The sequence below is a fragment of the Myxocyprinus asiaticus genome, chromosome 19 (genome assembly GCF_019703515.2).
Source record: "Myxocyprinus asiaticus isolate MX2 ecotype Aquarium Trade chromosome 19, UBuf_Myxa_2, whole genome shotgun sequence".
NCBI classification, from domain to species: Eukaryota; Metazoa; Chordata; class Actinopteri; order Cypriniformes; family Catostomidae; genus Myxocyprinus; species Myxocyprinus asiaticus.
Genome location: NC_059362.1, coordinates 1,281,898 through 1,417,276, shown reverse-complemented (window position 1 = coordinate 1,417,276; position 135,379 = coordinate 1,281,898). Strand labels below are relative to the sequence as shown.

Here is a 135,379-nt window from a genome sequence, read left to right as displayed (position 1 = left end):
ATTTGGCTTCTTATATTCAGTATATTGACCCAAAAACAGTTCACTTTGGTGCACTCCCACATACAATGGAATAAAGTTCCCTTCTCTTGTTTACATTTATAACATACATCAGGAATATTGGGGTTAAAGTGATGTAACTTCACTGGAGTGATATATTGTCTACTCAGCCATTTATACTGAAGCGGTCTCAAATGAGTGCTTATTGTTTGAGTTTGAGCTTTAAAGCAAGTTGTTTGCCACTCTTCCTCGGTTATATTAACCTGCAGATCAGATCTCCATGCTTGAAGTCTGTCATGAAATGATTCTGTAGATTTGGACTCAAACTGTTTATATAACACAGATATTTGACCCCTACCTTTCAAATAGTTAAGTGTAACATTTTCTAAGGTAGAGAGAGGGGGCTCAGTTAGATTATGGCCTTGTCTTGATTGAATGAAACTGTGTAATTGCAAATATTTGAAAGAACTGTATGCAGTTCTAAAACATTATTAAACTGCTCTCTGGAATACTGGATTCTGATTGGTCAATCGTGCCATCCAGTGGTCTGATATTTCTAAATAACAACCACACATCTGGGGATAAAATTTTTTATTTTTTTTATTCAGTTGTTGGGATTCAATATTTTCTACTTTTCACATCACTGTGGGATCTCTACCAGTAAACTAATCAAATAATTTAAACTCAAATCAATATTTCATATCCATTTACAGTATATATGTATTTATTTACAAGATGATAATGGGTCACCACTGCCATGCAACATAATAAGGTCATGTGACGATAGCATACTACTGTTTGAAATGTTTATTGTATAATGCCTACTGTTTCAATTTCCATTTTAAAAAATAGTAGGCATTATACAGCATACTGTACCATACAACAATGAAAGGGCCTTGGATTCAAAGCAACTGACCTTCATCCACCCATACACTCAATACCTCACTCAGTCTGTGTTATACTCTTGCTATCTCACAACAACCTTTTTAGAAGTTTGATGAAGGAATCTTACTATTGTGTAAAATAGGCATATATTTTCTTCAGTTGCTCTGTACTTTTTCATGTTAGCACTTAGGACTTAGAATCCAGTGATCCAAGTTCAAATCTCAGTGGAACCTCCTAAGCTTCTTGTACCCAAAAACAGAGGTTGGCAGTTAAAATTCCCATAAAGAGTCCTAAAATGTGCCTTTCTCTTGCCAATTTCCACAAAGCATGTTCGTTCTCCACACCCAAGAGAGCTCTGTTGAGTACATAGTAACTGTTCCCAAGGAAACTTCAATGCACATTACATTTGCTTTCAAGAAAGAAAGAAATGAAGATGACTGAGCACAATATGAGAAACGGAACAAATGAAAAAAATTAGATTTGCATTTTTGTGGAGGTCCCGTGATGCCATGCAAGGAGCAGACGTGTGAGCGACGAGCTCTGCGCACTTTGCTAAATTTTCAATTATTTTCATGTTATAATCTGGTGAAATTTGATACACCCAGTTACACATTTGCTCTTTGATGCAAAACATGGCAAAAAAGTCAAAATCCTCGGGCTCTGGAGACATTAAAAGACACTTACATGTTCAGGATGAAAGCCCCGACAGACCTACAGTTGTCCAACATGTCGGTGATGTTGACAAAGGTTCTTGCTGACTTGGAGGATCTTGCTGTAATACGTTGATCGATTACGGTGATGGAAATAAAATTCTCTGAACTAGTTACAAGAGTGTTGGATGTTGAGAGACGAATTGATTTTCTGCTAATCCGCCAGCGACCAAAGTTGATTTGGAACATCTCCTTGAAAAGCTTGAAGATCTTGAGAATAGAAGCCGCAGGAATAACGTTCGAATTGTTGGAATTCCTGAGCATGAGGAGGGCAGAGATATGGTGAAATTCCTAGAGGAGCTTTTCCCGAGTCTGCTCGACGTAACAGGCCACAAGCTGGAAATCGAGCGAGCTCACAGAGTCCCAGCTCACAGATTTGATGAGGGAGACAGGCCCTGATCGATTCTGGCCAGATTTCTGAGATCATTCGATAAAGATCTTGTGTTGCGCCAGGCAAGGAGCAATGGGAAGCTTTCTTGGAAGAACCATAATATTTTCTTGTTCCTGGACTTTGCGAACTCGACAAGAGAGAAACGTGATTGGTTCAAGGAATGTAAGAAACTCTTACATCAGAAAAAGATCTCGTTTGCTCTGATGTTTCCGGCCAAACTGAGAATAGAAACGAAGGTCGGTCGCAAAGTATTTACATGTCCAAATCTGGCAATGTCTTTTATAGAATCAATGACTGAGTAAACCGTTGGATGTTTCTTATGTGAGTGGGTCGACTCGCTGTACTTACTCTTGAGGAAGCTGGGTGACATTTTGGGTTTTTTGCGTTGGCTCCGCCTAGCGGCCTGAGCTTGTTTTGTGAATTACACTTTTCCTTAAAGAAACTTTTGCATTGATGTTCCCTGCCAGTTTGAGAGTGGACACAACGGATGACCGCAAAATATCTTCATGCAAACACAAAGGATGTCTTTTATAAAGCTGACGGATTGTGTAAGTCATGGTATATATGTTTATATGGCCTCCGAGTGAATTGACTTGACCATCCGGGGAACCGGGATGCCGGTTTTGTTTCTTTTTGTGTTGGTTCCGCCTAGCGGCTGGAGCTTGTTCTGTTGAATAACACTCCTTTGGAACAGCTGTGGATTAATCTGTTTGTTCTTTGTGCTTATTCCTCCTGCTGGCTGTAGTTTGTTTTTAGTTGTTTACGGGACATTGGAATGATTACGTCATCCGCTGAACTCATGACAGCTGGCTCACGGACCATTCGTTTGTTTGTCCGAGGAATCTGAACGGTTTTATATCAGCTGGAATTTGTTTTGTGGAAGATCACACCTTTGAGACAGTTCTGTGAATGAATCTACACATTCTTTGTGTTCATTCTTCCTATTGACTGGGTTTATTTTTCAAAGTATTTTCTGTTATGTAATTTTGCTTCACAAATTTGTGAGGCAAAATTGAGCAATCCGATGGCAAAGTTGTCGTGGGGGCTCGTGGGCATTCATGGACCTTTTGAGTTTAGAGGGATTTTCACCGGTTGGCACTTTCGTGCGCGGGGTTAATGCGCACGTTTTTCTTTTTTCTGTTTGTTTTGTTCAGGGAGATGTTCGGGGTTTGATTGTTTCACTAATGGGGAATGTGGTCTGTATAATTTTGTTTTTGACACACAATAAATTTTTTCTACTATATCAATATGTCAGTTGTTAATATGAGTGTACTATCTCTCTCCACATGGAATGTGAATGGGTTGGGGCACCCCATAAAAAGAAGGAAGGTTAGTACTTCTCTTAAACATAAGAAATATGATATAGTGTTTCTTCAAGAAACACATCTCTCCCCGCAGGAAGCAGAAAAATTTAGGAAGATATGGGGTGGACATGTTTTTTTTAGTGCTGGCTCAAGTAAGAGCAAGGGAGTCATTATATTGGTAAATAAACATCTACAATTCAAATGTCTCAAACAGACTAAAGATAAATTAGGAAGAGTAATTGTTGTTTTAGCTGAAATTCAGGGGCAAAGGTTGATTTTGGCTAATATTTACGCACCTAAGGCTGATGATCAGGGCTTTTTATAGATCTTGAAGGGATGCTGCAAACCGCTGGCACCCCTCATGATATAATATTGGGAGGAGACTTTAATCCTTTGATGGATTCAGTCCTTGATCACAGTGAAGCAAAAGTGTGTAAACCCCCTAGAGCAACATTGACGCTTCACAGGATGTGTAAACATCTTGGTTTTTCGGATATTTGGAGACTTTTGAATCCATTTGGTAGGGACTATACATTTTTTTCATCAGTCCATAAGATTTATTCTAGAATAGATTTTTTTTTTTATATCCAAATCCCTAATTTCATCTGTTGTTGATTGCTCAATTGGAAACATTTTAGTCTCAGATCACGCCCTGGTGAGTTTAGAGGTGATGCCACATTTAGAGAAAAAGAAACCATATAGTTGGCGCCTTAATGTATCCCTTCTGCAAAATCCTGATTTCCAACAAATGTTAAAGACTGAAATCAGTGTTTATATGGTCCTCAGTATCCTCTGTGGGCGTGGCTTGGGAGGCACTTAAAGCGGTTCTTAGGGGCCGGATCATACAGTATGCCTCATTCATAAAAAAATCCAGAGCACGAGAACTCGTGGAGTTGGAAGGAAATATTAAAAGTGCTGAGGCAGAGCTGAAGCGCCGTATGTCATCTGATGGCCTCAGAGAATTGACCCGATTGAAATATAGATATAATACTATTTTGTCGCAGAAAGTGGAGTTTTGGTTATTCAGGGCAAGATAGTCATACTTTGAGTCGGGTGACAAAGCAGGGAAGCTTTTGGCTAGATATATAAAGCAGAGAGAGTCTTTTTTTTTACCATTCCCTCAGTGAAATCTGCTGGTGGTGAAATATTTACCTCAGCCATTGATATTAATAATGCCTTTAAAGAATTCTATATTGATCTTTATAGTTCCACGCCTTCGTCTACTGATGAAGATATTAGAAACTTTGTGGAACCATTAGATCTTCCAAAACTGACGATTGAGCAAAAAAACTCTCTTGATTCTGAGATAACCTTGTAGGAGCTTGACGAGGTAATTAAGTCCCTACCTACAGGCAAAGCTCCGGGGCCAGATGCTTTTGCCGCAGAATTTTTTAGATCTTATGCTACAGAACTGGCTCCACTTTTGTTAGAAGTTTATACTGAATCATTAAAGTAGGGAAAACTTCCTCCAACCATTACACAAGCCCGGATCAGTCTGATTCTAAAAAAGGACAAAGATCCAAGCGAGTGTAAAAGTTAACGTCCAATCTCCCTGATCCAACTAGATGTAAAAATATTGTCAAAAATTTTGGCAAATCGATTAAGTAAAGTTATGACATCTCTTATACATATAGATCATGTGGGGTTTATTCGGGGCCACAGCTGTTCTGATAACATCAGGCGTCTCATCAATATCATGTGGTCAGTGGCGAATGAACAATCTCCGGTTGCTGCCATCTCACTTGACGCCGAAAAGGCATTTGATATGGTAGAATGGGATTATCTTTTTAAGATTTTGGAAATGTATGGGTTCGGGAGTACATTTATTGGTTGGATTAAGTTACTTTATAAACACCCTGTAGCAGTGGTACGAACAAATGGATAAATTTCAGATTATTTTACTCTGAATATGAGCACTCGGCAGTGTTGCCCTCTTTCCCCAATATTGTTCTGTCTTGCACTGGAACCATTAGCAGCCGCAAATTTGTCTGATTTAGTTAGAGATAATTTTGACCCTTTAATAAAAAGGTTTTCGAGTGATGTGGGCAGGTGGGCTTCATTACATTTATCGATGATTGGGAAGGTCAATGTTATTAAAATGAATTGTATTCCAAAATTCAACTACCTGCTTCAGTCTCTCCCTGTAGATGTCCCCCTCTCTTATTTCAAGCAATTTGATAGCATAGCAAAGTCCTTTATTTGGAATGGTAAGTGCCCCAGGATAAATTTAAATAAGTTACATAGGCCAATTGACAATGGTGGGTTAGGCTTACCCAAGATTTTGTTTTATTATTATGCATTTGGTCTTAGACATTTGGCTCACTGGTCGCTTCCACCTGAGAGAGCCCCTCCCTGGTTTTGTATTGAAAAGGAAGTTCTTGCCCCTATCTCGCAACTGCAAAGCCTTTCGATCAAACTAGCCGGAGAGGTTAAGTCGCACCCTATTATTTTGCATTTGCACTCGATATGGACAAAAGTGTCCAGAGTGTTTAATTTGGATATTTATTTAAACGCAGCCTCGAGCATATGGCTGAACCCTAAACTATGTATTACTGAGTCCCCTTTTTGTTGGTCAGATTGGATTGTGAGGAGGGTTAATACACTCGGTGACCTATATGAGGGTGGAGTATTGAGACCTTTTGAAAATTTGGTTCAACATTTTGGCATTCCCAGATCTCAGTTTTATAAGTACTTACAGCTTCGCCACCTACTCTGCACTATTTTTGGGAGTGGCACGCACCCCCTTAAAGCGGCAGGTGCTTTGGGAGAGGTGATTGCTGCTTTTGGAAAAGGCCATGAAGCATCAGTGTATTACTCCCTACTAATTCAGAGTCTGGGGGATGGAGCCTTGACTTCTCTCAAGAGAGTATGGGAAAAAGATTTGAATTTGGTATTGGAGGATGGAGTGTGGACTAAGATTCTTAAAAATATCAAGTCTGTATCTAGAGATGCAAGGGTTCACCTTATGCAATTTAAGATTTTACATAGATTTTATTGGACCCCCTCTAGATTATATAGGCTTGGTCTTAAAGACACACCCACTTGCTGGCAATGCCAATCAGAAGATGGAGACACTACTCATGTCTTTTGGGGGTGTGTTAAGATCCAGGAGTTTTGGTTGAGGGTTCAGAGGTATTTGTGTGATGTTTTGAACACTCAGGTTTTGCTTTGTCCCAGACTCTGTATTTTGGGTGATGGGGCGATCATGCATTTAGGGGATAATCACATAATAAATTGGGTTCTGACCAGTCTCATGATCGGCAGGCAAGTAATTTTAAGGGGCTGGAAGTCAAGTGGAGCACCCTCTTTTTCGGAGTGGTGTGTGGAAATGGGGCGGGTAGCTGCATTTGAAGAGGCGGTAAGCAGAAGGCTGGGGTTTAGAGACTTATTTGCTAAAAAATGGGGCAAATATATTGTTTTTTTGGGGGACTCTCAGGGAGGGGATGTGGAGAGTGTAGTTTAGTTTAATCATGTATGTTTATTATTATTTTATTTATTTGTGTGTGTGTATATATATATATATATATATATATATATATATATATATATATATATATATATTTATTTTTTTTTTATTTTTTTGGATTGTGTGTGTGCTATGTGGGACCGGGGTGTTCGTTAGGGGTCAGGGTGGGATTGTATTAGTAGGGCTTAAATGTAAAATGTTGATTCTTTATATATGTGTTGAGTTTTTTTCCACTGTCATGTGCATAGGAATCAATAGATTAAAGATAAAGAATAGAAAAGATTTGCATTTTTGTTAGGATTTATTGGTGATTTTACATATTGTTGAACTGTATTCTTGCCCAAGACTTTTGAAGCTTCTCTATTTTCCCATTCACATAGATAGGAGCTATACTTGCATGACTAAAAAAGCTGTACATGGGTTTGGCATGCTGCAATACTCTGCTGACAAGGTCTATGAGTACTTCACCATGCACTTATATAAAAAAGGGTAGCATCATGTAAATCCACGAGGAACAATGTGAAGAAGCTGAAAAAGCTCAGTTTGGGAAAGAGTCAGACTGAATATCTAAAGGTCTCTGGCTCGATCCTGGTTTATGGAAACTGTCTCTCTTGGCTGCTTTTGGAACATGGCTGCCCATAGCCTTGTTCAAACTCCTTTGCAAAGAGCAATTACACTCTCAACTCCCAGGGGGCCAGCAGGTAAAGAGGTCTGTTCCATGGTGTAATGCTTAGCAATTTAAAATTTTAATCCAGCAATAAATGTTCAAATCTTGGTTGAACCTCCTTAACTTTTTGTGCCCAAAACAGAGGTTGGCTATTGAAATTCCCATAAAAAGTCCTAAAGTGTGCCTTTCTCATGCCAATTTCCACAAAGCATTTTCGTTCTCCACACCCAGGGGAGCGCTTCTGAGTAAATATCAGTTCCATGCTGTAATGGTTAGCAGTCTGGACTCCGAATCCACTGAAATGAGTTCAAATCTCAGTGGAACCTTCATTGACCTTTGCACCAAAGGTTCAGAGGCCCCAATAAAAAGTACTCTTCAAATGCACTCAGTCTCCAAATCTCATCTAATGAAAGTGTTCACACTCTGCTGCGAGAGGCAGAGATCTGTCAAAAGGGAATGCAGATCGATGCCCTGTATCAAAAGTGTGTTTTGTGGTTAAGTAGCTTAGCACCCATGAAGAATGAGACATGGCAACTGTTCCCAAGGAAACTTCAATGCACATTAAATTTGCTTTCAAGAAAGAAAGAAATGAAGATGAGTGAGCACTATATGAGAAATGGGACTATTGAAAAAAAAAATTTATTTACAGTTTTATAAGGATTTATTGGTGAATTTAAATGTTGTTGAACTGTATTCTTGCCCAAGACTTTTGAAGAATTCTCAATTTCCCCAATCACATAGATTGCATGACAGAAAAATGCTGTACATGGGTGGGGCATGCTACAATACTCTGCTGGCCAGGTCCATGAGTACTTTACCATGCACTTATATAAAAAAGAGTGGCATCATGTAAATCCATGGAGATCAAGTGAAGAAGCCAAAATAGCTCAGTTGGGAGAGTGTTAGACTGAAGATCTAAAGGTCTCTGTTTCAGTCCTTGGTTTTGGCAACTGTCTCTGTTGGCTGCTTTTGCACCATGTCCTTGTTCAAACTCCTTTCCAAAGAGCAATTACACTCTCAACTCCCAGTGGGCTAACAAGGAAAGAGGATGGTTCCATGTTGTAATGGTAAGCACTTTGGTCTTTGAATCCAGACATCCAAGTTCACATCTCGATGGAATTAACCTTTTTTTATTAAATCTTATAATAACAAGAAACACACACACACACACACACACACACACACACATATATATATATATATATATATATATATATATATATATATATATATACACACACAACATTTAAACCCCACAACCCCCCTCCCCAACCCCCAACCCTGCTTCCCCAAAAAACAATCCTGTGGTCACACATAAGTAAATATATACATACACATACACACACACATACATATATATATATATATATATATATACATATATACATACACATACATATACACACATAATAATCATACTCACTTAAAAACTATATTACAATACTCTCTCCACACCCCACCCGTGGGCCCCCCAAAAATTCCAAATACCTGCCCCATTTCCGGACAAACAAATTTAAATCACCCCGTCTTCCCAATGACATCATAAGCCGCTACCCTCCCCATCTCCTTGCACCACTCCGGATATGTGGGTGCACCAGCTGACCTCCAGCCCCTCAAAATAACCTGCTTGGCGATCATCACACAGGTCAGAACCCAATTCTCAATATGGCCATCCCCACATCAATGACCGCCCCCATCGCCCAGAACACAAAGTCTGGGGCAAAACAAAACCCGAGTGCCCACCACATTGCACACAAAATTCTGAACCTTTGACCAGAATTTCTGGATCTCGACACACCACCAAAAAACATGGGCCATATCTCCATCCTCGGACTGGCATCTCCAGCAGGTGTGTGTGTCTTTATGACCAAGCCTATACAGTCTAGAGGGGGTCCAATAAAATCTATGCAAAAGTTTGAATTGTATAAGACGCACCCTTGCATCTCTAGATGCAGACTTAACATTTTTAAGAATCTTAGCCCACACTCCTTCCTCCAATGCCAAGTTGAAGTCTTTCTCCCATACTCTCTTGAGAGAAGTTAAGGCTCCATCCCCCAGCCTCTGAATTAACAGGGAGTAGTACAATGATGCCTCATGACCTTTTCCAAAAGCTGCAATCACCTCTCCCAAAGCATCTGCCTCCTTAGGGGGGTGTGCTACTCCCAAAAATAGTACAAAGCAGGTGGCGCAGTTGTAAATACCTATAAAGCTGAGGTCTCAGGATCCCAAAATGTTGGACCAAGTTTTCAAACGATCTCAACACTCCATTTTCATATAGGTCATCGAGTGTAGCAACCCCCCTCACAATCCACTCTGGCCATCAGAAAGGGGACTTTCCAATACACAATCTTGGGTTCTGCCATATGCTCGAGGCAACATTTAAATAAGTGTCCAATTTAAACAATCTGGACACTTTAGTCCATACCGAGTGTAAATGCGAAATAACGGGGTGTAACTGAATTTTTCCGATTAGTTTGATAGAGATGCTTTGTAATGGCGAAATAGGGGCAAACACAGAGGGGCTCTCTCAGGTGGAAATGACCAGTGAGCCAAATGTCTGAGACTGAACGCATAGTAATAAAACAAAATATTGGGTAGGCCTAGCCCACCTTTGTCTATCGGCCTATGTAACTTATTAAAATGCAATCTGGGACGTTTACCATTCCAAATGAAGGACTTCGCTATGCTATCAAATTGCTTGAAATAAGAGAGGGGGACATCTACAGGGAGAGATTGTAGCAGGTAGTTAAATTTTGGAATACAATTCATTTTAATAACATTAACCTTCCCAATCATCGATAAATGTAATGAAGCCCACCTGCCCACATCGCTCGAAAATCTTTTTATTAAAGGGTCAAAATTAACACTAACTAAATCAGACAAATTTACTGGGAATAAAATCCCCAAATACTTAATGCCCTGTTTGGACCATTGGAAGACGCCCAGCTGGAAAGCCGTTACTGGACAGTACGCTGTCAGTGCCAAAGCTTCAGATTTAGACCAATTGACTTTGTATCCTGAGAACTTTGAAAAGGAATTAATAATTCTGTGGAGGCAAGGCATAGATCTAGTAGGTTCAGAGACAAATAATAAAATATCATCTACGTAAAGCAGAAGCTTATGCGCCACACCTACTGCCACCACCCCGGAAAATCATTCTCCTTTCTTATCGCAGCTGCTAATGGTTTCAGGGCAAGACAGAACAATAATGGGGAAAGAGGGCAACCCTGCCGAGTGCCCCTATCCAGAGTAAAATAATCTGAAATTAATCCATTTGTTTGTACCGCTGCTACAGGGTGTCTATAAAGTAACTTATTCCAACAAATAAATGTACTCCCGAACCCATACATTTCCAAAATCTTAAACAGATAATCCCATTCAACCATATCAAATGCCTTTTCGGCGTCAAGTGAGATGGCAGCGACCGGAGACTGATCATTCGCTACTGACCACATGATATTGATGAGAGGCCTGATGTTATCAGAAGAGCTGCAGCCCTGAATAAACCCCACCTGATCTATATGTATGAGAGATGTCATAACCTTACTTAATGGGTTAGCCAAAATTTTTGACAACATTTTTACATCTAGTTGGATCAGGGAGATTGGACGGTAACTTTTACACTCGCTTGGATCTTTGTCCTTTTTAAGAATCAGACTGATCCGGGCTTGTGTCATGGTTGGAGGAAGCTTTCCATTCTTTAATGATTCAGTATAAAGTTCTAACAAAAGTGGAGCCAGTTCTGTAGCATAGGATCTAAAAAATTCTGTGGCAAAACCATCTGGCCCCGGAGCCTTGCCAGTAGGTAGGGACTTAATTAACTCAAATCAAATCAAATCAAATCACTTTATTGTCACACAGCCATATACACAAGTGCAATGGTGTGTGAAATTCTTGGGTGCAGTTCCGATCAACATAGCAGTCGTGACAGTGATGAGACATATACCAATTTACAATAACATCAAATTAACACAACACAATTTAAACATCTGTTATACACATAATTACACTCAACAATATACAAATAATAACATACACTGTACAGTATACAATACGCTGTTTTTTTTTTTTTACTATATAGATACACATTATTCAATAAAAATTAAAAATTAAAATATATATAAAAAAAAAAGTATATATATATATATATATATATATATACACTATATTGCCAAAAGTATTCACTCACCCATCCAAATAATTGAATTCAGGTGTTCCAATCACTTCCATGGCCACAGGTGTATAAAATAAAGCACCTAGGCATGCAGACTGTTTCTACAAACATTTGTTTAAGAATGGGCTGCTCTCAGGAGCTCGGTGAATTCCAGCATGGTACTGTGATAGGATGCCACCTGTGCAACAAGTCCAGTCGTGAAATTTCCTCGCTACTAAATATTCCACAGTCAACTGTCAGTGGTATTATAACAAAGTGGAAGCGATTGGGAATGACAGCAACTCAGCCACGAAGTGGTAGGCCACGTAAAATGACAGAGCGGGGTCAGCGGATGCTGAGGCGCATAGTGCGCAGAGGTCGCCAACTTTCTGCAGAGTCAATCGCTACAGACCTCCAAAGTTCATGTGGCCTTCAGATTAGCTCAAGAACAGTGCGTAGAGAGCTTCATGGAATGGGTTTCCATGGCCGAGCAGCTGCATCCAAGCCATACGTCACCAACTGCAATGCAAAGCGTCGGATGCAGTGGTGTAAAGCACGCCGCCACTGGACTCTAGAGCAGTGGAGATGCGTTCTCTGGAGTGACGAATAACGCTTCTCCATCTGGCAATCTGATGGACGAGTCTGGGTTTGGCGGTTGCCAGGAGAACGGTACTTGTCTGACTGCATTGTGCCAACTGTGAAGTTTGGTGGAGGGGAGATTATGGTGTGGGGTTGTTTTTCAGGAGCTGGGCTTGGCCCCTTAGTTCCAGTGAAAGGAACTCTGAATGCTTCAGCATACCAAGAGATTTTGGACAATTCCATGCTCCCAACTTTGTGGGAACAGTTTGGGGATGGCCCCTTCCTGTTCCAACATGACTGCGCACCAGTGCACAAAGCAAGGTCCATAAAGACATGGATGAGCGAGTTTGGTGTGGAAGAACTTGACTGGCCTGCACAGAGTCCTGACCTCAACCCGATAGAGCACCTTTGTGATGAATTAGAGTGAAGACTGCGAGCCAGGCCTTCTCGTCCAACATCAGTGTCTGACCTCACAAATGCGCTTCTGGAAGAATGGTCAAAAATTCCCATAAACACACTCCTAAACCTTGTGGAAAGCCTTCCCAGAAGAGTTGAAGCTGTTATAGCTGCAAAGGGTGGGCCGACGTCATATTAAACCCTATGGATTAAGAATGGGATGTCACTTAAGTTCATATGCGTCTAAAGGCAGATGAGCGAATACTTTTGGCAATATAGTGTATATATATATATATATATATATATATATATATATAGAATGTACAGTATTGTACTGTATTGACATTCAGGCTATCGGTTGATAGTCAGTTGTTAAGAGAGAACATAATATAATAATAATAATATAATTTATGACAGTCCGGTGTGAGATATAAAAGTAAGGGTAATAAAGTGCAGTGCTGATGTATTTTGATCGTGGGAGATCAAGAGTTCAGAAGTCTGATTGCTTGGGGGAAGAAGCTATCATGGAGTCAGCTGGTGCGGGTCCTGATGCTGCGATACCGCCTACCTGATGGTAGCAGTGAGAACAGCCCATGGCTCGGGTGGCTGGAGTCTCTGATGATCCTCCAAGCTTTTTTCACACACCGCCTGGTATATATTTCCTGGAGGGAGGGAAGCTCACCTCCGATGATGTGTCTGGCAGTTCGCACCACCCTTTGCAGTGCTTTGCGGTTGTGGGCAGTGCTATTGCCGTACCAGGCGGAGATACAGCCAGTCAGGATGCTCTCCACAGTGCAGGTATAGAACCGTGTGAGGATTTGGCGGTTCATTCCAAACTTCCTCAGCCGTCTCAGGAAGAAGAGGCGCTGATGAGCCTTCTTCACAACGACTTCAGTGTGGACGGACCATGTGAGTTCCTCAGTGATGTGGACACCCAGGAACTTGAAGCTGCTGACTCTCTCCACTGGTGCTCCATTGATGGTGATGGGACTGTGTTCTCTGTCTTTTCTTCTGAAGTCCACCACAAGCTCCTTTGTCTTACTGACGTTGAGGGAGAGGTTGTGCTCCTGACACCAGTGTGTCAGGGTGTGCACCTCCTCTCTGTAGGCTGTTTCATCATTGTCAGTGATCAGACCTACCACCGTCGTGTCATCAACAAACTTAATGATGGCATTGGAGCTATGTGTTGCCACACAGTCATGTGTGTACAAGGAATACAGTAGTGGGCTGAGAACACAGCCCTGCGGGGCTCCAGTGTTGAGGGTTATTGATGAGGAGATGTTGCTGCCTATTCTAACCACCTGGCATCTGCTTGACAGGAAGTCCAGGATCCAGCTGCACAGCGAGCTGTTTAAGCCCAGAGCCCGGAGTTTCTCATCTAGCTTGGAGGGCACTATGGTGTTGAATGCTGAGCTGTAGTCTACAAACAGCATTCTCACATAAGTGTTCTTTTTTTCCAGGTGGGAGAGAGCAGTGTGTATTGTAGATGCAATGGCATCATCAGTGGAGCGGTTGTTGCGGTAAGCAAACTGCAGCGGGTCAAGATTGAGTGCCAATACAGAGCAGATGTAATCTCTGATTAGTCTCTCAAAACATTTGCTGGTGATGGGGGTCAGAGCAACAGGACGCCAGTCATTTAAACAAGTTATTTTTGATTGTTTTGGTACAGGCACAATGGTGGATGTTTTAAAGCATGTGGGGACTACAGACAAAGAGAGAGAAAGGTTGAAAATGTCCGTAAAAACACCAGCCAGCTGGTTCGCGCACGCTCTGATGCCGTCTGGGCCCGCGGCTTTGCGGATATTCACCCGTCGGAAGGATCGGGTTACATCCACTACAGAGACGGAGATTGAACTAACCTCTGTAGCTTCGGCCGTGAGAGCTCTCTCCGCGAGGGCGGTGTTATTTCCCTCGAAACGAGCATAAAAAGTATTTAGCTCATCCGGTAGAGAGGCAGCGGTGTTCATGGCGGAGTTTTTATTCCCTTTAAAGTCCGTGATGATGTTAATTCCCTGCCACATGCTTCTAGAGTTGGTGGTGTTAAACTGTCCTTCAGTCTTGCTCCTGTACTGGCGTTTTGCTGTTTTGATAGTTTTTCGGAGGGCATAACTGGCTTGTTTATGCTCCTCTGCGTTCCCGGAATTAAAAGCGGAGGTCCGCACATTAAGTGCCACGCGAACATCGCTATTGATCTACGGCTTCTGATTCGGATAGATTCGTACAGTTCTGGTCGGAATCACTTCCTCAACGCACGTTCTGATGAAACACATTACGCTATCAGCGTAAAGCTCGATGTCGTCATCAGAGGCGGACCGGAACATCTCCCAGTCCGTGTGATCAAAACAGTCTTGTAGCATAGAGTCTGATTGGTCCGACCAGCACTGGATCGTTCTGAGGGTGGGTGCTTCCTGTTTCAATTTCTGCCTGTAAGCGGGCAGAAGCAGAATGGAAGAGTGGTCCGATTTGCCAAATGGTGGGCGGGGGAGGGATTTGTAGCCATCCCGGAATGGAGAGTAGCAATGATCCAAAACCTGGTCCCCTCGTGTGTTGAAACTAATGTGCTGGTGATATTTTGGTGCGACTGATTTGAAATTGGCTTTATTAAAGTCCCCGGTCACAATGAACGTGGCCTCAGGGTGCGCGGTTTCCTGCTCACTTATAATCCCATACAGTTCCTTGAGTGCCCGGTCTGTGTCGGCTTGTGGGGGAATGTACGCAGCAGTGATAATGACCGCTGTGAATTCCCTCGGTAGCCAGAATGGTCGACACAGAAGCTTAAGAAATTCCAGATCAGGAGAACAGAAAGACTTGATGGAATGTACATTCCTCTGATCACACCAGGATTTGTTGATCATAAAACATACACCACCTCCTCTAGTTTTACCTGAGAGGTCTTTCGCTCTGTCCGCTCGGTGCACGGAGAACTCCGCGGGTTCAATGGCTGAGTCTGGAATCTCCGCAGACATCCAAGTTTCCGTAAGGCAGATAATGCAGCAGTCCCTCGTCTCTCGTTGGAAAGAGATCCGCGCTTTCAGCTCGCAGAGCTTGTTATCCAGAGACTGAACATTTGCCAGTAGAATAGTGGGTAGCGGGGGTCGATTTGCGCGGCGTCTTACTCTGATGAGAACGCTGGCTCTGTTTCCCCTTTTCCTCCTGCGTTTCCGCGGCCGTGCTGCCCAGACAAAGGGCTCTGCTTGCGTGTTTGTAAACAGCGGGTCGGCATTGAGGAATGTGAAGTCCGGTTTTCGGTGTGAGATCGCTGAACCAATGTCCAAAAGTGTTTGTCTGTCGTAGACAATAAGGCAGACAACATCCAAGACAAAAAACATAAGAATTGTGAACAAAACAAACAAAACATTGCTATGTTGTGTCGGAGCTCGCAACGCAGCAGCCATACTCTGCGCCATCTTGAGTCCGGAACTCGTCAAGCTCCTCCAAGGTTATCTCAGAATCAAGAGCGTTTTTTTGCTCAGTCTTCAGTTTAGGAAGATCTAATGGTTCCACAAAGTTTCTAATATCATCATCAGTAGACAAAGACGTGGAACTATAAAGATCAAGATAGAACTCTTTAAAGGCATTATTAATATCAATGGCTGAGGTAAAAATTTCACAACCAGCAGATTTCACTGAGGGAATGATAGAAAGAGACTCTCTCTGCTTTATATATCTAGCCAAATGCTTCCCTGCTTTGTCCCCTGACTCAAAGTATGACTGTCTTGCCCTGAATAACCAAAACTCCACTTTCTGCGACAAAATAGTATTATATCTATATTTCAATCGGGTCAATTCTCTGAGGCCATCAGATGACATACAGTGCTTCAGCTCTGCCTTTGCACTTGTTTTTTGTAATTAACATTTTTATTGATTCATATGCACATAATATTGGAAAAACTCAACACATACATATAAAGAATCTACATTTTACATCTAAACCCTACTAATACAATCCCACCCTGACCCCTATTGAACACCCCTGTGGTCCCACATAACACACACACAATCCAAAAAAATAAATAATATAAAATAAAATAAAAATATATAAATAAAATAATAAGCATACATGATTAAACTAAACTACACTCTCCACATCCCCTCCCTGAGAGTCCCCCCCAAAAATAAATATTTGCCCCATTTTTTAACAAACAAGTCCCTGAACTCCAGCCTTCTACTTACCGCTTCCTCAAATGCAGCTACCATCCCCATTTCCACACACCACTCCGAAAAAGAGGGTGCTCCACTTGACTTCCAGCCCCTTAAAATTACTTGCCTGCCGATCATGAGACTGGTCAGAACCCAAATTTTTATGTGATTATCCCCTAAATGCATGAACGCCCCATCACCCAAAATACAGAGTCTGGGAGAAAACAAAACCTGAATGTTCAAAACATCACACAAATAACTCCAAACCCTCAACCAAAACTCCTGGATCTTAACACACCCCCAAAAGACATGGGTAGTGTCTCCAACTTCTGATTGGCATCGCCAGCAAGTGGATGTGTCTTTAAGACCAAGCCTATATTATCTAGAGGGGGTCCAATAAAATCTATGTAAAATCTTAAATTGCATAAGGCAAACCCTTGCATCTCTAGATACAGACTTGACATTTTTAAGAATCTTAGTTCACACTCCATCCTCCAATACCAAATTCAAATCTTTTTCCCATACTCTCTTAAGAGAAGTCAAGGCTCCATCCCCCAGACTCTGAATTAGTAAGGAGTAATACACTGATGCTTCATGACCTTTTCCAAAAGCAGCAATCACCCCTCCCAAAGCACCTGTCGCTTTAGGGGGTGCGTGCCACTCCCAAAAACAGTGCAGAGTAGGTGGAGAAGCTGTAAATACTTATAAAACTGAGATCTGGGAATGCCAAAATGTTGAACCAAATTTTCAAAAGGTCTCAATACTCCACCCTCATATAGGTCTCCAAGTGTATTAACCCCCCTCACAATCCAATCTGACCAACAAAAAGGTGACTTAGTAATACATAGTTTAGGGTTCAGCCATATGCTCGAGGCTGCGTTTAAATAAATATCCGAATTAAACACTCTGGACACTTTTGTCCATATCGAGTGCAAATGCAAAATAATGGGGTGCGACTTAACCTCTCTGGCTAGTGTGATCGAAAGGCTTTGCAGTGGCGAGACAGGGGCAAGAACTTCCTTTTCAATACAAAACCAGGGAGGGGCTCTCTCAGGTAGAAGCGACTAATGAGCCAAATGTCTAAGACCGAACGCATAATAATAAAACAAAATCTTGGGTAGGCCTAACCCACCATTGTCAATCGGCCTATGTAACTTATTGAAATTTAACCTGGGGTGCTTACCATTCCAAATAAAGGACTTCGTTATGCTATCAAATTGTTTGAAATAAGAGAGGGGGACATCTACAGGGAGAGATTGAAGCAGGCTGGAAAGCCGTTTCTGGGCAGTACGCTGTCAGCGCCAAAGCTTCGGATTTAGACCAATTGACTTTGTATCCTGAGAACTTGGAAAAGGAATTAATAATTCTGTGGAGGCAAGGCATAGATCTAGTATGTTCAGAGACAAATAATAAAATATCAGAAAACAGAAGCTTATGCACCACACCTCCCGCTGTCACCCCTTGAAAATCATCCTCCTTTTCTTATTGCGGCTGCTAATGGTTCCAGGGCAAGACAGAACAATACAAACCTGCCGAGTGCCCCTATTCAGGGTAAAATAATCTGAAATTAATCCATTTGTTTGTACCGCTGCTACAGGGTGTCTATAAAGTAACTTAATCCAACCAATAAATGTACTCCCGAACCCATACATTTCCAAAATCTTAAAAAGATAATCCCATTCTACCATATCAAATTCCTTTTCAGTGTCAAGTGAGATGGCAGCGATCGGAGATTGATCATTCGCTACTGACCACATGATATTGAAGAGACGCCTGATGTTATCAGAAGAATTACGGCCCCGAATAAACCCCACCTGATCTATATGTATAAGAGATGTCATAACCTTACTTAATCGGTTAGCCAAAATTTTTGACAATATTTTTACATCTAGTTGGATCAGGGAGATTGGACAGTAACTTTTACACTCGCTTGGATCTTTTTCCTTTTTAAGAATCAGACTGATCTGGGCTTGTGTCATGGTTGTCGGAAGCTTTCCATTCTTTAATGATTCAGTATAAACTTCTAACAAAGTGAAGCCAGTTCTGTAGCATAGGATCTAAAAAATTCTGTGGCAAAACCATCTGGCAGCGGAGCCTTGCCAGTAGGTAGGGGCTTAATTACCTCGTCAAGCTCCTACAAGTTTATCTCAGAATCAAGAGAGTTTTTTTGCTTAATCGTCAGTTTAGGAAGATCTAATGGTTCCACAAAGTTTCTAATATCTTCATCATTAGACGAAGACGTGGAACTATAAAGATCAATATAGAATTCTTTAAAGGCATTATTAATATCAATGGCTGAGGTAAATATTTCACCACCAGCAGATTTCACTGAGGGAATGATAGAAAAAGACTCTCTCTGCTTTATATATCTAGCCAAAAGCTTCCCTGCTTTATCACCTGACTCAAAGTATGACTGTCTTGCCCTGAATAACCAAAATTCCACTTTCCACAACAAAATAGTATTATATCTATATTTCAATCGGGTCAGTTCTGTGAGGCCATCAGCTGACATACGGTGCCTCGGCACTTGAGATTACAGTTGGCGGTCTGAGTAAGAGTAGGGGAGTTATTATATTGATAAATAAACATCTACAATTAAAATATCTCAAACAGATTAAGGATAAATTAGGAAGAGGCATTATTGTTTTAGTTGAAATTCAGGGACAAAGGCTGATTTTGGCTAATATTTATGCACCTAATGCTGATGACCAGGGCTTTTTTTTAGATCTTGAAGAGATGTTGCAAACCGCTGGCACCCCTTTTGATATAATATTGGGAGGAGACTTTAATCTTTTGATGGACCTTGATCAAAGTGAAGCAAAAGTGTGTAAGCCCCCTAGAGCAACAGTGACACTTCACAGGATGTGTAAAAATCTTGGTCTTGCAGATATCTGGCGACTTTTGAACCCATCAGGTAGGGACTATACATTTTTTTTCATCAGTTCATAAAATCTATTCTAGAATAGTTTTTTTTATATATATTTAAGTCCCTCATTTCATCTGTAGTCGATTGCTCAATTGGAAACATCTTTGTCTCAGATCACGCCCTGGTGAGTTTAGAGATGTTGCCACATACGGAGAAAAAGAAATCATATAGTTGGCGCTTTAATGTATCCCTTTTGCAAAATCCTGATTTCCAACAAATGTTAAAGGCTAAAATCAATGTATATATGGAGACCAACTGGTCCTCAGTATCCTCTGTGGGCATGGCTTGGGAGGCACTTAAGGCGGTTCTTAAGGGTCGGATCATACAATATGCCTCATTCACCAAAAAATCCAAAGCACAAGAACTTGTGGAATTGGAAGGGAATATTAAAAGGGCAGAGGCAGAGCTGAAATGTTGTATGTCATCTGATGGCCTCAGAGAAATGACCCGAATGAAATATAGATATAATGCTATTTTGTCGCGGAAAGTGGAATTTTGGTTATTCAGGGCAAGACAGTCATACTTTGAGTCGGGGGACAAAGCAGGGAAGCTTTTAGCTAGATATCTAAAACAGAAAGAGCCTTTTTCTACCATTCCCTCAATAAAATCTTCTGCCGGTGAAATATTTATGACCAGTGATGTTAATAATGCTTTTAGGGAGTTCTATTTTGTTCTCTGTAGTTCCAAGTCTTCATCTACTGATGAAGATATTGGAAAATTTGTGGATCCATTAGAACTCCCTAAACTGACGACCGAGCAAAAAAACTCTCTTGATTCTGAGATAACCTTGGAGGAGCTTGACGAGGTAATTAAGTCCCTGCCTACAGGCAAAGCTCTGGGGCCAGATGGATTTGCCACTGAATTTTTTAGATCTTGTGCAACAGAATTGGCTCCACTTTTGCTAGAAGTTTATACAGAAGCATTAAAGAATGGAAAGCTTCCCCAAACCATGACACAAGCCCGGATCAGTCTGATTCTTAAAAAGGACAAAGATCCAAGCGAGTGTAAAAGTTACCGCCCAATTTCCCTGATCCAGTTAGATGTAAAAATTTTGTCAAAAATTCTGGCTAACCGATTAGGTAAAGTTATGACATCTCCTATACATATAGATCAGGTGGGGTTTATTCGGGGCCATAGCTCTTCTAATAATATTAGGCATTTCATCAATATCATGTGGTCAGTGGTGAATGATCAGACTCCGGTCGATGCCATCTCACTCGACGCTGAAAAGGCATTTGATATGGTTGAATGGTATTATCTTTTTAAGAAATTGGAAATGTATGGGTTCGGGAGTACATTTATTGTTTGGACTAAGTTACTTTATAGACACCCTGTAGCAGCAGTACAAACAAACGGATTAATTTCAGATTATTTTACTCTGAATAGGGGCACCTGGCAGGGTTGCCCACTTTCCCTATTATTGTTCTGTCTTGTCCTGGAACCATTAGCAGCCACGATAAGAAAAGAGGATGATTTTCCAGGGGTGATTGTGGGAGGTGTGGTGCATAAGCTTTTGCTTTACGCAGATGATATTTTATTATTTGTCACCGACCCTTCTAGATCTATGCCTTGCGTCCACAGAATTACTAATTCCTTCTCCAAGTTCTCAGGATACAAAGTCAATTGGTCTAAATCCGAAGCTTTGGCTCTGACAGCATACTGTCCAGTAGTGGCTTTCCAGCCAGGCGCTTTCCAGTGGCCCAAACAGGGCATTAAACATTTAGGTATTTTATTTCCACCAAATTTGTCTGACTTAGAGTTATGAACGCGGCCTCAGGGTGCGTGGTTTCCTGCTCACTTATACTCCCATACAGTTCCTTGAGTGCCCGGTCTGTGTTGGCTTGTGGCGGGACGTACACAGCAGTGATAATGACCGCTGTGAATTCCCTCGGTAGCCAGAATGGTCGACACAGAAGCATGAGAAATTCCAGATCAGGAGAGCAGAAAGACTTGATAGAATGTACGTTCCTCTGATCACACCAGGATTTGTTGATCATAAAACATACACCACCACCTCTGCTTTTACCTGAGAGGTCTTTCGCTCTGTCCGCTCAGTGCACTGAGAACCCCGTGGGTTCGATGGCTGAATCTCGAATCTCCACAGACATCCAAGTTTGTGTAAGGCAGATAATGCAGCAGTCCCTCGTCTCTCATTGGAAAGAGAGCCACACTCTCAGCTCGCAGAGCTTGTTGTCCAGAGACTGAACATTTGCCAGTAGAATACTAGGTAGCGGGGGTCAATTTGCACGACGTCTTATTCTGATGAGAACGCCGGCTCTATTTCCCCTTTTCCTTCTGCGTTTCCGCGGCCAGGCTGCCTAGACACAGGGCTCTGCTGTCGTGTTTGTAAACAGCAGGTCGACATTGAGGTATTTAAAGTCCAGTTTTCGGTGTGCTATTGCAGAACCAGTGTCCAAAAGTGTTTGTCTGTCGTAGACAATGAGGCAGACAACATCCAAGACAAAAAACATATGAATTATAAACAAAACAAACAAAAAACTGCAGTGTTGTGTCGGAGCTCGCAACGCAGCAGCCATACTTGGCGCCATCTTAAGTTTTACCATGCACTTATATAAAAAAAGAGTGGCATCATGTAAATCCATGGGGATTCAATTGAAGATGCTGAAATAGCTCAGTCGGGAGAGTGTTAGACTAAAGGTCCCTGGTTCAATCCTGGATTTTGGAAACTGTCTCTGTTGGCTGCTTTTGCACCATGTCCTTGTTCAAACTCCTTTCCAAAGAGCAATTACACACTCAACTCCCAATTGGCTTGTTAGCCTACTGGGAGTTGAGAGTGTAATTGCTCTTTAGAAAGAAGTTTGAACAAGGACATGGTGCAAAAGCAGCCAACAGAGACAGTTGCCAAAACCCAGGACTGAACCAGGGACCTTTAGATCTTCAGTCTAATATGCTCCCAGCTGAGTTATTTCAGCTTATTAACTTGGACCCCCATGGATTTACATGATGCCACTCTTTTTTTATATATATAAGTGCATGGTAAAGTACTCATGGACCTGGCCAGCAGAGTATTGTAGTGTGCCTCACCCATGTACAGCTTTTTTAGTTATGCAAGTATAGCTCCTATCTATGTGAATGGGGAAATAGAGAAAGCTTCAAAAGTCTTGAGCAAGAATACAGTTCTACAACATGTAAATTCACCAATAAATCCTTACAAAACTGCAATGCCACACCCATGTACAGCATTTTTCAGTCATGCACTCTATGTGAATGAGGAAACTGAGATTTTTTTCAAAAGTCTTGGGCAAGTATACAGGTCAACAACATGTCAAAGCAACAAAACATTCTAACAAAAACGCTAATCTAATTTTTTTTTCCATTTGTTCCATTTCACATATAGTGCTCAATTATCTTCATTTCTTTCTTTCTTGAAAGCAAATTTAATGTGGATTGAAGTTTCCTTGGGAACAGTTACCATGTCACATTCTTCATGGGTGCTAAGCTACTTAACTACAAAACATACTTTTGATACAGGGCATCGATCTGCATTCCCTTTTGACAGATCTCTGCCTCTCGCAGCAGAGTGTGAATGCTTTCATTAGATGAGATTTGGAGGCTGAGTGCTTTTGAAAAGTACTTTTTATTGGGTCCTCTGAACCTTTGGTGCAAAAGTCAATGAATGTTCCACTGAGATTTGAACTCAGTTCACTGGATTTAGACTCCAGACTGCTAACTAATACAGCATGGAACTGATATTTGCTCCAAAGCGCTCCCCTGGGTGTGGAGAACGAACATGCTTTTGTTGTGGCGCATAAGATGCCTTTTCTTTCCTTCTCTGTAAGAAAGCTCTCGGAGTCAGGAGTTCCAGGTGTCAAAGGTTAGAGTTTATTATGCAAAACCAACAAACCTGAGATGTCAGTTGAGATCTGACTTTCTCGGTCCAAACCCTCATTCTTTATACAGTTTCTTGTCTGATATTACCTCATGTGTACACCCCTTCATTATTTTTTGGTTGTCATGGATACCGTTCCCCCACCATTATCTCACAAGGCCTTTGATTTCTTTTTAATGGTGGACACCTGGCTTTAGTCTATTTTTAAAAATAACTTTGTAATTAAAGTAGTATAAAAACATGACAATCTGAGCATAATACGGTCACTTTGACCGCTAGGTGTTTTCATCTTTATCTTCAGCTGTGTCTCCCAAGATTCATAACATCATTATTTCTGTCACAGCTGAATCTTTATCTTCAGGGGTGTTTCCCAAAGTCCAAAGCATCATTATTTCTGTTACAGCTGAGTGCGCTGTGAGGGTTTTTTGCAGCATCAGCACTTTTAGTAACCTCATATGCTCCCTTCTAGGTCACACAAAGTCCAGTAACCTCATATGCCCTCTCCTGTGTCACACAAATTCCAGTAACCTTATAAGTACTTTGATATAAAAAAATATATATACCATGATAAAGAAAAATATACTACACATTCCCTCCTTTGAGACTTATAAAAAGTCTCACCTCTATTGCCCTTACCCAGAGTGCAACCTCACAAGTCAGTCTCCTTCCTTCCTACCAAGTGACCAATACAAGTCACACATTCATCTAATAATGACTGCTCTTATGGAACTGCACTCCGGAGGAGAATAAGACCAAAAATCTTCCCCCACTTTTGACTAGGAGAAAGTAAAAAGATCTTATCTCCCTAGCTAAGTTCTTTCTGGAGGGTAACAGTAATCAAAAACAAATCAACTTCTTGTATAAAGCATGTGCGTGCTGATTTAGCGTTATGTAGAGTACATCAGTGATTAGACTTATTTCAGTAGATTAACATACTACAGTGATTAGATAATATCAGTAGACTACTTCAGCATATGATATGTCCCACGGTGCCAGAGGAACTCACAGACATTTCCGGTAGCCTGGTGGTGTTGGAGCAGACAGTGGGTTTTTAAACCTCAGTCTTGTAGAGTCTTGCTCTTGCACTGAGGTGCTCGTCGATACTTTCTTTATGATGTTCAATTCTCTGGTCCACCAGTGGCACTTCCAGAGTTCATAAATGCATACTATTGTTCATTCTACAGCAATTTACTTGGCTAATAATACCTTCAGAGATGATTCGAACAACAAATAATACTTTTAAAACATTTAAGAAGTTCATATATAATCAAAATAAACCCTCTTATCATTTCCTTTTAATTCTGGTTACATTACCTGTTTACATTACCTCATAACATGGATAATGATCTGCAGCAAACCTTCATCATTCCCTTGCATTCACATAGCTTGATTAAACAACAAACATTATTTAAAAGAAAATAATAGATTCAGGAAGGGGTATATGCCAAAATAATAAACATAATACCCTCTAACTTCCTGCCTACTCTATCCAGTCTAAAGTGCTACCTAATTTTGTTATAAAAGAAAATACAATGAGTATACTGACTCGCTTGCTATCCAAAAACAAGAGAAAATTGAAAATAAAGAGTTAAAAATAAAAGGCTCCCCTTCCCTACCATTCTTGTGTCATTTCAGGGTTTTTTCTAGAATTCGTCCAGCTCATCCAGTCCAGGGCCTATGGAGTATATAGTGGCCCCAATGTCAATGCCAGATGGCTTTACAGACACATTGATCATCTGTTTGGCTGCAGCATTGGCCATTATTGATCTGAGGAGAGGCACAACACAACAAAACAACAACACAAAAATAACAACAGCTACAGCTATTATTATTCCTTCTTTAGTAAGCCATTCTCCCCAGGATCCAAATAGGTTGTCAAACCATTTTCCAATATGTTGATCTTTCCCTGCATTGGTAGTCACTTCTTCTCGTAGACTTTTCAACTTTTTCATTGCTGTGGTAAAGGATCCATCAGGAGCTGTATTATTTGGTATATAAGTACAACAGTCAGCTCCAAACATTACACAGTTACCGCCAATAGCCAGTTTAGTGCTTGTCTATTTTTCCATGTCATTTTACTTATTGCAGCTAACTGGTCACCGAAAGCCTTTAATGCTTCATCAGTGTAATTAATCAATCTCTGCTGATTATCATAAATGTAATTGATCCATTCTGCATTCTTATTGTTATCCATACAAATATAGACTCAAAGCCTGATTTTATTTAATCTCTAGCTTTAAATTCCTGTGGTATTCTTCTTGGTTGACCAATTGCATCTATGTATACATTAGGGTCTGGTTGATATACTCTCTTCACTCTATGTTTGTTTGGGACAATTTTTCTTGGTTCAGTCTGGGTTTCAGATTCTTGGGGGTCCCATGTTAACATGGTTATTTCTTGCACTAGTCTTACTCTAGTACATATTCCTTTCCAGTTTTTAGGTAATATAGCTCTCAACCGTCTTCCTTCACAAATCCAAAAGTAATCTGCTATGGTTACTGTTTGTTCAGCATATATTTTTATTACAGGGGAGACTAGAGTCTGACTCTTACAATTTATATGGCAATTTCCCGTGAGTTTGCCCACACACCTTGTAGCTACTATTTGAGATGGTATGCCAAATCTTGGAATGACCTCTCTGGTCAAAAATGTTATCACAGTTTGAGCTCCCTGGTCTGCTGATGGTACTGCCTCTACCCATCTACTAAATCTGTCTATTATTACCAACATGTATCTTTTCCTCTTACTGATTTTGTCATATCCACATAGTCCATTACCAGATGTTTAAATGGGACTGGTATGTAACCTATTGGTGCCGATGTCATCCCTGTCTTTTGATTTTCCTAATTACCTCCCCCCTTGCGCAATGGTCAAAACCATGCGCATCTGAGATTAGAATAGTAAGGAGTGCTGTTGGAGCAATCGTGTTCTTCATGTGATCACCATATGCCATTTACATCTCTACTCGCACCTATTTGTTGCCATACCCCATATTCAAAAGGGCCAGCTTGATGTTGCATTCGTGCAATGTCATCTAATTGTGGTTGAGGCTGAAGCAAAACTGATACAGTTACCATTACTGATATTTGGCATCCTGAGGCCTTTTTGGCATGTAAATCTGCAATATTATTTCCTTGAATAACAAAATCATTGCCTTTTTTATGTGCTTGACATTTGATGATAGCTAATTTCTTTGGATGCATCATGGCTGAAATGAGCTTGATTATTTGGTCACCATGCTGAATTGGTGTCCAATCAGTCTTTCTGAACCCTCTTTGTTTCCAAACTGCTCCAAATAAATGGCATACTCCATGTGCACATGCGGAATCTGTATAAATATTAACAGTTTGATTTTTATTATCATTAAGAGACAAGCCTCAGTCAGTGCTTTCAATTCAGCCAATTGTGCTGAGCATGGCTGCTCACAATGCTGCATCACAATTGGAACAAAATTCTTGTCATCTTTTTTGACAGCATACCCGGCATGATTTCCTAGATGGTCTCTGAAACATGACCCATCCACAAAATAATCTGCTTCTGCCTCTATTATTGGTGTTGATTCTAGATCTGGTCTTAAACGAGTAAAAGCTAGAGAGTCTATTACACATTCATGAGGTGTTCCCTCTCCTTCTATAGGAATGAAATTGGCTGGATTTATTGTTGTACATCGTTTTATGGAAATATCTGGATAAGTTTACAGTGCTGAATGTGTCAAACACCTGGCTTGCGTTAAAATAAATCTACCTTGCTCTAATAACTCTGTTACTTTGTGATGTGTATGAATTATCACTGGATAGCCCATTGTCACAGTGGAAGCTTTGTCCTATGCAAAATATACTGCTGCAAGTCCTTGATAGCATGGCGGGTAGCCTTGTGCTACATTATCTAACTTAGTGCTATAATAAGCTATTGGTTGCTTTTTTGTTCCACTACAGGTCTCCTGCATTAAGACTGCTGATGCATATCCATCTCTTCTATTGGCTACATACAAATGAAATGGTTTAGTGTAGTCTGGGGTTGCTAACTTTGAGCTGTCTGAGGTTCTTTTTTTCAATGATTCAAAGGTTATTAATGCATCTGTATCCCATGTTAGTCAAGCTCGGAGATTTTGATGCCCTGTCTGTTTCATCAGTGCTCTTAAGGGAGCTGTTTTAATCGTGTAATCTTCTATCCAATCTGCACTAAAACCTATCATGCCTAAAAAGTCATCATTTGTCCCACTGTTTGTGGTTGGGGTTGCTTATACCTTCCAATTGGCTTGATGATATAGCTTTAGTTTTATGTGCAATGATTCGTCCTAAGTACTCAACCTGTGGTAGGCAGTACTGCAGTTTCTCTTTTGAGACCTTGTGGCCCCCTTCAGCTACTTTAGCGAGCACTTTGATAGAATCTTGGTGACATTGCTCTAATGTTGTTGAACAAATCAACAGATCATCTACATATTGTATCAACACCAAAATTGTTGTTTCAATCATTATACCAATTTTAGCCAACCATGCACCCAATTTCTTAAACAATTCCATTTAGATTGTTATAAACAAACATGACAAGCAATCTTAATCTTTAGTCACCACTATGTTTTTTTTTCATTCTTCATTACTATTAAAATGTACATAAGTTCAATAAAAGCATAAGTAAAAGTAATAAATCATCTTCCAATCTAAATTGATTATCAAACAAACATTCCCAGGTTTGTTTCATACTTCTTTTGTAAGTCAGGCACTCCCTTGTCTGCAATTGCTCTCAAAACTTTACCCCCAAAACAGGGTATGATCCCCTGATGGCACAGTGACAGAATGCTTGGTATTTAATACTGTGATAAGTTGTTTTAGTAAAGCAATTATTAAAATGTAGTCAAGCTGAGAGGAACTCACAATTTTCGGGCAGGTCTCTTCTATACCCCCCTTTTGATGCTTCGGACCTAAGAGCATTCATCCACTTCCTTAAAGCCATATCAAACCTTCTTGGTCAAGCTTCCAGGGCAGTGATGCCCTGCCTTAGGTCCCCCCCCTTTTTTTTGCATTGGAGAGTCTTATCCGTCATTGGGTCACCCCTCTTGCCACTGGTCTCGATACCACTCAGTCCTATTGGCCAGTCCTTAATAATTTGGTATCAGTAAACAGATATTTTCTTTTCAAGGAGTATCACCAGAGAACCGTCACAGCCAATGGAACCATCTACCATTGCTTAAATATGGAGACAATTCAAAACATGGCTAAATTCAAAAAGCATTATTCAAAATTCAACAATCTATTAAAATTGTCCAAATAAAGTGAAATAACAATGCTAAAATTAAACACATTTACAGATCATTAATTTCCATTCAGGTTGTATTTCTGCTACTTTAGCAAACGTCACAAAAGACCATGTATCATGGTGGGGACTAACATAAGAACAAAACAAAATAAAGAGTAGCCTCTGTCAAGCTTCTAGGAAGCTTAATTTAAAAATATCACCTTAATTCAATAATAGTCTCTAGATTGTTTTAAACCTATATTAAGTGTGTCAGATCAACTTTCAACTTAATCTCTTGTCTATAGTATAAACACTTAACTTTAGATTGCCCTCTGAATATACAATTTTTTTTATCATGATAAGGAAAGCTGTTTGAACCTCTCCTTCATATCACTATATCTAAAATTATTGTCAAATCACATCATTTTACATATAAAAGAAAAGAAAATCAAAAGAAAATAAAACAACTTAGAGATGTGCCTTCAAAATCTGCTCTTGTGTTTCTGTTTCAAGCAGACACTTATTAAACTTAGATCAAGAGTGAGAGAGAGTAGGGCGGGGGAGAAATTACGAGGGGGGACATTCCACTCCCTCATGCTGTTGCTAATCTCATTACAGCTATTCCTTATTTTTTTCATTTTAGAATCTCACAATAATATATTTAAGTTACTCTTCAACAGTAAACATAGTGATAATTATAATAATTCATTGTATTAACTGCTTTCAAACTTACCCATCTTAACCATCTTCAAGAAAAACTTTTCCAGAACTTTCAACCTACTCATTCCCTACTTTCTTTTGCCCATTCAAACAACATACATAGAACCTTCAAATCTTTAACAAAACCAAGCTTTATCTTTCTTTTTCGACATTCTCTTTACATTTAATACAACTTACTTTAGCCTTCTGTTCAAGCAGAGCTTTACATTTACAACACCTATCTTATAGTCTGTCATATTATTATTCATATATTATAATCCTATTAAGTAATAATTTATTATGACTGCTTTCTCCATTTCTTACTCTTTCTCAGGTGAAGGAACTTCCAGTCTATCTAATAAAATAACATAAATAAAGTAAAACTAACAGAAAATTAAGTAAAATTAAACAGGATAAAGTAGTAAAGAGGCACAATGGAAATTCAAACAAATCTCTTTTCTTGTGTTTTGAAAAAAAAAATGATCAATAAGATACACTACATGCTTTTAATTTCTCATGTCTCTTATTTTTTATGTCTTAATGTTTCAACATTATTTAACAATAAGATTTTTCAGTTATTATTCTTATACTTATCAGCATTCCCTGACAAATTATTCAGTTAAATAGCAGAACCAAAATTCACAGTGCAGAAACTGTATGCCTCTAAAGTGATACTTTCATGGATAAACTATGGCAAATAGAAATAGTAATAATAGAAAAAGACACTATATCCCTTTTTTTAGCACCCACTAACCTTTTTTTTTTTTTAAAGTGAGGGTACTCTCTGGAAAATTTGGGGGAGTAACCAATCCAATAGGTAACTCTTTTGTGATTAACATTTTTATTCATTTTCAAAACAAAGAAAAACAAAACATATATACAATGATTCAACATTAACTCCCACTACTTCCCCTCCCCAATCAAGAACCCCACCCGACCCCAAACGAACATCCCAGTGGTCTTACATAAGTACACACATATACAGAGAATAAAATATATATATATATATATATATATATATATATATATATATATATACACACACACACACACACACACACACACACACACACACACATATATATATATATATATACACATATATATACATATACACATATACATACATATACACATATACATACACACATACATACATACATACACATATACATACATACATACACACACACACACATATATATATATACACATATACATGCACCTATAATAAACATACAACTCTAAACTATACCTCTCTCTCCACAGACCCACTGCGAGAACCCCCTAAAAACATTAAATATCTACCCCATTTCCCAATAAAAGAATCCCATATCCCCAGCCTTCTACATGTTATCTCTTCGAAGGCTGCAACCCTTCCCATCTCCTCGCACCACTCCCGAATTGAGGGTGCTCCCACCGACTTCCAACCCCTTAAAACAATCTGCCTGCCTATCATCGCACTGGTGAGGACCCAATTGTTTATGTATTTGTCACCTACATCAATGACTGCCCCATCACCCAAAACACAGAGTCTGGGGCAAAACGAAATCCGAATGCCTAACACATCACACAGAACACTCTGTGCCTTCAACCAAAATTCCTGAATCTCAGCGCACCACCAAAAAACATGGGCCATGTCTCCTTCCTCTGCTTGGCATCGCCAGCAGGTGGGTGTGTCTTTAAGACCAAGCCTATACAATTTAGAGGGGGTCCAATAGAACCGATGTAAAATCTTGAATTGTATAAGGCATACCCTTGCATCTCGCGATGCAGTTTTTATGTTTTTTAAAATCCTAGCCCATTCTCTCTCCTCCAATTCCAGGTTTAAATCTTTCTCCCATAATCTCTTGAGAGTGGTTGAGACTCCGTCCCCCAGACTCTGAATTAATAAGGAGTAATACACTGATGCCTCATGGCCCTTTCCGAAAGCAGAAATCATCACTTCTAGAGTATCTGCTGCTTTAGGGGGGTGTATGCTATTCCCAAAAATAGTACAGAGCAAATGGCGTAACTGAAGATACCTAAAACACTGAGATCTGGGGATCCCAAAATATTGAACCAAATTTTCAAAGGATCTCATCACACCGCTCTCGTAAAGATCACTGAGTGAATTAACCCCCCTCGCAATCCACTCTGACCAACAAAAAGGGGACTTATTAATGCATAGTTTGGGGTTTAGCCATAGGCTCGAGGCAACATTTAGATAAATATCTGAATTAAACACTCTGGACACTTTTGTCCATACTGAGTGCAAATGTGAAATAATGGGGTGTGATTTAACTTCTCTATTTAGTTTGATGGAAAGGTTTTGCAATGGCAAAATAGGGGCAAGAAGTTCTTGTTCAATGCAGAACCAGGGAGGGGTTCTTTCAGGTGGAAGTGACCAATGAGCCAAATGTCTGAGACCGAATGCATAATAATAAAACAAAATCTTGGGTAGGCCTAGCCCACCTTTGTCAATCGGCCTATGTAATTTATTGAAATGTAGTCTGGGGCGCTTACCACTCCAAATGAAAGACTCCGCTATGCTATCAAATTGCTTGAAATAAGAGAGGGGGACATCTACCGGGAGAGACTGTAGCAAGTAGTTAAATTTTGGAATACAGTTCATTTTAATAACATTAACCTTCCCAATCATAGATAAATGAAATGAAGCCCACCTGTCTACATCACTCGAAAACTGTTTTATTAAAGGGTCAAAATTAACTCTGGCTAAATCAGACAAATTTGTTGGGAATAAAATGCCCAAATACTTAATGCCCTGTTTGGGCCACTGGAAGGCGCCTGGCTGGAAGGACAGTATGCTGTCAAAGCCAAAGCTTCGGATTTAGACAAGTTGACTTTGTATCCTGAGAACTTGGAAAAGGAAGTAATAATTCGGTGGAGGCAAGGCATAGATTTAGTAGGGTCAGAGACGAATAATAAAATATCATCTGCATAAAGCAGAAGCTTATGCGCCACGCTGTCACCCCTGGAAAATCATCCTCCTTTCTTATCGAAGCTGCTAATGGTTCCAGGGCAGAGACAGAACAATAATGGGGAAAGAGGGCAACCCTGACGGTGCCCCTATCCAGAGTAAAATAATCTGAAATTAATCCATTTGTTTGTACAGCTGCTACAGGGTATCTATAAAGTAACTTAATCCAACCAATTAATGTACTCCCAAACCCATACATTTCCAAAATCATAAAAAGATAATCCCATTCTACCATATCAAATGCCTTTTCGGCGTCAAGTGAGAATATCTTCTCCCGACGTGCCGTCCAAATCGAGTCCCCGGCTCGCAGTCCCGTCAGAGGCCTCAGCTTGAACACGTGTCTTTTAATGTCTCTAGAGTCTGAGAATTTGGACTTCTTTGCCATGTTTATCTCAAAGAGCAAGTATGTAACTGGGTGTACCGAATCTCACCGGATCACAACATGAAAAGAATTAAAAAACTAGCAAAGTTCGCAGAGCTCGTGTCTCACACATCTGTCTCTCGCATGGCGTCACGTCGACCTCCAATAGGTAACTCTAAGTTTGCCATCAAGTTTGTAATATTTGCTCTTCAAATCAATAAATCAGTGGTTTGCAGCTGGATTTAAATTTAGACCCTCAGAATAATTTAGACATGGGTTTTGAACCCATTGATGGCAATCTGGTTAGTCATATAAGACTGAAATCAACTTATCCAGAGAAATTTGAGTCCATATTAGAAATGGCAAATCAGTAATGATTACCAGCAGTAATGAGAGCAGGAAGACCAATCAGATAATAGCCCACATCATTTTCAGTCTTCTTTTCTCCGGATTTTCTCCTGCAGTATTAGTAACTTCAATAAATCATCTGGCCCAGCCATCTGCAATGGTGAGAGACTAGTTCCAGAATAAGTTATTGAAATAACATACACATATTGATGACAAAAGAAAGGGTAAAACATAGTTAATATCAAAGACACACACAAATACAAACGTTTTCACGAACACAGAGTCTTTCACACTTTTTACAAACATAAGGCCTTTGCAGACACAGAGCTCTCAAAAAATACAGTAAAATTCTTAAACACAACTATGACTTCAGCCCGTCCTTTCGCTCTCCTTCTCTCAGCCACACACTCTCAATCCTGTACTCATTTACTCCCACTGTGGAAGAGAGAAACTGGTGCTATTCTTATTTTTAAATTTTGTTTCTTTATTAATGGTTCTCTCTAAAAATTATTACTAATTCCCCGTGTTTCTATTAATAATCTTTCTAATTCTATTTCTTTTCTTTTTTTCAGTTAGTCTCCTTTCAAATTCAGTAACGGCCTGCCTCCACATTAGAATTTCTGTTTGAGGAGGAAAACAGAGATGAGAAAGAAAAGGCTTCTCATTTTTCTCTGCCTGCTCACCTAGCACTCCCAGTCACTCTCAGTCACCAGCCCTCCCTTTCTCGCTCTCTCTGTCTGTTCATTCAAGGTTCCCTGCACTCACACAATCAGCCTTGCGGTCTTCACTCTCGTTGTGTGTGTGTGTGTGTGTGTGTGTGAGAGAGAGAGAGAGAGAAACAGAGGCTTCTCTTACTATTAATTATGTCTTTGTCAACAATTATGTTTCTTATCCAAATCACTCTAACTACAACTTGAACGGTGTTCAGACAAGCAACAAAGCCAATGTCTCAAACATTTTAGTGCTTTAACTAAGTTTTTGACATCTATTCATAATTCCCTCATTCATTTTAGAACCATTGAATATTAAACCTCATATCTATGTTGCTTTACAGTGCAGTTCTTATGAGAAAAACAATTATATAGACACATATCAGCACAATAATCCACACACTCACAGCCTGATTTCACACACACACACATCATAACATATTGCAGTCAGCTTAAGCAAGCACAATACAATTAACATAAACATCTCATCCAACACAACCAACATACAACAGCAATGCAATTACTTTGTACACAACTTAACACGTTACACAACCAATATATGTATTTACATCAACATATTCAACATATACATGCAAAAGCAGCCAACAGGGACAGTTGCCGAAACCCTCATGGATTTACATGATGCCACTCTTTTATATATAGGTGCATAGTGAGGTAATTGCTCTTTGGAAAGGAGTTTGAACAAGGACATGGTGCAAAAGCAGCCAAAAGAGACAGTTGCCAAAACCCTCATGGATTTACATGATGCCACTCTTTTTTTTAGATATATATAAGTGCATGTAAAAGTACTCTTGGACCTACTGGGAGCTGAGAGTGTAATTGATCTTTGGAAAGGAGTTTGAACAAGGACATGGTGCAAAAGCAGCAAATAGAGACAGTTGCCTAAACCCTCATGGATTTACATGATGTCACTCTTTTTTATATAAGTGCATGGTGAAGTACTCATGGACCTACTGAGGGTTGAGAGTGTAATTGCTCTTTGGAAAGGAGTTTGAACAAGGACATGTTTCAAAAGCAGCCAACAGAGACAGCTGCCTAAACCCTCATGGATTTACATGATGCCACTCTTTTTTTTAGATATATATAAGTGCATGTCAAAGTACTCTTGGACTTACTGGGAGTTGAGAGTGTAATTGATCTTTGGAAAGGAGCTTTAACAAGGACATGGTGCAAAAGCAGCCAACAGAGACAGTTGCCTAAACCCTCATGGATTTACATGATGCCACTCTTTTTTATGTAAGTGCATGGTGAAGTACTCATGGACCTACTGAGAGTTGAGAGTGTAATTGCTCTTTGGAAAGGAGCTTTAACAAGGACATGGTGCAAAAGCAGCCAACAGAGACAGTTGCCTAAACCCTCATGGATTTACATGATGCCACTCTTTTTTATGTAAGTGCATGGTGAAGTACTCATGGACCTACTGAGAGTTGAGAGTGTAATTGATCTTTGGAAAGGAGTTTGAACAAGGACATGGTGCAAAAGCAGCAAATAGAGACAGTTGCCTAAACCCTCATGGATTTACATGATGTCACTCTTTTTTATATAAGTGCATGGTGAAGTACTCATGGACCTACTGAGGGTTGAGAGTGTAATTGCTCTTTGGAAAGGAGTTTGAACAAGGACATGTTTCAAAAGCAGCCAACAGAGACAGCTGCCTAAACCCTCATGGATTTACATGATGCCACTCTTTTTTTTAGATATATATAAGTGCATGTCAAAGTACTCTTGGACCTACTGGGAGTGGAGAGTGTAATTGATCTTTGGAAAGGAGCTTTAACAAGGACATGGTGCAAAAGCAGCCAACAGAGACAGTTGCCTAAACCCTCATGGATTTACATGATGCCACTCTTTTTTATGTAAGTGCATGGTGAAGTACTCATGGACCTACTGAGAGTTGAGAGTGTAATTGCTCTTTGGAAAGGAGTTTGAACAAGGACATAGTGCAAAAGCAGACAACAGAGACAGCTGCCTAAACCCTCATGGATTTACATGATGCCACTCTTTATTTATATATGTGCATGGTGAAGTACTCGTGGACCTGGCCAGCAGAGTATTGCAGCATGCCACACCCATGTACAGCATTTTTCAGTCATGCACTCTATGTGAATGAGGAAATTGAGATTTTTTTCAAAAGTCTTGTGCAAGTATACAGGTCAACAACATGTCAAAGCAACAAAACATTCTAACAAAAACGCTAATCTAATTTTTTTTTTCATTTGTTCCATTTCTCATATAGTGCTCACTCATCTTCATTCCTTTCTTTCTTGAAAGGAAATTTAATGTGCATTGAAGTTTCCTTGGGAACAGTTGCCATGTCACATTCTTCATGGGTGCTAAGCTACTTAACCAGAAAACACACTTTTGATACAGGGCATCGATCTGCATTCCCTTTTGACAGATCTCTGCCTCTCGCAGCAGTGTGTGAACACTTTCATTAGATGACATTTGGAGGCTGACTGCTTTTGGAAAGTACTTTTTATTGGCTCCTCTGAACCTTTGGTGCAAAAGCCATTGAAGGTTGCATTGAGATTTGAGCTCAGTTCACTGGATTTAGACTCCAGACTGCTAACCATTACAGCTCAGAACTGACATTTGCACCTACGCGCTCCTCTGGGTGTGGAGAATGAAAAAGCTTTGTGGAAATTGGCACACTTTAGGACTTTTTATGGGAATTTCAGCAGCCAACCCCTGTTTTGGGCACCAATTGCTAAGAAGGTTCAATTCAGAAGTGAACTCGAAAATGTGGATTCAAAGACCAAAGTGCTTTCCATTACAATATGGAACCATCCTCTTTCCTTTTTAGCCCACTGGGAGTTGAGAGCGTAATTGCCCTTTGGAAAGGAGTTAGAACAAGAACATGGTGCAAAAGCAGCCAACAGAGACAGTTGCCTAACCCCTCATGGATTTACATGATTCCACTCTTTTTTATGTAAGTGCATGGTGAAGTACTCATGGACCTACTGAGTGTTGAGAGTATAATTGTTCTTTGGAAAGGCGTATATACAAGGACATGGTGCAAAAGCAGCCAACTAAGAGAACTGCCGAAACCCAGGATTGAACCAGAGACCTTTAGATTTTCAGTCTAAAGCTCTCCCAACTGAGCTATTTCGGCTTTTTCAGTGAGTACCCCATGGATTTACATGATGCTACTCTTTTTTTTTTATATCTATAGAGTTTTATGTATAAGAGTGGTTTACATGATTCCACTCATAAGTGCATGTTAAAGTACTCCTGGACCTACTGGGAGCTGAGAGTGTAATTGATCTTTGGAAAGGAGTTTGAACAAGGACATGGTGCAAAAGCAGCAAACAGAGACAGCTGCCTAAACCCTCATGGATTTACATGATGCCACTCTTTATTGATATATGTGCATGGTGAAGTACTCGTGGACCTGGCCAGCAGAGTATTGCAGCATGCCACACCCATGTACAGCATTTTTCAGTCATGCACTCTATGTGAATGAGGAAATTGAGATTTTTTTCAAAAGTCTTGGGCAAGTATACAGGTCAACAACATGTCAAAGCAACAAAACATTCTAACAAAAACGCTAATCTAATTTTTTTTTTCATTTGTTCCATTTCTCATATAGTGCTCACTCATCTTCATTCCTTTCTTTCTTGAAAGGAAATTTAATGTGCATTGAAGTTTCCTTGGGAACAGTTGCCATGTCACATTCTTCATGGGTGCTAAGCTACTTAACCACAAAACACACTTTTGATACAGGGCATCGATCTGCATTCCCTTTTGACAGATCTCTGCCTCTTATAGCAGTGTGTGAACACTTTCATTAGATGAGATTTGGAGGCTGACTGCTTTTGGAAAGTACTTTTTATTGGCTCCTCTGAACCTTTGGTGCAAAAGCCATTGAAGGTTGCATTGAGATTTGAACTCAGTTCACTGGATTTAGACTCCAGACTGCTAACCATTACAGCTCAGAACTGATATTTGCTCCTGAGAGATCCCCTGGGTGTTGAGAACGAATATGCTTAGTGGAAATTGGCAAGACAAAAGCAGGTTTTAGTACTTTCAATAGCCAACTTTTGTTTTTGGGCACAGGAGGCTAATGAGGTTCCACTGAGATTTGGACTCAGATCACTGGAATCAAAGTCCAAAGTGCTAACCATTACACCATGGAACCAACCACAGACCCTTCTAAGCCTACTAGGAGTTGAGAGTGTAATTGCTCTTTGGAAAGCACTTTGAACAAGGACATGTTTCAAAAACAGCCAACAAAGACAGCTGCATTAACCCTCATGGATTTACATGATGCCACTCTTTTTTATGTAAGTGCATGGTGAAGTATTCATGGACCCGCTGAGAGTTGAGAGTGTAATTGCTCTTTGGAAAAGAGTTTGAACAAGGACATGGTGCAAAAGCAGCCAACTAAGAGAGTTACTGAAACCTGGGATTGAATCAGGAACCTCTAAACATTCAGTTGAGTGCACTCCCAACTGAGCTATTTCAGTCAGAACCTCATGGATTAACATGATGCCACACTTTTTTTTTTGCATGCATAGTTTTATATATAAGAGTGGTTTACATGATGCCACTCATAAGTGCATGTTAAAGTACTCCTGGACCTACTGGGAGCTGAGAGTGTAATTGATCTTTGGAAAGGAGTTTGAACAAGGACATGGTGCAAAAGCAGCAAACAGAGACAGCTGCCTAAACCCTCATGGATTTACATGATGCCACTCTTTTTTATGTAAGTGCATGGTGAAGTACTCGTGGACCTGGCCAGCAGAGTATTGCAGCATGCCACACCCATGTACAGCATTTTTCAGTCATGCACTCTATGTGAATGAGGAAATTGAGATTTTTTTCAAAAGTCTTGGGCAAGTATACAGGTCAACAACATGTCAAAGCAACAAAAAATTCTAACAAAAACGCTAATCTAATTTTTTTTTCATTTGTTCCATTTCTCATATAGTGCTCACTCATCTTCATTCCTTTCTTTCTTGAAAGGAAATTTAATGTGCATTGAAGTTTCCTTGGGAACAGTTGCCATGTCACATTCTTCATGGGTGCTAAGCTACTTAACCACAAAACACAATTTTGATACAGGGCATCGATCTGCATTCCCTTTTGACAGATCTCTGCTTCTCGCAGCAGTGTGTGAACACTTTCATTAGATGAGATTTGGAGGCTGACTGCTTTTGGAAAGTACTTTTTATTGGCTCCTCTGAACCTTTGGTGCAAAAGCCATTGAAGGTTGCATTGAGATTTGAGCTCAGTTCACTGGATTTAGACTCCAGACTGCTAACCATTACAGCTCAGAACTGACATTTGCACCTACGCGCTCCCCTGGGTGTGGAGAACGAAAAAGCTTTGTGGAAATTGGCACACTTTAGGACTTTTTATGGGAATTTCAGCAGCCAACCCCTGTTTTGGGCACCAATTGCTAAGAAGGTTCAATTCAGAAGTGAACTCGGAAATGTGGATTCAAAGACCAAAGTGCTTTCCATTACAATATGGAACCATCCTCTTTCCTTTTTAGCCCACTGGGAGTTGAGAGTGTAATTGCTCTTTGGAAAGGAGTTAGAACAAGAACATGGTGCAAAAGCAGCCAACAGAGACAGTTGCCTAACCGCTCATGGATTTACATGATTCCACTCTTTTTTATGTAAGTGCTTGGTGAAGTACTCATGGACCTACTGAGTGTTGAGAGTGTAATTGTTCTTTGGAAAGGCGTATATACAAGGACATGGTGCAAAAGCAGCCAACTAAGAGAATTGCCGAAACCCGTGATTGAACGAGGGACCTTTAGATCTTCAGTCTAACGCTCTCCCAACTGAGCTATTTTGGCTTTTTCAGTAAGTACCCCATGGATTTACATGATGCTACTCTTTTTTTTTTATATCTATAGAGTTTTATGTATAAGAGTGATTTACATGATTCCACTCATAAGTGCATGTTAAAGTACTCCTGGACCTACTGGGAGCTGAGAGTGTAATTGATCTTTGGAAAGGAGGTTGAACAAGGGCATGTTTCAAAAGCAGCCAAGAGAGACAGCTGCCTAAACCCTCATGGATTTACATGATGCCACTCTTTTTTTTAGATATATATAAGTGCATGTCAAAGTACTCTTGGACCTACTGGGAGTTGAGAGTGTAATTGATCATTGGAAAGGAGCTTTAACAAGGACATGGTGCAAAAGCAGCCAACAGAGACAGTTGCCTAAACCCTCATGGATTTACATGATGCCACTCTTTTTTATGTAAGTGCATGGTGAAGTACTCATGGACCTACTGAGAGTTGAGAGTGTAATTGCTCTTTGGAAAGGAGTTTGAACAAGGACATAGTGCAAAAGCAGCCAACAGAGACAGCTGCCTAAACCCTCATGGATTTACATTATGCCACTCTTTTTTATATAAGTGCATGGTGAAGTACTCATGGACCTACTGAGGGTTGAGAGTGTAATTGCTCTTTGGAAAGGAGGTTGAACAAGGACATGTTTCAAAAGCAGCCAAGAGAGACAGCTGCCTAAACCCTCATGGATTTACATGATGCCACTCTTTTTTTAGATATATATAAGTGCATGTCAAAGTACTCTTGGACCTACTGGGATTTGAGAGTGTAATTGATCATTGGAAAGGAGCTTTAACAAGGACATGGTGCAAAAGCAGCCAACAGAGACAGTTGCCTAAACCCTCATGGATTTACATGATGCCACTCTTTTTTATGTAAGTGCATGGTGAAGTACTCATGGACCTACTGAGAGTTGAGAGTGTAATTGCTCTTTGGAAAGGAGTTTGAACAAGGACATAGTGCAAAAGCAGCCAACAGAGACAGCTGCCTAAACCCTCATGGATTTACATGATGCCACTCTTTATTGATATATGTGCATGGTGAAGTACTCGTGGACCTGGCCAGCAGAGTATTGCAGCATGCCACACCCATGTACAGCATTTTTCAGTCATGCACTCTATGTGAATGAGGAAATTGAGATTTTTTTGAAAAGTCTTGGGCAAGTATACAGGTCAACAACATGTCAAATCAACAAAAAATTCTAACAAAAACGCTAATCTAATTTTTTTTCATTTGTTCCATTTCTCATATAGTGCTCACTCATGTTCATTCCTTTCTTTCTTGAAAGGAAATTGAATGTGCATTGAAGTTTCCTTGGGAACAGTTGCCATGTCACATTCTTCATGGGTGCTAAGCTACTTAACCACAAAACACACTTTTGATACAGGGCATCGATCTGCATTCCCTTTTGACAGATCTCTGCCTCTCGCAGCAGAGTGTGAACACTTTCAATAGATGAGATTTGGAGGCTGACTGCTTTTGGAAAGTACTTTTTATTGGCTCCTCTGAACCTTTGGTGCAAAAGCCATTGAAGGTTGCATTGAGATTTGAGCTCAGTTCACTGGATTTAGACTCCAGACTGCTAACCATTACAGCTCAGAACTGATATTTGCTCCTGAGAGATCCCCTGGGTGTTGAGAACGAATATGCTTAGTGGAAATTGGCAAGACAAAAGCAGGTTTTAGAACTTTCAATAGCCAACTTCTGTTTTTGGGCACAAGAGGCTAATGAGGTTCCACTGAGATTTGAACTCAGATCACTGGATTCAAAGTCCAAAGTGCTAACCATTACACCATGGAACCAACCACAGACCCTCCTAAGCCTACTGGGAGTTGAGAGTGTAATTGCTCTTTGGAAAGCACTTTGAACAAGGACATGTTTCAAAAACAGCCAACAAAGACAGCTGCATAAACCCTCATGGATTTACATGATGCCACTATTTTTAATATAAGTGCATGGTGAAGTATTCATGGACCCGCTGAGAGTTGAGAGTGTTATTGCTCTTTGGAAAGGAGTTTGAACAAGGACATGGTGCAAAAGCAGCCAACAGAGACAGCTGCCTAAACCCTCATGGATTTACATGATGCCACTCTTTTTTATGTAAGTGCATGGTGAAGTACTCATGGACCTACTGAGAGTTGAGAGTGTAATTGCTCTTTGGAAAGGAGTTTGAACAAGGACATGGTGCAAAAGCAGCCAACAGAGACAGCTGCCTAAACCCTCATGGATTTACATGATGCCACTCTTTTTTTTAGATATATATAAGTGCATGTCAAAGTACTCTTGGACCTACTGGGAGTTGAGAGTGTAATTGATCTTTGGAAAGGAGCTTTAACAAGGACATGGTGCAAATGCAGCCAACAGAGACAGCTGCCTAAACCCTCATGGATTTACATGATGCCACTCTTTTTTATGTAAGTGCATGGTGAAGTACTCATGGACCTACTGAGAGTTGAGAGTGTAATTGCTCTTTGGAAAGGAGTTTGAACAAGGACATGGTGCAAAAGCAGCCAACAGAGACAGCTGCCTAAACCCTCATGGATTTACATGATGCCACTCTTTATTGATATATGTGCATGGTGAAGTACTCGTGGACCTGGCCAGCAGAGTATTGCAGCATGCCACACCCATGTACAGCATTTTTCAGTCATGCACTCTATGTGAATGAGGAAATTGAGATTTTTTTGAAAAGTCTTGGGCAAGTATACAGGTCAACAACATGTCAAATCAACAAAAAATTCTAACAAAAACGCTAATCTAATTTTTTTTCATTTGTTCCATTTCTCATATAGTGCTCACTCATGTTCATTCCTTTCTTTCTTGAAAGGAAATTGAATGTGCATTGAAGTTTCCTTGGGAACAGTTGCCATGTCACATTCTTCATGGGTGCTAAGCTACTTAACCACAAAACACACTTTTGATACAGGGCATCGATCTGCATTCCCTTTTGACAGATCTCTGCCTCTCGCAGCAGAGTGTGAACACTTTCAATAGATGAGATTTGGAGGCTGACTGCTTTTGGAAAGTACTTTTTATTGGCTCCTCTGAACCTTTGGTGCAAAAGCCATTGAAGGTTGCATTGAGATTTGAGCTCAGTTCACTGGATTTAGACTCCAGACTGCTAACCATTACAGCTCAGAACTGACATTTGCACCTACGCGCTCCCCTGGGTGTGGAGAACGAATATGCTTAGTGGAAATTGGCAAGACAAAAGCAGGTTTTAGTACTTTCAATAGCCAACTTCTGTTTTTGGGCACAAGAGGCTAATGAGGTTCCACTGAGATTTGAACTCAGATCACTGGATTCAAAGTCCAAAGTGCTAAACATTACACCATGGAACCAACCATAGACCCTTCTAAGCTTACTGGGAGTTGAGAGTGTAATTGCTCTTTGGAAAGCACTTTGAACAAGGACATGTTTCAAAAACAGCCAACAAAGACAGCTGCATAAACCCTCATGGATTTACATGATGCCACTCTTTTTTATGTAAGTGCATGGTGAAGTATTCATGGACCCGCTGAGAGTTGAGAGTGTAATTGCTCTTTGGAAAAGAGTTTGAACAAGGACATGGTGCAAAAGCAGCCAACTAAGAGAGTTACTGAAACCTGGGATTGAATCAGGAACCTCTAAACATTCAGTTGAGTGCACTCCCAACTGAGCTATTTCAGTCAGAACCTCATGGATTAATATGATGCCACACTTTTTTTTTTTTCAAGCATAGTTTTATATATAAGAGTGGTTTACATGATGCCACTCATAAGTGCATGTTAAAGTACTCTTGGACCTACTGGGAGCTGAGAGTGTAATTGCTCTTTGGAAAGGAGTTTGAACAAGGACATGTTTCAAAAGCAGCTAAGAGAGACAGCTGCCTAAACCCTCATGGATTTACATGATGCCACTCTTTTTTTTAGATATATATAAGTGCATGTCAACATACTCTTGGACCTACTGGGAGTTGAGAGTGTAATTGATCTTTGGAAAGGAGTTTGAACAAGGACATAGTGCAAAAGCAGCCAACAGAGACAGCTGCCTAAACCCTCATGGATTTACATTATGCCACTCTTTTTTTTAGATATATATAAGTGCATGTAAAAGTACTCTTGGACCTAATGGCAGCTGAGAGTGTAATTGATCTTTGGAAAGGAGTTTGAACAAGGACATGGTGCAAAAGCAGCAAACAGAGACAGCTGCCTAAACCCTCATGGATTTACATGATGCCACTCTTTTTTTTATATCTATAGAGTTTTATGTATAAGAGTGGTTTACATGATTCCACTCATAAGTGCATGTTAAAGTACTCCTGGACCTACTGGGAGCTGAGAGTGTAATTGATCTTTGGAAAGGAGTTTGAACAAGGACATGGTGCAAAAGCAGCAAACAGAGACAGCTGCCTAAACCCTCATGGATTTACATGATGCCACTCTTTTTTATGTAAGTGCATGGTGAAGTACTCGTGGACCTGGCCAGCAGAGTATTGCAGCATGCCACACCCATGTACAGCATTTTTCAGTCATGCACTCTATGTGAATGAGGAAATTGAGATTTTTTTCAAAAGTCTTGGGCAAGTATACAGGTCAACAACATGTCAAAGCAACAAAAAATTCTAACAAAAACGCTAATCTAATTTTTTTTTCATTTGTTCCATTTCTCATATAGTGCTCACTCATCTTCATTCCTTTCTTTCTTGAAAGGAAATTTAATGTGCATTGAAGTTTCCTTGGGAACAGTTGCCATGTCACATTCTTCATGGGTGCTAAGCTACTTAACCACAAAACACAATTTTGATACAGGGCATCGATCTGCATTCCCTTTTGACAGATCTCTGCTTCTCGCAGCAGTGTGTGAACACTTTCATTAGATGAGATTTGGAGGCTGACTGCTTTTGGAAAGTACTTTTTATTGGCTCCTCTGAACCTTTGGTGCAAAAGCCATTGAAGGTTGCATTGAGATTTGAGCTCAGTTCACTGGATTTAGACTCCAGACTGCTAACCATTACAGCTCAGAACTGACATTTGCACCTACGCGCTCCCCTGGGTGTGGAGAACGAAAAAGCTTTGTGGAAATTGGCACACTTTAGGACTTTTTATGGGAATTTCAGCAGCCAACCCCTGTTTTGGGCACCAATTGCTAAGAAGGTTCAATTCAGAAGTGAACTCGGAAATGTGGATTCAAAGACCAAAGTGCTTTCCATTACAATATGGAACCATCCTCTTTCCTTTTTAGCCCACTGGGAGTTGAGAGTGTAATTGCTCTTTGGAAAGGAGTTAGAACAAGAACATGGTGCAAAAGCAGCCAACAGAGACAGTTGCCTAACCGCTCATGGATTTACATGATTCCACTCTTTTTTATGTAAGTGCTTGGTGAAGTACTCATGGACCTACTGAGTGTTGAGAGTGTAATTGTTCTTTGGAAAGGCGTATATACAAGGACATGGTGCAAAAGCAGCCAACTAAGAGAATTGCCGAAACCCGTGATTGAAAAAGGGACCTTTAGATCTTCAGTCTAACGCTCTCCCAACTGACCTATTTTGGCTTTTTCAGTGAGTACCCCATGGATTTACATGATGCTACTCTTTTTTTTTTTATATCTATAGAGTTTTATGTATAAGAGTGATTTACATGATTCCACTCATAAGTGCATGTTAAAGTACTCCTGGACCTACTGGGAGCTGAGAGTGTAATTGATCTTTGGAAAGGAGGTTGAACAAGGACATGTTTCAAAAGCAGCCAAGAGAGACAGCTGCCTAAACCCTCATGGATTTACATGATGCCACTCTTTTTTTTAGATATATATAAGTGCATGTCAAAGTACTCTTGGACCTACTGGGAGTTGAGAGTGTAATTGATCATTGGAAAGGAGCTTTAACAAGGACATGGTGCAAAAGCAGCCAACAGAGACAGTTGCCTAAACCCTCATGGATTTACATGATGCCACTCTTTTTTATGTAAGTGCATGGTGAAGTACTCATGGACCTACTGAGAGTTGAGAGTGTAATTGCTCTTTGGAAAGGAGTTTGAACAAGGACATAGTGCAAAAGCAGCCAACAGAGACAGCTGCCTAAACCCTCATGGATTTACATTATGCCACTCTTTTTTATATAAGTGCATGGTGAAGTACTCATGGACCTACTGAGGGTTGAGAGTGTAATTGCTCTTTGGAAAGGAGGTTGAACAAGGACATGTTTCAAAAGCAGCCAAGAGAGACAGCTGCCTAAACCCTCATGGATTTACATGATGCCACTCTTTTTTTTAGATATATATAAGTGCATGTCAAAGTACTCTTGGACCTACTGGGAGTTGAGAGTGTAAATGATCATTGGAAAGGAGCTTTAACAAGGACATGGTGCAAAAGCAGCCAACAGAGACAGTTGCCTAAACCCTCATGGATTTACATGATGCCACTCTTTTTTATGTAAGTGCATGGTGAAGTACTCATGGACCTACTGAGAGTTGAGAGTGTAATTGCTCTTTGGAAAGGAGTTTGAACAAGGACATAGTGCAAAAGCAGCCAACAGAGACAGCTGCCTAAACCCTCATGGATTTACATGATGCCACTCTTTATTGATATATGTGCATGGTGAAGTACTCGTGGACCTGGCCAGCAGAGTATTGCAGCATGCCACACCCATGTACAGCATTTTTCAGTCATGCACTCTATGTGAATGAGGAAATTGAGATTTTTTTGAAAAGTCTTGGGCAAGTATACAGGTCAACAACATGTCAAATCAACAAAAAATTCTAACAAAAACGCTAATCTAATTTTTTTTCATTTGTTCCATTTCTCATATAGTGCTCACTCATGTTCATTCCTTTCTTTCTTGAAAGGAAATTGAATGTGCATTGAAGTTTCCTTGGGAACAGTTGCCATGTCACATTCTTCATGGGTGCTAAGCTACTTAACCACAAAACACACTTTTGATACAGGGCATCGATCTGCATTCCCTTTTGACAGATCTCTGCCTCTCGCAGCAGAGTGTGAACACTTTCAATAGATGAGATTTGGAGGCTGACTGCTTTTGGAAAGTACTTTTTATTGGCTCCTCTGAACCTTTGGTGCAAAAGCCATTGAAGGTTGCATTGAGATTTGAGCTCAGTTCACTGGATTTAGACTCCAGACTGCTAACCATTACAGCTCAGAACTGACATTTGCACCTACGCGCTCCCCTGGGTGTGGAGAACGAATATGCTTAGTGGAAATTGGCAAGACAAAAGCAGGTTTTAGTACTTTCAATAGCCAACTTCTGTTTTTGGGCACAAGAGGCTAATGAGGTTCCACTGAGATTTGAACTCAGATCACTGGATTCAAAGTCCAAAGTGCTAAACATTACACCATGGAACCAACCATAGACCCTTCTAAGCTTACTGGGAGTTGAGAGTGTAATTGCTCTTTGGAAAGCACTTTGAACAAGGACATGTTTCAAAAACAGCCAACAAAGACAGCTGCATAAACCCTCATGGATTTACATGATGCCACTCTTTTTTATGTAAGTGCATGGTGAAGTATTCATTGACCCGCTGAGAGTTGAGAGTGTAATTGCTCTTTGGAAAAGAGTTTGAACAAGGACATGGTGCAAAAGCAGCCAACTAAGAGAGTTACTGAAACCTGGGATTGAATCAGGAACCTCTAAACATTCAGTTGAGTGCACTCCCAACTGAGCTATTTCAGTCAGAACCTCATGGATTAAAATGATGCCACACTTTTTTTTTTTTGCATGCATAGTTTTATATATAAGAGTGGTTTACATGATGCCACTCATAAGTGCATGTTAAAGTACTCTTGGACCTACTGGGAGCTGAGAGTGTAATTGCTCTTTGGAAAGGAGTTTGAACAAGGACATGTTTCAAAAGCAGCTAAGAGAGACAGCTGCCTAAACCCTCATGGATTTACATGATGCCACTCTTTTTTTTAGATATATATAAGTGCATGTCAACATACTCTTGGACCTACTGGGAGTTGAGAGTGTAATTGATCTTTGGAAAGGAGTTTGAACAAGGACATAGTGCAAAAGCAGCCAACAGAGACAGCTGCCTAAACCCTCATGGATTTACATTATGCCACTCTTTTTTTTAGATATATATAAGTGCATGTAAAAGTACTCTTGGACCTAATGGCAGCTGAGAGTGTAATTGATCTTTGGAAAGGAGTTTGAACAAGGACATGGTGCAAAAGCAGCAAACAGAGACAGCTGCCTAAACCCTCATGGATTTACATGATGCCACTCTTTTTTTTTATATCTATAGAGTTTTATGTATAAGAGTGGTTTACATGATTCCACTCATAAGTGCATGTTAAAGTACTCCTGGACCTACTGGGAGCTGAGAGTGTAATTGATCTTTGGAAAGGAGTTTGAACAAGGACATGGTGCAAAAGCAGCAAACAGAGACAGCTGCCTAAACCCTCATGGATTTACATGATGCCACTCTTTTTTATGTAAGTGCATGGTGAAGTACTCGTGGACCTGGCCAGCAGAGTATTGCAGCATGCCACACCCATGTACAGCATTTTTCAGTCATGCACTCTATGTGAATGAGGAAATTGAGATTTTTTTCAAAAGTCTTGGGCAAGTATACAGGTCAACAACATGTCAAAGCAACAAAAAATTCTAACAAAAACGCTAATCTAATTTTTTTTTTCATTTGTTCCATTTCTCATATAGTGCTCACTCATCTTCATTCCTTTCTTTCTTGAAAGGAAATTTAATGTGCATTGAAGTTTCCTTGGGAACAGTTGCCATGTCACATTCTTCATGGGTGCTAAGCTACTTAACCACAAAACACAATTTTGATACAGGGCATCGATCTGCATTCCCTTTTGACAGATCTCTGCTTCTCGCAGCAGTGTGTGAACACTTTCATTAGATGAGATTTGGAGGCTGACTGCTTTTGGAAAGTACTTTTTATTGGCTCCTCTGAACCTTTGGTGCAAAAGCCATTGAAGGTTGCATTGAGATTTGAGCTCAGTTCACTGGATTTAGACTCCAGACTGCTAACCATTACAGCTCAGAACTGACATTTGCACCTACGCGCTCCCCTGGGTGTGGAGAACGAAAAAGCTTTGTGGAAATTGGCACACTTTAGGACTTTTTATGGGAATTTCAGCAGCCAACCCCTGTTTTGGGCACCAATTGCTAAGAAGGTTCAATTCAGAAGTGAACTCGGAAATGTGGATTCAAAGACCAAAGTGCTTTCCATTACAATATGGAACCATCCTCTTTCCTTTTTAGCCCACTGGGAGTTGAGAGTGTAATTGCTCTTTGGAAAGGAGTTAGAACAAGAACATGGTGCAAAAGCAGCCAACAGAGACAGTTGCCTAACCGCTCATGGATTTACATGATTCCACTCTTTTTTATGTAAGTGCTTGGTGAAGTACTCATGGACCTACTGAGTGTTGAGAGTGTAATTGTTCTTTGGAAAGGCGTATATACAAGGACATGGTGCAAAAGCAGCCAACTATGAGAATTGCTGAAACCCGTGATTGAACAAGGGACCTTTAGATCTTCAGTCTAACGCTCTCCCAACTGAGCTATTTTGGCTTTTTCAGTAAGTACCCCATGGATTTACATGATGCTACTCTTTTTTTTTTTATATCTATAGAGTTTTATGTATAAGAGTGATTTACATGATTCCACTCATAAGTGCATGTTAAAGTACTCCTGGACCTACTGGGAGCTGAGAGTGTAATTGATCTTTGGAAAGGAGGTTGAACAAGGACATGTTTCAAAAGCAGCCAAGAGAGACAGCTGCCTAAACCCTCATGGATTTACATGATGCCACTCTTTTTTTAGATATATATAAGTGCATGTCAAAGTACTCTTGGACCTACTGGGAGTTGAGAGTGTAATTGATCATTGGAAAGGAGCTTTAACAAGGACATGGTGCAAAAGCAGCCAACAGAGACAGTTGCCTAAACCCTCATGGATTTACATGATGCCACTCTTTTTTATGTAAGTGCATGGTGAAGTACTCATGGACCTACTGAGAGTTGAGAGTGTAATTGCTCTTTGGAAAGGAGTTTGAACAAGGACATAGTGCAAAAGCAGCCAACAGAGACAGCTGCCTAAACCCTCATGGATTTACATTATGCCACTCTTTTTTATATAAGTGCATGGTGAAGTACTCATGGACCTACTGAGGGTTGAGAGTGTAATTGCTCTTTGGAAAGGAGGTTGAACAAGGACATGTTTCAAAAGCAGCCAAGAGAGACAGCTGCCTAAACCCTCATGGATTTACATGATGCCACTCTTTTTTTTAGATATATATAAGTGCATGTCAAAGTACTCTTGGACCTACTGGGAGTTGAGAGTGTAATTGATCATTGGAAAGGAGCTTTAACAAGGACATGGTGCAAAAGCAGCCAACAGAGACAGTTGCCTAAACCCTCATGGATTTACATGATGCCACTCTTTTTTATGTAAGTGCATGGTGAAGTACTCATGGACCTACTGAGAGTTGAGAGTGTAATTGCTCTTTGGAAAGGAGTTTGAACAAGGACATAGTGCAAAAGCAGCCAACAGAGACAGCTGCCTAAACCCTCATGGATTTACATTATGCCACTCTTTTTTTTAGATAGATATAAGTGCATGTAAAAGTACTCTTGGACCTAATGGCAGCTGAGAGTGTAATTGATCTTTGGAAAGGAGTTTGAACAAGGACATGGTGCAAAAGCAGCAAACAGAGACAGCTGCCTAAACCCCCATGGATTTACATGATGCCACTCTTTATTGATATATGTGCATGGTGAAGTACTCGTGGACCTGGCCAGCAGAGTATTGCAGCATGCCACACCCATGTACAGCATTTTTCAGTCATGCACTCTATGTGAATGAGGAAATTGAGATTTTTTTGAAAAGTCTTGGGCAACTATACAGGTCAACAACATGTCAAATCAACAAAAAATTCTAACAAAAACGCTAATCTAATTTTTTTTCATTTGTTCCATTTCTCATATAGTGCTCACTCATCTTCATTCCTTTCTTTCTTGAAAGGAAATTTAATGTGCATTGAAGTTTCCTTGGGAACAGTTGCCATGTCACATTCTTCATGGGTGCTAAGCTACTTAACCACAAAACACACTTTTGATACAGGGCATCGATCTGCATTCCCTTTTGACAGATCTCTGCCTCTCGCAGCAGAGTGTGAACACTTTCAATAGATGAGATTTGGAGGCTGACTGCTTTTGGAAAGTACTTTTTATTGGCTCCTCTGAACCTTTGGTGCAAAAGCCATTGAAGGTTGCATTGAGATTTGAGCTCAGTTCACTGGATTTAGACTCCAGACTGCTAACCATTACAGCTCAGAACTGACATTTGCACCTACGCGCTCCCCTGGGTGTGGAGAACGAAAAAGCTTTGTGGAAATTGGCACACTTTAGGACTTTTTATGGGAATTTCAGCAGCCAACCCCTGTTTTGGGCACCAATTGCTAAGAAGGTTCAATTCAGAAGTGAACTCGGAAATGTGGATTCAAAGACCAAAGTGCTTTCCATTACAATATGGAACCATCCTCTTTCCTTTTTAGCCCACTGGGAGTTGAGAGTGTAATTGCTCTTTGGAAAGGAGTTAGAACAAGAACATGGTGCAAAAGCAGCCAACAGAGACAGTTGCCTAACCCCTCATGGATTTACATGATTCCACTCTTTTTTACGTAAGTGCATGGTGAAGTACTCATGGACCTACTGAGTGTTGAGAGTGTAATTGTTCTTTGGAAAGGCGTATATACAAGGACATGGTGCAAAAGCAGCCAACTAAGAGAATTGCCGAAATCCAGGACTGAACCAGGGACCTTTAGATCTTCAGTCTAACGCTCTCCCAACTGACCTATTTCGGCTTTTTCAGTGAGTACCCCATGGATTTACATGATGCTACTCTTTTTTTTTTTTTATATCTATAGAGTTTTATGTATAAGGGTGGTTTACATGATTCCACTCATAAGTGCATGTTAAAGTACTCCTGGACCTACTGGGAGCTGAGAGTGTAATTGATCTTTGGAAAGGAGGTTGAACAAGGACATGTTTCAAAAGCAGCCAAGAGAGACAGCTGCCTAAACCCTCATGGATTTACATGATGCCACTCTTTTTTTAGATATATATAAGTGCATGTCAAAGTACTCTTGGACCTACTGGGAGTTGAGAGTGTAATTGATCATTGGAAAGGAGCTTTAACAAGGACATGGTGCAAAAGCAGCCAACAGAGACAGTTGCCTAAACCCTCATGGATTTACATGATGCCACTCTTTTTTATGTAAGTGCATGGTGAAGTACTCATGGACCTACTGAGTGTTGAGAGTGTAATTGCTCTTTGGAAAGGAGTTTGAACAAGGACATAGTGCAAAAGCAGCCAACAGAGACAGCTGCCTAAACCCTCATGGATTTACATTATGCCACTCTTTTTTATATAAGTGCATGGTGAAGTACTCATGGACCTACTGAGGGTTGAGAGTGTAATTGCTCTTTGGAAAGGAGGTTGAACAAGGACATGTTTCAAAAGCAGCCAAGAGAGACAGCTGCCTAAACCCTCATGGATTTACATGATGCCACTCTTTTTTTTAGATATATATAAGTGCATGTCAAAGTACTCTTGGACCTACTGGGAGTTGAGAGTGTAATTGATCATTGGAAAGGAGCTTTAACAAGGACATGGTGCAAAAGCAGCCAACAGAGACAGTTGCCTAAACCCTCATGGATTTACATGATGCCACTCTTTTTTATGTAAGTGCATGGTGAAGTACTCATGGACCTACTGAGAGTTGAGAGTGTAATTGCTCTTTGGAAAGGAGTTTGAACAAGGACATAGTGCAAAAGCAGCCAACAGAGACAGCTGCCTAAACCCTCATGGATTTACATGATGCCACTCTTTTTTTAGATAGATATAAGTGCATGTAAAAGTACTCTTGGACCTAATGGCAGCTGAGAGTGTAATTGATCTTTGGAAAGGAGTTTGAACAAGGACATGGTGCAAAAGCAGCAAACAGAGACAGCTGCCTAAACCCCCATGGATTTACATGATGCCACTCTTTATTGATATATGTGCATGGTGAAGTACTCGTGGACCTGGCCAGCAGAGTATTGCAGCATGCCACACCCATGTACAGCATTTTTCAGTCATGCACTCTATGTGAATGAGGAAATTGAGATTTTTTTGAAAAGTCTTGGGCAAGTATACAGGTCAACAACATGTCAAATCAACAAAAAATTCTAACAAAAACGCTAATCTAATTTTTTTTCATTTGTTCCATTTCTCATATAGTGCTCACTCATGTTCATTCCTTTCTTTCTTGAAAGGAAATTGAATGTGCATTGAAGTTTCCTTGGGAACAGTTGCCATGTCACATTCTTCATGGGTGCTAAGCTACTTAACCACAAAACACACTTTTGATACAGGGCATCGATCTGCATTCCCTTTTGACAGATCTCTGCCTCTCGCAGCAGAGTGTGAACACTTTCAATAGATGAGATTTGGAGGCTGACTGCTTTTGGAAAGTACTTTTTATTGGCTCCTCTGAACCTTTGGTGCAAAAGCCATTGAAGGTTGCATTGAGATTTGAGCTCAGTTCACTGGATTTAGACTCCAGACTGCTAACCATTACAGCTCAGAACTGACATTTGCACCTACGCGCTCCCCTGGGTGTGGAGAACGAAAAAGCTTTGTGGAAATTGGCACACTTTAGGACTTTTTATGGGAATTTCAGCAGCCAACCCCTGTTTTGGGCACCAATTGCTAAGAAGGTTCAATTCAGAAGTGAACTCGGAAATGTGGATTCAAAGACCAAAGTGCTTTCCATGACAATATGGAACCATCCTCTTTCCTTTTTAGCCCACTGGGAGTTGAGAGTGTAATTGCTCTTTGGAAAGGAGTTAGAACAAGAACATGGTGCAAAAGCAGCCAACAGAGACAGTTGCCTAACCCCTCATGTATTTACATGATTCCACTCTTTTTTATGTAAGTGCATGGTGAAGTACTCATGGACCTACTGAGTGTTGAGAGTGTAATTGTTCTTTGGAAAGGCGTATATACAAGGACATGGTGCAAAAGCAGCCAACTAAGAGAATTGCCGAAATCCAGGACTGAACCAGGGACCTTTAGATCTTCAGTCTAACGCTCTCCCAAATGAGCTATTTCGGCTTTATCAGTGAGTACCCCATGGATTTACATGATGCTACTCTTTTTTTTTTTTATATCTATAGAGTTTTATGTATAAGGGTGGTTTACATGATTCCACTCATAAGTGCATGTTAAAGTACTCCTGGACCTACTGGGAGCTGAGAGTGTAATTGATCTTTGGAAAGGAGGTTGAACAAGGACATGTTTCAAAAGCAGCCAAGAGAGACAGCTGCCTAAACCCTCATGGATTTACATGATGCCACTCTTTTTTTTAGATATATATAAGTGCATGTCAAAGTACTCTTGGACCTACTGGGAGTTGAGAGTGTAATTGATCATTGGAAAGGAGCTTTAACAAGGACATGGTGCAAAAGCAGCCAACAGAGACAGTTGCCTAAACCCTCATGGATTTACATGATGCCACTCTTTTTTATGTAAGTGCATGGTGAAGTACTCATGGACCTACTGAGTGTTGAGAGTGTAATTGCTCTTTGGAAAGGAGTTTGAACAAGGACATAGTGCAAAAGCAGCCAACAGAGACAGCTGCCTAAACCCTCATGGATTTACATTATGCCACTCTTTTTTATATAAGTGCATGGTGAAGTACTCATGGACCTACTGAGGGTTGAGAGTGTAATTGCTCTTTGGAAAGGAGGTTGAACAAGGACATGTTTCAAAAGCAGCCAAGAGAGACAGCTGCCTAAACCCTCATGGATTTACATGATGCCACTCTTTTTTTAGATATATATAAGTGCATGTCAAAGTACTCTTGGACCTACTGGGAGTTGAGAGTGTAATTGATCATTGGAAAGGAGCTTTAACAAGGACATGGTGCAAAAGCAGCCAACAGAGACAGTTGCCTAAACCCTCATGGATTTACATGATGCCACTCTTTTTTATGTAAGTGCATGGTGAAGTACTCATGGACCTACTGAGAGTTGAGAGTGTAATTGCTCTTTGGAAAGGAGTTTGAACAAGGACATAGTGCAAAAGCAGCCAACAGAGACAGCTGCCTAAACCCTCATGGATTTACATGATGCCACTCTTTTTTTTAGATAGATATAAGTGCATGTAAAAGTACTCTTGGACCTAATGGCAGCTGAGAGTGTAATTGATCTTTGGAAAGTAGTTTGAACAAGGACATGGTGCAAAAGCAGCAAACAGAGACAGCTGCCTAAACCCCCATGGATTTACATGATGCCACTCTTTATTGATATATGTGCATGGTGAAGTACTCGTGGACCTGGCCAGCAGAGTATTGCAGCATGCCACACCCATGTACAGCATTTTTCAGTCATGCACTCTATGTGAATGAGGAAATTGAGATTTTTTTGAAAAGTCTTGGGCAAGTATACAGGTCAACAACATGTCAAATCAACAAAAAATTCTAACAAAAACGCTAATCTAATTTTTTTTCATTTGTTCCATTTCTCATATAGTGCTCACTCATGTTCATTCCTTTCTTTCTTGAAAGGAAATTGAATGTGCATTGAAGTTTCCTTGGGAACAGTTGCCATGTCACATTCTTCATGGGTGCTAAGCTACTTAACCACAAAACACACTTTTGATACAGGGCATCGATCTGCATTCCCTTTTGACAGATCTCTGCCTCTCGCAGCAGAGTGTGAACACTTTCAATAGATGAGATTTGGAGGCTGACTGCTTTTGGAAAGTACTTTTTATTGGCTCCTCTGAACCTTTGGTGCAAAAGCCATTGAAGGTTGCATTGAGATTTGAGCTCAGTTCACTGGATTTAGACTCCAGACTGCTAACCATTACAGCTCAGAACTGACATTTGCACCTACGCGCTCCCCTGGGTGTGGAGAACGAAAAAGCTTTGTGGAAATTGGCACACTTTAGGACTTTTTATGGGAATTTCAGCAGCCAACCCCTGTTTTGGGCACCAATTGCTAAGAAGGTTCAATTCAGAAGTGAACTCGGAAATGTGGATTCAAAGACCAAAGTGCTTTCCATGACAATATGGAACCATCCTCTTTCCTTTTTAGCCCACTGGGAGTTGAGAGTGTAATTGCTCTTTGGAAAGGAGTTTGAACAAGGACATAGTGCAAAAGCAGCCAACAGAGACAGCTGCCTAAACCCTCATGGATTTACATTATGCCACTCTTTTTTATATAAGTGCATGGTGAAGTACTCATGGACCTACTGAGGGTTGAGAGTGTAATTGCTCTTTGGAAAGGAGGTTGAACAAGGACATGTTTCAAAAGCAGCCAAGAGAGACAGCTGCCTAAACCCTCATGGATTTACATGATGCCACTCTTTTTTTAGATATATATAAGTGCATGTCAAAGTACTCTTGGACCTACTGGGAGTTGAGAGTGTAATTGATCATTGGAAAGGAGCTTTAACAAGGACATGGTGCAAAAGCAGCCAACAGAGACAGTTGCCTAAACCCTCATGGATTTACATGATGCCACTCTTTTTTATGTAAGTGCATGGTGAAGTACTCATGGACCTACTGAGAGTTGAGAGTGTAATTGCTCTTTGGAAAGGAGTTTGAACAAGGACATAGTGCAAAAGCAGCCAACAGAGACAGCTGCCTAAACCCTCATGGATTTACATTATGCCACTCTTTTTTTAGATAGATATAAGTGCATGTAAAAGTACTCTTGGACCTAATGGCAGCTGAGAGTGTAATTGATCTTTGGAAAGGAGTTTGAACAAGGACATGGTGCAAAAGCAGCAAACAGAGACAGCTGCCTAAACCCCCATGGATTTACATGATGCCACTCTTTATTGATATATGTGCATGGTGAAGTACTCGTGGACCTGGCCAGCAGAGTATTGCAGCATGCCACACCCATGTACAGCATTTTTCAGTCATGCACTCTATGTGAATGAGGAAATTGAGATTTTTTTGAAAAGTCTTGGGCAAGTATACAGGTCAACAACATGTCAAATCAACAAAAAATTCTAACAAAAACGCTAATCTAATTTTTTTTCATTTGTTCCATTTCTCATATAGTGCTCACTCATGTTCATTCCTTTCTTTCTTGAAAGGAAATTTAATGTGCATTGAAGTTTCCTTGGGAACAGTTGCCATGCCACATTCTTCATGGGTGCTAAGCTACTTAACCACAAAACACACTTTTGATACAGGGCATCGATCTGCATTCCCTTTTGACAGATCTCTGCCTCTCGCAGCAGAGTGTGAACACTTTCAATAGATGAGATTTGGAGGCTGACTGCTTTTGGAAAGTACTTTTTATTGGCTCCTCTGAACCTTTGGTGCAAAAGCCATTGAAGGTTGCATTGAGATTTGAGCTCAGTTCACTGGATTTAGACTCCAGACTGCTAACCATTACAGCTCAGAACTGACATTTGCACCTACGCGCTCCCCTGGGTGTGGAGAACGAAAAAGCTTTGTGGAAATTGGCACACTTTAGGACTTTTTATGGGAATTTCAGCAGCCAACCCCTGTTTTGGGCACCAATTGCTAAGAAGGTTCAATTCAGAAGTGAACTCGGAAATGTGGATTCAAAGACCAAAGTGCTTTCCATTACAATATGGAACCATCCTCTTTCCTTTTTAGCCCACTGGGAGTTGAGAGTGTAATTGCTCTTTGGAAAGGAGTTAGAACAAGAACATGGTGCAAAAGCAGCCAACAGAGACAGTTGCCTAACCCCTCATGGATTTACATGATTCCACTCTTTTTTATGTAAGTGCATGGTGAAGTACTCATGGACCTACTGAGTGTTGAGAGTGTAATTGTTCTTTGGAAAGGCGTATATACAAGGACATGGTGCAAAAGCAGCCAACTAAGAGAATTGCTAAAACCCGGGATTGAACCAGGGACCTTTAGATCTTCAGTCTAACACTCTCCCAACTGAGCTATTTCGGCTTTTTCAGTGAGTACCCCATGGATTTACATGATGCTACTCTTTTTTGTTTTATATCTATAGAGTTTTATGTATAAGAGTGGTTTACATGATTCCACTCATAAGTGCATGTTAAAGTACTCCTGGACCTACTGGGAGCTGAGAGTGTAATCGATCTTTGGAAAGGAGGTTGAACAAGGACATGTTTCAAAAGCAGCCAAGAGAGACAGCTGCCTAAACCCTCATGGATTTACATGTTGCCACTCTTTTTTTTAGATATATATAAGTGCATGTCAAAGTACTCTTGGACCTACTGGGAGTTGAGAGTGTAATTGATCATTGGAAAGGAGCTTTAACAAGGACATGGTGCAAAAGCAGCCAACAGAGACAGTTGCCTAAACCCTCATGGATTTACATGATGCCACTCTTTTTTATGTAAGTGCATGGTGAAGTACTCATGGACCTACTGAGAGTTGAGAGTGTAATTGCTCTTTGGAAAGGAGTTTGAACAAGGACATAGTGCAAAAGCAGCCAACAGAGACAGCTGCCTAAACCCTCATGGATTTACATTATGCCACTCTTTTTTATATAAGTGCATGTAAGTACTCTGGACCTATGGGCTGAGAGTGTAATTGATCTTTGGAAAGGAGGTTGAACAAGGACATGTTTCAAAAGCAGCCAAGAGAGACAGCTGCCTAAACCCTCATGGATTTACATGATGCCACTCTTTTTTTAGATATATATAAGTGCATGTCAAAGTACTCTTGGACCTACTGGGAGTTGAGAGTGTAATTGATCATTGGAAAGGAGCTTTAACAAGGACATGGTGCAAAAGCAGCCAACAGAGACAGTTGCCTAAACCCTCATGGATTTACATGATGCCACTCTTTTTTATGTAAGTGCATGGTGAAGTACTCATGGACCTACTGAGAGTTGAGAGTGTAATTGCTCTTTGGAAAGGAGTTTGAACAAGGACATAGTGCAAAAGCAGCCAACAGAGACAGCTGCCTAAACCCTCATGGATGTACATGATGCCACTCTTTTTATGTAAGTGCATGGTGAAGTACTCATGGACCTACTGAGAGTTGAGAGTGTAATTGCTCTTTGGAAAGGAGTTTGAACAAGGACATAGTGCAAAAGCAGCCAACAGAGACAGCTGCCTAAACCCTCATGGATTTACATTATGCCACTCTTTTTTTAGATAGATATAAGTGCATGTAAAAGTACTCTTGGACCTAATGGCAGCTGAGAGTGTAATTGATCTTTGGAAAGGAGTTTGAACAAGGACATGGTGCAAAAGCAGCAAACAGAGACAGCTGCCTAAACCCCCATGGATTTACATGATGCCACTCTTTATTGATATATGTGCATGGTGAAGTACTCGTGGACCTGGCCAGCAGAGTATTGCAGCATGCCACACCCATGTACAGCATTTTTCAGTCATGCACTCTATGTGAATGAGGAAATTGAGATTTTTTTGAAAAGTCTTGGGCAAGTATACAGGTCAACAACATGTCAAATCAACAAAAAATTCTAACAAAAACGCTAATCTAATTTTTTTTCATTTGTTCCATTTCTCATATAGTGCTCACTCATGTTCATTCCTTTCTTTCTTGAAAGGAAATTTAATGTGCATTGAAGTTTCCTTGGGAACAGTTGCCATGCCACATTCTTCATGGGTGCTAAGCTACTTAACCACAAAACACACTTTTGATACAGGGCATCGATCTGCATTCCCTTTTGACAGATCTCTGCCTCTCGCAGCAGAGTGTGAACACTTTCAATAGATGAGATTTGGAGGCTGACTGCTTTTGGAAAGTACTTTTTATTGGCTCCTCTGAACCTTTGGTGCAAAAGCCATTGAAGGTTGCATTGAGATTTGAGCTCAGTTCACTGGATTTAGACTCCAGACTGCTAACCATTACAGCTCAGAACTGACATTTGCACCTACGCGCTCCCCTGGGTGTGGAGAACGAAAAAGCTTTGTGGAAATTGGCACACTTTAGGACTTTTTATGGGAATTTCAGCAGCCAACCCCTGTTTTGGGCACCAATTGCTAAGAAGGTTCAATTCAGAAGTGAACTCGGAAATGTGGATTCAAAGACCAAAGTGCTTTCCATTACAATATGGAACCATCCTCTTTCCTTTTTAGCCCACTGGGAGTTGAGAGTGTAATTGCTCTTTGGAAAGGAGTTAGAACAAGAACATGGTGCAAAAGCAGCCAACAGAGACAGTTGCCTAACCCCTCATGGATTTACATGATTCCACTCTTTTTTATGTAAGTGCATGGTGAAGTACTCATGGACCTACTGAGTGTTGAGAGTGTAATTGTTCTTTGGAAAGGCGTATATACAAGGACATGGTGCAAAAGCAGCCAACTAAGAGAATTGCTAAAACCCGGGATTGAACCTGGGACCTTTAGATCTTCAGTCTTACACTCTCCCAACTGAGCTATTTCGGCTTTTTCAGTGAGTACCCCATGGATTTACATGATGCTACTCTTTTTTGTTTTATATCTATAGAGTTTTATGTATAAGAGTGGTTTACATGATTCCACTCATAAGTGCATGTTAAAGTACTCCTGGACCTACTGGGAGCTGAGAGTGTAATCGATCTTTGGAAAGGAGGTTGAACAAGGACATGTTTCAAAAGCAGCCAAGAGAGACAGCTGCCTAAACCCTCATGGATTTACATGTTGCCACTCTTTTTTAGATATATATGTGCATGTCAAAGTACTCTTGGACCTACTGGGAGTTGAGAGTGTAATTGATCATTGGAAAGGAGCTTTAACAAGGACATGGTGCAAAAGCAGCCAACAGAGACAGTTGCCTAAACCCTCATGGATTTACATGATGCCACTCTTTTTATGTAAGTGCATGGTGAAGTACTCATGGACCTACTGAGAGTTGAGAGTGTAATTGCTCTTTGGAAAGGAGTTTGAACAAGGACATAGTGCAAAAGCAGCCAACAGAGACAGCTGCCTAAACCCTCGTGGATTTACATTATGCCACTCTTTTTTTTAGATAGATATAAGTGCATGTAAAAGTACTCTTGGACCTAATGGCAGCTGAGAGTGTAATTGATCTTTGGAAAGGAGTTTGAACAAGGACATGGTGCAAAAGCAGCAAACAGAGACAGCTGCCTAAACCCCCATGGATTTACATGATGCCACTCTTTATTGATATATGTGCATGGTGAAGTACTCGTGGACCTGGCCAGCAGAGTATTGCAGCATGCCACACCCATGTACAGCATTTTTCAGTCATGCACTCTATGTGAATGAGGAAATTGAGATTTTTTGAAAAGTCTTGGGCAAGTATACAGGTCAACAACATGTCAAATCAACAAAAAATTCTAACAAAAACGCTAATCTAATTTTTTTTCATTTGTTCCATTTCTCATATAGTGCTCACTCATGTTCATTCCTTTCTTTCTTGAAAGGAAATTTAATGTGCATTGAAGTTTCCTTGGGAACAGTTGCCATGCCACATTCTTCATGGGTGCTAAGCTACTTAACCACAAAACACACTTTTGATACAGGGCATCGATCTGCATTCCCTTTTGACAGATCTCTGCCTCTCGCAGCAGAGTGTGAACACTTTCAATAGATGAGATTTGGAGGCTGACTGCTTTTGGAAAGTACTTTTTATTGGCTCCTCTGAACCTTTGGTGCAAAAGCCATTGAAGGTTGCATTGAGATTTGAGCTCAGTTCACTGGATTTAGACTCCAGACTGCTAACCATTACAGCTCAGAACTGACATTTGCACCTACGCGCTCCCCTGGGTGTGGAGAACGAAAAAGCTTTGTGGAAATTGGCACACTTTAGGACTTTTTATGGGAATTTCAGCAGCCAACCCCTGTTTTGGGCACCAATTGCTAAGAAGGTTCAATTCAGAAGTGAACTCGGAAATGTGGATTCAAAGACCAAAGTGCTTTCCATGACAATATGGAACCATCCTCTTTCCTTTTTAGCCCACTGGGAGTTGAGAGTGTAATTGCTCTTTGGAAAGGAGTTAGAACAAGAACATGGTGCAAAAGCAGCCAACAGAGACAGTTGCCTAACCCCTCATGGATTTACATGATTCCACTCTTTTTTATGTAAGTGCATGGTGAAGTACTCATGGACCTACTGAGTGTTGAGAGTGTAATTGTTCTTTGGAAAGGCGTATATACAAGGACATGGTGCAAAAGCAGCCAACTAAGAGAATTGCTAAAACCCTGGATTGAACCAGGGACCTTTAGATCTTCAGTCTAACACTCTCCCAACTGAGCTATTTCGGCTTTTTCAGTGAGTACCCCATGGATTTACATGATGCTACTCTTTTTTGTTTTATATCTATAGAGTTTTATGTATAAGAGTGGTTTACATGATTCCACTCATAAGTGCATGTTAAAGTACTCCTGGACCTACTGGGAGCTGAGAGTGTAATCGATCTTTGGAAAGGAGGTTGAACAAGGACATGTTTCAAAAGCAGCCAAGAGAGACAGCTGCCTAAACCCTCATGGATTTACATGTTGCCACTCTTTTTTTAGATATATATAAGTGCATGTCAAAGTACTCTTGGACCTACTGGGAGTTGAGAGTGTAATTGATCATTGGAAAGGAGCTTTAACAAGGACATGGTGCAAAAGCAGCCAACAGAGACAGTTGCCTAAACCCTCATGGATTTACATGATGCCACTCTTTTTTATGTAAGTGCATGGTGAAGTACTCATGGACCTACTGAGAGTTGAGAGTGTAATTGCTCTTTGGAAAGGAGTTTGAACAAGGACATAGTGCAAAAGCAGCCAACAGAGACAGCTGCCTAAACCCTCATGGATTTACATTATGCCACTCTTTTTTTTAGATAGATATAAGTGCATGTAAAAGTACTCTTGGACCTAATGGCAGCTGAGAGTGTAATTGATCTTTGGAAAGGAGTTTGAACAAGGACATGGTGCAAAAGCAGCCAACTAAGCGAATTGCCGAAACCCGGGATTGAACCAGAGACCTTTAGATCTTCAGTCTAACGCTCTCCCAACTGAGCTATTTCAGCTTTTTCAGTGAATACCCCATGGATTTACATGATGCTACTCTTTTTTTTTTTAATATCTATAGAGTTTTATGTATAAGAGTGGTTTACATGATTCCACTCATAAGTGCATGTTAAAGTACTCCTGGACCTACTGGGAGCTGAGAGTGTAATTGATCTTTGGAAAGGAGGTTGAACAAGGACATGTTTCAAAAGCAGCCAAGAGAGACAGCTGCCTAAACCCTCATGGATTTACATGATGCCACTCTTTTTTTAGATATATATAAGTGCATGTCAAAGTACTCTTGGACCTACTGGGAGTTGAGAGTGTAATTGATCATTGGAAAGGAGCTTTAATAAGGACATGGTGCAAAAGCAGCCAACAGAGACAGTTGCCTAAACCCTCATGGATTTACATGATGCCACTCTTTTTTATGTAAGTGCATGGTGAAGTACTCATGGACCTACTGAGAGTTGAGAGTGTAATTGCTCTTTGGAAAGGAGTTTGAACAAGGACATAGTGCAAAAGCAGCCAACAGAGACAGCTGCCTAAACCCTCATGGATGTACATGATGCCACTCTTTTTTATGTAAGTGCATGGTGAAGTACTCATGGACCTACTGAGAGTTGAGAGTGTAATTGCTCTTTGGAAAGGAGTTTGAACAAGGACATAGTGCAAAAGCAGCCAACAGAGACAGCTGCCTAAACCCTCATGGATTTACATTATGCCACTCTTTTTTTTAGATAGATATAAGTGCATGTAAAAGTACTCTTGGACCTAATGGCAGCTGAGAGTGTAATTGATCTTTGGAAAGGAGTTTGAACAAGGACATGGTGCAAAAGCAGCAAACAGAGACAGCTGCCTAAACCCCCATGGATTTACATGATGCCACTCTTTATTGATATATGTGCATGGTGAAGTACTCGTGGACCTGGCCAGCAGAGTATTGCAGCATGCCACACCCATGTACAGCATTTTTCAGTCATGCACTCTATGTGAATGAGGAAATTGAGATTTTTTTGAAAAGTCTTGGGCAAGTATACAGGTCAACAACATGTCAAATCAACAAAAAATTCTAACAAAAACGCTAATCTAATTTTTTTTCATTTGTTCCATTTCTCATATAGTGCTCACTCATGTTCATTCCTTTCTTTCTTGAAAGGAAATTTAATGTGCATTGAAGTTTCCTTGGGAACAGTTGCCATGCCACATTCTTCATGGGTGCTAAGCTACTTAACCACAAAACACACTTTTGATACAGGGCATCGATCTGCATTCCCTTTTGACAGATCTCTGCCTCTCGCAGCAGAGTGTGAACACTTTCAATAGATGAGATTTGGAGGCTGACTGCTTTTGGAAAGTACTTTTTATTGGCTCCTCTGAACCTTTGGTGCAAAAGCCATTGAAGGTTGCATTGAGATTTGAGCTCAGTTCACTGGATTTAGACTCCAGACTGCTAACCATTACAGCTCAGAACTGACATTTGCACCTACGCGCTCCCCTGGGTGTGGAGAACGAAAAAGCTTTGTGGAAATTGGCACACTTTAGGACTTTTTATGGGAATTTCAGCAGCCAACCCCTGTTTTGGGCACCAATTGCTAAGAAGGTTCAATTCAGAAGTGAACTCGGAAATGTGGATTCAAAGACCAAAGTGCTTTCCATTACAATATGGAACCATCCTCTTTCCTTTTTAGCCCACTGGGAGTTGAGAGTGTAATTGCTCTTTGGAAAGGAGTTAGAACAAGAACATGGTGCAAAAGCAGCCAACAGAGACAGTTGCCTAACCCCTCATGGATTTACATGATTCCACTCTTTTTTATGTAAGTGCATGGTGAAGTACTCATGGACCTACTGAGTGTTGAGAGTGTAATTGTTCTTTGGAAAGGCGTATATACAAGGACATGGTGCAAAAGCAGCCAACTAAGAGAATTGCCGAAACCCGGGATTGAACCAGGGACCTTTAGGTCTTCAGTCTAACACTCTCCCAACTGAGCTATTTTGGCTTTTTTAGTGAGTACCCCATGGATTTACATGATGCTACTCTTTTTTTTTTTTATATCTATAGAGTTTTATGTATAAGAGTGGTTTACATGATTCCACTCATAAGTGCATGTTAAAGTACTCCTGGACCTACTGGGAGCTGAGAGTGTAATTGATCTTTGGAAAGGAGGTTGAACAAGGACATGTTTCAAAAGCAGCCAAGAGAGACAGCTGCCTAAACCCTCATGGATTTACATGATGCCACTCTTTTTTTAGATATATATAAGTGCATGTCAAAGTACTCTTGGACCTTCTGGGAGTTGAGAGTGTAATTGATCATTGGAAAGGAGCTTTAACAAGGACATGGTGCAAAAGCAGCCAACAGAGACAGTTGCCTAAACCCTCATGGATTTACATGATGCCACTCTTTTTTATGTAAGTGCATGGTGAAGTACACATGGACCTTCTGAGAGTTGAGAGTGTAATTGCTCTTTGGAAAGGAGTTTGAACAAGGACATAGTGCAAAAGCAGCCAACAGAGACAGCTGCCTAAACCCTCATGGATTTACATTATGCCACTCTTTTTTTAGATATATATAAGTGCATGTCAAAGTACTCTTGGACCTACTGGGAGTTGAGAGTGTAATTGATCATTGGAAAGGAGCTTTAACAAGGACATGGTGCAAAAGCAGCCAACAGAGACAGTTGCCTAAACCCTCATGGATTTACATGATGCCACTCTTTTTTATGTAAGTGCATGGTGAAGTACTCATGGACCTACTGAGAGTTGAGAGTGTAATTGCTCTTTGGAAAGGAGTTTGAACAAGGACATAGTGCAAAAGCAGCCAACAGAGACAGCTGCCTAAACCCTCATGGATGTACATGATGCCACTCTTTTTTATGTAAGTGCATGGTGAAGTACTCATGGACCTACTGAGAGTTGAGAGTGTAATTGCTCTTTGGAAAGGAGTTTGAACAAGGACATAGTGCAAAAGCAGCCAACAGAGACAGCTGCCTAAACCCTCATGGATTTACATGATGCCACTCTTTTTTTTAGATAGATATAAGTGCATGTAAAAGTACTCTTGGACCTAATGGCAGCTGAGAGTGTAATTGATCTTTGGAAAGGAGTTTGAACAAGGACATGGTGCAAAAGCAGCAAACAGAGACAGCTGCCTAAACCCCCATGGATTTACATGATGCCACTCTTTATTGATATATGTGCATGGTGAAGTACTCGTGGACCTGGCCAGCAGAGTATTGCAGCATGCCACACCCATGTACAGCATTTTTCAGTCATGCACTCTATGTGAATGAGGAAATTGAGATTTTTTTGAAAAGTCTTGGGCAAGTATACAGGTCAACAACATGTCAAATCAACAAAAAATTCTAACAAAAACGCTAATCTAATTTTTTTTCATTTGTTCCATTTCTCATATAGTGCTCACTCATGTTCATTCCTTTCTTTCTTGAAAGGAAATTTAATGTGCATTGAAGTTTCCTTGGGAACAGTTGCCATGTCACATTCTTCATGGGTGCTAAGCTACTTAACCACAAAACACACTTTTGATACAGGGCATCGATCTGCATTCCCTTTTGACAGATCTCTGCCTCTCGCAGCAGAGTGTGAACACTTTCAATAGATGAGATTTGGAGGCTGACTGCTTTTGGAAAGTACTTTTTATTGGCTCCTCTGAACCTTTGGTGCAAAAGCCATTGAAGGTTGCATTGAGATTTGAGCTCAGTTCACTGGATTTAGACTCCAGACTGCTAACCATTACAGCTCAGAACTGACATTTGCACCTACGCGCTCCCCTGGGTGTGGAGAACGAAAAAGCTTTGTGGAAATTGGCACACTTTAGGACTTTTTATGGGAATTTCAGCAGCCAACCCCTGTTTTGGGCACCAATTGCTAAGAAGGTTCAATTCAGAAGTGAACTCGGAAATGTGGATTCAAAGACCAAAGTGCTTTCCATTACAATATGGAACCATCCTCTTTCCTTTTTAGCCCACTGGGAGTTGAGAGTGTAATTGCTCTTTGGAAAGGAGTTAGAACAAGAACATGGTGCAAAAGCAGCCAACAGAGACAGTTGCCTAACCCCTCATGGATTTACATGATTCCACTCTTTTTTATGTAAGTGCATGGTGAAGTACTCATGGACCTACTGAGTGTTGAGAGTGTAATTGTTCTTTGGAAAGGCGTATATACAAGGACATGGTGCAAAAGCAGCCAACTAAGAGAATTGCTAAAACCTGGGATTGAACCAGGGACCTTTAGATCTTCAGTCTAACACTCTCCCAACTGAGCTATTACAGCTTTTTCAGTGAGTACCCCATGGATTTACATGATGCTACTCTTTTTTTTTTTATATCTATAGAGTTTTATGTATAAGAGTGGTTTACATGATTCCACTCATAAGTGCATGTTAAAGTACTCCTGGACCTACTGGGAGCTGAGAGTGTAATTGATCTTTGGAAAGGAGGTTGAACAAGGACATGTTTCAAAAGCAGCCAAGAGAGACAGCTGCCTAAACCCTCATGGATTTACATGATGCCACTCTTTTTTTAGATATATATAAGTGCATGTCAAAGTACTCTTGGACCTACTGGGAGTTGAGAGTGTAATTGATCATTGGAAAGGAGCTTTAACAAGGACATGGTGCAAAAGCAGCCAACAGAGACAGTTGCCTAAACCCTCATGGATTTACATGATGCCACTCTTTTTTATGTAAGTGCATGGTGAAGTACACATGGACCTTCTGAGAGTTGAGAGTGTAATTGCTCTTTGGAAAGGAGTTTGAACAAGGACATAGTGCAAAAGCAGCCAACAGAGACAGCTGCCTAAACCCTCATGGATTTACATTATGCCACTCTTTTTTTAGATATATATAAGTGCATGTCAAAGTACTCTTGGACCTACTGGGAGTTGAGAGTGTAATTGATCATTGGAAAGGAGCTTTAACAAGGACATGGTGCAAAAGCAGCCAACAGAGACAGTTGCCTAAACCCTCATGGATTTACATGATGCCACTCTTTTTTATGTAAGTGCATGGTGAAGTACTCATGGACCTACTGAGAGTTGAGAGTGTAATTGCTCTTTGGAAAGGAGCTTGAACAAGGACATGGTGCAAAAGCAGCCAACAGAGACAGTTGCCTAAACCCTCATGGATGTACATGATGCCACTCTTTTTTATGTAAGTGCATGGTGAAGTACTCATGGACCTACTGAGAGTTGAGAGTGTAATTGCTCTTTGGAAAGGAGTTTGAACAAGGACATAGTGCAAAAGCAGCCAACAGAGACAGCTGCCTAAACCCTCATGGATTTACATTATGCCACTCTTTTTTTTAGATAGATATAAGTGCATGTAAAAGTACTCTTGGACCTAATGGCAGCTGAGAGTGTAATTGATCTTTGGAAAGGAGTTTGAACAAGGACATGGTGCAAAAGCAGCAAACAGAGACAGCTGCCTAAACCCCCATGGATTTACATGATGCCACTCTTTATTGATATATGTGCATGGTGAAGTACTCGTGGACCTGGCCAGCAGAGTATTGCAGCATGCCACACCCATGTACAGCATTTTTCAGTCATGCACTCTATGTGAATGAGGAAATTGAGATTTTTTTGAAAAGTCTTGGGCAAGTATACAGGTCAACAACATGTCAAATCAACAAAAAATTCTAACAAAAACGCTAATCTAATTTTTTTTCATTTGTTCCATTTCTCATATAGTGCTCACTCATGTTCATTCCTTTCTTTCTTGAAAGGAAATTGAATGTGCATTGAAGTTTCCTTGGGAACAGTTGCCATGTCACATTCTTCATGGGTGCTAAGCTACTTAACCACAAAACACACTTTTGATACAGGGCATCGATCTGCATTCCCTTTTGACAGATCTCTGCCTCTCGCAGCAGAGTGTGAACACTTTCAATAGATGAGATTTGGAGGCTGACTGCTTTTGGAAAGTACTTTTTATTGGCTCCTCTGAACCTTTGGTGCAAAAGCCATTGAAGGTTGCATTGAGATTTGAGCTCAGTTCACTGGATTTAGACTCCAGACTGCTAACCATTACAGCTCAGAACTGACATTTGCACCTACGCGCTCCCCTGGGTGTGGAGAACGAAAAAGCTTTGTGGAAATTGGCACACTTTAGGACTTTTTATGGGAATTTCAGCAGCCAACCCCTGTTTTGGGCACCAATTGCTAAGAAGGTTCAATTCAGAAGTGAACTCGGAAATGTGGATTCAAAGACCAAAGTGCTTTCCATTACAATATGGAACCATCCTCTTTCCTTTTTAGCCCACTGGGAGTTGAGAGTGTAATTGCTCTTTGGAAAGGAGTTAGAACAAGAACATGGTGCAAAAGCAGCCAACAGAGACAGTTGCCTAACCCCTCATGGATTTACATGATTCCACTCTTTTTTATGTAAGTGCATGGTGAAGTACTCATGGACCTACTGAGTGTTGAGAGTGTAATTGTTCTTTGGAAAGGCGTATATACAAGGACATGGTGCAAAAGCAGCCAACTAAGAGAATTGCTAAAACCTGGGATTGAACCAGGGACCTTTAGATCTTCAGTCTAACGCTCTCCCAACTGAGCTATTACAGCTTTTTCAGTGAGTACCCCATGGATTTACATGATGCTACTCTTTTTTTTTTTTATATCTATAGAGTTTTATGTATAAGAGTGGTTTACATGATTCCACTCATAAGTGCATGTTAAAGTACTCCTGGACCTACTGGGAGCTGAGAGTGTAATTGATCTTTGGAAAGGAGGTTGAACAAGGACATGTTTCAAAAGCAGCCAAGAGAGACAGCTGCCTAAACCCTCATGGATTTACATGATGCCACTCTTTTTTTAGATATATATAAGTGCATGTCAAAGTACTCTTGGACCTACTGGGAGTTGAGAGTGTAATTGATCATTGGAAAGGAGCTTTAACAAGGACATGGTGCAAAAGCAGCCAACAGAGACAGTTGCCTAAACCCTCATGGATTTACATGATGCCACTCTTTTTTATGTAAGTGCATGGTGAAGTACTCATGGACCTACTGAGAGTTGAGAGTGTAATTGCTCTTTGGAAAGGAGTTTGAACAAGGACATAGTGCAAAAGCAGCCAACAGAGACAGCTGCCTAAACCCTCATGGATTTACATGATGCCACTCTTTTTTTTAGATAGATATAAGTGCATGTAAAAGTACTCTTGGACCTAATGGCAGCTGAGAGTGTAATTGATCTTTGGAAAGGAGTTTGAACAAGGACATGGTGCAAAAGCAGCAAACAGAGACAGCTGCCTAAACCCCCATGGATTTACATGATGCCACTCTTTATTGATATATGTGCATGGTGAAGTACTCGTGGACCTGGCCAGCAGAGTATTGCAGCATGCCACACCCATGTACAGCATTTTTCAGTCATGCACTCTATGTGAATGAGGAAATTGAGATTTTTTTGAAAAGTCTTGGGCAAGTATACAGGTCAACAACATGTCAAATCAACAAAAAATTCTAACAAAAACGCTAATCTAATTTTTTTTCATTTGTTCCATTTCTCATATAGTGCTCACTCATGTTCATTCCTTTCTTTCTTGAAAGGAAATTTAATGTGCATTGAAGTTTCCTTGGGAACAGTTGCCATGCCACATTCTTCATGGGTGCTAAGCTACTTAACCACAAAACACACTTTTGATACAGGGCATCGATCTGCATTCCCTTTTGACAGATCTCTGCCTCTCGCAGCAGAGTGTGAACACTTTCAATAGATGAGATTTGGAGGCTGACTGCTTTTGGAAAGTACTTTTTATTGGCTCCTCTGAACCTTTGGTGCAAAAGCCATTGAAGGTTGCATTGAGATTTGAGCTCAGTTCACTGGATTTAGACTCCAGACTGCTAACCATTACAGCTCAGAACTGACATTTGCACCTACGCGCTCCCCTGGGTGTGGAGAACGAAAAAGCTTTGTGGAAATTGGCACACTTTAGGACTTTTTATGGGAATTTCAGCAGCCAACCCCTGTTTTGGGCACCAATTGCTAAGAAGGTTCAATTCAGAAGTGAACTCGGAAATGTGGATTCAAAGACCAAAGTGCTTTCCATTACAATATGGAACCATCCTCTTTCCTTTTTAGCCCACTGGGAGTTGAGAGTGTAATTGCTCTTTGGAAAGGAGTTAGAACAAGAACATGGTGCAAAAGCAGCCAACAGAGACAGTTGCCTAACCCCTCATGGATTTACATGATTCCACTCTTTTTTATGTAAGTGCATGGTGAAGTACTCATGGACCTACTGAGTGTTGAGAGTGTAATTGTTCTTTGGAAAGGCGTATATACAAGGACATGGTGCAAAAGCAGCCAACTAAGAGAATTGCCGAAACCCGGGATTGAACCAGGGACCTTTAGATCTTCAGTCTAACGCTCTCCCAACTGAGCTATTTTGGCTTTTTCAGTGAGTACCCCATGGATTTACATGATGCTACTCTTTTTTTTTTTTATATCTATAGAGTTTTATGTATAAGAGTGGTTTACATGATTCCACTCATAAGTGCATGTTAAAGTACTCCTGGACCTACTGGGAGCTGAGAGTGTAATTGATCTTTGGAAAGGAGGTTGAACAAGGACATGTTTCAAAAGCAGCCAAGAGAGACAGCTGCCTAAACCCTCATGGATTTACATGATGCCACTCTTTTTTTTAGATATATATAAGTGCATGTCAAAGTACTCTTGGACCTACTGGGAGTTGAGAGTGTAATTGATCATTGGAAAGGAGCTTTAACAAGGACATGGTGCAAAAGCAGCCAACAGAGACAGTTGCCTAAACCCTCATGGATTTACATGATGCCACTCTTTTTTATGTAAGTGCATGGTGAAGTACACATGGACCTTCTGAGAGTTGAGAGTGTAATTGCTCTTTGGAAAGGAGTTTGAACAAGGACATAGTGCAAAAGCAGCCAACAGAGACAGCTGCCTAAACCCTCATGGATTTACATTATGCCACTCTTTTTTTTAGATATATATAAGTGCATGTCAAAGTACTCTTGGACCTACTGGGAGTTGAGAGTGTAATTGATCATTGGAAAGGAGCTTTAACAAGGACATGGTGCAAAAGCAGCCAACAGAGACAGTTGCCTAAACCCTCATGGATTTACATGATGCCACTCTTTTTTATGTAAGTGCATGGTGAAGTACTCATGGACCTACTGAGAGTTGAGAGTGTAATTGCTCTTTGGAAAGGAGCTTGAACAAGGACATGGTGCAAAAGCAGCCAACAGAGACAGTTGCCTAAACCCTCATGGATGTACATGATGCCACTCTTTTTTATGTAAGTGCATGGTGAAGTACTCATGGACCTACTGAGAGTTGAGAGTGTAATTGCTCTTTGGAAAGGAGTTTGAACAAGGACATAGTGCAAAAGCAGCCAACAGAGACAGCTGCCTAAACCCTCATGGATTTACATGATGCCACTCTTTTTTTTAGATAGATATAAGTGCATGTAAAAGTACTCTTGGACCTAATGGCAGCTGAGAGTGTAATTGATCTTTGGAAAGGAGTTTGAACAAGGACATGGTGCAAAAGCAGCAAACAGAGACAGCTGCCTAAACCCCCATGGATTTACATGATGCCACTCTTTATTGATATATGTGCATGGTGAAGTACTCGTGGACCTGGCCAGCAGAGTATTGCAGCATGCCACACCCATGTACAGCATTTTTCAGTCATGCACTCTATGTGAATGAGGAAATTGAGATTTTTTTGAAAAGTCTTGGGCAAGTATACAGGTCAACAACATGTCAAATCAACAAAAAATTCTAACAAAAACGCTAATCTAATTTTTTTTCATTTGTTCCATTTCTCATATAGTGCTCACTCATGTTCATTCCTTTCTTTCTTGAAAGGAAATTTAATGTGCATTGAAGTTTCCTTGGGAACAGTTGCCATGTCACATTCTTCATGGGTGCTAAGCTACTTAACCACAAAACACACTTTTGATACAGGGCATCGATCTGCATTCCCTTTTGACAGATCTCTGCCTCTCGCAGCAGAGTGTGAACACTTTCAATAGATGAGATTTGGAGGCTGACTGCTTTTGGAAAGTACTTTTTATTGGCTCCTCTGAACCTTTGGTGCAAAAGCCATTGAAGGTTGCATTGAGATTTGAGCTCAGTTCACTGGATTTAGACTCCAGACTGCTAACCATTACAGCTCAGAACTGACATTTGCACCTACGCGCTCCCCTGGGTGTGGAGAACGAAAAAGCTTTGTGGAAATTGGCACACTTTAGGACTTTTTATGGGAATTTCAGCAGCCAACCCCTGTTTTGGGCACCAATTGCTAAGAAGGTTCAATTCAGAAGTGAACTCGGAAATGTGGATTCAAAGACCAAAGTGCTTTCCATTACAATATGGAACCATCCTCTTTCCTTTTTAGCCCACTGGGAGTTGAGAGTGTAATTGCTCTTTGGAAAGGAGTTAGAACAAGAACATGGTGCAAAAGCAGCCAACAGAGACAGTTGCCTAACCCCTCATGGATTTACATGATTCCACTCTTTTTTATGTAAGTGCATGGTGAAGTACTCATGGACCTACTGAGTGTTGAGAGTGTAATTGTTCTTTGGAAAGGCGTATGTACAAGGACATGGTGCAAAAGCAGCCAACTAAGAGAATTGCCGAAACCCGGGATTGAACCAGGGACCTTTAGATCTTCAGTCTAACGCTCTCCCAACTGAGCTATTTCGGCTTTTTCAGTGAGTACCCCATGGATTTACATGATGCTACTCTTTTTTTTTTTATATCTATAGAGTTTTATGTATAAGAGTGGTTTACATGATTCCACTCATAAGTGCATGTTAAAGTACTCCTGGACCTACTGGGAGCTGAGAGTGTAATTGATCTTTGGAAAGGAGGTTGAACAAGGACATGTTTCAAAAGCAGCCAAGAGAGACAGCTGCCTAAACCCTCATGGATTTACATGATGCCACTCTTTTTTTTAGATATATATAAGTGCATGTCAAAGTACTCTTGGACCTACTGGGAGTTGAGAGTGTAATTGATCATTGGAAAGGAGCTTTAACAAGGACATGGTGCAAAAGCAGCCAACAGAGACAGTTGCCTAAACCCTCATGGATTTACATGATGCCACTCTTTTTTATGTAAGTGCATGGTGAAGTACACATGGACCTTCTGAGAGTTGAGAGTGTAATTGCTCTTTGGAAAGGAGTTTGAACAAGGACATAGTGCATAAGCAGCCAACAGAGACAGCTGCCTAAACCCTCATGGATTTACATGATGCCACTCTTTTTTTAGATATATATAAGTGCATGTCAAAGTACTCTTGGACCTACTGGGAGTTGAGAGTGTAATTGATCATTGGAAAGGAGCTTTAACAAGGACATGGTGCAAAAGCAGCCAACAGAGACAGTTGCCTAAACCCTCATGGATTTACATGATGCCACTCTTTTTTATGTAAGTGCATGGTGAAGTACTCATGGACCTACTGAGAGTTGAGAGTGTAATTGCTCTTTGGAAAGGAGTTTGAACAAGGACATAGTGCAAAAGCAGCCAACAGAGACAGCTGCCTAAACCCTCATGGATTTACATGATGCCACTCTTTTTTTTAGATAGATATAAGTGCATGTAAAAGTACTCTTGGACCTAATGGCAGCTGAGAGTGTAATTGATCTTTGGAAAGGAGTTTGAACAAGGACATGGTGCAAAAGCAGCAAACAGAGACAGCTGCCTAAACCCCCATGGATTTACATGATGCCACTCTTTATTGATATATGTGCATGGTGAAGTACTCGTGGACCTGGCCAGCAGAGTATTGCAGCATGCCACACCCATGTACAGCATTTTTCAGTCATGCACTCTATGTGAATGAGGAAATTGAGATTTTTTTGAAAAGTCTTGGGCAAGTATACAGGTCAACAACATGTCAAATCAACAAAAAATTCTAACAAAAACGCTAATCTAATTTTTTTTCATTTGTTCCATTTCTCATATAGTGCTCACTCATGTTCATTCCTTTCTTTCTTGAAAGGAAATTGAATGTGCATTGAAGTTTCCTTGGGAACAGTTGCCATGTCACATTCTTCATGGGTGCTAAGCTACTTAACCACAAAACACACTTTTGATACAGGGCATCGATCTGCATTCCCTTTTGACAGATCTCTGCCTCTCGCAGCAGAGTGTGAACACTTTCAATAGATGAGATTTGGAGGCTGACTGCTTTTGGAAAGTACTTTTTATTGGCTCCTCTGAACCTTTGGTGCAAAAGCCATTGAAGGTTGCATTGAGATTTGAGCTCAGTTCACTGGATTTAGACTCCAGACTGCTAACCATTACAGCTCAGAACTGACATTTGCACCTACGCGCTCCCCTGGGTGTGGAGAACGAAAAAGCTTTGTGGAAATTGGCACACTTTAGGACTTTTTATGGGAATTTCAGCAGCCAACCCCTGTTTTGGGCACCAATTGCTAAGAAGGTTCAATTCAGAAGTGAACTCGGAAATGTGGATTCAAAGACCAAAGTGCTTTCCATTACAATATGGAACCATCCTCTTTCCTTTTTAGCCCACTGGGAGTTGAGAGTGTAATTGCTCTTTGGAAAGGAGTTAGAACAAGAACATGGTGCAAAAGCAGCCAACAGAGACAGTTGCCTAACCCCTCATGGATTTACATGATTCCACTCTTTTTTATGTAAGTGCATGGTGAAGTACTCATGGACCTACTGAGTGTTGAGAGTGTAATTGTTCTTTGGAAAGGCGTATATACAAGGACATGGTGCAAAAGCAGCCAACTAAGAGAATTGCCGAAACCCGGGATTGAACCAGGGACCTTTAGATCTTCAGTCTAACGCTCTCCCAACTGAGCTATTTCGGCTTTTTCAGTGAGTACCCCATGGATTTACATGATGCTACTCTTTTTTTTTTTTATATCTATAGAGTTTTATGTATAAGAGTGGTTTACATGATTCCACTCATAAGTGCATGTTAAAGTACTCCTGGACCTACTGGGAGCTGAGAGTGTAATTGATCTTTGGAAAGGAGGTTGAACAAGGACATGTTTCAAAAGCAGCCAAGAGAGACAGCTGCCTAAACCCTCATGGATTTACATGATGCCACTCTTTTTTTAGATATATATAAGTGCATGTCAAAGTACTCTTGGACCTACTGGGAGTTGAGAGTGTAATTGATCATTGGAAAGGAGCTTTAACAAGGACATGGTGCAAAAGCAGCCAACAGAGACAGTTGCCTAAACCCTCATGGATTTACATGATGCCACTCTTTTTTATGTAAGTGCATGGTGAAGTACACATGGACCTTCTGAGAGTTGAGAGTGTAATTGCTCTTTGGAAAGGAGTTTGAACAAGGACATAGTGCATAAGCAGCCAACAGAGACAGCTGCCTAAACCCTCATGGATTTACATGATGCCACTCTTTTTTTAGATATATATAAGTGCATGTCAAAGTACTCTTGGACCTACTGGGAGTTGAGAGTGTAATTGATCATTGGAAAGGAGCTTTAACAAGGACATGGTGCAAAAGCAGCCAACAGAGACAGTTGCCTAAACCCTCATGGATTTACATGATGCCACTCTTTTTTATGTAAGTGCATGGTGAAGTACTCATGGACCTACTGAGAGTTGAGAGTGTAATTGCTCTTTGGAAAGGAGTTTGAACAAGGACATAGTGCAAAAGCAGCCAACAGAGACAGCTGCCTAAACCCTCATGGATTTACATGATGCCACTCTTTTTTTTAGATAGATATAAGTGCATGTAAAAGTACTCTTGGACCTAATGGCAGCTGAGAGTGTAATTGATCTTTGGAAAGGAGTTTGAACAAGGACATGGTGCAAAAGCAGCAAACAGAGACAGCTGCCTAAACCCCCATGGATTTACATGATGCCACTCTTTATTGATATATGTGCATGGTGAAGTACTCGTGGACCTGGCCAGCAGAGTATTGCAGCATGCCACACCCATGTACAGCATTTTTCAGTCATGCACTCTATGTGAATGAGGAAATTGAGATTTTTTTGAAAAGTCTTGGGCAAGTATACAGGTCAACAACATGTCAAATCAACAAAAAATTCTAACAAAAACGCTAATCTAATTTTTTTTCATTTGTTCCATTTCTCATATAGTGCTCACTCATGTTCATTCCTTTCTTTCTTGAAAGGAAATTTAATGTGCATTGAAGTTTCCTTGGGAACAGTTGCCATGTCACATTCTTCATGGGTGCTAAGCTACTTAACCACAAAACACACTTTTGATACAGGGCATCGATCTGCATTCCCTTTTGACAGATCTCTGCCTCTCGCAGCAGAGTGTGAACACTTTCAATAGATGAGATTTGGAGGCTGACTGCTTTTGGAAAGTACTTTTTATTGGCTCCTCTGAACCTTTGGTGCAAAAGCCATTGAAGGTTGCATTGAGATTTGAGCTCAGTTCACTGGATTTAGACTCCAGACTGCTAACCATTACAGCTCAGAACTGACATTTGCACCTACGCGCTCCCCTGGGTGTGGAGAACGAAAAAGCTTTGTGGAAATTGGCACACTTTAGGACTTTTTATGGGAATTTCAGCAGCCAACCCCTGTTTTGGGCACCAATTGCTAAGAAGGTTCAATTCAGAAGTGAACTCGGAAATGTGGATTCAAAGACCAAAGTGCTTTCCATTACAATATGGAACCATCCTCTTTCCTTTTTAGCCCACTGGGAGTTGAGAGTGTAATTGCTCTTTGGAAAGGAGTTAGAACAAGAACATGGTGCAAAAGCAGCCAACAGAGACAGTTGCCTAACCCCTCATGGATTTACATGATTCCACTCTTTTTTATGTAAGTGCATGGTGAAGTACTCATGGACCTACTGAGTGTTGAGAGTGTAATTGTTCTTTGGAAAGGCGTATGTACAAGGACATGGTGCAAAAGCAGCCAACTAAGAGAATTGCCGAAACCCGGGATTGAACCAGGGACCTTTAGATCTTCAGTCTAACGCTCTCCCAACTAAGCTATTTCGGCTTTTTCAGTGAGTACCCCATGGATTTACATGATGCTACTCTTTTTTTTTTTATATCTATAGAGTTTTATGTATAAGAGTGGTTTACATGATTCCACTCATAAGTGCATGTTAAAGTACTCCTGGACCTACTGGGAGCTGAGAGTGTAATTGATCTTTGGAAAGGAGGTTGAACAAGGACATGTTTCAAAAGCAGCCAAGAGAGACAGCTGCCTAAACCCTCATGGATTTACATGATGCCACTCTTTTTTTTAGATATATATAAGTGCATGTCAAAGTACTCTTGGACCTACTGGGAGTTGAGAGTGTAATTGATCATTGGAAAGGAGCTTTAACAAGGACATGGTGCAAAAGCAGCCAACAGAGACAGTTGCCTAAACCCTCATGGATTTACATGATGCCACTCTTTTTTATGTAAGTGCATGGTGAAGTACACATGGACCTTCTGAGAGTTGAGAGTGTAATTGCTCTTTGGAAAGGAGTTTGAACAAGGACATAGTGCATAAGCAGCCAACAGAGACAGCTGCCTAAACCCTCATGGATTTACATGATGCCACTCTTTTTTTTAGATATATATAAGTGCATGTCAAAGTACTCTTGGACCTACTGGGAGTTGAGAGTGTAATTGATCATTGGAAAGGAGCTTTAACAAGGACATGGTGCAAAAGCAGCCAACAGAGACAGTTGCCTAAACCCTCATGGATTTACATGATGCCACTCTTTTTTATGTAAGTGCATGGTGAAGTACTCATGGACCTACTGAGAGTTGAGAGTGTAATTGCTCTTTGGAAAGGAGTTTGAACAAGGACATAGTGCAAAAGCAGCCAACAGAGACAGCTGCCTAAACCCTCATGGATTTACATGATGCCACTCTTTTTTTTAGATAGATATAAGTGCATGTAAAAGTACTCTTGGACCTAATGGCAGCTGAGAGTGTAATTGATCTTTGGAAAGGAGTTTGAACAAGGACATGGTGCAAAAGCAGCAAACAGAGACAGCTGCCTAAACCCCCATGGATTTACATGATGCCACTCTTTATTGATATATGTGCATGGTGAAGTACTCGTGGACCTGGCCAGCAGAGTATTGCAGCATGCCACACCCATGTACAGCATTTTTCAGTCATGCACTCTATGTGAATGAGGAAATTGAGATTTTTTTGAAAAGTCTTGGGCAAGTATACAGGTCAACAACATGTCAAATCAACAAAAAATTCTAACAAAAACGCTAATCTAATTTTTTTTCATTTGTTCCATTTCTCATATAGTGCTCACTCATGTTCATTCCTTTCTTTCTTGAAAGGAAATTTAATGTGCATTGAAGTTTCCTTGGGAACAGTTGCCATGTCACATTCTTCATGGGTGCTAAGCTACTTAACCACAAAACACACTTTTGATACAGGGCATCGATCTGCATTCCCTTTTGACAGATCTCTGCCTCTCGCAGCAGAGTGTGAACACTTTCAATAGATGAGATTTGGAGGCTGACTGCTTTTGGAAAGTACTTTTTATTGGCTCCTCTGAACCTTTGGTGCAAAAGCCATTGAAGGTTGCATTGAGATTTGAGCTCAGTTCACTGGATTTAGACTCCAGACTGCTAACCATTACAGCTCAGAACTGACATTTGCACCTACGCGCTCCCCTGGGTGTGGAGAACGAAAAAGCTTTGTGGAAATTGGCACACTTTAGGACTTTTTATGGGAATTTCAGCAGCCAACCCCTGTTTTGGGCACCAATTGCTAAGAAGGTTCAATTCAGAAGTGAACTCGGAAATGTGGATTCAAAGACCAAAGTGCTTTCCATTACAATATGGAACCATCCTCTTTCCTTTTTAGCCCACTGGGAGTTGAGAGTGTAATTGCTCTTTGGAAAGAGTTAGAACAAGAACATAGTGCAAAAGCAGCCAACAGAGACAGTTGCCTAACCCCTCATGGATTTACATGATTCCACTCTTTTATGTAAGTGCATGGTGAGTACTCATGGACCTACTGAGGTTGAGAGTGTAATTGTTCTTTGGAAAGCGTATAACAAGGACATGGTGCAAAAGCAGCCAACTAAGAGAATGCAACCGGTTGAACCAGGGACCTTTAGATCTTCAGTCTAACGCTCTCCCAACTAAGCTATTTCGGCTTTTTCAGTGAGTACCCCATGGATTTACATGATGCTACTCTTTTTTTTTTTATATCTATAGAGTTTTATGTATAAGAGTGGTTTACATGATTCCACTCATAAGTGCATGTTAAAGTACTCCTGGACCTACTGGGAGCTGAGAGTGTAATTGATCTTTGGAAAGGAGGTTGAACAAGGACATGTTTCAAAAGCAGCCAAGAGAGACAGCTGCCTAAACCCTCATGGATTTACATGATGCCACTCTTTTTTTAGATATATATAAGTGCATGTCAAAGTACTCTTGGACCTACTGGGAGTTGAGAGTGTAATTGATCATTGGAAAGGAGCTTTAACAAGGACATGGTGCAAAAGCAGCCAACAGAGACAGTTGCCTAAACCCTCATGGATTTACATGATGCCACTCTTTTTTATGTAAGTGCATGGTGAAGTACACATGGACCTTCTGAGAGTTGAGAGTGTAATTGCTCTTTGGAAAGGAGTTTGAACAAGGACATAGTGCAAAAGCAGCCAACAGAGACAGCTGCCTAAACCCTCATGGATTTACATGATGCCACTCTTTTTTTTAGATATATATAAGTGCATGTCAAAGTACTCTTGGACCTACTGGGAGTTGAGAGTGTAATTGATCATTGGAAAGGAGCTTTAACAAGGACATGGTGCAAAAGCAGCCAACAGAGACAGTTGCCTAAACCCTCATGGATTTACATGATGCCACTCTTTTTTATGTAAGTGCATGGTGAAGTACTCATGGACCTACTGAGAGTTGAGAGTGTAATTGCTCTTTGGAAAGGAGTTTGAACAAGGACATAGTGCAAAAGCAGCCAACAGAGACAGCTGCCTAAACCCTCATGGATTTACATGATGCCACTCTTTTTTTTAGATAGATATAAGTGCATGTAAAAGTACTCTTGGACCTAATGGCAGCTGAGAGTGTAATTGATCTTTGGAAAGGAGTTTGAACAAGGACATGGTGCAAAAGCAGCAAACAGAGACAGCTGCCTAAACCCCCATGGATTTACATGATGCCACTCTTTATTGATATATGTGCATGGTGAAGTACTCGTGGACCTGGCCAGCAGAGTATTGCAGCATGCCACACCCATGTACAGCATTTTTCAGTCATGCACTCTATGTGAATGAGGAAATTGAGATTTTTTTGAAAAGTCTTGGGCAAGTATACAGGTCAACAACATGTCAAATCAACAAAAAATTCTAACAAAAACGCTAATCTAATTTTTTTTCATTTGTTCCATTTCTCATATAGTGCTCACTCATGTTCATTCCTTTCTTTCTTGAAAGGAAATTTAATGTGCATTGAAGTTTCCTTGGGAACAGTTGCCATGTCACATTCTTCATGGGTGCTAAGCTACTTAACCACAAAACACACTTTTGATACAGGGCATCGATCTGCATTCCCTTTTGACAGATCTCTGCCTCTCGCAGCAGAGTGTGAACACTTTCAATAGATGAGATTTGGAGGCTGACTGCTTTTGGAAAGTACTTTTTATTGGCTCCTCTGAACCTTTGGTGCAAAAGCCATTGAAGGTTGCATTGAGATTTGAGCTCAGTTCACTGGATTTAGACTCCAGACTGCTAACCATTACAGCTCAGAACTGACATTTGCACCTACGCGCTCCCCTGGGTGTGGAGAACGAAAAAGCTTTGTGGAAATTGGCACACTTTAGGACTTTTTATGGGAATTTCAGCAGCCAACCCCTGTTTTGGGCACCAATTGCTAAGAAGGTTCAATTCAGAAGTGAACTCGGAAATGTGGATTCAAAGACCAAAGTGCTTTCCATTACAATATGGAACCATCCTCTTTCCTTTTTAGCCCACTGGGAGTTGAGAGTGTAATTGCTCTTTGGAAAGGCGTATATACAAGGACATGGTGCAAAAGCAGCCAACTAAGAGAATTGCCGAAACCCGGGATTGAACCAGGGACCTTTAGATCTTCAGTCTAACGCTCTCCAAACTGAGCTATTTCGGCTTTTTCAGTGAGTACCCCATGGATTTACATGATGCTACTCTTTTTTTTTTTTTATATCTATAGAGTTTTATGTATAAGAGTGGTTTACATGATTCCACTCATAAGTGCATGTTAAAGTACTCCTGGACCTACTGGGAGCTGAGAGTGTAATTGATCTTTGGAAAGGAGGTTGAACAAGGACATGTTTCAAAAGCAGCCAAGAGAGACAGCTGCCTAAACCCTCATGGATTTACATGATGCCACTCTTTTTTTAGATATATATAAGTGCATGTCAAAGTACTCTTGGACCTACTGGGAGTTGAGAGTGTAATTGATCATTGGAAAGGAGCTTTAACAAGGACATGGTGCAAAAGCAGCCAACAGAGACAGTTGCCTAAACCCTCATGGATTTACATGATGCCACTCTTTTTTATGTAAGTGCATGGTGAAGTACTCATGGACCTACTGAGAGTTGAGAGTGTAATTGCTCTTTGGAAAGGAGTTTGAACAAGGACATAGTGCAAAAGCAGCCAACAGAGACAGCTGCCTAAACCCTCATGGATGTACATGATGCCACTCTTTTTTATGTAAGTGCATGGTGAAGTACTCATGGACCTACTGAGAGTTGAGAGTGTAATTGCTCTTTGGAAAGGAGTTTGAACAAGGACATAGTGCAAAAGCAGCCAACAGAGACAGCTGCCTAAACCCTCATGGATTTACATGATGCCACTCTTTTTTAGATATATATAAGTGCATGTCAAAGTACTCTTGGACCTACTGGGAGTTGAGAGTGTAATTGATCATTGGAAAGGAGCTTTAACAAGGACATGGTGCAAAAGCAGCCAACAGAGACAGTTGCCTAAACCCTCATGGATTTACATGATGCCACTCTTTTTTATGTAAGTGCATGGTGAAGTACTCATGGACCTACTGAGAGTTGAGAGTGTAATTGCTCTTTGGAAAGGAGTTTGAACAAGGACATAGTGCAAAAGCAGCCAACAGAGACAGCTGCCTAAACCCTCATGGATTTACATGATGCCACTCTTTTTTTTAGATAGATATAAGTGCATGTAAAAGTACTCTTGGACCTAATGGCAGCTGAGAGTGTAATTGATCTTTGGAAAGGAGTTTGAACAAGGACATGGTGCAAAAGCAGCAAACAGAGACAGCTGCCTAAACCCCCATGGATTTACATGATGCCACTCTTTATTGATATATGTGCATGGTGAAGTACTCGTGGACCTGGCCAGCAGAGTATTGCAGCATGCCACACCCATGTACAGCATTTTTCAGTCATGCACTCTATGTGAATGAGGAAATTGAGATTTTTTTGAAAAGTCTTGGGCAAGTATACAGGTCAACAACATGTCAAATCAACAAAAAATTCTAACAAAAACGCTAATCTAATTTTTTTTCATTTGTTCCATTTCTCATATAGTGCTCACTCATGTTCATTCCTTTCTTTCTTGAAAGGAAATTGAATGTGCATTGAAGTTTCCTTGGGAACAGTTGCCATGTCACATTCTTCATGGGTGCTAAGCTACTTAACCACAAAACACACTTTTGATACAGGGCATCGATCTGCATTCCCTTTTGACAGATCTCTGCCTCTCGCAGCAGAGTGTGAACACTTTCAATAGATGAGATTTGGAGGCTGACTGCTTTTGGAAAGTACTTTTTATTGGCTCCTCTGAACCTTTGGTGCAAAAGCCATTGAAGGTTGCATTGAGATTTGAGCTCAGTTCACTGGATTTAGACTCCAGACTGCTAACCATTACAGCTCAGAACTGACATTTGCACCTACGCGCTCCCCTGGGTGTGGAGAACGAAAAAGCTTTGTGGAAATTGGCACACTTTAGGACTTTTTATGGGAATTTCAGCAGCCAACCCCTGTTTTGGGCACCAATTGCTAAGAAGGTTCAATTCAGAAGTGAACTCGGAAATGTGGATTCAAAGACCAAAGTGCTTTCCATTACAATATGGAACCATCCTCTTTCCTTTTTAGCCCACTGGGAGTTGAGAGTGTAATTGCTCTTTGGAAAGGAGTTAGAACAAGAACATGGTGCAAAAGCAGCCAACAGAGACAGTTGCCTAACCCCTCATGGATTTACATGATTCCACTCTTTTTTATGTAAGTGCATGGTGAAGTACTCATGGACCTACTGAGAGTTGAGAGTGTAATTGCTCTTTGGAAAGGAGTTTGAACAAGGACATAGTGCAAAAGCAGCCAACAGAGACAGCTGCCTAAACCCTCATGGATTTACATTATGCCACTCTTTTTTTTAGATAGATATAAGTGCATGTAAAAGTACTCTTGGACCTAATGGCAGCTGAGAGTGTAATTGATCTTTGGAAAGGAGTTTGAACAAGGACATGGTGCAAAAGCAGCAAACAGAGACAGCTGCCTAAACCTCCATGGATTTACATGATGCCACTCTTTATTGATATATGTGCATGGTGAAGTACTCGTGGACCTGGCCAGCAGAGTATTGCAGCATGCCACACCCATGTACAGCATTTTTCAGTCATGCACTCTATGTGAATGAGGAAATTGAGATTTTTTTGAAAAGTCTTGGGCAAGTATACAGGTCAACAACATGTCAAATCAACAAAAAATTCTAACAAAAACGCTAATCTAATTTTTTTTCATTTGTTCCATTTCTCATATAGTGCTCACTCATGTTCATTCCTTTCTTTCTTGAAAGGAAATTGAATGTGCATTGAAGTTTCCTTGGGAACAGTTGCCATGTCACATTCTTCATGGGTGCTAAGCTACTTAACCACAAAACACACTTTTGATACAGGGCATCGATCTGCATTCCCTTTTGACAGATCTCTGCCTCTCGCAGCAGAGTGTGAACACTTTCAATAGATGAGATTTGGAGGCTGACTGCTTTTGGAAAGTACTTTTTATTGGCTCCTCTGAACCTTTGGTGCAAAAGCCATTGAAGGTTGCATTGAGATTTGAGCTCAGTTCACTGGATTTAGACTCCAGACTGCTAACCATTACAGCTCAGAACTGACATTTGCACCTACGCGCTCCCCTGGGTGTGGAGAACGAAAAAGCTTTGTGGAAATTGGCACACTTTAGGACTTTTTATGGGAATTTCAGCAGCCAACCCCTGTTTTGGGCACCAATTGCTAAGAAGGTTCAATTCAGAAGTGAACTCGGAAATGTGGATTCAAAGACCAAAGTGCTTTCCATTACAATATGGAACCATCCTCTTTCCTTTTTAGCCCACTGGGAGTTGAGAGTGTAATTGCTCTTTGGAAAGGAGTTAGAACAAGAACATGGTGCAAAAGCAGCCAACAGAGACAGTTGCCTAACCCCTCATGGATTTACATGATTCCACTCTTTTTTATGTAAGTGCATGGTGAAGTACTCATGGACCTACTGAGTGTTGAGAGTGTAATTGTTCTTTGGAAAGGCATATATACAAGGACATGGTGCAAAAGCAGCCAACTAAGAGAATTGCTGAAACCCGGGATTGAACCAGGGACCTTTAGATCTTCAGTCTAACGCTCTCCCAACTGAGCTATTTCGGCTTTTTCAGTGAGTACCCCATGGATTTACATGATGCTACTCTTTTTTGTTTTATATCTATAGAGTTTTATGTATAAGAGTGGTTTACATGATTCCACTCATAAGTGCATGTTAAAGTACTCCTGGACCTACTGGGAGCTGAGAGTGTAATTGATCTTTGGAAAGGAGGTTGAACAAGGACATGTTTCAAAAGCAGCCAAGAGAGACAGCTGCCTAAACCCTCATGGATTTACATGTTGCCACTCTTTTTTTTAGATATATATAAGTGCATGTCAAAGTACTCTTGGACCTACTGGGAGTTGAGAGTGTAATTGATCATTGGAAAGGAGCTTTAACAAGGACATGGTGCAAAAGCAGCCAACAGAGACAGTTGCCTAAACCCTCATGGATTTACATGATGCCACTCTTTTTTATGTAAGTGCATGGTGAAGTACTCATATACCTACTGAGAGTTGAGAGTGTAATTGCTCTTTGGAAAGGAGTTTGAACAAGGACATAGTGCAAAAGCAGCCAACAGAGACAGCTGCCTAAACCCTCATGGATTTACATTATGCCACTCTTTTTTATATAAGTGCATGGTGAAGTACTCATGGACCTACTGAGGGTTGAGAGTGTAATTGCTCTTTGGAAAGGAGGTTGAACAAGGACATGTTTCAAAAGCAGCCAAGAGAGACAGCTGCCTAAACCCTCATGGATTTACATGATGCCACTCTTTTTTTAGATATATATAAGTGCATGTCAAAGTACTCTTGGACCTACTGGGAGTTGAGAGTGTAATTGATCATTGGAAAGGAGCTTTAACAAGGACATGGTGCAAAAGCAGCCAACAGAGACAGTTGCCTAAACCCTCATGGATTTACATGATGCCACTCTTTTTTATGTAAGTGCATGGTGAAGTACTCATGGACCTACTGAGAGTTGAGAGTGTAATTGCTCTTTGGAAAGGAGTTTGAACAAGGACATAGTGCAAAAGCAGCCAACAGAGACAGCTGCCTAAACCCTCATGGATTTACATGATGCCACTCTTTTTTTTAGATAGATATAAGTGCATGTAAAAGTACTCTTGGACCTAATGGCAGCTGAGAGTGTAATTGATCTTTGGAAAGGAGTTTGAACAAGGACATGGTGCAAAAGCAGCAAACAGAGACAGCTGCCTAAACCCCCATGGATTTACATGATGCCACTCTTTATTGATATATGTGCATGGTGAAGTACTCGTGGACCTGGCCAGCAGAGTATTGCAGCATGCCACACCCATGTACAGCATTTTTCAGTCATGCACTCTATGTGAATGAGGAAATTGAGATTTTTTTGAAAAGTCTTGGGCAAGTATACAGGTCAACAACATGTCAAATCAACAAAAAATTCTAACAAAAACGCTAATCTAATTTTTTTTCATTTGTTCCATTTCTCATATAGTGCTCACTCATGTTCATTCCTTTCTTTCTTGAAAGGAAATTGAATGTGCATTGAAGTTTCCTTGGGAACAGTTGCCATGTCACATTCTTCATGGGTGCTAAGCTACTTAACCACAAAACACACTTTTGATACAGGGCATCGATCTGCATTCCCTTTTGACAGATCTCTGCCTCTCGCAGCAGAGTGTGAACACTTTCAATAGATGAGATTTGGAGGCTGACTGCTTTTGGAAAGTACTTTTTATTGGCTCCTCTGAACCTTTGGTGCAAAAGCCATTGAAGGTTGCATTGAGATTTGAGCTCAGTTCACTGGATTTAGACTCCAGACTGCTAACCATTACAGCTCAGAACTGACATTTGCACCTACGCGCTCCCCTGGGTGTGGAGAACGAAAAAGCTTTGTGGAAATTGGCACACTTTAGGACTTTTTATGGGAATTTCAGCAGCCAACCCCTGTTTTGGGCACCAATTGCTAAGAAGGTTCAATTCAGAAGTGAACTCGGAAATGTGGATTCAAAGACCAAAGTGCTTTCCATTACAATATGGAACCATCCTCTTTCCTTTTTAGCCCACTGGGAGTTGAGAGTGTAATTGCTCTTTGGAAAGGAGTTAGAACAAGAACATGGTGCAAAAGCAGCCAACAGAGACAGTTGCCTAACCCCTCATGGATTTACATGATTCCACTCTTTTTTATGTAAGTGCATGGTGAAGTACTCATGGACCTACTGAGTGTTGAGAGTGTAATTGTTCTTTGGAAAGGCGTATATACAAGGACATGGTGCAAAAGCAGCCAACTAAGAGAATTGCTGAAACCCGGGATTGAACCAGGGACCTTTAGATCTTCAGTCTAACGCTCTCCCAACTGAGCTATTTCGGCTTTTTCAGTGAGTACCCCATGGATTTACATGATGCTACTCTTTTTTGTTTTATATCTATAGAGTTTTATGTATAAGAGTGGTTTACATGATTCCACTCATAAGTGCATGTTAAAGTACTCCTGGACCTACTGGGAGCTGAGAGTGTAATTGATCTTTGGAAAGGAGGTTGAACAAGGACATGTTTCAAAAGCAGCCAAGAGAGACAGCTGCCTAAACCCTCATGGATTTACATGTTGCCACTCTTTTTTTAGATATATATAAGTGCATGTCAAAGTACTCTTGGACCTACTGGGAGTTGAGAGTGTAATTGATCATTGGAAAGGAGCTTTAACAAGGACATGGTGCAAAAGCAGCCAACAGAGACAGTTGCCTAAACCCTCATGGATTTACATGATGCCACTCTTTTTTATGTAAGTGCATGGTGAAGTACTCATATACCTACTGAGAGTTGAGAGTGTAATTGCTCTTTGGAAAGGAGTTTGAACAAGGACATAGTGCAAAAGCAGCCAACAGAGACAGCTGCCTAAACCCTCATGGATTTACATTATGCCACTCTTTTTTATATAAGTGCATGGTGAAGTACTCATGGACCTACTGAGGGTTGAGAGTGTAATTGCTCTTTGGAAAGGAGGTTGAACAAGGACATGTTTCAAAAGCAGCCAAGAGAGACAGCTGCCTAAACCCTCATGGATTTACATGATGCCACTCTTTTTTTAGATATATATAAGTGCATGTCAAAGTACTCTTGGACCTACTGGGAGTTGAGAGTGTAATTGATCATTGGAAAGGAGCTTTAACAAGGACATGGTGCAAAAGCAGCCAACAGAGACAGTTGCCTAAACCCTCATGGATTTACATGATGCCACTCTTTTTTATGTAAGTGCATGGTGAAGTACTCATGGACCTACTGAGAGTTGAGAGTGTAATTGCTCTTTGGAAAGGAGTTTGAACAAGGACATAGTGCAAAAGCAGCCAACAGAGACAGCTGCCTAAACCCTCATGGATTTACATTATGCCACTCTTTTTTTTAGATAGATATAAGTGCATGTAAAAGTACTCTTGGACCTAATGGCAGCTGAGAGTGTAATTGATCTTTGGAAAGGAGTTTGAACAAGGACATGGTGCAAAAGCAGCAAACAGAGACAGCTGCCTAAACCCCCATGGATTTACATGATGCCACTCTTTATTGATATATGTGCATGGTGAAGTACTCGTGGACCTGGCCAGCAGAGTATTGCAGCATGCCACACCCATGTACAGCATTTTTCAGTCATGCACTCTATGTGAATGAGGAAATTGAGATTTTTTTGAAAAGTCTTGGGCAAGTATACAGGTCAACAACATGTCAAATCAACAAAAAATTCTAACAAAAACGCTAATCTAATTTTTTTTCATTTGTTCCATTTCTCATATAGTGCTCACTCATGTTCATTCCTTTCTTTCTTGAAAGGAAATTGAATGTGCATTGAAGTTTCCTTGGGAACAGTTGCCATGTCACATTCTTCATGGGTGCTAAGCTACTTAACCACAAAACACACTTTTGATACAGGGCATCGATCTGCATTCCCTTTTGACAGATCTCTGCCTCTCGCAGCAGAGTGTGAACACTTTCAATAGATGAGATTTGGAGGCTGACTGCTTTTGGAAAGTACTTTTTATTGGCTCCTCTGAACCTTTGGTGCAAAAGCCATTGAAGGTTGCATTGAGATTTGAGCTCAGTTCACTGGATTTAGACTCCAGACTGCTAACCATTACAGCTCAGAACTGACATTTGCACCTACGCGCTCCCCTGGGTGTGGAGAACGAAAAAGCTTTGTGGAAATTGGCACACTTTAGGACTTTTTATGGGAATTTCAGCAGCCAACCCCTGTTTTGGGCACCAATTGCTAAGAAGGTTCAATTCAGAAGTGAACTCGGAAATGTGGATTCAAAGACCAAAGTGCTTTCCATTACAATATGGAACCATCCTCTTTCCTTTTTAGCCCACTGGGAGTTGAGAGTGTAATTGCTCTTTGGAAAGGAGTTAGAACAAGAACATGGTGCAAAAGCAGCCAACAGAGACAGTTGCCTAACCCCTCATGGATTTACATGATTCCACTCTTTTTTATGTAAGTGCATGGTGAAGTACTCATGGACCTACTGAGTGTTGAGAGTGTAATTGTTCTTTGGAAAGGCGTATATACAAGGACATGGTGCAAAAGCAGCCAACTAAGAGAATTGCTGAAACCCTGGATTGAACCAGGGACCTTTAGATCTTCAGTCTAACGCTCTCCCAACTGAGCTATTTCAGCTTTTTCAGTGAGTACCCCATGGATTTACATGATGCTACTCTTTTTTGTTTTATATCTATAGAGTTTTATGTATAAGAGTGGTTTACATGATTCCACTCATAAGTGCATGTTAAAGTACTCCTGGACCTACTGGGAGCTGAGAGTGTAATTGATCTTTGGAAAGGAGGTTGAACAAGGACATGTTTCAAAAGCAGCCAAGAGAGACAGCTGCCTAAACCCTCATGGATTTACATGATGCCACTCTTTTTTTTAGATATATATAAGTGCATGTCAAAGGACTCTTGGACCTACTGGGAGTTGAGAGTGTAATTGATCATTGGAAAGGAGCTTTAACAAGGACATGGTGCAAAAGCAGCCAACAGAGACAGTTGCCTAAACCCTCATGGATTTACATGATGCCACTCTTTTTTATGTAAGTGCATGGTGAAGTACTCATATACCTACTGAGAGTTGAGAGTGTAATTGCTCTTTGGAAAGGAGTTTGAACAAGGACATAGTGCAAAAGCAGCCAACAGAGACAGCTGCCTAAACCCTCATGGATTTACATTATGCCACTCTTTTTTATATAAGTGCATGGTGAAGTACTCATGGACCTACTGAGGGTTGAGAGTGTAATTGCTCTTTGGAAAGGAGGTTGAACAAGGACATGTTTCAAAAGCAGCCAAGAGAGACAGCTGCCTAAACCCTCATGGATTTACATGATGCCACTCTTTTTTTTAGATATATATAAGTGCATGTCAAAGTACTCTTGGACCTACTGGGAGTTGAGAGTGTAATTGATCATTGGAAAGGAGCTTTAACAAGGACATGGTGCAAAAGCAGCCAACAGAGACAGTTGCCTAAACCCTCATGGATTTACATGATGCCACTCATAAGTGCATGGTGAAGTACTCATGGACCTACTGAGAGTTGAGAGTGTAATTGATCTTTGGAAAGGAGCTTGAACAAGGACATGGTGCAAAAGCAGCCAACAGAGACAGTTGCCTAAACCCTCATGGATGTACATGATGCCACTCTTTTTTATGTAAGTGCATGGTGAAGTACTCATGGACCTACTGAGAGTTGAGAGTGTAATTGCTCTTTGGAAAGGAGTTTGAACAAGGACATAGTGCAAAAGCAGCCAACAGAGACAGCTGCCTAAACCCTCATGGATTTACATTATGCCACTCTTTTTTTTAGATAGATATAAGTGCATGTAAAAGTACTCTTGGACCTAATGGCAGCTGAGAGTGTAATTGATCTTTGGAAAGGAGTTTGAACAAGGACATGGTGCAAAAGCAGCAAACAGAGACAGCTGCCTAAACCCCCATGGATTTACATGATGCCACTCTTTATTGATATATGTGCATGGTGAAGTACTCGTGGACCTGGCCAGCAGAGTATTGCAGCATGCCACACCCATGTACAGCATTTTTCAGTCATGCACTCTATGTGAATGAGGAAATTGAGATTTTTTTGAAAAGTCTTGGGCAAGTATACAGGTCAACAACATGTCAAATTAACAAAAAATTCTAACAAAAACGCTAATCTAATTTTTTTTCATTTGTTCCATTTCTCATATAGTGCTCACTCATGTTCATTCCTTTCTTTCTTGAAAGGAAATTTAATGTGCATTGAAGTTTCCTTGGGAACAGTTGCCATGTCACATTCTTCATGGGTGCTAAGCTACTTAACCACAAAACACACTTTTGATACAGGGCATCGATCTGCATTCCCTTTTGACAGATCTCTGCCTCTCGCAGCAGAGTGTGAACACTTTCAATAGATGAGATTTGGAGGCTGACTGCTTTTGGAAAGTACTTTTTATTGGCTCCTCTGAACCTTTGGTGCAAAAGCCATTGAAGGTTGCATTGAGATTTGAGCTCAGTTCACTGGATTTAGACTCCAGACTGCTAACCATTACAGCTCAGAACTGACATTTGCACCTACGCGCTCCCCTGGGTGTGGAGAACGAAAAAGCTTTGTGGAAATTGGCACACTTTAGGACTTTTTATGGGAATTTCAGCAGCCAACCCCTGTTTTGGGCACCAATTGCTAAGAAGGTTCAATTCAGAAGTGAACTCGGAAATGTGGATTCAAAGACCAAAGTGCTTTCCATTACAATATGGAACCATCCTCTTTCCTTTTTAGCCCACTGGGAGTTGAGAGTGTAATTGCTCTTTGGAAAGGAGTTAGAACAAGAACATGGTGCAAAAGCAGCCAACAGAGACAGTTGCCTAACCCCTCATGGATTTACATGATTCCACTCTTTTTTATGTAAGTGCATGGTGAAGTACTCATGGACCTACTGAGTGTTGAGAGTGTAATTGTTCTTTGGAAAGGCGTATATACAAGGACATGGTGCAAAAGCAGCCAACTAAGAGAATTGCTGAAACCCAGGATTGAACCAGGGACCTTTAGATCTTCAGTCTAACGCTCTCCCAACTGAGCTATTTCAGCTTTTTCAGTGAGTACCCCATGGATTTACATGATGCTACTCTTTTTTTTTTTATATCTATAGAGTTTTATGTATAAGAGTGGTTTACATGATTCCACTCATAAGTGCATGTTAAAGTACTCCTGGACCTACTGGGAGCTGAGAGTGTAATTGATCTTTGGAAAGGAGGTTGAACAAGGACATGTTTCAAAAGCAGCCAAGAGAGACAGCTGCCTAAACCCTCATGGATTTACATGTTGCCACTCTTTTTTTAGATATATATAAGTGCATGTCAAAGTACTCTTGGACCTACTGGGAGTTGAGAGTGTAATTGATCATTGGAAAGGAGCTTTAACAAGGACATGGTGCAAAAGCAGCCAACAGAGACAGTTGCCTAAACCCTCATGGATTTACATGATGCCACTCTTTTTTATGTAAGTGCATGGTGAAGTACTCATATACCTACTGAGAGTTGAGAGTGTAATTGCTCTTTGGAAAGGAGTTTGAACAAGGACATAGTGCAAAAGCAGCCAACAGAGACAGCTGCCTAAACCCTCATGGATTTACATTATGCCACTCTTTTTTATATAAGTGCATGGTGAAGTACTCATGGACCTACTGAGGGTTGAGAGTGTAATTGCTCTTTGGAAAGGAGGTTGAACAAGGACATGTTTCAAAAGCAGCCAAGAGAGACAGCTGCCTAAACCCTCATGGATTTACATGATGCCACTCTTTTTTTTAGATATATATAAGTGCATGTCAAAGTACTCTTGGACCTACTGGGAGTTGAGAGTGTAATTGATCATTGGAAAGGAGCTTTAACAAGGACATGGTGCAAAAGCAGCCAACAGAGACAGTTGCCTAAACCCTCATGGATTTACATGATGCCACTCTTTTTTATGTAAGTGCATGGTGAAGTACTCATGGACCTACTGAGAGTTGAGAGTGTAATTGCTCTTTGGAAAGGAGTTTGAACAAGGACATAGTGCAAAAGCAGCCAACAGAGACAGCTGCCTAAACCCTCATGGATTTACATTATGCCACTCTTTTTTTTAGATAGATATAAGTGCATGTAAAAGTACTCTTGGACCTAATGGCAGCTGAGAGTGTAATTGATCTTTGGAAAGGAGTTTGAACAAGGACATGGTGCAAAAGCAGCAAACAGAGACAGCTGCCTAAACCCCCATGGATTTACATGATGCCACTCTTTATTGATATATGTGCATGGTGAAGTACTCGTGGACCTGGCCAGCAGAGTATTGCAGCATGCCACACCCATGTACAGCATTTTTCAGTCATGCACTCTATGTGAATGAGGAAATTGAGATTTTTTTGAAAAGTCTTGGGCAAGTATACAGGTCAACAACATGTCAAATTAACAAAAAATTCTAACAAAAACGCTAATCTAATTTTTTTTCATTTGTTCCATTTCTCATATAGTGCTCACTCATGTTCATTCCTTTCTTTCTTGAAAGGAAATTTAATGTGCATTGAAGTTTCCTTGGGAACAGTTGCCATGTCACATTCTTCATGGGTGCTAAGCTACTTAACCACAAAACACACTTTTGATACAGGGCATCGATCTGCATTCCCTTTTGACAGATCTCTGCCTCTCGCAGCAGAGTGTGAACACTTTCAATAGATGAGATTTGGAGGCTGACTGCTTTTGGAAAGTACTTTTTATTGGCTCCTCTGAACCTTTGGTGCAAAAGCCATTGAAGGTTGCATTGAGATTTGAGCTCAGTTCACTGGATTTAGACTCCAGACTGCTAACCATTACAGCTCAGAACTGACATTTGCACCTACGCGCTCCCCTGGGTGTGGAGAACGAAAAAGCTTTGTGGAAATTGGCACACTTTAGGACTTTTTATGGGAATTTCAGCAGCCAACCCCTGTTTTGGGCACCAATTGCTAAGAAGGTTCAATTCAGAAGTGAACTCGGAAATGTGGATTCAAAGACCAAAGTGCTTTCCATTACAATATGGAACCATCCTCTTTCCTTTTTAGCCCACTGGGAGTTGAGAGTGTAATTGCTCTTTGGAAAGGAGTTAGAACAAGAACATGGTGCAAAAGCAGCCAACAGAGACAGTTGCCTAACCCCTCATGGATTTACATGATTCCACTCTTTTTTATGTAAGTGCATGGTGAAGTACTCATGGACCTACTGAGTGTTGAGAGTGTAATTGTTCTTTGGAAAGGCGTATATACAAGGACATGGTGCAAAAGCAGCCAACTAAGAGAATTGCTGAAACCCGGGATTGAACCAGGGACCTTTAGATCTTCAGTCTAACGCTCTCCCAACTGAGCTATTTCGGCTTTTTCAGTGAGTACCCCATGGATTTACATGATGCTACTCTTTTTTTGTTTTATATCTATAGAGTTTTATGTATAAGAGTGGTTTACATGATTCCACTCATAAGTGCATGTTAAAGTACTCCTGGACCTACTGGGAGCTGAGAGTGTAATTGATCTTTGGAAAGGAGGTTGAACAAGGACATGTTTCAAAAGCAGCCAAGAGAGACAGCTGCCTAAACCCTCATGGATTTACATGATGCCACTCTTTTTTTAGATATATATAAGTGCATGTCAAAGTACTCTTGGACCTACTGGGAGTTGAGAGTGTAATTGATCATTGGAAAGGAGCTTTAACAAGGACATGGTGCAAAAGCAGCCAACAGAGACAGTTGCCTAAACCCTCATGGATTTACATGATGCCACTCTTTTTTATGTAAGTGCATGGTGAAGTACTCATATACCTACTGAGAGTTGAGAGTGTAATTGCTCTTTGGAAAGGAGTTTGAACAAGGACATAGTGCAAAAGCAGCCAACAGAGACAGCTGCCTAAACCCTCATGGATTTACATTATGCCACTCTTTTTTATATAAGTGCATGGTGAAGTACTCATGGACCTACTGAGGGTTGAGAGTGTAATTGCTCTTTGGAAAGGAGGTTGAACAAGGACATGTTTCAAAAGCAGCCAAGAGAGACAGCTGCCTAAACCCTCATGGATTTACATGATGCCACTCTTTTTTTAGATATATATAAGTGCATGTCAAAGTACTCTTGGACCTACTGGGAGTTGAGAGTGTAATTGATCATTGGAAAGGAGCTTTAACAAGGACATGGTGCAAAAGCAGCCAACAGAGACAGTTGCCTAAACCCTCATGGATTTACATGATGCCACTCTTTTTTATGTAAGTGCATGGTGAAGTACTCATGGACCTACTGAGAGTTGAGAGTGTAATTGCTCTTTGGAAAGGAGTTTGAACAAGGACATAGTGCAAAAGCAGCCAACAGAGACAGCTGCCTAAACCCTCATGGATTTACATTATGCCACTCTTTTTTTTAGATAGATATAAGTGCATGTAAAAGTACTCTTGGACCTAATGGCAGCTGAGAGTGTAATTGATCTTTGGAAAGGAGTTTGAACAAGGACATGGTGCAAAAGCAGCAAACAGAGACAGCTGCCTAAACCCCCATGGATTTACATGATGCCACTCTTTATTGATATATGTGCATGGTGAAGTACTCGTGGACCTGGCCAGCAGAGTATTGCAGCATGCCACACCCATGTACAGCATTTTTCAGTCATGCACTCTATGTGAATGAGGAAATTGAGATTTTTTTCAAAAGTCTTGGGCAAGTATACAGGTCAACAACATGTCAAATTAACAAAAAATTCTAACAAAAACGCTAATCTAATTTTTTTTCATTTGTTCCATTTCTCATATAGTGCTCACTCATGTTCATTCCTTTCTTTCTTGAAAGGAAATTTAATGTGCATTGAAGTTTCCTTGGGAACAGTTGCCATGTCACATTCTTCATGGGTGCTAAGCTACTTAACCACAAAACACACTTTTGATACAGGGCATCGATCTGCATTCCCTTTTGACAGATCTCTGCCTCTCGCAGCAGAGTGTGAACACTTTCAATAGATGAGATTTGGAGGCTGACTGCTTTTGGAAAGTACTTTTTATTGGCTCCTCTGAACCTTTGGTGCAAAAGCCATTGAAGGTTGCATTGAGATTTGAGCTCAGTTCACTGGATTTAGACTCCAGACTGCTAACCATTACAGCTCAGAACTGACATTTGCACCTACGCGCTCCCCTGGGTGTGGAGAACGAAAAAGCTTTGTGGAAATTGGCACACTTTAGGACTTTTTATGGGAATTTCAGCAGCCAACCCCTGTTTTGGGCACCAATTGCTAAGAAGGTTCAATTCAGAAGTGAACTCGGAAATGTGGATTCAAAGACCAAAGTGCTTTCCATTACAATATGGAACCATCCTCTTTCCTTTTTAGCCCACTGGGAGTTGAGAGTGTAATTGCTCTTTGGAAAGGAGTTAGAACAAGAACATGGTGCAAAAGCAGCCAACAGAGACAGTTGCCTAACCCCTCATGGATTTACATGATTCCACTCTTTTTTATGTAAGTGCATGGTGAAGTACTCATGGACCTACTGAGTGTTGAGAGTGTAATTGTTCTTTGGAAAGGCGTATATACAAGGACATGGTGCAAAAGCAGCCAACTAAGAGAATTGCCGAAACCCGGGATTGAACCAGGGACCTTTAGATCTTCAGTCTAACGCTCTCCCAACTGAGCTATTTCAGCTTTTTCAGTGAGTACCCCATGGATTTACATGATGCTACTCTTTTTTTTTTTAATATCTATAGAGTTTTATGTATAAGGGTGGTTTACATGATTCCACTCATAAGTGCATGTTAAAGTACTCCTGGACCTACTGGGAGCTGAGAGTGTAATTGATCTTTGGAAAGGAGGTTGAACAAGGACATGTTTCAAAAGCAGCCAAGAGAGACAGCTGCCTAAACCCTCATGGATTTACATGATGCCACTCTTTTTTTTAGATATATATAAGTGCATGTCAAAGTACTCTTGGACCTACTGGGAGTTGAGAGTGTAATTGATCATTGGAAAGGAGCTTTAACAAGGACATGGTGCAAAAGCAGCCAACAGAGACAGTTGCCTAAACCCTCATGGATTTACATGATGCCACTCTTTTTTATGTAAGTGCATGGTGAAGTACTCATGGACCTACTGAGAGTTGAGAGTGTAATTGCTCTTTGGAAAGGAGTTTGAACAAGGACATAGTGCAAAAGCAGCCAACAGAGACAGCTGCCTAAACCCTCATGGATTTACATTATGCCACTCTTTTTTTTAGATAGATATAAGTGCATGTAAAAGTACTCTTGGACCTAATGGCAGCTGAGAGTGTAATTGATCTTTGGAAAGGAGTTTGAACAAGGACATGGTGCAAAAGCAGCAAACAGAGACAGCTGCCTAAACCCCCATGGATTTACATGATGCCACTCTTTATTGATATATGTGCATGGTGAAGTACTCGTGGACCTGGCCAGCAGAGTATTGCAGCATGCCACACCCATGTACAGCATTTTTCAGTCATGCACTCTATGTGAATGAGGAAATTGAGATTTTTTTGAAAAGTCTTGGGCAAGTATACAGGTCAACAACATGTCAAATCAACAAAAAATTCTAACAAAAACGCTAATCTAATTTTTTTTCATTTGTTCCATTTCTCATATAGTGCTCACTCATGTTCATTCCTTTCTTTCTTGAAAGGAAATTTAATGTGCATTGAAGTTTCCTTGGGAACAGTTGCCATGTCACATTCTTCATGGGTGCTAAGCTACTTAACCACAAAACACACTTTTGATACAGGGCATCGATCTGCATTCCCTTTTGACAGATCTCTGCCTCTCGCAGCAGAGTGTGAACACTTTCAATAGATGAGATTTGGAGGCTGACTGCTTTTGGAAAGTACTTTTTATTGGCTCCTCTGAACCTTTGGTGCAAAAGCCATTGAAGGTTGCATTGAGATTTGAGCTCAGTTCACTGGATTTAGACTCCAGACTGCTAACCATTACAGCTCAGAACTGACATTTGCACCTACGCGCTCCCCTGGGTGTGGAGAACGAAAAAGCTTTGTGGAAATTGGCACACTTTAGGACTTTTTATGGGAATTTCAGCAGCCAACCCCTGTTTTGGGCACCAATTGCTAAGAAGGTTCAATTCAGAAGTGAACTCGGAAATGTGGATTCAAAGACCAAAGTGCTTTCCATTACAATATGGAACCATCCTCTTTCCTTTTTAGCCCACTGGGAGTTGAGAGTGTAATTGCTCTTTGGAAAGGAGTTAGAACAAGAACATGGTGCAAAAGCAGCCAACAGAGACAGTTGCCTAACCCCTCATGGATTTACATGATTCCACTCTTTTTTATGTAAGTGCATGGTGAAGTACTCATGGACCTACTGAGTGTTGAGAGTGTAATTGTTCTTTGGAAAGGCGTATATACAAGGACATGGTGCAAAAGCAGCCAACTAAGAGAATTGCTGAAACCCAGGATTGAACCAGGGACCTTTAGATCTTCAGTCTAATGCTCTCCCAACTGAGCTATTTCGGCTTTTTCAGTGAGTACCCCATGGATTTACATGATGCTACTCTTTTTTTTTTTAATATCTATAGAGTTTTATGTATAAGGGTGGTTTACATGTTTCCACTCATAAGTGCATGTTAAAGTACTCCTGGACCTACTGGGAGCTGAAAGTGTAATTGATCTTTGGAAAGGAGGTTGAACAAGGACATGTTTCAAAAGCAGCCAAGAGAGACAGCTGCCTAAACCCTCATGGATTTACATGATGCCACTCTTTTTTTTAGATATATATAAGTGCATGTCAAAGTACTCTTGGACCTACTGGGAGTTGAGAGTGTAATTGATCATTGGAAAGGAGCTTTAACAAGGACATGGTGCAAAAGCAGCCAACAGAGACAGTTGCCTAAACCCTCATGGATTTACATGATGCCACTCTTTTTTATGTAAGTGCATGGTGAAGTACTCATGGACCTACTGAGAGTTGAGAGTGTAATTGCTCTTTGGAAAGGAGTTTGAACAAGGACATAGTGCAAAAGCAGCCAACAGAGACAGCTGCCTAAACCCTCATGGATTTACATTATGCCACTCTTTTTTTTAGATAGATATAAGTGCATGTAAAAGTACTCTTGGACCTAATGGCAGCTGAGAGTGTAATTGATCTTTGGAAAGGAGTTTGAACAAGGACATGGTGCAAAAGCAGCAAACAGAGACAGCTGCCTAAACCCCCATGGATTTACATGATGCCACTCTTTATTGATATATGTGCATGGTGAAGTACTCGTGGACCTGGCCAGCAGAGTATTGCAGCATGCCACACCCATGTACAGCATTTTTCAGTCATGCACTCTATGTGAATGAGGAAATTGAGATTTTTTTGAAAAGTCTTGGGCAAGTATACAGGTCAACAACATGTCAAATCAACAAAAAATTCTAACAAAAACGCTAATCTAATTTTTTTTTCATTTGTTCCATTTCTCATATAGTGCTCACTCATGTTCATTCCTTTCTTTCTTGAAAGGAAATTTAATGTGCATTGAAGTTTCCTTGGGAACAGTTGCCATGTCACATTCTTCATGGGTGCTAAGCTACTTAACCACAAAACACACTTTTGATACAGGGCATCGATCTGCATTCCCTTTTGACAGATCTCTGCCTCTCGCAGCAGAGTGTGAACACTTTCAATAGATGAGATTTGGAGGCTGACTGCTTTTGGAAAGTACTTTTTATTGGCTCCTCTGAACCTTTGGTGCAAAAGCCATTGAAGGTTGCATTGAGATTTGAGCTCAGTTCACTGGATTTAGACTCCAGACTGCTAACCATTACAGCTCAGAACTGACATTTGCACCTACGCGCTCCCCTGGGTGTGGAGAACGAAAAAGCTTTGTGGAAATTGGCACACTTTAGGACTTTTTATGGGAATTTCAGCAGCCAACCCCTGTTTTGGGCACCAATTGCTAAGAAGGTTCAATTCAGAAGTGAACTCGGAAATGTGGATTCAAAGACCAAAGTGCTTTCCATTACAATATGGAACCATCCTCTTTCCTTTTTAGCCCACTGGGAGTTGAGAGTGTAATTGCTCTTTGGAAAGGAGTTAGAACAAGAACATGGTGCAAAAGCAGCCAACAGAGACAGTTGCCTAACCCCTCATGGATTTACATGATTCCACTCTTTTTTATGTAAGTGCATGGTGAAGTACTCATGGACCTACTGAGTGTTGAGAGTGTAATTGTTCTTTGGAAAGGCGTATGATACAAGGACATGGTGCAAAAGCAGCCAACTAAGAGAATTGCTGAAACCCGGGATTGAACCAGGGACCTTTAGATCTTCAGTCTAATGCTCTCCCAACTGAGCTATTTCAGCTTTTTCAGTGAGTACCCCATGGATTTACATGATGCTACTCTTTTTTTTTTTATATCTATAGAGTTTTATGTATAAGAGTGGTTTACATGATTCCACTCATAAGTGCATGTTAAAGTACTCCTGGACCTACTGGGAGCTGAGAGTGTAATTGATCTTTGGAAAGGAGGTTGAACAAGGACATGTTTCAAAAGCAGCCAAGAGAGACAGCTGCCTAAACCCTCATGGATTTACATGATGCCACTCTTTTTTTAGATATATATAAGTGCATGTCAAAGTACTCTTGGACCTACTGGGAGTTGAGAGTGTAATTGATCATTGGAAAGGAGCTTTAACAAGGACATGGTGCAAAAGCAGCCAACAGAGACAGTTGCCTAAACCCTCATGGATTTACATGATGCCACTCTTTTTTATGTAAGTGCATGGTGAAGTACACATGGACCTTCTGAGAGTTGAGAGTGTAATTGCTCTTTGGAAAGGAGTTTGAACAAGGACATAGTGTCAAAAGCAGCCAACAGAGACAGCTGCCTAAACCCTCATGGATTTACATGATGCCACTCTTTTTTTTAGATATATATAAGTGCATGTCAAAGTACTCTTGGACCTACTGGGAGTTGAGAGTGTAATTGATCATTGGAAAGGAGCTTTAACAAGGACATGGTGCAAAAGCAGCCAACAGAGACAGTTGCCTAAACCCTCATGGATTTACATGATGCCACTCTTTTTTATGTAAGTGCATGGTGAAGTACTCATGGACCTACTGAGAGTTGAGAGTGTAATTGCTCTTTGGAAAGGAGTTTGAACAAGGACATAGTGCAAAAGCAGCCAACAGAGACAGCTGCCTAAACCCTCATGGATTTACATTATGCCACTCTTTTTTTAGATAGATATAAGTGCATGTAAAAGTACTCTTGGACCTAATGGCAGCTGAGAGTGTAATTGATCTTTGGAAAGGAGTTTGAACAAGGACATGGTGCAAAAGCAGCAAACAGAGACAGCTGCCTAAACCCCCATGGATTTACATGATGCCACTCTTTATTGATATATGTGCATGGTGAAGTACTCGTGGACCTGGCCAGCAGAGTATTGCAGCATGCCACACCCATGTACAGCATTTTTCAGTCATGCACTCTATGTGAATGAGGAAATTGAGATTTTTTTGAAAAGTCTTGGGCAAGTATACAGGTCAACAACATGTCAAATCAACAAAAAATTCTAACAAAAACGCTAATCTAATTTTTTTTTCATTTGTTCCATTTCTCATATAGTGCTCACTCATCTTCATTCCTTTCTTTCTTGAAAGGAAATTTAATGTGCATTGAAGTTTCCTTGGGAACAGTTGCCATGTCACATTCTTCATGGGTGCTAAGCTACTTAACCACAAAACACACTTTTGATACAGGGCATCGATCTGCATTCCCTTTTGACAGATCTCTGCCTCTCGCAGCAGTGTGTGAACACTTTCATTAGATGAGATTTGGAGGCTGACTGCTTTTGGAAAGTACTTTTTATTGGCTCCTCTGAACCTTTGGTGCAAAAGTCAATGAAAGTTGCATTGAGTTCAACTCACTAGATTTATTCTCCAGATTGCTATCCATTACAGCACAGAACTGATATTTGCTCCTGAGAGATCCCCTGGGTGTTGAGAACGAATATGCTTAGTGGAAATTGGCAAGACAAAAGCAGGTTTTAGTACTTTCAATAGCCAACTTCTGTTTTTGGGCACAAGAGGCTAATGAGGTTCCACTGAGATTTGAACTCAGATCACTGGATTCAAAGTCCAAAGTGCTAACCATTACACCATGGAACCAACCACAGACCCTTCTAAGCCTACTGGGAGTTGAGAGTGTAATTGCTCTTTGGAAAGCACTTTGAACAAGGACATGTTTCAAAAACAGCCAACAAAGACAGCTGCATAAACCCTCATGGATTTACATGATGCCACTCTTTTTTATGTAAGTGCATGGTGAAGTATTCATGGACCCGCTGAGAGTTGAGAGTGTAATTGCTCTTTGGAAAAGAGTTTGAACAAGGACATGGTGCAAAAGCAGCCAACTAAGAGAGTTACTGAAACCTGGGATTGAATCAGGAACCTCTAAACATTCAGTTGAGTGCACTCCCAACTGAGCTATTTCAGTCAGAACCTCATGGATTAACATGATGCCACACTTTTTTTTTTGCATGCATAGTTTTATATATAAGAGTGGTTTACATGATGCCACTCATAAGTGCATGTTAAAGTACTCTTGGACCTACTGGGAGCTGAGAGTGTAATTGCTCTTTGGAAAGGAGTTTGAACAAGGACATGTTTCAAAAGCAGCTAAGAGAGACAGCTGCCTAAACCCTCATGGATTTACATGATGCCACTCTTTTTTTAGATATATATAAGTGCATGTCAAAGTACTCTTGGACCTACTGGGAGTTGAGAGTGTAATTGATCTTTGGAAAGGAGCTTTAACAAGGACATGGTGCAAAAGCAGCCAACAGAGACAGTTGCCTAAACCCTCATGGATTTACATGATGCCACTCTTTTTTATGTAAGTGCATGGTGAAGTACACATGGACCTTCTGAGAGTTGAGAGTGTAATTGCTCTTTGGAAAGGAGTTTGAACAAGGACATAGTGCAAAAGCAGCCAACAGAGACAGCTGCCTAAACCCTCATGGATTTACATGATGCCACTCTTTTTTTAGATATATATAAGTGCATGTCAAAGTACTCTTGGACCTACTGGGAGTTGAGAGTGTAATTGATCATTGGAAAGGAGCTTTAACAAGGACATGGTGCAAAAGCAGCCAACAGAGACAGTTGCCTAAACCCTCATGGATTTACATGATGCCACTCTTTTTTATGTAAGTGCATGGTGAAGTACTCATGGACCTACTGAGAGTTGAGAGTGTAATTGCTCTTTGGAAAGGAGTTTGAACAAGGACATAGTGCAAAAGCAGCCAACAGAGACAGCTGCCTAAACCCTCATGGATTTACATTATGCCACTCTTTTTTTAGATAGATATAAGTGCATGTAAAAGTACTCTTGGACCTAATGGCAGCTGAGAGTGTAATTGATCTTTGGAAAGGAGTTTGAACAAGGACATGGTGCAAAAGCAGCAAACAGAGACAGCTGCCTAAACCCCCATGGATTTACATGATGCCACTCTTTATTGATATATGTGCATGGTGAAGTACTCGTGGACCTGGCCAGCAGAGTATTGCAGCATGCCACACCCATGTACAGCATTTTTCAGTCATGCACTCTATGTGAATGAGGAAATTGAGATTTTTTTGAAAAGTCTTGGGCAAGTATACAGGTCAACAACATGTCAAATCAACAAAAAATTCTAACAAAAACGCTAATCTAATTTTTTTTCATTTGTTCCATTTCTCATATAGTGCTCACTCATCTTCATTCCTTTCTTTCTTGAAAGGAAATTTAATGTGCATTGAAGTTTCCTTGGGAACAGTTGCCATGTCACATTCTTCATGGGTGCTAAGCTACTTAACCACAAAACACACTTTTGATACAGGGCATCGATCTGCATTCCCTTTTGACAGATCTCTGCCTCTCGCAGCAGTGTGTGAACACTTTCATTAGATGAGATTTGGAGGCTGACTGCTTTTGGAAAGTACTTTTTATTGGCTCCTCTGAACCTTTGGTGCAAAAGTCAATGAAAGTTGCATTGAGATTTGAGCTCAACTCACTAGATTTATTCTCCAGATTGCTATCCATTACAGCACAGAACTGATATTTGCTCCTGACGAGATCCCCTGGGTGTTGAGAACGAATATGCTTAGTGGAAATTGGCAAGACAAAAGCAGGTTTTAGTACTTTCAATAGCCAACTTCTGTTTTTGGGCACCAAGAGGCTAATGAAGGTTCCACTGAGATTTGAACTCAGATCACGTGGATTCAAAGTCCAAAGTGCTAACCATTACACCATGGAACCAACCACAGACCCTTCTAAGCCTACTGGGAGTTGAGAGTGTAATTGCTCTTTGGAAAGCACTTTGAACAAGGACATGTTTCAAAAACAGCCAACAAAGACAGCTGCATAAACCCTCATGGATTTACATGATGCCACTCTTTTTTATGTAAGTGCATGGTGAAGTATTCATGGACCCGCTGAGAGTTGAGAGTGTAATTGCTCTTTGGAAAAGAGTTTGAACAAGGACATGGTGCAAAAGCAGCCAACTAAGAGAGTTACTGAAACCTGGGATTGAATCAGGAACCTCTAAACATTCAGTTGAGTGCACTCCCAACTGAGCTATTTCAGTCAGAACCTCATGGATTAACATGATGCCACACTTTTTTTTTTTGCATGCATAGTTTTATATATAAGAGTGGTTTACATGATGCCACTCATAAGTGCATGTTAAAGTACTCTTGGACCTACTGGGAGCTGAGAGTGTAATTGCTCTTTGGAAAGGAGTTTGAACAAGGACATGTTTCAAAAGCAGCTAAGAGAGACAGCTGCCTAAACCCTCATGGATTTACATGATGCCACTCTTTTTTTAGATATATATAAGTGCATGTCAAAGTACTCTTGGACCTACTGGGAGTTGAGAGTGTAATTGATCTTTGGAAAGGAGCTTTAACAAGGACATGGTGCAAAAGCAGCCAACAGAGACAGTTGCCTAAACCCTCATGGATTTACATGATGCCACTCTTTTTTATGTAAGTGCATGGTGAAGTACACATGGACCTTCTGAGAGTTGAGAGTGTAATTGCTCTTTGGAAAGGAGTTTGAACAAGGACATAGTGCAAAAGCAGCCAACAGAGACAGCTGCCTAAACCCTCATGGATTTACATGATGCCACTCTTTTTTTAGATATATATAAGTGCATGTCAAAGTACTCTTGGACCTACTGGGAGTTGAGAGTGTAATTGATCATTGGAAAGGAGCTTTAACAAGGACATGGTGCAAAAGCAGCCAACAGAGACAGTTGCCTAAACCCTCATGGATTTACATGATGCCACTCTTTTTTATGTAAGTGCATGGTGAAGTACTCATGGACCTACTGAGAGTTGAGAGTGTAATTGCTCTTTGGAAAGGAGTTTGAACAAGGACATAGTGCAAAAGCAGCCAACAGAGACAGCTGCCTAAACCCTCATGGATTTACATTATGCCACTCTTTTTTTAGATAGATATAAGTGCATGTAAAAGTACTCTTGGACCTAATGGCAGCTGAGAGTGTAATTGATCTTTGGAAAGGAGTTTGAACAAGGACATGGTGCAAAAGCAGCAAACAGAGACAGCTGCCTAAACCCCCATGGATTTACATGATGCCACTCTTTATTGATATATGTGCATGGTGAAGTACTCGTGGACCTGGCCAGCAGAGTATTGCAGCATGCCACACCCATGTACAGCATTTTTCAGTCATGCACTCTATGTGAATGAGGAAATTGAGATTTTTTTGAAAAGTCTTGGGCAAGTATACAGGTCAACAACATGTCAAATCAACAAAAAATTCTAACAAAAACGCTAATCTAATTTTTTTTCATTTGTTCCATTTCTCATATAGTGCTCACTCATGTTCATTCCTTTCTTTCTTGAAAGGAAATTTAATGTGCATTGAAGTTTCCTTGGGAACAGTTGCCATGTCACATTCTTCATGGGTGCTAAGCTACTTAACCACAAAACACACTTTTGATACAGGGCATCGATCTGCATTCCCTTTTGACAGATCTCTGCCTCTCGCAGCAGTGTGTGAACACTTTCATTAGATGAGATTTGGAGGCTGACTGCTTTTGGAAAGTACTTTTTATTGGCTCCTCTGAACCTTTGGTGCAAAAGCCATTGAAGGTTGCATTGAGATTTGAGCTCAGTTCACTGGATTTAGACTCCAGACTGCTAACCATTACAGCTCAGAACTGACATTTGCACCTACGCGCTCCCCTGGGTGTGGAGAACGAAAAAGCTTTGTGGAAATTGGCACACTTTAGGACTTTTTATGGGAATTTCAGCAGCCAACCCCTGTTTTGGGCACCAATTGCTAAGAAGGTTCAATTCAGAAGTGAACTCGGAAATGTGGATTCAAAGACCAAAGTGCTTTCCATTACAATATGGAACCATCCTCTTTCCTTTTTAGCCCACTGGGAGTTGAGAGTGTAATTGCTCTTTGGAAAGGAGTTAGAACAAGAACATGGTGCAAAAGCAGCCAACAGAGACAGTTGCCTAACCCCTCATGGATTTACATGATTCCACTCTTTTTTATGTAAGTGCATGGTGAAGTACTCATGGACCTACTGAGTGTTGAGAGTGTAATTGTTCTTTGGAAAGGCGTATATACAAGGACATGGTGCAAAAGCAGCCAACTAAGAGAATTGCCGAAACCCGGGATTGAACCAGGGACCTTTAGATCTTCAGTCTAACGCTCTCCCAACTGAGCTATTTTGGCTTTTTCAGTGAGTACCCCATGGATTTACATGATGCTACTCTTTTTTTTTTTTTATATCTATAGAGTTTTATGTATAAGGGTGGTTTACATGATTCCACTCATAAGTGCATGTTAAAGTACTCCTGGACCTACTGGGAGCTGAGAGTGTAATTGATCTTTGGAAAGGAGGTTGAACAAGGACATGTTTCAAAAGCAGCCAAGAGAGACAGCTGCCTAAACCCTCATGGATTTACATGATGCCACTCTTTTTTTTAGATATATATAAGTGCATGTCAAAGTACTCTTGGACCTACTGGGAGTTGAGAGTGTAATTGATCATTGGAAAGGAGCTTTAACAAGGACATGGTGCAAAAGCAGCCAACAGAGACAGTTGCCTAAACCCTCATGGATTTACATGATGCCACTCTTTTTTATGTAAGTGCATGGTGAAGTACTCATGGACCTACTGAGAGTTGAGAGTGTAATTGCTCTTTGGAAAGGAGTTTGAACAAGGACATAGTGCAAAAGCAGCCAACAGAGACAGCTGCCTAAACCCTCATGGATTTACATTATGCCACTCTTTTTTTAGATAGATATAAGTGCATGTAAAAGTACTCTTGGACCTAATGGCAGCTGAGAGTGTAATTGATCTTTGGAAAGGAGTTTGAACAAGGACATGGTGCAAAAGCAGCAAACAGAGACAGCTGCCTAAACCCCCATGGATTTACATGATGCCACTCTTTATTGATATATGTGCATGGTGAAGTACTCGTGGACCTGGCCAGCAGAGTATTGCAGCATGCCACACCCATGTACAGCATTTTTCAGTCATGCACTCTATGTGAATGAGGAAATTGAGATTTTTTTGAAAAGTCTTGGGCAAGTATACAGGTCAACAACATGTCAAATCAACAAAAAATTCTAACAAAAACGCTAATCTAATTTTTTTTTTCATTTGTTCCATTTCTCATATAGTGCTCACTCATCTTCATTCCTTTCTTTCTTGAAAGGAAATTTAATGTGCATTGAAGTTTCCTTGGGAACAGTTGCCATGTCACATTCTTCATGGGTGCTAAGATACTTAACCACAAAACACACTTTTGATACAGGGCATCGATCTGCATTCCCTTTTGACAGATCTCTGCCTCTCGCAGCAGTGTGTGAACACTTTCATTAGATGAGATTTGGAGGCTGACTGCTTTTGGAAAGTACTTTTTATTGGCTCCTCTGAACCTTTGGTGCAAAAGTCAATGAAAGTTGCATTGAGTTCAACTCACTAGATTTATTCTCCAGATTGCTATCCATTACAGCACAGAACTGATATTTGCTCCTGAGAGATCCCCTGGGTGTTGAGAACGAATATGCTTAGTGGAAATTGGCAAGACAAAAGCAGGTTTTAGTACTTTCAATAGCCAACTTTTGTTTTTGGGCACAAGAGGCTAATGAGGTTCCACTGAGATTTGAACTCAGATCACTGGATTCAAAGTCCAAAGTGCTAACCATTACACCATGGAACCAACCACAGACCCTTCTAAGCCTACTGGGAGTTGAGAGTGTAATTGCTCTTTGGAAAGCACTTTGAACAAGGACATGTTTCAAAAACAGCCAACAAAGACAGCTGCATAAACCCTCATGGATTTACATGATGCCACTCTTTTTTATGTAAGTGCATGGTGAAGTATTCATGGACCCGCTGAGAGTTGAGAGTGTAATTGCTCTTTGGAAAAGAGTTTGAACAAGGACATGGTGCAAAAGCAGCCAACTAAGAGAGTTACTGAAACCTGGGATTGAATCAGGAACCTCTAAACATTCAGTTGAGTGCACTCCCAACTGAGCTATTTCAGTCAGAACCTCATGGATTAACATGATGCCACACTTTTTTTTTTGCATGCATAGTTTTATATATAAGAGTGGTTTACATGATGCCACTCATAAGTGCATGTTAAAGTACTCTTGGACCTACTGGGAGCTGAGAGTGTAATTGCTCTTTGGAAAGGAGTTTGAACAAGGACATGTTTCAAAAGCAGCTAAGAGAGACAGCTGCCTAAACCCTCATGGATTTACATGATGCCACTCTTTTTTTAGATATATATAAGTGCATGTCAAAGTACTCTTGGACCTACTGGGAGTTGAGAGTGTAATTGATCTTTGGAAAGGAGCTTTAACAAGGACATGGTGCAAAAGCAGCCAACAGAGACAGTTGCCTAAACCCTCATGGATTTACATGATGCCACTCTTTTTTATGTAAGTGCATGGTGAAGTACTCATGGACCTACTGAGAGTTGAGAGTGTAATTGCTCTTTGGAAAGGAGTTTGAACAAGGACATAGTGCAAAAGCAGCCAACAGAGACAGCTGCCTAAACCCTCATGGATTTACATGATGCCACTCTTTTTTTAGATAGATATAAGTGCATGTAAAAGTACTCTTGGACCTAATGGCAGCTGAGAGTGTAATTGATCTTTGGAAAGGAGTTTGAACAAGGACATGGTGCAAAAGCAGCAAACAGAGACAGCTGCCTAAACCCCCATGGATTTACATGATGCCACTCTTTATTGATATATGTGCATGGTGAAGTACTCGTGGACCTGGCCAGCAGAGTATTGCAGCATGCCACACCCATGTACAGCATTTTTCAGTCATGCACTCTATGTGAATGAGGAAATTGAGATTTTTTTGAAAAGTCTTGGGCAAGTATACAGGTCAACAACATGTCAAATCAACAAAAAATTCTAACAAAAACGCTAATCTAATTTTTTTTCATTTGTTCCATTTCTCATATAGTGCTCACTCATGTTCATTCCTTTCTTTCTTGAAAGGAAATTGAATGTGCATTGAAGTTTCCTTGGGAACAGTTGCCATGTCACATTCTTCATGGGTGCTAAGCTACTTAACCACAAAACACACTTTTGATACAGGGCATCGATCTGCATTCCCTTTTGACAGATCTCTGCCTCTCGCAGCAGAGTGTGAACACTTTCAATAGATGAGATTTGGAGGCTGACTGCTTTTGGAAAGTACTTTTTATTGGCTCCTCTGAACCTTTGGTGCAAAAGCCATTGAAGGTTGCATTGAGATTTGAGCTCAGTTCACTGGATTTAGACTCCAGACTGCTAACCATTACAGCTCAGAACTGACATTTGCACCTACGCGCTCCCCTGGGTGTGGAGAACGAAAAAGCTTTGTGGAAATTGGCACACTTTAGGACTTTTTATGGGAATTTCAGCAGCCAACCCCTGTTTTGGGCACCAATTGCTAAGAAGGTTCAATTCAGAAGTGAACTCGGAAATGTGGATTCAAAGACCAAAGTGCTTTCCATTACAATATGGAACCATCCTCTTTCCTTTTTAGCCCACTGGGAGTTGAGAGTGTAATTGCTCTTTGGAAAGGAGTTAGAACAAGAACATGGTGCAAAAGCAGCCAACAGAGACAGTTGCCTAACCCCTCATGGATTTACATGATTCCACTCTTTTTTATGTAAGTGCATGGTGAAGTACTCATGGACCTACTGAGTGTTGAGAGTGTAATTGTTCTTTGGAAAGGCGTATATACAAGGACATGGTGCAAAAGCAGCCAACTAAGAGAATTGCCGAAACCCGGGATTGAACCAGGGACCTTTAGATCTTCAGTCTAATGCTCTCCCAACTGAGCTACTTCGGCTTTTTCAGTGAGTACCCCATGGATTTACATGATGCTACTCTTTTTTTTTTTTAATATCTATAGAGTTTTATGTATAAGGGTGGTTTACATGTTTCCACTCATAAGTGCATGTTAAAGTACTCCTGGACCTACTGGGAGCTGAAAGTGTAATTGATCTTTGGAAAGGAGGTTGAACAAGGACATGTTTCAAAAGCAGCCAAGAGAGACAGCTGCCTAAACCCTCATGGATTTACATGATGCCACTCTTTTTTTTAGATATATATAAGTGCATGTCAAAGTACTCTTGGACCTACTGGGAGTTGAGAGTGTAATTGATCATTGGAAAGGAGCTTTAACAAGGACATGGTGCAAAAGCAGCCAACAGAGACAGTTGCCTAAACCCTCATGGATTTACATGATGCCACTCTTTTTTATGTAAGTGCATGGTGAAGTACTCATGGACCTACTGAGAGTTGAGAGTGTAATTGCTCTTTGGAAAGGAGTTTGAACAAGGACATAGTGCAAAAGCAGCCAACAGAGACAGCTGCCTAAACCCTCATGGATTTACATTATGCCACTCTTTTTTTTAGATAGATATAAGTGCATGTAAAAGTACTCTTGGACCTAATGGCAGCTGAGAGTGTAATTGATCTTTGGAAAGGAGTTTGAACAAGGACATGGTGCAAAAGCAGCAAACAGAGACAGCTGCCTAAACCCCCATGGATTTACATGATGCCACTCTTTATTGATATATGTGCATGGTGAAGTACTCGTGGACCTGGCCAGCAGAGTATTGCAGCATGCCACACCCATGTACAGCATTTTTCAGTCATGCACTCTATGTGAATGAGGAAATTGAGATTTTTTGGAAAAGTCTTGGGCAAGTATACAGGTCAACAACATGTCAAATCAACAAAAAATTCTAACAAAAACGCTAATCTAATTTTTTTTCATTTGTTCCATTTCTCATATAGTGCTCACTCATGTTCATTCCTTTCTTTCTTGAAAGGAAATTTAATGTGCATTGAAGTTTCCTTGGGAACAGTTGCCATGTCACATTCTTCATGGGTGCTAAGCTACTTAACCACAAAACACACTTTTGATACAGGGCATCGATCTGCATTCCCTTTTGACAGATCTCTGCCTCTCGCAGCAGAGTGTGAACACTTTCAATAGATGAGATTTGGAGGCTGACTGCTTTTGGAAAGTACTTTTTATTGGCTCCTCTGAACCTTTGGTGCAAAAGCCATTGAAGGTTGCATTGAGATTTGAGCTCAGTTCACTGGATTTAGACTCCAGACTGCTAACCATTACAGCTCAGAACTGACATTTGCACCTACGCGCTCCCCTGGGTGTGGAGAACGAAAAAGCTTTGTGGAAATTGGCACACTTTAGGACTTTTTATGGGAATTTCAGCAGCCAACCCCTGTTTTGGGCACCAATTGCTAAGAAGGTTCAATTCAGAAGTGAACTCGGAAATGTGGATTCAAAGACCAAAGTGCTTTCCATTACAATATGGAACCATCCTCTTTCCTTTTTAGCCCACTGGGAGTTGAGTGTAATTGCTCTTTGGAAAGGAGTTAGAACAAGAACATGGTGCAAAAGCAGCCAACAGAGACAGTTGCCTAACCCCTCATGGATTTACATGATTCCACTCTTTTTTATGTAAGTGCATGGTGAAGTACTCATGGACCTACTGAGTGTTGAGAGTGTAATTGTTCTTTGGAAAGGCGTATATACAAGGACATGGTGTAAAAGCAGCCAACTAAGAGAATTGCCGTAACCCGGGATTGAACCAGGGACCTTTAGATCTTCAGTCTAATGCTCTCCCAACTGAGCTACTTCGGCTTTTTCAGTGAGTACCCCATGGATTTACATGATGCTACTCTTTTTTTTTTTTTAATATCTATAGAGTTTTATGTATAAGGGTGGTTTACATGTTTCCACTCATAAGTGCATGTTAAAGTACTCCTGGACCTACTGGGAGCTGAAAGTGTAATTGATCTTTGGAAAGGAGGTTGAACAAGGACATGTTTCAAAAGCAGCCAAGAGAGACAGCTGCCTAAACCCTCATGGATTTACATGATGCCACTCTTTTTTTTAGATATATATAAGTGCATGTCAAAGTACTCTTGGACCTACTGGGAGTTGAGAGTGTAATTGATCATTGGAAAGGAGCTTTAACAAGGACATGGTGCAAAAGCAGCCAACAGAGACAGTTGCCTAAACCCTCATGGATTTACATGATGCCACTCTTTTTTATGTAAGTGCATGGTGAAGTACTCATGGACCTACTGAGAGTTGAGAGTGTAATTGCTCTTTGGAAAGGAGTTTGAACAAGGACATAGTGCAAAAGCAGCCAACAGAGACAGCTGCCTAAACCCTCATGGATTTACATTATGCCACTCTTTTTTTTAGATAGATATAAGTGCATGTAAAAGTACTCTTGGACCTAATGGCAGCTGAGAGTGTAATTGATCTTTGGAAAGGAGTTTGAACAAGGACATGGTGCAAAAGCAGCAAACAGAGACAGCTGCCTAAACCCCCATGGATTTACATGATGCCACTCTTTATTGATATATGTGCATGGTGAAGTACTCGTGGACCTGGCCAGCAGAGTATTGCAGCATGCCACACCCATGTACAGCATTTTTCAGTCATGCACTCTATGTGAATGAGGAAATTGAGATTTTTTGAAAAGTCTTGGGCAAGTATACAGGTCAACAACATGTCAAATCAACAAAAAATTCTAACAAAAACGCTAATCTAATTTTTTTTTTCATTTGTTCCATTTCTCATATAGTGCTCACTCATCTTCATTCCTTTCTTTCTTGAAAGGAAATTTAATGTGCATTGAAGTTTCCTTGGGAACAGTTGCCATGTCACATTCTTCATGGGTGCTAAGCTACTTAACCACAAAACACACTTTTGATACAGGGCATCGATCTGCATTCCCTTTTGACAGATCTCTGCCTCTCGCAGCAGTGTGTGAACACTTTCATTAGATGAGATTTGGAGGCTGACTGCTTTTGGAAAGTACTTTTTATTGGCTCCTCTGAACCTTTGGTGCAAAAGTCAATGAAAGTTGCATTGAGTTCAACTCACTAGATTTATTCTCCAGATTGCTATCCATTACAGCACAGAACTGATATTTGCTCCTGAGAGATCCCCTGGGTGTTGAGAACGAATATGCTTAGTGGAAATTGGCAAGACAAAAGCAGGTTTCAGTACTTTCAATAGCCAACTTTTGTTTTTGGGCACAAGAGGCTAATGAGGTTCCACTGAGATTTGAACTCAGATCACTGGATTCAAAGTCCAAAGTGCTAACCATTACACCATGGAACCAACCACAGACCCTTCTAAGCCTACTGGGAGTTGAGAGTGTAATTGCTCTTTGGAAAGCACTTTGAACAAGGACATGTTTCAAAAACAGCCAACAAAGACAGCTGCATAAACCCTCATGGATTTACATGATGCCACTCTTTTTTATGTAAGTGCATGGTGAAGTATTCATGGACCCGCTGAGAGTTGAGAGTGTAATTGCTCTTTGGAAAAGAGTTTGAACAAGGACATGGTGCAAAAGCAGCCAACTAAGAGAGTTACTGAAACCTGGGATTGAATCAGGAACCTCTAAACATTCAGTTGAGTGCACTCCCAACTGAGCTATTTCAGTCAGAACCTCATGGATTAACATGATGCCACACTTTTTTTTTTGCATGCATAGTTTTATATATAAGAGTGGTTTACATGATGCCACTCATAAGTGCATGTTAAAGTACTCTTGGACCTACTGGGAGCTGAGAGTGTAATTGCTCTTTGGAAAGGAGTTTGAACAAGGACATGTTTCAAAAGCAGCTAAGAGAGACAGCTGCCTAAACCCTCATGGATTTACATGATGCCACTCTTTTTTTAGATATATATAAGTGCATGTCAAAGTACTCTTGGACCTACTGGGAGTTGAGAGTGTAATTGATCTTTGGAAAGGAGCTTTAACAAGGACATGGTGCAAAAGCAGCCAACAGAGACAGTTGCCTAAACCCTCATGGATTTACATGATGCCACTCTTTTTTATGTAAGTGCATGGTGAAGTACACATGGACCTTCTGAGAGTTGAGAGTGTAATTGCTCTTTGGAAAGGAGTTTGAACAAGGACATAGTGCAAAAGCAGCCAACAGAGACAGCTGCCTAAACCCTCATGGATTTACATGATGCCACTCTTTTTTTAGATATATATAAGTGCATGTCAAAGTACTCTTGGACCTACTGGGAGTTGAGAGTGTAATTGATCATTGGAAAGGAGCTTTAACAAGGACATGGTGCAAAAGCAGCCAACAGAGACAGTTGCCTAAACCCTCATGGATTTACATGATGCCACTCTTTTTTATGTAAGTGCATGGTGAAGTACTCATGGACCTACTGAGAGTTGAGAGTGTAATTGCTCTTTGGAAAGGAGTTTGAACAAGGACATAGTGCAAAAGCAGCCAACAGAGACAGCTGCCTAAACCCTCATGGATTTACATTATGCCACTCTTTTTTTAGATAGATATAAGTGCATGTAAAAGTACTCTTGGACCTAATGGCAGCTGAGAGTGTAATTGATCTTTGGAAAGGAGTTTGAACAAGGACATGGTGCAAAAGCAGCAAACAGAGACAGCTGCCTAAACCCCCATGGATTTACATGATGCCACTCTTTATTGATATATGTGCATGGTGAAGTACTCGTGGACCTGGCCAGCAGAGTATTGCAGCATGCCACACCCATGTACAGCATTTTTCAGTCATGCACTCTATGTGAATGAGGAAATTGAGATTTTTTTGAAAAGTCTTGGGCAAGTATACAGGTCAACAACATGTCAAATCAACAAAAAATTCTAACAAAAACGCTAATCTAATTTTTTTTTCATTTGTTCCATTTCTCATATAGTGCTCACTCATCTTCATTCCTTTCTTTCTTGAAAGGAAATTTAATGTGCATTGAAGTTTCCTTGGGAACAGTTGCCATGTCACATTCTTCATGGGTGCTAAGCTACTTAACCACAAAACACACTTTTGATACAGGGCATCGATCTGCATTCCCTTTTGACAGATCTCTGCCTCTCGCAGCAGTGTGTGAACACTTTCATTAGATGAGATTTGGAGGCTGACTGCTTTTGGAAAGTACTTTTTATTGGCTCCTCTGAACCTTTGGTGCAAAAGTCAATGAAAGTTGCATTGAGTTCAACTCACTAGATTTATTCTCCAGATTGCTATCCATTACAGCACAGAACTGATATTTGCTCCTGAGAGATCCCCTGGGTGTTGAGAACGAATATGCTTAGTGGAAATTGGCAAGACAAAAGCAGGTTTTAGTACTTTCAATAGCCAACTTCTGTTTTTGGGCACAAGAGGCTAATGAGGTTCCACTGAGATTTGAACTCAGATCACTGGATTCAAAGTCCAAAGTGCTAACCATTACACCATGGAACCAACCACAGACCCTTCTAAGCCTACTGGGAGTTGAGAGTGTAATTGCTCTTTGGAAAGCACTTTGAACAAGGACATGTTTCAAAAACAGCCAACAAAGACAGCTGCATAAACCCTCATGGATTTACATGATGCCACTCTTTTTTATGTAAGTGCATGGTGAAGTATTCATGGACCCGCTGAGAGTTGAGAGTGTAATTGCTCTTTGGAAAAGAGTTTGAACAAGGACATGGTGCAAAAGCAGCCAACTAAGAGAGTTACTGAAACCTGGGATTGAATCAGGAACCTCTAAACATTCAGTTGAGTGCACTCCCAACTGAGCTATTTCAGTCAGAACCTCATGGATTAACATGATGCCACACTTTTTTTTTTGCATGCATAGTTTTATATATAAGAGTGGTTTACATGATGCCACTCATAAGTGCATGTTAAAGTACTCTTGGACCTACTGGGAGCTGAGAGTGTAATTGCTCTTTGGAAAGGAGTTTGAACAAGGACATGTTTCAAAAGCAGCTAAGAGAGACAGCTGCCTAAACCCTCATGGATTTACATGATGCCACTCTTTTTTTTAGATATATATAAGTGCATGTCAAAGTACTCTTGGACCTACTGGGAGTTGAGAGTGTAATTGATCTTTGGAAAGGAGCTTTAACAAGGACATGGTGCAAAAGCAGCCAACAGAGACAGTTGCCTAAACCCTCATGGATTTACATGATGCCACTCTTTTTTATGTAAGTGCATGGTGAAGTACACATGGACCTTCTGAGAGTTGAGAGTGTAATTGCTCTTTGGAAAGGAGTTTGAACAAGGACATAGTGCAAAAGCAGCCAACAGAGACAGCTGCCTAAACCCTCATGGATTTACATGATGCCACTCTTTTTTTTAGATATATATAAGTGCATGTCAAAGTACTCTTGGACCTACTGGGAGTTGAGAGTGTAATTGATCATTGGAAAGGAGCTTTAACAAGGACATGGTGCAAAAGCAGCCAACAGAGACAGTTGCCTAAACCCTCATGGATTTACATGATGCCACTCTTTTTTATGTAAGTGCATGGTGAAGTACTCATGGACCTACTGAGAGTTGAGAGTGTAATTGCTCTTTGGAAAGGAGTTTGAACAAGGACATAGTGCAAAAGCAGCCAACAGAGACAGCTGCCTAAACCCTCATGGATTTACATTATGCCACTCTTTTTTTAGATAGATATAAGTGCATGTAAAAGTACTCTTGGACCTAATGGCAGCTGAGAGTGTAATTGATCTTTGGAAAGGAGTTTGAACAAGGACATGGTGCAAAAGCAGCAAACAGAGACAGCTGCCTAAACCCCCATGGATTTACATGATGCCACTCTTTATTGATATATGTGCATGGTGAAGTACTCGTGGACCTGGCCAGCAGAGTATTGCAGCATGCCACACCCATGTACAGCATTTTTCAGTCATGCACTCTATGTGAATGAGGAAATTGAGATTTTTTTGAAAAGTCTTGGGCAAGTATACAGGTCAACAACATGTCAAATCAACAAAAAATTCTAACAAAAACGCTAATCTAATTTTTTTTTCATTTGTTCCATTTCTCATATAGTGCTCACTCATCTTCATTCCTTTCTTTCTTGAAAGGAAATTTAATGTGCATTGAAGTTTCCTTGGGAACAGTTGCCATGTCACATTCTTCATGGGTGCTAAGCTACTTAACCACAAAACACACTTTTGATACAGGGCATCGATCTGCATTCCCTTTTGACAGATCTCTGCCTCTCGCAGCAGTGTGTGAACACTTTCATTAGATGAGATTTGGAGGCTGACTGCTTTTGGAAAGTACTTTTTATTGGCTCCTCTGAACCTTTGGTGCAAAAGTCAATGAAAGTTGCATTGAGTTCAACTCACTAGATTTATTCTCCAGATTGCTATCCATTACAGCACAGAACTGATATTTGCTCCTGAGAGATCCCCTGGGTGTTGAGAACGAATATGCTTAGTGGAAATTGGCAAGACAAAAGCAGGTTTTAGTACTTTCAATAGCCAACTTCTGTTTTTGGGCACAAGAGGCTAATGAGGTTCCACTGAGATTTGAACTCAGATCACTGGATTCAAAGTCCAAAGTGCTAACCATTACACCATGGAACCAACCACAGACCCTTCTAAGCCTACTGGGAGTTGAGAGTGTAATTGCTCTTTGGAAAGCACTTTGAACAAGGACATGTTTCAAAAACAGCCAACAAAGACAGCTGCATAAACCCTCATGGATTTACATGATGCCACTCTTTTTTATGTAAGTGCATGGTGAAGTATTCATGGACCCGCTGAGAGTTGAGAGTGTAATTGCTCTTTGGAAAAGAGTTTGAACAAGGACATGGTGCAAAAGCAGCCAACTAAGAGAGTTACTGAAACCTGGGATTGAATCAGGAACCTCTAAACATTCAGTTGAGTGCACTCCCAACTGAGCTATTTCAGTCAGAACCTCATGGATTAACATGATGCCACACTTTTTTTTTGCATGCATAGTTTTATATATAAGAGTGGTTTACATGATGCCACTCATAAGTGCATGTTAAAGTACTCTTGGACCTACTGGGAGCTGAGAGTGTAATTGCTCTTTGGAAAGGAGTTTGAACAAGGACATGTTTCAAAAGCAGCTAAGAGAGACAGCTGCCTAAACCCTCATGGATTTACATGATGCCACTCTTTTTTTAGATATATATAAGTGCATGTCAAAGTACTCTTGGACCTACTGGGAGTTGAGAGTGTAATTGATCTTTGGAAAGGAGCTTTAACAAGGACATGGTGCAAAAGCAGCCAACAGAGACAGTTGCCTAAACCCTCATGGATTTACATGATGCCACTCTTTTTTATGTAAGTGCATGGTGAAGTACACATGGACCTTCTGAGAGTTGAGAGTGTAATTGCTCTTTGGAAAGGAGTTTGAACAAGGACATAGTGCAAAAGCAGCCAACAGAGACAGCTGCCTAAACCCTCATGGATTTACATGATGCCACTCTTTTTTTAGATATATATAAGTGCATGTCAAAGTACTCTTGGACCTACTGGGAGTTGAGAGTGTAATTGATCATTGGAAAGGAGCTTTAACAAGGACATGGTGCAAAAGCAGCCAACAGAGACAGTTGCCTAAACCCTCATGGATTTACATGATGCCACTCTTTTTTATGTAAGTGCATGGTGAAGTACTCATGGACCTACTGAGAGTTGAGAGTGTAATTGCTCTTTGGAAAGGAGTTTGAACAAGGACATAGTGCAAAAGCAGCCAACAGAGACAGCTGCCTAAACCCTCATGGATTTACATTATGCCACTCTTTTTTTTAGATAGATATAAGTGCATGTAAAAGTACTCTTGGACCTAATGGCAGCTGAGAGTGTAATTGATCTTTGGAAAGGAGTTTGAACAAGGACATGGTGCAAAAGCAGCAAACAGAGACAGCTGCCTAAACCCCCATGGATTTACATGATGCCACTCTTTATTGATATATGTGCATGGTGAAGTACTCGTGGACCTGGCCAGCAGAGTATTGCAGCATGCCACACCCATGTACAGCATTTTTCAGTCATGCACTCTATGTGAATGAGGAAATTGAGATTTTTTTGAAAAGTCTTGGGCAAGTATACAGGTCAACAACATGTCAAATCAACAAAAAATTCTAACAAAAACGCTAATCTAATTTTTTTTCATTTGTTCCATTTCTCATATAGTGCTCACTCATGTTCATTCCTTTCTTTCTTGAAAGGAAATTTAATGTGCATTGAAGTTTCCTTGGGAACAGTTGCCATGTCACATTCTTCATGGGTGCTAAGCTACTTAACCACAAAACACACTTTTGATACAGGGCATCGATCTGCATTCCCTTTTGACAGATCTCTGCCTCTCGCAGCAGTGTGTGAACACTTTCATTAGATGAGATTTGGAGGCTGACTGCTTTTGGAAAGTACTTTTTATTGGCTCCTCTGAACCTTTGGTGCAAAAGCCATTGAAGGTTGCATTGAGATTTGAGCTCAGTTCACTGGATTTAGACTCCAGACTGCTAACCATTACAGCTCAGAACTGACATTTGCACCTACGCGCTCCCCTGGGTGTGGAGAACGAAAAAGCTTTGTGGAAATTGGCACACTTTAGGACTTTTTATGGGAATTTCAGCAGCCAACCCCTGTTTTGGGCACCAATTGCTAAGAAGGTTCAATTCAGAAGTGAACTCGGAAATGTGGATTCAAAGACCAAAGTGCTTTCCATTACAATATGGAACCATCCTCTTTCCTTTTTAGCCCACTGGGAGTTGAGAGTGTAATTGCTCTTTGGAAAGGAGTTAGAACAAGAACATGGTGCAAAAGCAGCCAACAGAGACAGTTGCCTAACCCCTCATGGATTTACATGATTCCACTCTTTTTTATGTAAGTGCATGGTGAAGTACTCATGGACCTACTGAGTGTTGAGAGTGTAATTGTTCTTTGGAAAGGCGTATGTACAAGGACATGGTGCAAAAGCAGCCAACTAAGAGAATTGCCGAAACACGGGATTGAACCAGGGACCTTTAGATCTTCAGTCTAACTCTCTCCCAACTGAGCTATTTTGGCTTTTTCAGTGAGTACCCCATGGATTTACATGATGCTACTCTTTTTTTTTTATATATCTATAGAGTTTTATGTATAAGGGTGGTTTACATGATTCCACTCATAAGTGCATGTTAAAGTACTCCTGGACCTACTGGGAGCTGAGAGTGTAATTGATCTTTGGAAAGGAGGTTGAACAAGGACATGTTTCAAAAGCAGCCAAGAGAGACAGCTGCCTAAACCCTCATGGATTTACATGATGCCACTCTTTTTTTAGATATATATAAGTGCATGTCAAAGTACTCTTGGACCTACTGGGAGTTGAGAGTGTAATTGATCATTGGAAAGGAGCTTTAACAAGGACATGGTGCAAAAGCAGCCAACAGAGACAGTTGCCTAAACCCTCATGGATTTACATGATGCCACTCTTTTTTATGTAAGTGCATGGTGAAGTACTCATGGACCTACTGAGAGTTGAGAGTGTAATTGCTCTTTGGAAAGGAGTTTGAACAAGGACATAGTGCAAAAGCAGCCAACAGAGACAGCTGCCTAAACCCTCATGGATTTACATGATGCCACTCTTTTTTTTAGATAGATATAAGTGCATGTAAAAGTACTCTTGGACCTAATGGCAGCTGAGAGTGTAATTGATCTTTGGAAAGGAGTTTGAACAAGGACATGGTGCAAAAGCAGCAAACAGAGACAGCTGCCTAAACCCCCATGGATTTACATGATGCCACTCTTTATTGATATATGTGCATGGTGAAGTACTCGTGGACCTGGCCAGCAGAGTATTGCAGCATGCCACACCCATGTACAGCATTTTTCAGTCATGCACTCTATGTGAATGAGGAAATTGAGATTTTTTTGAAAAGTCTTGGGCAAGTATACAGGTCAACAACATGTCAAATCAACAAAAAATTCTAACAAAAACGCTAATCTAATTTTTTTTTCATTTGTTCCATTTCTCATATAGTGCTCACTCATCTTCATTCCTTTCTTTCTTGAAAGGAAATTTAATGTGCATTGAAGTTTCCTTGGGAACAGTTGCCATGTCACATTCTTCATGGGTGCTAAGATACTTAACCACAAAACACACTTTTGATACAGGGCATCGATCTGCATTCCCTTTTGACAGATCTCTGCCTCTCGCAGCAGTGTGTGAACACTTTCATTAGATGAGATTTGGAGGCTGACTGCTTTTGGAAAGTACTTTTTATTGGCTCCTCTGAACCTTTGGTGCAAAAGTCAATGAAAGTTGCATTGAGTTCAACTCACTAGATTTATTCTCCAGATTGCTATCCATTACAGCACAGAACTGATATTTGCTCCTGAGAGATCCCCTGGGTGTTGAGAACGAATATGCTTAGTGGAAATTGGCAAGACAAAAGCAGGTTTTAGTACTTTCAATAGCCAACTTTTGTTTTTGGGCACAAGAGGCTAATGAGGTTCCACTGAGATTTGAACTCAGATCACTGGATTCAAAGTCCAAAGTGCTAACCATTACACCATGGAACCAACCACAGACCCTTCTAAGCCTACTGGGAGTTGAGAGTGTAATTGCTCTTTGGAAAGCACTTTGAACAAGGACATGTTTCAAAAACAGCCAACAAAGACAGCTGCATAAACCCTCATGGATTTACATGATGCCACTCTTTTTTATGTAAGTGCATGGTGAAGTATTCATGGACCCGCTGAGAGTTGAGAGTGTAATTGCTCTTTGGAAAAGAGTTTGAACAAGGACATGGTGCAAAAGCAGCCAACTAAGAGAGTTACTGAAACCTGGGATTGAATCAGGAACCTCTAAACATTCAGTTGAGTGCACTCCCAACTGAGCTATTTCAGTCAGAACCTCATGGATTAACATGATGCCACACTTTTTTTTTGCATGCATAGTTTTATATACAAGAGTGGTTTACATGATGCCACTCATAAGTGCATGTTAAAGTACTCTTGGACCTACTGGGAGCTGAGAGTGTAATTGCTCTTTGGAAAGGAGTTTGAACAAGGACATGTTTCAAAAGCAGCTAAGAGAGACAGCTGCCTAAACCCTCATGGATTTACATGATGCCACTCTTTTTTTTAGATATATATAAGTGCATGTCAAAGTACTCTTGGACCTACTGGGAGTTGAGAGTGTAATTGATCTTTGGAAAGGAGCTTTAACAAGGACATGGTGCAAAAGCAGCCAACAGAGACAGTTGCCTAAACCCTCATGGATTTACATGATGCCACTCTTTTTTATGTAAGTGCATGGTGAAGTACACATGGACCTTCTGAGAGTTGAGAGTGTAATTGCTCTTTGGAAAGGAGTTTGAACAAGGACATAGTGCAAAAGCAGCCAACAGAGACAGCTGCCTAAACCCTCATGGATTTACATGATGCCACTCTTTTTTTTAGATATATATAAGTGCATGTAAAAGTACTCTTGGACCTAATGGCAGCTGAGAGTGTAATTGATCTTTGGAAAGGAGTTTGAACAAGGACATGGTGCAAAAGCAGCAAACAGAGACAGCTGCCTAAACCCCCATGGATTTACATGATGCCACTCTTTATTGATATATGTGCATGGTGAAGTACTCGTGGACCTGGCCAGCAGAGTATTGCAGCATGCCACACCCATGTACAGCATTTTTCAGTCATGCACTCTATGTGAATGAGGAAACTGAGATTTTTTTGAAAAGTCTTGGGCAAGTATACAGGTCAACAACATGTCAAATCAACAAAAAATTCTAACAAAAACGCTAATCTAATTTTTTTTCATTTGTTCCATTTCTCATATAGTGCTCACTCATGTTCATTCCTTTCTTTCTTGAAAGGAAATTGAATGTGCATTGAAGTTTCCTTGGGAACAGTTGCCATGTCACATTCTTCATGGGTGCTAAGCTACTTAACCACAAAACACACTTTTGATACAGGGCATCGATCTGCATTCCCTTTTGACAGATCTCTGCCTCTCGCAGCAGAGTGTGAACACTTTCAATAGATGAGATTTGGAGGCTGACTGCTTTTGGAAAGTACTTTTTATTGGCTCCTCTGAACCTTTGGTGCAAAAGCCATTGAAGGTTGCATTGAGATTTGAGCTCAGTTCACTGGATTTAGACTCCAGACTGCTAACCATTACAGCTCAGAACTGACATTTGCACCTACGCGCTCCCCTGGGTGTGGAGAACGAAAAAGCTTTGTGGAAATTGGCACACTTTAGGACTTTTTATGGGAATTTCAGCAGCCAACCCCTGTTTTGGGCACCAATTGCTAAGAAGGTTCAATTCAGAAGTGAACTCGGAAATGTGGATTCAAAGACCAAAGTGCTTTCCATTACAATATGGAACCATCCTCTTTCCTTTTTAGCCCACTGGGAGTTGAGAGTGTAATTGCTCTTTGGAAAGGAGTTAGAACAAGAACATGGTGCAAAAGCAGCCAACAGAGACAGTTGCCTAACCCCTCATGGATTTACATGATTCCACTCTTTTTTATGTAAGTGCATGGTGAAGTACTCATGGACCTACTGAGTGTTGAGAGTGTAATTGTTCTTTGGAAAGGCGTATATACAAGGACATGGTGCAAAAGCAGCCAACTAAGAGAATTGCCAAAACCCGGTATTGAACCAGGGACCTTTAGATCTTCAGTCTAACGCTCTCCCAACTGAGCTATTTCGGCTTTTTCAGTGAGTACCCCATGGATTTACATGATGCTACTCTTTTTTTTTTTTATATCTATAGAGTTTTATGTATAAGAGTGGTTTACATGATTCCACTCATAAGTGCATGTTAAAGTACTCCTGGACCTACTGGGAGCTGAGAGTGTAATTGATCTTTGGAAAGGAGGTTGAACAAGGACATGTTTCAAAAGCAGCCAAGAGAGACAGCTGCCTAAACCCTCATGGATTTACATGATGCCACTCTTTTTTTAGATATATATAAGTGCATGTCAAAGTACTCTTGGACCTACTGGGAGTTGAGAGTGTAATTGATCATTGGAAAGGAGCTTTAACAAGGACATGGTGCAAAAGCAGCCAACAGAGACAGTTGCCTAAACCCTCATGGATTTACATGATGCCACTCTTTTTTATGTAAGTGCATGGTGAAGTACTCATGGACCTACTGAGAGTTGAGAGTGTAATTGCTCTTTGGAAAGGAGTTTGAACAAGGACATAGTGCAAAAGCAGCCAACAGAGACAGCTGCCTAAACCCTCATGGATTTACATTATGCCACTCTTTTTTTTAGATAGATATAAGTGCATGTAAAAGTACTCTTGGACCTAATGGCAGCTGAGAGTGTAATTGATCTTTGGAAAGGAGTTTGAACAAGGACATGGTGCAAAAGCAGCAAACAGAGACAGCTGCCTAAACCCCCATGGATTTACATGATGCCACTCTTTATTGATATATGTGCATGGTGAAGTACTCGTGGACCTGGCCAGCAGAGTATTGCAGCATGCCACACCCATGTACAGCATTTTTCAGTCATGCACTCTATGTGAATGAGGAAATTGAGATTTTTTTGAAAAGTCTTGGGCAAGTATACAGGTCAACAACATGTCAAATCAACAAAAAATTCTAACAAAAACGCTAATCTAATTTTTTTTCATTTGTTCCATTTCTCATATAGTGCTCACTCATGTTCATTCCTTTCTTTCTTGAAAGGAAATTTAATGTGCATTGAAGTTTCCTTGGGAACAGTTGCCATGCCACATTCTTCATGGGTGCTAAGCTACTTAACCACAAAACACACTTTTGATACAGGGCATCGATCTGCATTCCCTTTTGACAGATCTCTGCCTCTCGCAGCAGAGTGTGAACACTTTCAATAGATGAGATTTGGAGGCTGACTGCTTTTGGAAAGTACTTTTTATTGGCTCCTCTGAACCTTTGGTGCAAAAGCCATTGAAGGTTGCATTGAGATTTGAGCTCAGTTCACTGGATTTAGACTCCAGACTGCTAACCATTACAGCTCAGAACTGACATTTGCACCTACGCGCTCCCCTGGGTGTGGAGAACGAAAAAGCTTTGTGGAAATTGGCACACTTTAGGACTTTTTATGGGAATTTCAGCAGCCAACCCCTGTTTTGGGCACCAATTGCTAAGAAGGTTCAATTCAGAAGTGAACTCGGAAATGTGGATTCAAAGACCAAAGTGCTTTCCATTACAATATGGAACCATCCTCTTTCCTTTTTAGCCCACTGGGAGTTGAGAGTGTAATTGCTCTTTGGAAAGGAGTTAGAACAAGAACATGGTGCAAAAGCAGCCAACAGAGACAGTTGCCTAACCCCTCATGGATTTACATGATTCCACTCTTTTTTATGTAAGTGCATGGTGAAGTACTCATGGACCTACTGAGTGTTGAGAGTGTAATTGTTCTTTGGAAAGGCGTATATACAAGGACATGGTGCAAAAGCAGCCAACTAAGAGAATTGCCGAAACCCGGGATTGAACCAGGGACCTTTAGATCTTCAGTCTAACGCTCTCCCAACTGAGCTATTTAGGCTTTTTCAGTGAGTACCCCATGGATTTACATGATGCTACTCTTTTTTTTTTTTATATCTATAGAGTTTTATGTATAAGGGTGGTTTACATGATTCCACTCATAAGTGCATGTTAAAGTACTCCTGGACCTACTGGGAGCTGAGAGTGTAATTGATCTTTGGAAAGGAGGTTGAACAAGGACATGTTTCAAAAGCAGCCAAGAGAGACAGCTGCCTAAACCCTCATGGATTTACATGATGCCACTCTTTTTTTTAGATATATATAAGTGCATGTCAAATACTCTTGGACCTACTGGGAGTTGAGAGTGTAATTGATCATTGGAAAGGAGCTTTAACAAGGACATGGTGCAAAAGCAGCCAACAGAGACAGTTGCCTAAACCCTCATGGATTTACATGATGCCACTCTTTTTTATGTAAGTGCATGGTGAAGTACTCATGGACCTACTGAGAGTTGAGAGTGTAATTGCTCTTTGGAAAGGAGTTTGAACAAGGACATAGTGCAAAAGCAGCCAACAGAGACAGCTGCCTAAACCCTCATGGATTTACATTATGCCACTCTTTTTTTTAGATAGATATAAGTGCATGTAAAAGTACTCTTGGACCTAATGGCAGCTGAGAGTGTAATTGATCTTTGGAAAGGAGTTTGAACAAGGACATGGTGCAAAAGCAGCAAACAGAGACAGCTGCCTAAACCCCCATGGATTTACATGATGCCACTCTTTATTGATATATGTGCATGGTGAAGTACTCGTGGACCTGGCCAGCAGAGTATTGCAGCATGCCACACCCATGTACAGCATTTTTCAGTCATGCACTCTATGTGAATGAGGAAATTGAGATTTTTTTGAAAAGTCTTGGGCAAGTATACAGGTCAACAACATGTCAAATCAACAAAAAATTCTAACAAAAACGCTAATCTAATTTTTTTTTTCATTTGTTCCATTTCTCATATAGTGCTCACTCATCTTCATTCCTTTCTTTCTTGAAAGGAAATTTAATGTGCATTGAAGTTTCCTTGGGAACAGTTGCCATGTCACATTCTTCATGGGTGCTAAGCTACTTAACCACAAAACACACTTTTGATACAGGGCATCGATCTGCATTCCCTTTTGACAGATCTCTGCCTCTCGCAGCAGTGTGTGAACACTTTCATTAGATGAGATTTGGAGGCTGACTGCTTTTGGAAAGTACTTTTTATTGGCTCCTCTGAACCTTTGGTGCAAAAGTCAATGAAAGTTGCATTGAGTTCAACTCACTAGATTTATTCTCCAGATTGCTATCCATTACAGCACAGAACTGATATTTGCTCCTGAGAGATCCCCTGGGTGTTGAGAACGAATATGCTTAGTGGAAATTGGCAAGACAAAAGCAGGTTTTAGTACTTTCAATAGCCAACTTCTGTTTTTGGGCACAAGAGGCTAATGAGGTTCCACTGAGATTTGAACTCAGATCACTGGATTCAAAGTCCAAAGTGCTAACCATTACACCATGGAACCAACCACAGACCCTTCTAAGCCTACTGGGAGTTGAGAGTGTAATTGCTCTTTGGAAAGCACTTTGAACAAGGACATGTTTCAAAAACAGCCAACAAAGACAGCTGCATAAACCCTCATGGATTTACATGATGCCACTCTTTTTTATGTAAGTGCATGGTGAAGTATTCATGGACCCGCTGAGAGTTGAGAGTGTAATTGCTCTTTGGAAAAGAGTTTGAACAAGGACATGGTGCAAAAGCAGCCAACTAAGAGAGTTACTGAAACCTGGGATTGAATCAGGAACCTCTAAACATTCAGTTGAGTGCACTCCCAACTGAGCTATTTCAGTCAGAACCTCATGGATTAACATGATGCCACACTTTTTTTTTTGCATGCATAGTTTTATATATAAGAGTGGTTTACATGATGCCACTCATAAGTGCATGTTAAAGTACTCTTGGACCTACTGGGAGCTGAGAGTGTAATTGCTCTTTGGAAAGGAGTTTGAACAAGGACATGTTTCAAAAGCAGCTAAGAGAGACAGCTGCCTAAACCCTCATGGATTTACATGATGCCACTCTTTTTTTTAGATATATATAAGTGCATGTCAAAGTACTCTTGGACCTACTGGGAGTTGAGAGTGTAATTGCTCTTTGGAAAGGAGTTTGAACAAGGACATGGTGCAAAAGCAGCCAACAGAGACAGTTGCCTAACCCCTCATGGATTTACATGATGCCACTCTTTTTTATGTAAGTGCATGGTGAAGTACTCATGGACCTACTGAGAGTTGAGAGTGTAATTGCTCTTTGGAAAGGAGTTTGAACAAGGACATAGTGCAAAAGCAGCCAACAGAGACAGCTGCCTAAACCCTCATGGATTTACATTATGCCACTCTTTTTTATATAAGTGCATGGTGAAGTACTCATGGACCTACTGAGGGTTGAGAGTGTAATTGCTCTTTGGAAAGGAGGTTGAACAAGGACATGTTTCAAAAGCAGCCAAGAGAGACTGCTGCCTAAACCCTCATGGATTTACATGATGCCACTCTTTTTTTAGATATATATCAGTGCATGTCAAAGTACTCTTGGACCTACTGGGAGTTGAGAGTGTAATTGATCATTGGAAAGGAGCTTTAACAAGGACATGGTGCAAAAGCAGCCAACAGAGACAGTTGCCTAAACCCTCATGGATTTACATGATGCCACTCTTTTTTATGTAAGTGCATGGTGAAGTACTCATGGACCTACTGAGAGTTGAGAGTGTAATTGCTCTTTGGAAAGGAGTTTGAACAAGGACATAGTGCAAAAGCAGCCAACAGAGACAGCTGCCTAAACCCTCATGGATTTACATTATGCCACTCTTTTTTTTAGATAGATATAAGTGCATGTAAAAGTACTCTTGGACCTAATGGCAGCTGAGAGTGTAATTGATCTTTGGAAAGGAGTTTGAACAAGGACATGGTGCAAAAGCAGCAAACAGAGACAGCTGCCTAAACCCCCATGGATTTACATGATGCCACTCTTTATTGATATATGTGCATGGTGAAGTACTCGTGGACCTGGCCAGCAGAGTATTGCAGCATGCCACACCCATGTACAGCATTTTTCAGTCATGCACTCTATGTGAATGAGGAAATTGAGATTTTTTTGAAAAGTCTTGGGCAAGTATACAGGTCAACAACATGTCAAATCAACAAAAAATTCTAACAAAAACGCTAATCTAATTTTTTTTTCATTTGTTCCATTTCTCATATAGTGCTCACTCATGTTCATTCCTTTCTTTCTTGAAAGGAAATTTAATGTGCATTGAAGTTTCCTTGGGAACAGTTGCCATGTCACATTCTTCATGGGTGCTAAGCTACTTAACCACAAAACACACTTTTGATACAGGGCATCGATCTGCATTCCCTTTTGACAGATCTCTGCCTCTCGCAGCAGAGTGTGAACACTTTCAATAGATGAGATTTGGAGGCTGACTGCTTTTGGAAAGTACTTTTTATTGGCTCCTCTGAACCTTTGGTGCAAAAGCCATTGAAGGTTGCATTGAGATTTGAGCTCAGTTCACTGGATTTAGACTCCAGACTGCTAACCATTACAGCTCAGAACTGACATTTGCACCTACGCGCTCCCCTGGGTGTGGAGAACGAAAAAGCTTTGTGGAAATTGGCACACTTTAGGACTTTTTATGGGAATTTCAGCAGCCAACCCCTGTTTTGGGCACCAATTGCTAAGAAGGTTCAATTCAGAAGTGAACTCGGAAATGTGGATTCAAAGACCAAAGTGCTTTCCATTACAATATGGAACCATCCTCTTTCCTTTTTAGCCCACTGGGAGTTGAGAGTGTAATTGCTCTTTGGAAAGGAGTTAGAACAAGAACATGGTGCAAAAGCAGCCAACAGAGACAGTTGCCTAACCCCTCATGGATTTACATGATTCCACTCTTTTTTATGTAAGTGCATGGTGAAGTACTCATGGACCTACTGAGAGTTGAGAGTTTAATTGCTCTTTGGAAAGGAGTTTGAACAAGGACATAGTGCAAAAGCAGCCAACAGAGACAGCTGCCTAAACCCTCATGGATTTACATTATGCCACTCTTTTTTTTAGATATATATAAGTGCATGTCAAAGTACTCTTGGACCTACTGGGAGTTGAGAGTGTAATTGATCATTGGAAAGGAGCTTTAACAAGGACATGGTGCAAAAGCAGCCAACAGAGACAGTTGCCTAACCCCTCATGGATTTACATGATTCCACTCTTTTTTATGTAAGTGCATGGTGAAGTACTCATGGACCTACTGAGAGTTGAGAGTTTAATTGCTCTTTGGAAAGGAGTTTGAACAAGGACATAGTGCAAAAGCAGCCAACAGAGACAGCTGCCTAAACCCTCATGGATTTACATTATGCCACTCTTTTTTTTAGATAGATATAAGTGCATGTAAAAGTACTCTTGGACCTAATGGCAGCTGAGAGTGTAATTGATCTTTGGAAAGGAGTTTGAACAAGGACATGGTGCAAAAGCAGCCAACTAAGAGAATTGCCGAAACCCGGGATTGAACCAGGGACCTTTAGATCTTCAGTCTAACGCTCTCCCAACTGAGCTATTTCAGCTTTTTCAGTGAGCACCCCATGGATTTACATGATGCTACTCTTTTTTTTTTTAATATCTATAGAGTTTTATGTATAAGAGTGGTTTACATGATTCCACTCATAAGTGCATGTTAAAGTACTCCTGGACCTACTGGGAGCTGAGAGTGTAATTGATCTTTGGAAAGGAGGTTGAACAAGGACATGTTTCAAAAGCAGCCAAGAGAGACAGCTGCCTAAACCCTCATGGATTTACATGATGCCACTCTTTTTTTAGATATATATAAGTGCATGTCAAAGTACTCTTGGACCTACTGGGAGTTGAGAGTGTAATTGATCATTGGAAAGGAGCTTTAACAAGGACATGGTGCAAAAGCAGCCAACAGAGACAGTTGCCTAAACCCTCATGGATTTACATGATGCCACTCTTTTTTATGTAAGTGCATGGTGAAGTACTCATGGACCTACTGAGAGTTGAGAGTGTAATTGCTCTTTGGAAAGGAGTTTGAACAAGGACATAGTGCAAAAGCAGCCAACAGAGACAGCTGCCTAAACCCTCATGGATTTACATTATGCCACTCTTTTTTATATAAGTGCATGGTGAAGTACTCATGGACCTACTGAGGGTTGAGAGTGTAATTGCTCTTTGGAAAGGAGGTTGAACAAGGACATGTTTCAAAAGCAGCCAAGAGAGACTGCTGCCTAAACCCTCATGGATTTACATGATGCCACTCTTTTTTTAGATATATATCAGTGCATGTCAAAGTACTCTTGGACCTACTGGGAGTTGAGAGTGTAATTGATCATTGGAAAGGAGCTTTAACAAGGACATGGTGCAAAAGCAGCCAACAGAGACAGTTGCCTAAACCCTCATGGATTTACATGATGCCACTCTTTTTTATGTAAGTGCATGGTGAAGTACTCATGGACCTACTGAGAGTTGAGAGTGTAATTGCTCTTTGGAAAGGAGTTTGAACAAGGACATAGTGCAAAAGCAGCCAACAGAGACAGCTGCCTAAACCCTCATGGATTTACATTATGCCACTCTTTTTTTTAGATAGATATAAGTGCATGTAAAAGTACTCTTGGACCTAATGGCAGCTGAGAGTGTAATTGATCTTTGGAAAGGAGTTTGAACAAGGACATGGTGCAAAAGCAGCAAACAGAGACAGCTGCCTAAACCCCCATGGATTTACATGATGCCACTCTTTATTGATATATGTGCATGGTGAAGTACTCGTGGACCTGGCCAGCAGAGTATTGCAGCATGCCACACCCATGTACAGCATTTTTCAGTCATGCACTCTATGTGAATGAGGAAATTGAGATTTTTTTGAAAAGTCTTGGGCAAGTATACAGGTCAACAACATGTCAAATCAACAAAAAATTCTAACAAAAACGCTAATCTAATTTTTTTTCATTTGTTCCATTTCTCATATAGTGCTCACTCATGTTCATTCCTTTCTTTCTTGAAAGGAAATTTAATGTGCATTGAAGTTTCCTTGGGAACAGTTGCCATGTCACATTCTTCATGGGTGCTAAGCTACTTAACCACAAAACACACTTTTGATACAGGGCATCGATCTGCATTCCCTTTTGACAGATCTCTGCCTCTCGCAGCAGAGTGTGAACACTTTCAATAGATGAGATTTGGAGGCTGACTGCTTTTGGAAAGTACTTTTTATTGGCTCCTCTGAACCTTTGGTGCAAAAGCCATTGAAGGTTGCATTGAGATTTGAGCTCAGTTCACTGGATTTAGACTCCAGACTGCTAACCATTACAGCTCAGAACTGACATTTGCACCTACGCGCTCCCCTGGGTGTGGAGAACGAAAAAGCTTTGTGGAAATTGGCACACTTTAGGACTTTTTATGGGAATTTCAGCAGCCAACCCCTGTTTTGGGCACCAATTGCTAAGAAGGTTCAATTCAGAAGTGAACTCGGAAATGTGGATTCAAAGACCAAAGTGCTTTCCATTACAATATGGAACCATCCTCTTTCCTTTTTAGCCCACTGGGAGTTGAGAGTGTAATTGCTCTTTGGAAAGGAGTTAGAACAAGAACATGGTGCAAAAGCAGCCAACAGAGACAGTTGCCTAACCCCTCATGGATTTACATGATTCCACTCTTTTTTATGTAAGTGCATGGTGAAGTACTCATGGACCTACTGAGAGTTGAGAGTTTAATTGCTCTTTGGAAAGGAGTTTGAACAAGGACATAGTGCAAAAGCAGCCAACAGAGACAGCTGCCTAAACCCTCATGGATTTACATTATGCCACTCTTTTTTTTAGATATATATAAGTGCATGTCAAAGTACTCTTGGACCTACTGGGAGTTGAGAGTGTAATTGATCATTGGAAAGGAGCTTTAACAAGGACATGGTGCAAAAGCAGCCAACAGAGACAGTTGCCTAAACCCTCATGGATTTACATGATGCCACTCTTTTTTATGTAAGTGCATGGTGAAGTACTCATGGACCTACTGAGAGTTGAGAGTGTAATTGCTCTTTGGAAAGGAGTTTGAACAAGGACATAGTGCAAAAGCAGCCAACAGAGACAGCTGCCTAAACCCTCATGGATGTACATGATGCCACTCTTTTTTATGTAAGTGCATGGTGAAGTACTCATGGACCTACTGAGAGTTGAGAGTGTAATTGCTCTTTGGAAAGGAGTTTGAACAAGGACATAGTGCAAAAGCAGCCAACAGAGACAGCTGCCTAAACCCTCATGGATTTACATTATGCCACTCTTTTTTTTAGATAGATATAAGTGCATGTAAAAGTACTCTTGGACCTAATGGCAGCTGAGAGTGTAATTGATCTTTGGAAAGGAGTTTGAACAAGGACATGGTGCAAAAGCAGCCAACTAAGAGAATTGCCAAAACCCGGGATTGAACCAGGGACCTTTAGATCTTCGGTCTAACGCTCTCCCAACTGAGCTATTTCAGCTTTTTCAGTGAGTACCCCATGGATTTACATGATGCTACTCTTTTTTTTTTTAATATCTATAGAGTTTTATGTATAAGAGTGGTTTACATGATTCCACTCATAAGTGCATGTTAAAGTACTCCTGGACCTACTGGGAGCTGAGAGTGTAATTGATCTTTGGAAAGGAGGTTGAACAAGGACATGTTTCAAAAGCAGCCAAGAGAGACAGCTGCCTAAACCCTCATGGATTTACATGATGCCACTCTTTTTTTTAGATATATATAAGTGCATGTCAAAGTACTCTTGGACCTACTGGGAGTTGAGAGTGTAATTGATCATTGGAAAGGAGCTTTAACAAGGACATGGTGCAAAAGCAGCCAACAGAGACAGCTGCCTAAACCCTCATGGATTTACATGATGCCACTCTTTTTTTTAGATATATATAAGTGCATGTAAAAGTACTCTTGGACCTAATGGCAGCTGAGAGTGTAATTGATCTTTGGAAAGGAGTTTGAACAAGGACATGGTGCAAAAGCAGCAAACAGAGACAGCTGCCTAAACCCCCATGGATTTACATGATGCCACTCTTTATTGATATATGTGCATGGTGAAGTACTCGTGGACCTGGCCAGCAGAGTATTGCAGCATGCCACACCCATGTACAGCATTTTTCAGTCATGCACTCTATGTGAATGAGGAAACTGAGATTTTTTTGAAAAGTCTTGGGCAAGTATACAGGTCAACAACATGTCAAATCAACAAAAAATTCTAACAAAAACGCTAATCTAATTTTTTTTCATTTGTTCCATTTCTCATATAGTGCTCACTCATGTTCATTCCTTTCTTTCTTGAAAGGAAATTTAATGTGCATTGAAGTTTCCTTGGGAACAGTTGCCATGTCACATTCTTCATGGGTGCTAAGCTACTTAACCACAAAACACACTTTTGATACAGGGCATCGATCTGCATTCCCTTTTGACAGATCTCTGCCTCTCGCAGCAGAGTGTGAACACTTTCAATAGATGAGATTTGGAGGCTGACTGCTTTTGGAAAGTACTTTTTATTGGCTCCTCTGAACCTTTGGTGCAAAAGCCATTGAAGGTTGCATTGAGATTTGAGCTCAGTTCACTGGATTTAGACTCCAGACTGCTAACCATTACAGCTCAGAACTGACATTTGCACCTACGCGCTCCCCTGGGTGTGGAGAACGAAAAAGCTTTGTGGAAATTGGCACACTTTAGGACTTTTTATGGGAATTTCAGCAGCCAACCCCTGTTTTTGGGCACCAATTGCTAAGAAGGTTCAATTCAGAAGTGAACTCGGAAATGTGGATTCAAAGACCAAAGTGCTTTCCATTACAATATGGAACCATCCTCTTTCCTTTTTAGCCCACTGGGAGTTGAGAGTGTAATTGCTCTTTGGAAAGGAGTTAGAACAAGAACATGGTGCAAAAGCAGCCAACAGAGACAGTTGCCTAACCCCTCATGGATTTACATGATTCCACTCTTTTTTATGTAAGTGCATGGTGAAGTACTCATGGACCTACTGAGTGTTGAGAGTGTAATTGTTCTTTGGAAAGGCGTATATACAAGGACATGGTGCAAAAGCAGCCAACTAAGAGAATTGCTGAAATCCAGGATTGAACCAGGGACCTTTAGATCTTCAGTCTAACGCTCTCCCAACTGAGCTATTTCAGCTTTTTCAGTGAGTACCCCATGGATTTACATGATGCTACTCTTTTTTTTTTATATCTATAGAGTTTTATGTATAAGAGTGGTTTACATGATTCCACTCATAAGTGCATGTTAAAGTACTCCTGGACCTACTGGGAGCTGAGAGTGTAATTGATCTTTGGAAAGGAGGTTGAACAAGGACATGTTTCAAAAGCACCCAAGAGAGACAGCTGCCTAAAC

At 40.7% G+C, this 135,379-nt stretch overlaps 45 non-coding genes across 45 annotated transcripts; all 45 read right to left on the bottom strand.

Annotated features, from left to right (window-relative positions):
• Positions 1-36,857: 36,857 nt before the first annotated feature.
• Positions 36,858-36,930, bottom strand: trnaf-gaa (transfer RNA phenylalanine (anticodon GAA)). The gene has a single exon. It is a non-coding gene; the product is annotated as a tRNA-Phe (tRNA).
• Positions 36,931-37,884: 954 nt separating this feature from the next.
• trnaq-uug (transfer RNA glutamine (anticodon UUG)) lies at positions 37,885-37,956 on the bottom strand. The gene has a single exon. It is a non-coding gene; the product is annotated as a tRNA-Gln (tRNA).
• Positions 37,957-39,551: 1,595 nt separating this feature from the next.
• Positions 39,552-39,624, bottom strand: trnaf-gaa (transfer RNA phenylalanine (anticodon GAA)). Its single transcript has one exon. It is a non-coding gene; the product is annotated as a tRNA-Phe (tRNA).
• Positions 39,625-41,356: 1,732 nt separating this feature from the next.
• On the bottom strand, positions 41,357-41,428 carry trnaq-uug (transfer RNA glutamine (anticodon UUG)). Its single transcript has one exon. It is a non-coding gene; the product is annotated as a tRNA-Gln (tRNA).
• Positions 41,429-42,895: 1,467 nt separating this feature from the next.
• Positions 42,896-42,967, bottom strand: trnaq-uug (transfer RNA glutamine (anticodon UUG)). Its single transcript has one exon. It is a non-coding gene; the product is annotated as a tRNA-Gln (tRNA).
• Positions 42,968-46,892: 3,925 nt separating this feature from the next.
• Positions 46,893-46,964, bottom strand: trnaq-uug (transfer RNA glutamine (anticodon UUG)). The gene has a single exon. It is a non-coding gene; the product is annotated as a tRNA-Gln (tRNA).
• A 2,121-nt stretch (positions 46,965-49,085) lies between these two features.
• Positions 49,086-49,158, bottom strand: trnaf-gaa (transfer RNA phenylalanine (anticodon GAA)). The gene has a single exon. It is a non-coding gene; the product is annotated as a tRNA-Phe (tRNA).
• A 4,514-nt stretch (positions 49,159-53,672) lies between these two features.
• On the bottom strand, positions 53,673-53,745 carry trnaf-gaa (transfer RNA phenylalanine (anticodon GAA)). The gene has a single exon. It is a non-coding gene; the product is annotated as a tRNA-Phe (tRNA).
• Positions 53,746-57,510: 3,765 nt separating this feature from the next.
• Positions 57,511-57,583, bottom strand: trnaf-gaa (transfer RNA phenylalanine (anticodon GAA)). The gene has a single exon. It is a non-coding gene; the product is annotated as a tRNA-Phe (tRNA).
• A 2,365-nt stretch (positions 57,584-59,948) lies between these two features.
• Positions 59,949-60,021, bottom strand: trnaf-gaa (transfer RNA phenylalanine (anticodon GAA)). Its single transcript has one exon. It is a non-coding gene; the product is annotated as a tRNA-Phe (tRNA).
• Positions 60,022-61,769: 1,748 nt separating this feature from the next.
• trnaf-gaa (transfer RNA phenylalanine (anticodon GAA)) lies at positions 61,770-61,842 on the bottom strand. The gene has a single exon. It is a non-coding gene; the product is annotated as a tRNA-Phe (tRNA).
• A 682-nt stretch (positions 61,843-62,524) lies between these two features.
• trnaf-gaa (transfer RNA phenylalanine (anticodon GAA)) lies at positions 62,525-62,597 on the bottom strand. The gene has a single exon. It is a non-coding gene; the product is annotated as a tRNA-Phe (tRNA).
• Positions 62,598-64,504: 1,907 nt separating this feature from the next.
• trnaf-gaa (transfer RNA phenylalanine (anticodon GAA)) lies at positions 64,505-64,577 on the bottom strand. The gene has a single exon. It is a non-coding gene; the product is annotated as a tRNA-Phe (tRNA).
• Positions 64,578-66,797: 2,220 nt separating this feature from the next.
• Positions 66,798-66,870, bottom strand: trnaf-gaa (transfer RNA phenylalanine (anticodon GAA)). Its single transcript has one exon. It is a non-coding gene; the product is annotated as a tRNA-Phe (tRNA).
• Positions 66,871-69,089: 2,219 nt separating this feature from the next.
• trnaf-gaa (transfer RNA phenylalanine (anticodon GAA)) lies at positions 69,090-69,162 on the bottom strand. Its single transcript has one exon. It is a non-coding gene; the product is annotated as a tRNA-Phe (tRNA).
• A 1,754-nt stretch (positions 69,163-70,916) lies between these two features.
• Positions 70,917-70,989, bottom strand: trnaf-gaa (transfer RNA phenylalanine (anticodon GAA)). Its single transcript has one exon. It is a non-coding gene; the product is annotated as a tRNA-Phe (tRNA).
• Positions 70,990-73,211: 2,222 nt separating this feature from the next.
• On the bottom strand, positions 73,212-73,284 carry trnaf-gaa (transfer RNA phenylalanine (anticodon GAA)). The gene has a single exon. It is a non-coding gene; the product is annotated as a tRNA-Phe (tRNA).
• A 2,067-nt stretch (positions 73,285-75,351) lies between these two features.
• trnaf-gaa (transfer RNA phenylalanine (anticodon GAA)) lies at positions 75,352-75,424 on the bottom strand. Its single transcript has one exon. It is a non-coding gene; the product is annotated as a tRNA-Phe (tRNA).
• Positions 75,425-77,491: 2,067 nt separating this feature from the next.
• Positions 77,492-77,564, bottom strand: trnaf-gaa (transfer RNA phenylalanine (anticodon GAA)). The gene has a single exon. It is a non-coding gene; the product is annotated as a tRNA-Phe (tRNA).
• A 4,041-nt stretch (positions 77,565-81,605) lies between these two features.
• Positions 81,606-81,678, bottom strand: trnaf-gaa (transfer RNA phenylalanine (anticodon GAA)). The gene has a single exon. It is a non-coding gene; the product is annotated as a tRNA-Phe (tRNA).
• A 3,452-nt stretch (positions 81,679-85,130) lies between these two features.
• On the bottom strand, positions 85,131-85,203 carry trnaf-gaa (transfer RNA phenylalanine (anticodon GAA)). Its single transcript has one exon. It is a non-coding gene; the product is annotated as a tRNA-Phe (tRNA).
• A 2,220-nt stretch (positions 85,204-87,423) lies between these two features.
• Positions 87,424-87,496, bottom strand: trnaf-gaa (transfer RNA phenylalanine (anticodon GAA)). Its single transcript has one exon. It is a non-coding gene; the product is annotated as a tRNA-Phe (tRNA).
• Positions 87,497-89,715: 2,219 nt separating this feature from the next.
• trnaf-gaa (transfer RNA phenylalanine (anticodon GAA)) lies at positions 89,716-89,788 on the bottom strand. The gene has a single exon. It is a non-coding gene; the product is annotated as a tRNA-Phe (tRNA).
• Positions 89,789-92,154: 2,366 nt separating this feature from the next.
• trnaf-gaa (transfer RNA phenylalanine (anticodon GAA)) lies at positions 92,155-92,227 on the bottom strand. Its single transcript has one exon. It is a non-coding gene; the product is annotated as a tRNA-Phe (tRNA).
• Positions 92,228-94,447: 2,220 nt separating this feature from the next.
• Positions 94,448-94,520, bottom strand: trnaf-gaa (transfer RNA phenylalanine (anticodon GAA)). Its single transcript has one exon. It is a non-coding gene; the product is annotated as a tRNA-Phe (tRNA).
• Positions 94,521-96,740: 2,220 nt separating this feature from the next.
• Positions 96,741-96,813, bottom strand: trnaf-gaa (transfer RNA phenylalanine (anticodon GAA)). Its single transcript has one exon. It is a non-coding gene; the product is annotated as a tRNA-Phe (tRNA).
• A 1,755-nt stretch (positions 96,814-98,568) lies between these two features.
• Positions 98,569-98,641, bottom strand: trnaf-gaa (transfer RNA phenylalanine (anticodon GAA)). The gene has a single exon. It is a non-coding gene; the product is annotated as a tRNA-Phe (tRNA).
• Positions 98,642-100,398: 1,757 nt separating this feature from the next.
• trnaf-gaa (transfer RNA phenylalanine (anticodon GAA)) lies at positions 100,399-100,471 on the bottom strand. Its single transcript has one exon. It is a non-coding gene; the product is annotated as a tRNA-Phe (tRNA).
• A 1,735-nt stretch (positions 100,472-102,206) lies between these two features.
• On the bottom strand, positions 102,207-102,278 carry trnaq-uug (transfer RNA glutamine (anticodon UUG)). Its single transcript has one exon. It is a non-coding gene; the product is annotated as a tRNA-Gln (tRNA).
• Positions 102,279-104,336: 2,058 nt separating this feature from the next.
• trnaq-uug (transfer RNA glutamine (anticodon UUG)) lies at positions 104,337-104,409 on the bottom strand. The gene has a single exon. It is a non-coding gene; the product is annotated as a tRNA-Gln (tRNA).
• Positions 104,410-106,791: 2,382 nt separating this feature from the next.
• On the bottom strand, positions 106,792-106,864 carry trnaf-gaa (transfer RNA phenylalanine (anticodon GAA)). The gene has a single exon. It is a non-coding gene; the product is annotated as a tRNA-Phe (tRNA).
• Positions 106,865-108,288: 1,424 nt separating this feature from the next.
• trnaq-uug (transfer RNA glutamine (anticodon UUG)) lies at positions 108,289-108,360 on the bottom strand. Its single transcript has one exon. It is a non-coding gene; the product is annotated as a tRNA-Gln (tRNA).
• A 2,068-nt stretch (positions 108,361-110,428) lies between these two features.
• On the bottom strand, positions 110,429-110,501 carry trnaf-gaa (transfer RNA phenylalanine (anticodon GAA)). Its single transcript has one exon. It is a non-coding gene; the product is annotated as a tRNA-Phe (tRNA).
• A 1,754-nt stretch (positions 110,502-112,255) lies between these two features.
• On the bottom strand, positions 112,256-112,328 carry trnaf-gaa (transfer RNA phenylalanine (anticodon GAA)). Its single transcript has one exon. It is a non-coding gene; the product is annotated as a tRNA-Phe (tRNA).
• A 1,425-nt stretch (positions 112,329-113,753) lies between these two features.
• On the bottom strand, positions 113,754-113,825 carry trnaq-uug (transfer RNA glutamine (anticodon UUG)). The gene has a single exon. It is a non-coding gene; the product is annotated as a tRNA-Gln (tRNA).
• A 2,049-nt stretch (positions 113,826-115,874) lies between these two features.
• On the bottom strand, positions 115,875-115,946 carry trnaq-uug (transfer RNA glutamine (anticodon UUG)). The gene has a single exon. It is a non-coding gene; the product is annotated as a tRNA-Gln (tRNA).
• A 2,051-nt stretch (positions 115,947-117,997) lies between these two features.
• On the bottom strand, positions 117,998-118,069 carry trnaq-uug (transfer RNA glutamine (anticodon UUG)). Its single transcript has one exon. It is a non-coding gene; the product is annotated as a tRNA-Gln (tRNA).
• Positions 118,070-120,450: 2,381 nt separating this feature from the next.
• On the bottom strand, positions 120,451-120,523 carry trnaf-gaa (transfer RNA phenylalanine (anticodon GAA)). Its single transcript has one exon. It is a non-coding gene; the product is annotated as a tRNA-Phe (tRNA).
• A 1,422-nt stretch (positions 120,524-121,945) lies between these two features.
• Positions 121,946-122,017, bottom strand: trnaq-uug (transfer RNA glutamine (anticodon UUG)). The gene has a single exon. It is a non-coding gene; the product is annotated as a tRNA-Gln (tRNA).
• A 2,069-nt stretch (positions 122,018-124,086) lies between these two features.
• On the bottom strand, positions 124,087-124,159 carry trnaf-gaa (transfer RNA phenylalanine (anticodon GAA)). Its single transcript has one exon. It is a non-coding gene; the product is annotated as a tRNA-Phe (tRNA).
• Positions 124,160-125,913: 1,754 nt separating this feature from the next.
• On the bottom strand, positions 125,914-125,986 carry trnaf-gaa (transfer RNA phenylalanine (anticodon GAA)). The gene has a single exon. It is a non-coding gene; the product is annotated as a tRNA-Phe (tRNA).
• A 1,423-nt stretch (positions 125,987-127,409) lies between these two features.
• On the bottom strand, positions 127,410-127,481 carry trnaq-uug (transfer RNA glutamine (anticodon UUG)). The gene has a single exon. It is a non-coding gene; the product is annotated as a tRNA-Gln (tRNA).
• Positions 127,482-130,493: 3,012 nt separating this feature from the next.
• trnaf-gaa (transfer RNA phenylalanine (anticodon GAA)) lies at positions 130,494-130,566 on the bottom strand. Its single transcript has one exon. It is a non-coding gene; the product is annotated as a tRNA-Phe (tRNA).
• A 2,848-nt stretch (positions 130,567-133,414) lies between these two features.
• Positions 133,415-133,487, bottom strand: trnaf-gaa (transfer RNA phenylalanine (anticodon GAA)). The gene has a single exon. It is a non-coding gene; the product is annotated as a tRNA-Phe (tRNA).
• A 1,603-nt stretch (positions 133,488-135,090) lies between these two features.
• On the bottom strand, positions 135,091-135,163 carry trnaf-gaa (transfer RNA phenylalanine (anticodon GAA)). The gene has a single exon. It is a non-coding gene; the product is annotated as a tRNA-Phe (tRNA).
• Positions 135,164-135,379: the final 216 nt, after the last annotated feature.